This window comes from Boleophthalmus pectinirostris, unplaced genomic scaffold, assembly GCF_026225935.1.
Source record: "Boleophthalmus pectinirostris isolate CB_2022bp ecotype Guang Dong unplaced genomic scaffold, ASM2622593v1 HiC_scaffold_17, whole genome shotgun sequence".
NCBI lineage: Eukaryota > Metazoa > Chordata > Actinopteri > Gobiiformes > Gobiidae > Boleophthalmus > Boleophthalmus pectinirostris.
Window position 1 is genome coordinate 34,235,347 of NW_026571115.1, and position 138,343 is coordinate 34,373,689.

At 40.8% G+C, this 138,343-nt stretch overlaps 3 protein-coding genes across 3 annotated transcripts; 2 read left to right on the forward strand and 1 right to left on the reverse strand.

Moving 5' to 3' along the window:
- Positions 1-5,632: 5,632 nt before the first annotated feature.
- scpep1 (serine carboxypeptidase 1) lies at positions 5,633-29,128 on the reverse strand. Its single transcript, XM_020927375.2, has 13 exons — positions 28,979-29,128; positions 28,544-28,683; positions 26,675-26,764; positions 24,180-24,335; positions 23,059-23,133; positions 21,623-21,695; positions 18,562-18,599; positions 15,156-15,284; positions 13,210-13,294; positions 12,998-13,111; positions 10,787-10,924; positions 8,577-8,740; positions 5,633-5,835 (listed from the first exon to the last, which is right to left on the reverse strand). The coding sequence occupies exons 1-13, from the start codon at positions 29,037-29,039 to the stop codon at positions 5,770-5,772; spliced, it is 1,329 nt and encodes a 442-aa protein (XP_020783034.2). The 5' UTR covers positions 29,040-29,128; the 3' UTR covers positions 5,633-5,769.
- Positions 29,129-29,655: 527 nt separating this feature from the next.
- Positions 29,656-38,014, forward strand: coil (coilin p80). Its single transcript, XM_020927382.2, has 7 exons — positions 29,656-30,016; positions 33,410-34,343; positions 36,543-36,629; positions 36,725-36,772; positions 36,848-36,917; positions 37,015-37,103; positions 37,747-38,014. The coding sequence occupies exons 1-7, from the start codon at positions 29,775-29,777 to the stop codon at positions 37,792-37,794; spliced, it is 1,518 nt and encodes a 505-aa protein (XP_020783041.2). The 5' UTR covers positions 29,656-29,774; the 3' UTR covers positions 37,795-38,014.
- A 3,847-nt stretch (positions 38,015-41,861) lies between these two features.
- Positions 41,862-75,099, forward strand: rab11fip4a (RAB11 family interacting protein 4 (class II) a). The gene is made up of 16 exons (XM_020927394.2): positions 41,862-42,192; positions 50,929-51,016; positions 51,211-51,299; positions 52,806-52,870; positions 52,976-53,134; positions 59,882-60,016; positions 61,490-61,522; positions 61,636-61,744; positions 65,646-65,749; positions 67,854-67,994; positions 68,062-68,143; positions 69,722-69,859; positions 69,938-70,084; positions 71,334-71,477; positions 71,585-73,110; positions 74,827-75,099. The coding sequence occupies exons 1-15, from the start codon at positions 41,992-41,994 to the stop codon at positions 71,702-71,704; spliced, it is 1,755 nt and encodes a 584-aa protein (XP_020783053.2). The 5' UTR covers positions 41,862-41,991; the 3' UTR covers positions 71,705-73,110; positions 74,827-75,099.
- The last annotated feature ends 63,244 nt before the right edge of the window (positions 75,100-138,343 follow it).

Here is a 138,343-nt window from a genome sequence, read left to right on the forward strand (position 1 = left end):
GGCCTGGAAAAGTCAAGGAATTTTGTAAATTCAATGAAAGCTTCGATAAAGTCATGGAATTTTTAATCTCTCTTTCATGCAACTACAGCGTTCTGTTAAGTTATAATTAGGCGTTTATGATTATTTCCGAACATCTGCGGTTTTTGTTTAAAGGAAACTTATAATAGCCCAGAAAACACGATAATCCCAAACTATAATGTGAGAGGAAAGAGTTCAACATTTCATATTTAGCCCTAAAAGTCTGATCAGTTCTACACATGTAGGTGCCGTAAAGTCATGGAAAATTCACTTTGGGTCATGAAAAAGTCATGGAAAAGTTTTGTAACTTTGTCAGTGAAAAAGAGTGGGAACCCTGATAATTAAGGCCGTAACGATACTCAAATCTTTCAGTACGATATTTTCACGATACGCATCTCACGATACGATATTTATTGCGATATTTTATAGAGCCTAACAAAACTGTAAATATGCTGCTTTTTCCTCTTGCCTTGACAAAGACTCAATCCAAAGAAGATTTAAAAGCGCTTAGAACCGTTTAGTCTGTACTAAAATGGAGCAAAGGATCATGGTCTATGTAGTTCCCTCTGTTTTTTTTAGCTGTTGCTGCACCATAACCAGTGTTGGGAAGGTGACTTTTAAAATGTAATCCCCTACAGATTACAGATTACATACACCAAAATGTAGTTTGTAACGTAATCCATTAAATTACTTAAAGTGAGTAATGTAATCTGAATACTTTGGATTACTTGATTTGCTGTAGAGAAGCAAAGACGAGGAAATCTTCACATAAATCTGCTAAGACAATGAAAAGCCCAGACTTTACTTAACCGTATTAAAAATATTATTGATAGAAGAGAAGGAGACATGGTCCACGCAGCATGATTTAGTTCTGTTAAATCCTGTTTTAGACCTGGTTTAGTCTTGGTTTAGTCCTGGTTTAGACCTAGTTTAGACCTGGTTTAGTCCTGGTTTAGACCTATTTTAGACCTGGTTTTAGACTAGGTTTAGCACTGGTTTGGACCTGGGTTTAGACCTCTTTTAGACCTGGTTTAGTCTTGGTTTAGTCCTGGTTTAGACCTGGTTTTAGTCCTGGTTTTAGACCTGGTTTAGACCTGGTTTAGACCTGGTTTTAGTCCTGCTTTAGTCCTGGTTTAGACCCATTTTAGATCTGGTTTTAGACCAGGTTTAGTGTCTGGCAATGAGTGGAATTACGGAGAAAAGAGAAAAAAAAAAAAAAAGGGAATACCCCGAAATGTGATAACAGGAAAATACCGCCATATGTAATCCATTTATTTCAGCAAAGTAACTGTAATCCAATTACCACTCACTGAAACACTGAATACAGTTACTCATAATTTGTACTCTGATTACATAACTCCGGTACATGTAATCTGTTACTCCCCAACACTGACCATAACTATAAAATTATGCAAAGAGACTTGTAATTCGATATATTGTGATGGTCCACGATATTATTGTGAGAACTTTGACGATACGATATCATGATATTTAGGTTATTGTTACATCCCTACTGATACTGCAGCCTTGTGAAAGTATTCAGAATACAGTACTGCGATTGGACCATGTAATGAGATATGTATGGAGTACGAAAGCTTTCAGAAATATTCGTATGCATAGATAGAAATCCGTGCATATTTGTCTGTAGTTGAGCATAAAATAAATATTCGTAAACTCTCGAATAAGTCTGGTCGTACATAAAAGGTATTTTGTGTATTTTATCCATCAGAATACGAAAACGGTCTGTGTGACATTTTGAACACACGTATGACATAATAAGACTTTTTTTTTTTTATGTCTGTAACTGTAAGGAGTAAGTACAGGGATGTGGGCGGGGATAGGGGGTAAGTGAAAACCAAATCACTCCAAGAACAACTCTTAAGTAAAATTAATGTGTTGAGCGAAGGTGCAAAGTATCTTAATTAAATCGACCTCATAAGCACTTACGGTATTTTTGTTTAGTTATTATTTGTATAAATCTGTCGTGTTTAGTGCCTCGCAAACTGGTCTTGAAGAAATTAAAAATATGAAGGAATTTAATGTTGTAGCAAAGGTTTAATTTTGTTTTTATTTCTTTCAATTGTTTGCATATTATTGTAGTTAATATATGATTTGTAATTTACATATTGTCAAAACAAGCCTCTACGCAACGTCTTAAAGCACTTTCAAATAAAAAATAAATGAATTGCTTTCTCAACCTTCTCTGTTTTCTTAATGTTTTCCAAATAAAACTAGACAAGACGTTTTAGTTGCAATAAGAGAAAGTATTTCAAGGGTCTCAGGTTCCTGTTATAGGCGCCATTTTGAGGACTTTTAACCATTTATAAGATGCATATTTTGTTTTTATTGCACTTTCAAATTAAAAAAAAGCTTACTCAACCTATATTTTCTCATCTTTTACAAATAAAACTGTACAAAATGTTTTAGCTATAATGAGAGAGACTATTCATGGGTCTCAGCTTTCTGTTATAGGCGCCATTTTGAGGACTTTTCACCATTCAGATTTCGATTTTGAATTAAATAGTTAATAAAGATGGCGAAGTCCAAGTTTTAAACCTTTAGAAACCCGTGGAAATTGGCGTATCTGAAATATCGTTCTTGAATTGTATTTCAGCTGCGTCATGTAAATCCGCACACACTACACTCGTGCAGCGGCGATGTGAGTGTCTTGCTCAAGGACGCAACAGTATCAGGGTTCCCAGGGTCATGGGAATCCTGGAAAAGCCATGGAAATTGAAAATGTCATTGTCCAGGCCTGGAAAAGTCATGGAATTTTAGTATCTCTTTCACACGACTCCAGCGTTCTGTTAAGTTTTCATTCGATTATTATGATTATTTGTGAACGTCTGCGCCTTTTGTTTAAAAAAGAGACGACAATAAATGCACCGACAGGATTTTGAATGTTAACTCCTTAACGCCTGAATTTATATAGATGTACTGTAGATAAAAAAATATTTTGTGTGTGTTTTTGCCTTAAAGTAGATGGTAAATTAAGTTGAGATTATTAATTTAACTATAGCAAATAAAATATATAGAAATTTGGGTATGTTTCAAATTTAGGACAACTAGAAACTTGTTTGCCAATGGTTCCTAGGAAGGTTCTACATATGCATGAACCGGCATCTCGTCTTATATGTTAAAGGTTGTATAGAGGATTTTTTAAGGGAAGTGAAATACAGCGACCTTTTTCAAATGTTGTGCATGTGTGACACCACCTTCCTCCTCCACAGCCCTCAGTAGAAACACCTCCCCCGCCTTGTTACTCCAGAAATCACACTTGTTTACATCCAGTGCACGTTCCGAATTACTGTTGAAGTGACCTGTCTAGAAGTAATTTAGCAACCGACACGTCAGTTTTTAGACCCTTTGTCTCTCTGGAAGGAATCTCCAAGAATCACCTCAGTTTGTCTTCGCTCCTTTTCCCCTTCTCTTCTTCTTTCAGCGACCTCGAAAACTGACTTTCTTTTGCGGCGAACCGGTCGTGGATTCTCGTCCGCCGTCGCAACAAACTTTGTGCGAATTGCGAGGAAGCGACAGTTTAAAAAAGCCTCTAAGAACCGCTGCATAAACCACGTAATCCCCACACGCCAGCAAGTCAGTTACAATAGAAATGTAGGGAGTCTGACTGACAACCTAACAGCCAATAAATAATGAGGTAGCCTCGCTATCTATTGGCTGATGTTTATCTGGCCTCTCTACGTCCACAGTTGATGGGTTTTCATTCTTTTTTTTTTTTGGTTATCATATTTACAAGGCTGCTCCATCTCTGTAATGGTATTTTAAACTTTCTTTGACAATTCAAAACTGAAAAAAAAAATCCTCCATACAACCTTTAATCCAAAAGGTTTGTTGCATATTTATGACATTTGGCGTTAAGGGGATAAAAAACTAGAATACCATAACCATGAGGTGAGTGGAAAGTGTTAACATTTCATATTTAGCTCTAAAATTATGATAAATTCTACACATGTAGGTGCAGTAAAGTCATGGAAAATTCACTTTAGCTCATGAAAAAGTTTTGAAATTTTGTCAGTGAAAAAGAGTGGGAATCCTGAGTGCACTGGGATTGAACTAGCAGCTTTTGGGACTTGGGCAAATGTTCAAACCACTGAGGCACCACCGTCCCAAAGAACTAAAGCAGGAGTCTCCAACCTGGCGAACTCTCCACTCCCTTCCAAATTGCTCGCCAAGGGATTTCTGAATTCTATGTATTGTGGATAATAAGTACAATTTGATTATTTAAATGCCTTTTTCTATGGTACGTGTATCATTTTGATCCCTAACTTGTGCACCCACAAATGGATAATGGTTTATGTTTTATAAGCGTCTAACTGTTCCCCATCTAAGGCTCAACGTGGCTCTTATATTTACTTAGTTTCTTTGCGACGGCTGAAATTGGTAGCCAGGCCGGCACCACCTAATGCCTCTGTTCAGTTTCATTTCTCTCCAGCAACTAGGTCAGGAATCAAAATACACTAGACGGTTCGCAAAAGCGGCGGAAGTGTGAGTTCAGGCACCAGCCAATCAGCGAAGAGACAGACATTCTGTGTTGTTAACGATTCCCAAGATCGAGGATTTAAAGCTGGAACAAAGAGAATGTTTGGTGAATTTTATCAAGGGGAAAGACGTTATTGTCCTTCTTCCTGCGGGATTTGTTAAAAGCTTAATATACCAGTTAGCCCCATTAGTGGCACATTACATACATCACGACCAAATAGCAGCGATTGGTTAAATAAAAAGGACCCGCCTACTGTTGAGCGAGTTTCTGTGAAGTGAAACTGGCTGATGAATCAGGCTGTGAAATTGGCAGCTCTCTCTCATTTTCGTTTTGTAAAGGAGCTCACTGGAGTAAAAAGGTTGGAGACCCCTGACCTAAAGCATCTGATCTTTTCATATTGTTTTGTTTTGTTACAGGTCTTACATGTGTGTGAATTTTACTCATTATTGTCTTGTCAAACTATAAAACTGACTTAAATACAACAATAACACTGTTGAGCCTTTCTTTCAGTTTATGCTTTGAGAGAAAACGCACGATCAAACTTTTTCACCTTCGTTAACACTATTATTAGTTTGTACGACCATAAACGAAAAACAAATAATCCTTACATTCTTTCATTCTCATTGTCGTTTATTTCGCACGATCATAAATGTTAAACTTTTGTCCCTTTGTTAACATTATTATTAGATTGTACGACCATAAATGGGGAGGAGAAAAAAAAAATAAAAATAAATAAAAGATAAGCACGAGGAAGAAAGAAATTTCTGGTAGAGATTTTGGTTTGTAAAATTATCGAAGCAATGACTTTAAACAGTCCAACTCTGTAAAAACCTTATTTAAAAAAAGAGTATAGACTGTTGTGTTTTGGAAAATATGGAGCTCTGGAGTTGATGAATTGTGCATTGAGTTTTGTTTGTTTTAATTTATATTTTGTCTCTTATATGTACAGTGAGTGGAGTTGTGAATGCACATTTGTTGTTGGAGCTTTCTGTTTCAGCTCAGACTCTTCCTGTCATGACCCATATTCTCGTGGTTTATGTTTTGTTTTTGTTTGCCGCAAATGATCCAATTAAAAAAAAAAAAAGAGAGAGAGAGAAAACACAGTGTCACAAAGCGTTACTAAAAACAGTTTTATTGATCCTTTGGTTAAAATCAGTGATTTGTGTGATTTGTGTGATTTGGACGAAAATAAAAGTGATGTGATTGTCAGTGCTGTTCCAGACAGCAGAGGTCACTGCGGCTCAGGTCAGAGGTCACGAGGTCTGCTGAGTGATCATCTGCAGCATCCGGAGAGCCATGGCGCCCTGGTCTGAGGGGATCTGCACAAACACAAACACAAACACACAAACAAACACAGACACACACAGACAATATTTAGGAGTTCGTAAAATCACAATAATCTCTGTTAGCTTCCTCCCACTGAAACACAAATATATCATCAGGTCATCTTTATCGAGATGATGAATAAACCTTTTTCACAACGGCTGAAAGTGCTGCAGGGTCAAGGCAACGTCCGGTTAATGGTTTTCTTTGGCAAAATATCTGTGGAAATGTTTTGCATATTCTCCACCAGCTGATTCTAGGATTAAAATAAAAAATCTATTTCATGATGTCAATATTAGCATAGACCGGAGTGTCCAAACTTTTTTCATCAAGGGCCACATCAAGGGCCGATCGAGGGCCGGAGACTGGTGCTCAATACAGTGAATAATTGAAATATGTGCATGTTTAACACATTAGAATGAACCATTATTCATGTTATGATCTTTAAAACCAAACACTAAATATTAAATATTAGCTTTATTAAGGTAAATTTTCAAAAAACTGGCAGTAAAAAGTTTTTAAATTTTCAATTGATGCAAGGTCATTTGGGCCAATTCACCTGGAAGCCTGACGGGCAAAGAAAAATTTGTCTGAGGGCCGCATTTGGCCCACGGGCCATAGTTTGGACATGCCTGGCACAGACAGAGAGATTTGTGCAGTTTAAATGATAATGATAATCTGTGAATATCTGTAGCATCTGAACTGCACAAATCTCTCTGTTTATGCCAATATCGACATCATGAAATAGATTTTTTATTTTAATTGTAGAATCAGTCTGAGTGAACAAGTTACTTCTGTTTTATTCATGACCATAATGTTAGTTTTGTTCAGTAGTTCACTAATGTTGTTCTCCTTTGTTTTCATCTTTTTTCTCTTGATAGTTGTGGATAAATTCATGTTAGAATGTTTATCCTTTGTGGACCTTGTTGGTTGAAGATTTGGAAATGGGGCAGATTTATGAAGCTGCTGGAGAATACGACACACATTTACACAGATATTTTGACACAGAAAAACATTAACCAGAAGCATTGCGCAATGTTTACCCTTCTGGCTGTTGAGAAAAAAGGTCTATAAATATTGACATGTCTGATTTTTATATTGAATGTAGATCGTCTCTTGAGATGCATCAGCTCTTTTTCAAGTTCAACCCAGAGTTATAAATGTAACTATGGTTCTATGACTCTTGAAAGCCAGTCAGAGGTCAGTGTTTGGCCCCGTGCACATGTGTGAAGAGACTCATTCAATGGTTTAAACGCTGCCCTCTGGTGGTCACTAGAGATCAAATACAATCTGATTCAAACAGAGTTGTTAAATTTGTTTAGAATCCGTGTATCATTCGTTCATTCGTTTTTCAATACAAAACCAAAAATAAGAACATGAAAAAACAACTATTTTCTTCATTATTTGTCTCCAAAACCAAAATGAAAAAACAGATAATGATTTGTTTTTTCAGTTTTCAATTTTGTGTTTAAATGAAAAATGGAAAAAAACAGATAAAGGCTGTTTCCTGTTTACATGATTTAACTGCGACGCCGGACTGAACCAGGACTGAACCAGGTCTAAACCAGGACTAAACCAGGACTGAACCAGGACTGAACCAGGACTAAACCAGGACTGAACCAGGACTGAACCAGGACTGAACCAGGACTAAACCAGGACTGAACCAGGACTGAACCAGGACTAAACCAGGACTAAACCAGGACTGAACCAGGACTGAACCAGGACTGAACCAGGACTGAACAGGACTGAACCAGGACTGAACCAGGACTGAACCAGGACTGAAACCAGGACTGAACCAGGACTGAACCAGGACTGAACCAGGACCAGGACCAGGACTGAACCAGGACTGAACCAGGACTAAACCAGGACTAAACCAGGACTAAACCAGGACTGAACCAGGACTGAACCAGGACTGAACCAGGACTGAACCAGGACTGAACCAGGACTGAACCAGGACTGAACCAGGACTGAACCAGGACTGAACCAGGACTAAAGGACTGAACCAGGACTGAACCAGGACTAAAACCAGGACTAAACCAGGACTAAACCAGGACTCCAGGACTGAACCAGGACTAACAGGACTGAACCAGGACTAAACCAGGACTAAACCAGGACTAAACCAGGACTCTCTTTTCTGTCCGGTCTCTGTCTCGGTCTCTGTCTCGGTCTCTGTCCCGGTCTCTGTCCCGGTCTCTGTCCGGTCTCTGTCCCGGTCTCTGTCCCGGTCTTTGTCTCTGTCCCGGCCCTGGTCCCGGCCCTGGTCCCTGCGCTGGTCCCAGTCTCAGTCCCGGTCTCTGTCCTGGTCTCAGTCTCGGTTTAAGTCTCGGTTTCAGTCCCGGTCTGGTCCCGGGCTAAGTCCTGGTCTGGTTCCGGTCTGGTCCCGGACCTGGTTTAGTCCTGGTTCAGTCCTGGTTTAGTCCTGGTTTAGTCCTGGTTTAGTCCTGGTTCAGTCCTGGTTCAGTCCTGGTTCAGTCCTGGTTTAGTCCTGGTTCAGTCCTGGTTTCAGTCCTGGTTTAAGTCACCTGGTTCAAAACGGCTGTTAACACAAAATCGAAAAACTGAAAAAACTAATCATTGTCTGTTTTTTCATTTTGGTTTCGGAGACAAATAATGAAGAAATTTTTTATTTTTGTTTTTTTCCTTTTCTTATTTTTGGTTTTATATTGAAAAACGAGCCCGTCTCATGAACCAGGATCGCAGCGTAAACTTATGAATCCAAACTCTGTCAGACTCTCACCATGTGTCCGGCCTTGAGGATCCAGTAGAAGGTGAAGTTCTTGTAGTTCTTGTAGAAGGCTCCCGTGACCCCAGGAGAGGAGGGGTCATCCAGGGGAGTCCAGCGCAGTTTGTTAAAGTACGAAAGCCCCTCCCACGTCAGCGTCTTCACCCACTGCTCCTGACCTGCAGCACACACACCACAAACACACTGCAACACGTCTCCGGACTTAAACACAGAGCTCCTGAAATAATCTTCAAGCTCTCATCGCTCATTTCGCAAATCCAGGAGAACCTTTCAGACGTTAGGAGACTGAATAGGCCGGATTCGTGTGCAAACCAACTCTGGGTGGTCGCAAACTGAGGTGAAAAGTTAATCCTACGCAAAAGCTTGCTGTCACTTGAAAGGACTTTAATCCGAAAGATGAAAAACGCTCCGTAAATCCAGTATGACGTGTTTGTGGACACTGATAAATGAGGTTGTGGTTCATGGAGTTCTCTTAGCCCCTGCCCTCTTTTTCAACCAATCATAGAAAGAAACATGTGTAAAAAAGTCATACGAATCACATGCATTTAAGACAGGGTTTCCCAAACTTTTTTTCTGGGGACCCATATTTTAAAAGTCACAAACCTCTGCGACCCAAGTCAATAGACGTTATTCGTGAATCACAAAATAAAGATGGATTTGTATGGAGTTGCAGCTGACTGGCTGATTTGTTATTTGCTGGCGCTCCAGACTCCGTGCAGGTGCAGACTGGGCTGCATGTAGCTTTCCTCAGCCGTGAGCCTTTTGTTTTGACCTGGTGGGGCCGGCTGTCCTGTTTTCACTTTTCCTTTAGGTTCAGGTTTGCTGAGTTTTTGTCTTTAGTTCAGGGGTGTCAAACTCATTTTGGTCCAGGGCCGAATCTTGATTCTAAAGAGGCCGGATCAGAAAAATCATGGCATATAAACCCCAAAAATAGCAACAAGTTCAAATATTTGTACAGAGAAACTGCCGGCAATGTAAACACAGCTCCTGCTCCGGTCATACAGGGACCGGACAGCCCTTAGCAAAGGGCCCCGGACCCCAGACTCCCAGAGCGCCCCCCACAGGACACCACGAGGGACACGGTCGAACGCCTTCTCCAGATCCACAAAGCACATGTGGACTGGTTGGGCAAACTCCCATGAACCTCGAGCACCGATGGAGAGTGTAGAGCTGCTCCAGTGTCCACGACCAGGACGAAAGGCAAGGCAAGTTTATTTGTACAGCACAATTCGTACACAAAGTAATTCAAAGTGCTTTACAGAATAAGAAATACATTAAAATCATAATAAAAACTAATCAAAACATAAATAATCATGAAGATTAAAATTAAAAAAGAGAGACATAAATTGGAGAGAAGAGTGCGGAATGAAAACCTTTCAGTTATTTGCACAGTTAAACAGAAATGTTTTGAGTCTGGATTTAAACAGCGTCACAGAAGAGTCTGTCTCACATGTTCAGACTGTTCCAGGTTTTAGCTGCATGAACCTGAAACTCTGACTCCCCTTGTTTAGTCGTGACTCTGGGCACCAGCAGGAGGCCGGTCCCTGAGCTCCTCAGAGTGTGAGATGTTCATATGACACTAACATGTCACAGATGGACTTTGGTGCTCGACCATGGAGACACTTGTACAAGCAGAGCTGCTTTAAAGTCTCTGAGCCACAGGAGCCAGAGCAGAGACCTGAGACCAGGACTTATGTGCTCGTACTTCCTACTTCGAGTCAGGACCCGAGCTGCAGCGTTCTGGATGTTCTGGATGTTCTGCAGCGTCTCACAGCTCGTTTGGAGAGACCAGTGAGCAGAACATTACAGTATCTAATCTACTGGAGACAAACGCATGGATAAGTTTCTCCAAGTCTGATTTAGACAGTTAACGAAAACCACACTGCTCCTTCTGGATCTGAGGTTCGACTATCGGCCGGATTCTCCTCTCCAGTACCCTGACAAAGACCTTAGCGGGGAGGCTGAGGAGTGTGATCCCCCTGGAGTTGGAACACACCCTCCAGTCCCCCTTCTTATACAGAGGGACCACCACCCCGGTCTGCCAGTCCAGAGGTACTGTCCCCGACCGCCACGCGATGTTGAAGAGGCGTTTCAGCCAAGTCCCACAACATCCAGAGACTTAAGATACTCAGGACGGATCATCCACCCCCATATATGTGTACGTATAATAGTATAAATGTATAATAGTTATTAGACAAACATACCCATGGTGTCCACGATGAGGTCCAGCTGTCCGTTGTACACAGTCACATTGACCCCAGCAGACAGCAGCTCGTCCACGATGTCCACCACTGGTCTCATGAAGTCTCCTGACATGTACTGGAACACTGCACCAGCCTGACCTGTAACACACACACACACAACCTTATACTGTATATACTGTATATACTGTATATACTGTATATACTCACAGAGACACTGTCCTGTATCCAGTGTTGGGGAGTAACAGATTACATGTACTGGAGTTACGTAATCAGAGTACAAATTATGAGTAACTGTATTCAGTTACAGTTACTGTTTCAGTGAGTGGTAATTGGATTACAGTTACTTTGTTGAAATAAATGGATTACACGGAGGTATTTTCCCGTTTTGGGCTATATCCCCCCCCTTTTTTTTTTTTTTTTTTTTTTTCTCGATAATTCCACTCATTGCCGGACACTAAACCATGTCTAAACCAGGTTTAAACTAGGTCTAAACTAGATCTAAACCAGGACTAAACCAGGACGAAACCAGGTCTAAACCAGGACTAAACCAGGACTAAAACCAGATCTAAAACCAGGTCTAAACCAGGACTAAACCAGGACTAAACCACAATTAAAACCAGGTCTAAACCAGGTCCAAACCAGGTCTAAACCAGGACTAAACCAGGTCTAAACCAGGACTAAACCAGGTCTAAACCAGGACTAAACCAGGTCTAAACCAGGTCTAAACCACTAAACCAGGTCTAAACCAGGACTAAACCAGGTCTAAAACAGGATTTAACAGGACTAAATCATGCCATGTGGACCGTGTTTCCTCCTCTTTCTTTCAATAATATTTTTCATAAGGTTCAGTAAAGTCTGGGCTTTTTATTTTCTTTTAACAGACAAAACATCTTATCTTATGATATTCTCGACTCTGCTTCTCTACAAACTCATTTATGCGACACATTTGGCATTGTCACTGTTTTGATTATTAAAATGAGTGTTTCATTTTAACTTTGCACAAGAAGAAGTGGTTTAACAAAGACTTTTCGTACCACAGCCATAATTTAGCCTTTATTTTTTTATTCAAATGTATCGAATCGAAAGCTCACTGTATCAGAGATATGGATCTTATCATGGACTATAAATCGAGGAATGTATCGTATCAGCAACTTCTTAATGACACCCAGTCCTAGTCGGTATCTTATTATTGTCTTGTGTTATTGCTACTGAAAAGGCTGCTGCCTCTTGACTAGGACACTTTCGCAAAAAAATATTATTTTTTTTCTTTTAATCCTGATGAAATAAAAAGAGTCTGAATTTGTATTTAGTACTGGGGTGTAACGATATCCAAGTCTCACGATACGATATCGTCACGGTATGAACCTCACGGTACGATATTTATTGAGATATTGAGGGAAAGCTCATGATATGTTGGGGAGGCTCTCGATTAGAGATGTAACAATATCCAAATCTCTCTGTACGATATTTTCATGATATACATCTCACGGTACGATATTTATTGCAATATTTTGTGGACGCTAAACAGCTAAAACTGTTAATATGCTACTGTTGGAGCCATATTCTACCTCTTCTAGCCATATCTTCCTCCCACCACCGTGTGGCGCTATTTATAATTTACTAAGTAATTTGCTGCCCTATATAAGGGGAGGAAAATGTGCACACAGGTGTTGCACTGTGAAGGTGTACAGTCTTTTGAACATCGTCGTCATCGTCGTGATATATTGAGTGCTGAATCTGTATTTTTGGATGGCTATAAGGTACGCCAATACATGTTGAGGAACACAGTATTTGGACTCTGCTTTTATTGAAGACACGCGTCCGAGACACCACACACGCTGCAGCCATAGCGGACCTTAACAGGGCAAGTTTTGGCCGCTACAGCTACTTTTTCCTCTTAAAATGCCTTGACAAGACTTAATCCAAAGAACTAAGACTTAAAAGTGTTGGAACTGTTATTTCTTCATGTCGTCTGCACTGAAATGGAGCAAAGGATCATGGTCTGTGTAGTTTCCTCTGCTTAAATTAAAAGTTATGGTGCAGCAATAGCTAAAAAAAGATGTGATGGTCCACGATATTATTGTGCGAACTTTGACGATACGATATCACGATATTTCGGTTATTGTTACATCCCTGTTTAGTAATGTAAAAATGGTTTAAACTCTTATTAAACTCTTATTATTACTTTTTTTTTTTTTTTTATGACCTTACCTCCCCAGGTGACGTTGTGAGGGATCACGCCGAGCTTCTTCCTGATTGGTCCGTTCATCAGCTCGCTCAGGGACTGTTTGTGGAGGCGGCCGACGTGGCGACGGAACTGGAGAGCTGTCGGAGAGAACATCAGACGCAGGAGCACTGTTCACGATTCTGATTTTATAAGAATGAGATCATGACACTTCAGACAGAGTTATTCAGGTCCTCACATATGAAGTCTTCTCCCTGACGCGCCGTGACCTTCTCGTCCGTGTCTTGGGTGAGGATGTTGTAGAAGTTGACGTTGTTGGTGTTCTATCAAAAAAAAAAAAGAGATTAAAGTGTTTTTGAATGAACAGAGCATGAATATCTGGACATTTTTAAACAGTAAAAGACTATGCTGTCCAGTTGGAATAGTGTAAGAAAATAAGAAAACAAAAAACAACTATTTTCTTCATTATTTGTTTCCAAAACCAAAATGAAAAAAAAAAGGATAATGATTCATTTTTTCAGTTTTCAATTTTGTGTTTAAAGGAAAAATGGAAAAAACGGATAAAAAACGTTTCCCGTTTACGTGACTTAAACTGAGATGCTGGACTGAACCAGGACTAAACCAAGTCCAAACCAGGATTTAACCGTCCTAGTCTGGCCCCAGTCTCAGTCCTGGTCTCAGTTCTGATCCTGTTCCCGGTCTCAGTCCCGGTCTCAGTCCCGGTCTCAGTCCCGGTCTCAGTCCCGGTCTCAGTCCCGTCGTCCCGGTCTCAGTCCCGGTCTCAGTCCCGGTCTCAGTCCCGGTCTCAGTCCCGTCTCTGTCCTGGTCCTGTTCCCGTCCCGGTCTCAGTCCTGGTCTCAGTTTCTGTCCTGGTTTCGGTCCCGGTTTCGGCCCTGGTCTCGGCCCTGGTCTCGGCCCTGTCTCAGTCCCGTCTCAGTCCCCGTCTCAGTCCCCGTCTCAGTTCGGTCTCAGTTCCGGTCTCAGTTCCGGTCTCAGTTCCGTCTCAGTCCCCGTCTGTCCTGGTCCTGTTCCCGTCTTCCCGGTCTCAGTCCCGGTCTCAGTCCCGGTCTCAGTCCCGGTCTCAGTTCCGTCTCAGTCCCGGTCTCAGTCCCTGTCTGTCCTGGTCCTGTTCCCGTCCCGTCTCAGTTCCGGTCTCAGTTCCGGTCTCAGTCCTCAGTTCCGGTCTCAGTTCCGGTCTCAGTTCCGGTCTCAGTCCCCGTCTGTCCTGGTCCTGTTCCCGTCCCGGTCTCAGTCCCGTCTCAGTCCCGGTCTCAGTCCCGGTCTCAGTTCCAGTCTCAGTCCGTCTCAGTCCTGTCCTGTCCTCCCGTCCTCCAGTCCGGTCTCAGTCCCGTCTCAGTCCCGGTCTCAGTCCCGGTCTCAGTCCGTCTGTCCTGGTCCTGTTCCCGTCCCGGTCTCAGTCCCGGTCTCAGTTTCTGTCCTGGTTTCGGTCCCGGTTTCGGCCCTGGTCTCAGTCCTGGTCTCAGTCCCCGTCTCAGTCCCCGTCTCAGTCCCCGTCTCAGTCCTGGCCTCAGTCCTGATCTGGTCCCGGTCTCGGTCCCGGTCTCACTCCTGGTCTCACTCCTGTCTCAGTTCTGGTCTCAGTCCCCGTATCAGTCCTGGCTCAGTCCTGGTTTAGTCCTGGTTTAGTCCTGGCTCAGTCCTGGCTCAGTCCTGGCTCAGTCCTGGCTCAGTCCTGGTTCAGTCCTGGTTCAGTCAGTCCTGGCTCAGTCCTGGCTCAGTCCTGGTTCAGTCCTGGTCTCAGTCCTGGTTCAGTCCTGTCTCAGTCCTGTCTCAGTCCTGGCTCAGTCCTGGTTCAGTCCTGGTTCAGTCCTGGTCTCAGTCCTGGCTCAGTCCTGGTTCAGTCCTGGTTCAGTCCTGGTCTCAGTCCTGGTTCAGTCCTAGCTCAGTCCTGGCTCAGTCCTGGCTCAGTCCTGGTTCAGTCCTGGATCTCAGTTTAAGTCACGTAAATGGGAAACGTCCGTTATCCTTTTTTTTCTCCATTTTCCATTTAAACACAAAATCGAAAACTGGAAAAACAAATCTTTATCTGTTTTTTTCATTTTGGTTTTGGAGACAAATATTATTATTATTTTTTGTTTTATTTTGAAAAAAACACACGGATTTCTCTCTACTCTCTGTAATGGAGCAAACTAAACTAAACTAAATGTGTGTTTGTTTTCTCACCTTCTCCACCACAGACTCAGCGATGGACCAGAGCTCTGTGGCCTTGAGGAACTGCCCGTTGTTCACAGCGTCCTGAACCTGCTGGGCCACTCCGGTCACCTCGGCCAGCCCCAGGTCGTCCAGGAGAGACTGCACCACAACACCGAGGAAAAGTTTAATGGTTTGAACACAGATCATTTTGCACATTTCATCACAAGATAAACTTCATTAACTAAAAATAAGAGAATATGAATCGATTTCTCAACTATTATTATTACAAGTAGGTAACACAAGTAGTAACCAGTACTTAACCAGGTCAAAACCAGGACTAAACCAGGATTAACCAGGTCTAAACCAGGACTAAACCAAAGTCCAAACCAGGTCTAAACCAGTACTTAACCAGGTCAAAACCAGGACTAAACCAAGATTTAACCAGGTTTAAACCAGGACTAAACCAAGTCCAAACCAGGTCAAAACCAGGACTAAACCAAGTCCAAACCAGGTCTAAACCAGTATTTAACCAGGTCAAAACCAGGACTAAACCAAGATTTAACCAGGTTTAAACCAGGACTAAACCAAGTCCAAACCAGGTCTAAACCAGGACTAAACCAAAGTCCAAACCAAGATTTAACCAGGTGTAAACCAGGTCTAAACCAGGACTAAACCAGGACTAAACCAGGTCTAAACCAGGACTAAACCAAAGTCCAAACCAAGATTTAACCAGGTGTAAACCAGGTCTAAACCAGGACTAAACCAGGACTAAACCAAGTCCAAACCAGGCCTAAACCAGGACTAAACCAAAATCCAAACCAAGATTTAACCAGGTCTAAACCAGATCTAAACCAGGACTAAACCAAAGTCCAAACCAAGATTTAACCAGGTCTAAACCAGATCTAAACCAGGACTAAACCAGGATTAACCAGGTCTAAATCAGGACTTAACCAGGACTAAACCAAGATTTAACCAGGTCTAAACCAGGACTAAACCAAGTCCAAACCAGGTCTAAACCAGGACTAAACCCAAGTCCAAACCAAGATTTAACCAGGTCTAAACCAGGACTAAACCCAAGTCCAAACCAGGTCTAAACCAGGACTAAACCCAAGTCCAAACCAGGATTTAACCAGGTCTAAACCAGGACTAAACCAAGTCCAAACCAGGTCTAAACCAGGTCTAAACCAGGACTAAACCCAAGTCCAAACCAGGATTTAACCAGGTCTAAACCAGATCTAAACCAGATCTAAACCAGGACTAAACCAGATCTAAACCAGGACTAAACCAGGACTAAACCAGGTCTAAACCAGGTCTAAACCAGGACTAAACCCAAGTCCAAACCAGGATTTAACCAGGTCTAAACCAGGTCTAAACCAGATCTAAACCAGGACTAAACCAGATCTAAACCAGGACTAAACCAGGAGCGTAGCCAGAGCCGATCTCCTCCGCTGATGGTTTTATGTAATTAAAACACAAAAGTCTCTCCAGGGAAAGACGGGGAAATGGCGCTTGTTTCCAGGGCAACGGACATCCTGGACACGTGTCAAGTGTTTTTCTCCCCGTTCCTCGTTCGTTTGATTCGCCTGATCTGCCCGTGTGTGATCGCTACCCGCCCGTAAAATTCAAGAACGTTAAAACCCTCCCATTTCAGCAACTATTTGCTGGTACCCAACCCGGTGCAGGACTCTGGTGGAGAGGCAGGCCCGCTCACGACATCTTTTTTTCAATTAATTTTTAAGCACCAATTACCCGTTTACCTACTTTATAAAAGGTGCAGAATGTAACTTTTCTTGTTGTTCTACACTGTGGCATTAACCGTCATGGAAATAAGCAGGTAAAGCCAGGGCAAGTTACTGTGGGTTTTTTCGGAAGGTTCAATGCGTGTCCTAAAAAGAAGCACGAGAGATGGAGAATCCGAGAGAACAGACCACTTTATTTCAGCATTTCCATTGAGAGAGATTCAAGTTGATTACCAAGTACAACTGCCACCCCGGAACGACGTCTCTGACAAACTCAAACTCAGGGGAAGCTTTATACTACATCTTGACAAAACATTAACTTGTTGATTTAGCATATACAGCAAGAAAATGAACAATACTGCTGACCCAGTGCACCTTATCATGGGTGGGAACATGCCACGGGGTCCACATATGTCAGTTTTTCTACTTCGTGGCACTCAAAGTCCAGAAAAACATGTTCTTTATGGCACTCAAAGTACAGAAAAAACATGTTATATAGACCTATAGATAGTCATACATGTTTTCCACCCTGTTGTCATTCCAAAGTCCATAATATTAGGTGAATTAGCATGACCAACACATAATATTTCCCACATTACTCTCTGGACTTGAGACACTGACAGAGGACGTCCCAGAGGATTTTAAAAGACGAGCAACATCCACTAAATTCAACTGCTTCCTTCTGGTCCGAGGCTTTTAGTCCCAAGATCTAGAACGAATTGTTTTAAAAGGAGCTTCGTTCCGGCTGCTGTCGTACTTATGAATAAATTGTAATCTGTTTATCTAAGTGTTTTTAACATATTTAATATTTATTGTGATTTTAGTCAAGCGTGATGGATGAATTTAACTAATTACCTCCACCAAGGAGGTTATGTTTTTGCAGGCGTTTGTCTGTTTGTTTGTTTGTTTGTTTGTCTGTTAGCAACATAACTCAAGAAGTTATGGACCGATTTTGATGAAATTTTCAGGATTTGTTGGAAATCTGAAAAGGAAGAACTGATTTCATTTTGGGGGTGATCCGGAAGAAATCCTGGATTCTGGATCACTTTGAAATTTTAGTTAACATTGTGGTAAATGGGGCCAAAAATTTAGTTTCTCAATATGTCGGTTAATTATTGACCAAACCCCATGAAATTTGGCTCAGGGATGGACAATGGGATCCTCTTTCATATTCCAAAGGCTGATCCGGATCTGATCCAGAAGACTGATTTTATCGCAATTTATATAAAAAATGGGGGTAGTCCTTGGCGGAGGTCTGCGCTCTCTGACTGCTTTTCAAGTTGTTTATGGAACAAATTATTCTACACTGGAGCACTGTAACACTTTATTTTGTAATTGTGTTTTTATACATGTTTTGTGGATGAATGAAATGTGAAATGTGGAACCTGCCTCTCAAATCTGCAAAGCAAATTTACCTACGGGTACGAATAAAGCGACCGAACCCTAACCTAACCTGTTACAAGTCAAAACCAGGTTGTGTGAAGTCTTCTTGCGTCATGTTTTTCCAGGTATTTTCCATTTGAAAATGAACCAAAATCAAGACAGTTTTATTGTTGTTGCTTTGTTTAAAATGAAGGCAGAACCCACAGGTTACACACTGCACATTTAAATTTGCTCTGTAAATTTTTAAGGGTTTGTTTTTGTTCAAATCAATAAAACATAAAAAAAAATGAAACCATCGTCAGGCATGTACTTACGGTGGTGTAGAGGTACGGGCCCCAGGTCATCACAGAGTCTAACACAGACAAAACGCAAATATTAATACACAATAAAATAATCCAATCCAGCTTTATTTGTACAGCACAATTTACCAACATAAAGTCTCCAAAGTGCTGCACAGAGTCGGCTCAATAAAAATTAACACATTAAATAAAATAAAGCATAAAATAAATAAATAAGCAAGTCAATAAAAAACATAAAAATTACTAAAATACCAAAATTAGCAAATAAAATCAATAAAAGACAGTCAGGGGAGCACACAATTCTCACGCCGTGCTAAAAGCCCGAGAGTAAAAGTGTGTTTTAAACGAGACTTAAAAGAATCGAGTGAAGGTGCGCTTTTAACGTGAGGTGGGAGACGGTTCTGAAGTTTGGGGTCGACCGCAGAAAAGGTCCGGTCACCCCAGGTTCGCCCCGGCTTTTGACTCTCGTTTTTGGGACGACAAGTTGGGCCTCGACCTCAGAGTGTAGGGGACAGTGAGATCTGAAACGTACACTGGGGCCAGTCCATGAAGCGCCAACAGGGGAGAGGACGCTTTGGTAACAAGTTAGACAGACAATAAACACTTTTTAAGCTTTTAGAAACTACAATCTTGAACTGAATTGCTCACTATGACAACCAGATATGGAACAAGAGAAAAGAAAACATTGGACTAACTAACTAAATATGAGTTCACTCTTCAATTCATTGTATGGAATATAACATAGACGATATTTTTGACGGTAGTAAGTAAGTTTAACCTTTGCATCTTCATGGATCCTACCCTTTCATTCAGAACCCACATCAGCCACATCAGCAAAACATCTTTTTTGCCCCATCTCCGTAATATCACCTCTCTCCGCCCCTTCCTCCGCCGACTGTCACGCAGTCCACAGACGCACAGACGCTGTTTACTCCACCAACGCAACAGTTCTTAGTGGCGTTTTTGACCTATATCTTCCTCGCAGTTCGCACAAAGTTTGTTGCAATGGCAACAAGAATCCAGGAGCAGTTCGCCGCAAAAGAAAGTCAGTTTTTGAGGTCGCTGAAAGAAGAAGACAAGGGGAAAAGCAGCGAAGCCAAACTAAGGTGATTCTTGTAGATTCATTCCAGCGATGGCGCGACTGAAGCAGACGCAGGGTCTAAAGACTGAACCACTGGTCCACAAATTACTCCTGGACAGGAAACTTCTGCTTATTATGAAAACGTACTTTATTTCCAAGAGCGAGACAAACGTTTTTCAGGACACGAAAGCGATATCCTATGTCTGAAAACGTCATTTTCAAGGCAAAGAAAGAGTCCACTTGCTGCTGCGTGTTGTAGCTAGTTCATTCGCACTGAATCTCCGCGCACCTTCCCTGCTCCCCTTTCCTGCTCCTCTCCCCGCTGCCCGTTCCGGTCTTCCCACTGCTCCTCACTTCTCCGGGCACCGCTCCCGTCTCCTCTCTCCTCTCTCCTCTCTTCTCCCTGCTCCTCACTTCTCGTCCGCGCACGAAATGTCCGCACACCCCCTCCCCCCGCTCCTCACTTCTCCGTCTTGTCTAACCAACACTGTAGTTAGTTGTTTACAAGTCATGTGCAGTGCACCGGCTGTAAACAAACCTGTTTCTGGTGTAAGGATGAGGAGGGAGGAGGCGTTTCTGCGTAGGAGCTGTAGGGGAGGGGGGGTTGGTTTCACGCATGCGCAACATTTGAAACAGGACAAACAGTCGCTGGATTTCTTGTTCCTTGGAAAATCCTCTATACAACCTTTAAAAAAACTCACCTGTTCAATCTGGCATCCCTCCATGATTCCCTTGTTTTCTACTTTTATTTGTTTGTAAAGCGTCTTTGAGTGTCCAAAGTCTGATGTATTATTATTATTATTATTATTATTATTAATTATTATTATTATTTTAAAAGTCATTAACTTCTATTTGAAGAAGAGGTCAAATACAAACACATTTTGATTTTAGGATAATACAGTATTTTAAACTTGGACAACAGGGGAAATTGAAGATAGAATTTGAAGTTTCTATTGACTGATTTTGCTGAAAATTATAGATAGAAGATATGTTTCTTTAACTGATGAACTGTAATGGAAATATTATCAATGCTTTTATGTAAAAACTGGTAAAACAGGGACTAAGATTACTAAGATCTATTAATGCAGAACAAATGTCTGTCTGTGTCTCCTCCTGTTGGTTGGTTTGTCTGACTTTTCCACGCATAATTCTTGAACCGCTCGTCCGACTGATCTTAAAGGTTGTATGGAGGATTTTTTTTTTGTTTCAAATTGTCAGTGAAAGATTAAAATACCATTACAGAGACGCAGCAGCTTTGTAATTATGACGACCAAAAAAAAAAAGAACGAAAATCTATCAACTGTGGACGTGTTGAGGCCAGATAAACATCAGCCAATAGAAAACGAGGCTCCCTCATTTTCTATTGGCTGTTAGGTTGTCAATCAAACTCCCTAGTGTAACTGACTCGTCGGAGCGCGGGGATTACGTGGTTTACGCAGCGGTTCTTAGAGGCTTTTTCGAACTGTCGCTTCCTCGCATTTCGCACAAAGTTTGTCGCGACGGCGGACGAGAATCCACGACCGGTTCACCGCAAAAGAAAGTCCGTTTTTGAGGTCGGTGAAAGAAGAAGAGAAGAGGAAAAGGAGCAAAGCCAAACTGAGGTGATTCTTGGAGATCTCGTCCAGCGATGGCGCGACCGAAGCCGACGAAGGGTCTAAAAACTGACGCGTCGGTCGCTGAATTACTTCTAAACAGGTCACTTCAACAGTAATTCTGAATGCGCACAAGGACTGTCGCTGTATTTCTCTTCCCTTAAAAAAATCCTCTATACAACCTTTAAATTTGGAGGGTGTCATCCTAATGATACGGGTGTGTGCTGTGCCAAGTTTTATGTTGTTAGGGCAAAAAACGGCAAAGATCTGATTCCTATTAGATTATGTGATCTGTCCTCCCATAACATTACACACTTTTCTATTTACACAACAAAACTGAGCATTTTTATTTGACAATTTACAGCACTATATGATGATAAATATGTTATGACTTGATACTAACCCAGTGGGGAAATCCAGGAGTCTCCGAGAGCCACTCCAGCAAAGGTACATTTTATAGATCCTCGTGCAATGGCCTGGAATAAAAAAGTACAGCACAGTTAATCATTTTCTACACTCATTTAGTCATGATTTGATCTTATCAGCAGAGTCTACAACACTTCTGCTTTATTTGACATCAGTCTCTTGGTATTTTTGAGACTTACTGTATGTTGAATTTCTTATTAACAATCATACTTTTGCTCTTTGTTGTTATATTTAATGTGATGTGTGAGTTGTGGACAAATGCTTTCCCTTGTGGATCAATAAAGTTTTTCTAAGTTTATCAGAAGGTGCACGGTGTAACTTTCCGGATGAAGCGTCTGCCGCCTGCTTGTCTCTAAAGAAATGACTGTTTTGCCTCAGATGTTACACAGTACGGCATTAAACATCTACCCGGCATTTATTCTATTGCAGATGTTTAGACCTGGTTAAGTCCTGGTTCAGACTTGGTTAAGTCCTGGTTTAAGCCTGGTTAAGTCCTGGTTTAGACCTGGTTAAGTCTTGGTCCAGACCTGGTTAAGTCCTGGTTTAGGCCTGGTTAAGTCCTTGGTTCAGACCTTGGTTAAGTCCTGGTTCAGACCTGGTTAAGTCCTGGTTCAGACCTGGTTTAGACCTGGTTAAGTCATGATGTAGTCCTGATGTAGTCCTGGTTTAGACCTGGTTAATTCTTGGTTCAGACCTGGTTAAGTCCTGGTTTAGGCCTGGTTAAGTCCTGGTTTAGACCTGGTTAAGTCCCCTGGTTTAGTGGTTTAGACCTGGTTAAGTCTTGGTCCAGACCTGGTTAAGTCCTGGTTTAGACCTGGTTAGTCCTGGTCTAGACCTGGTTAAGTCCTGGTTTAGGCCTGGTTAAGTCCTGGTTTAGTCCTGGTTTAGTCCTGGTTTAGTCCTGGTTTAGTCCTGGTTAGTCCTGGTCCAGTCCTGGTCCAGTCCTGGTGTAATCCTGGTGATCGGCTCTGTGGTTTGTAGCATGTATATATTTATAATCTGCTAATGACACGGCGTAGGTCCAGTCCTGGTTTAGTCCTGGTTTAGTCCTGGTTTAGTCCTGGTTTAGTCCTGGTTTAGTCCTGGACTATCGGGCTGTCGGACTAATGGGCTGACCCTGATTTATCACGGGCGGGTAACGGGTGGAACGTTAACGGGTCCGGGCGGGTGCAGATTTAACTTTGATATAATGAGGTGTTAACGGGCGGGTGCGGTGCTGTTCTGTGCTGTTCTGTGCTTTCCACAGATCTGACCTGTAACCTGCTTGATCGTGCCACCTGTCTGTCTCCATGGAGTTATATAAGTTTAATGTCACCCTGGCAAAGCAGTAACATCTCCACGGAGACACCTGGTGATGAAAAGTTCCCTAATGCACCTTTAAGTCTAATTTTAGAAACACTGCGTCACGCTCACCTTAGTCAGCTCCATGGAGATCGCCGAGGCCATCTTCCCTCCATAGGACTCAGAGAAGATGTAGAAGGGAATTGTCTGCAAAATTAATTATATTAAAGGTTGTATGGAGGATTTTTTTTTTTAGTTTCAAATTGTCATTGAAAGTTTAAAATACCATTACAGAGACGCAGCAGCCTTGTAATTATGATGACCAAAAAAAAAAGAAAAAAAAGAATGAAAATCTATCAACTGTGGACGTGTTGATAAACATCAGCCAATAGAAAACAAGGCTGCCTCATTTTCTATTGGCTGTTCGGTTGTCAATCAAACTCCCTACATTTCTAGTGTAACTGACTCGTCGGCGCGCAGGGATTTTGTGGTTTATGCAGCGGTTCTTAGAGGCTTTTTCACACTGTAGCTTCATTGCAGTTTGCACAAAGTTTGTTGCGATGGAGGAAGAGAATCAACGACCAGTTCACCGCAAAAGAAAGTCAGTTTTTGAAAGAAGAAGAGAAGAGGAAAAGGAGCTAAATTGAGGTGATTCTTGGAGGTCTCTTCCAGCGATTGCGCGAATGAAGTAGACAGAGTCTAAAAACTTACGCATCGGTCACTAAATTATTTCTAGACAGGAAACTTCAACAGTAATTCTGAAAGCGCACTGGATGTAAACAAGCGTGATTTCTAGAGTAAAGAGGCGGGAGGAGGTGTTTCTACTGAGGGAGCTGCTTAAAAAATCCTCTATACAACCTTTAATTAATTATATTATATATATACAGTCTGGTCCCGGTCTGGTCCTGGATCTGGATCAGTTCTGGTTCAGTCCGGCATCGCATTCACTGAAGTCACGTAAATAGTAAACGGCCGTTATTCCATTCTTCATTTAAACACAAAATCAAAAACTGAAAAAACTAATCATTATCGTTTTTTTCATTTTAATTTTGGAGACAAATAATGAAGAAAATAGTTGTTTTTTTTTCGTTTTTCTTATTTTTGGTTTTATTTTGAAAAACGAATGAACGAACGAAACACGGATTAAATATCTCATTTTGTTGTTTTTGTTTTTTTGTCTTTATTGTTATCATTTGCCTAATTTATTTCAATACACATAACAACAAAACTCAAAGCTGTAATCTTGCGTTTACCTGAAATTCGCTGTGTGAGTTGAAGAAGTTCCTGAGCAGCACGATCATGTCCGAGGCCACGGTCGACACGTTGGTGGCGAAGGCGTCCTCCCTGTCTGTGTAACTGAAGCCGGTGCCCACGGGGTTATCCACGAACAGCACGCTCGCCGACTGCACCTGAACGCATCACGCAGAGAGAGAGACGGGAAAGTCACAGTGCACACAGCGCCCTCGTGTCCTTCGGCAACACACTTCGTCCACATCCTGTCAGTGTGAATGAAGCCCAAACTGTGTAATAGTCAGTGGTGACAGTAGTAGTAGTAGTAGTAGTAGTAGTAGTAGTAGTAGTAGTAGTAGTAGCAGTAGTAGTAGTAGTAGTAGTAGTTGTAGTAATAGTAGCAGTAGTAGTAGTAATAGAAGTGGTAATAGTAGTGGTAGTAGTAGTAGCAGTAGTAGTAGTGGTAGTAACGGTAGTAGTAGTAGTAGTAGTAATAGTAGTGGTAGTAGTAGTAGCAGTAGTAGTAATAGTAGTGGTAGTAGTAGTAGCGATATTAGTAGCAGTAGTAGTGGTAGTAGGAATAGTAGTCGGAGTTGTAGTAGTTGTAGTAGTAGTAGTAGTTGTAGTAGTAGTAGTAGCAGTAGTAGTAGTAGCAGTAGTTGTAGTAGTAGTTGTTGTAGTAATAGTAGTAGTAGTTGTATTAGTTTTAGTAGTTGTAGTTGTTGTAGTAGTTGTAGTTGTTGTAGTAGTAGTTGTAGTAGTAGTAGTAGTTGTAGTAGTAGTAGTAGTTGTAGTAGTAGTTGTTGTAGTAGTAGTTGTTGTAGTAGTAGTAGTAGTTTTAGTAGTTGTATTAGTTTTAGTAGTTGTAGTTGTTGTAGTAGTTGTAGTTGTTGTAGTAGTAGTAGTGTTGTTGACTACTAGGAGAAATTAGACAGTTTTAGTAGTAAGAGTAGTAATAAATAAGTATTATACTTTTACTTTTACACTTAAGTACAATTTTAAGGTATCTGTACTTTACTTAAGTACATTTTAAAGTCCACTCCACTTTAGATTTGGACTGAAAAGTGAAAAGTACTTTTCTTTATGGAAAGGCTGAATTGGGTGAGACTTATTTTTAGCACATTTCATTTGAGTTAATGCCCTGGAAAGAATATTGGTGTAGTTATACAAAATTTTATTTTTGTCTAGGCAAAACTGAGTTAGAGATATCTGCAATAAATATAATATCTGAATCACAGACTATAATTCTATTATTATTAAATAATTCCACATGGTCTGTCTGCTTCCTTTCAGAGCTGTTCCAATGGTTGTGCTGCTTCCACACATGTGTTTTCATATTAAAACATTTGACCAATCACATTTCAAGTATCACTTGTTGCCAGGCAGAGTCAAAGTCAAAAAAGTCACAATCTGTTCGTTCTGCAGGAACCTCGAACACAAAATAAATGTCCATGAAACTGTTGCTTCAACAAATCAGATTTTGAGTTGGTATCACCAGGAACTATAGCAGGACTAAACCAAGACTGAACCAGGTCTAAACCAGGACTAAGCCAGGACTAAACCAGAACTAAACCAGGACTAAACCAGGACTAAACCAGGTCTAAACCAGGACTAAACCAGGTCTAAACCAGGTCTAAACCAGGACTAAACCAGGTCTAAACCAGGACTGAACCAGGTCTAAACCAGGACTGAACCAGGTCTAAACCAGGACTAAACCAGGTCTAAACCAGGACTCTAAACCAGGTCTAAAACCAGGTCTAAACCAGGTCTAAACCAGGTCTAAACCAGGACTAAACTAAACCAGGACTCCAGGTAAAACCAGGTCTAAACCTAAACCAGAACCAGGTCTAAACCAGGACTCTAAACCAGGACTCTAAACCAGGACTAAACCAGGTCTAAACCAGGACTGAAAACCAGGTCTAAACCAGGACCAGGACTGAACCAGGTCTAAACCAGGACTGAAACCAGGACTAAACCAGGACTAAACCAGGACTAAACCAGGACTAAACCAGGACTAAACCAGGACCAGGACTAAACCAGGTCTAAACCAGGACTAAACCAGGACTAAACCAGGACTAAACCAGGTCTAAACCAGGACTCAGGTCTAAACCAGGACTAAACCAGGTCTAAACCAGGACTAAACCAGGACTAAACCAGAGGACCCAAAACCAGGTCTAAACCAGGTCCAGGTCTAAACCAGGACTAAACCAGGAACCAGGACTAACCAGGACTAACCAGGACTCTAAACCAGACTAAACCCAGGACTAAACTAAAAGGTCTAAACCAGGTCTAAACCAGGACTCTAACCAGGACTACCAGGACTAAACCAAACCAGGTCTAAACCAGGACTTTTCTAAACCAGGACTTAACCAGGACTAATCTCGCCCTCACTTTTTTTCCCCATGGGTGTAGTTTGGCAGCCACGTTTCCATCATTCTGCCCCAGGACAGTTTGGTTACAAATACACTAACTTACACCCTTGAATTATGACTGACATTAGAGAGACCGTCCTCCGTACCCATGTGGTTTCTCTGGGGTTCAGGTCTCCATCCAGAGGACCGATCTCCGCAAAGTTCCCGAAACCTGTCCCAGAGCCGCCCGGACCGCCCTGGACACACAAACAAAAGTCAACATCAGCAAACCCGAGCGGCCAAAACACACATTTACTCAGAGCCGAACACATTCAGGGGGGACTGGAGATCAGAGCGACCAGTCTATATCGGTCACTTCCACTTTTTGAAGCTAAAATAAATGCAACACACTTAGTCACGGTAAATGTGAGGAAACATCATGTGCTGGAAATATTTGTATTTTGGGCTTGTTCTTCAATCTGAAACCCCTGGGTAAATAAATACCGCTTTAAATATGTAAGTTGATTTTTTAAAATCCCTTAAACCTTCTGACCTACAGTGTCTCCAGATGCGAGTCAAATATGTTCAGGTCAAATATAACTTTTACTGACACCAGATGTAAGACGGAATTATTTTTAGTTACAAAAACGTGATGGTCAAGTCACAATGTGGTGTTTTTTTTTGTTTTGTTTTTCACCTCTACACCTGTCTGATGTTGTCCTGTTGGCTTCATCAGACCAGGACCTGCAGCACTGGGGCGGTTTGCAGCCGAGTGTGAAGCGGTTGGGATGAGGATCAGCTCTTCCAAATCTGAGGCCGTGATTCTCGACCGGAAAAAGGCGTCTTGTCCTCTCCGGGCGGGTGGAGAGTCCCTGCCTCAAGTGGAGGAGTTCAAGTATCTCGGGGTCTTGTTCTCGAGTGAGGGGAGGACGGAGTGTGAGATTGACAGGTGGATCGGTGCAGCGTCTGCAGTGATGCGGTCGCTGTATTGGACCGTTGTGGTGAAGAGGAGCTGAGCCGAAAGGCAAAGCTCTCGATTTACCTTCAGTCTATGTTCCTCCCCTCAGCTCTGGTCATGAGCTCTGGGTAATGACTGAAAGGACGAGATCGCGGATACAAGCGCTTGAAATGAGTTTCCTCCTCAGGGTGGCTGGGCGCTCCCTTAGAGACAGAGTGAGGAGCTCAGTCACACGGGAGGAGCTCGGAGTAGAGCCGCTGCTCCTCCACGTGGAGAGGAGCAGCTGAGGGGAACACCTTCCAAGGCAGGCACATCCCAATGGGAGGAGGCCCCAGACACGCTGGAGGGACTATGTCTCTGGGCTGGCCTGGGAATGTCTCTGGGTCCCCCTGGAAGAGCTGGAGGAAGTGTCTGGGGTGAAGGAAGTCTGGGAATCCCTATTTAGTCTGCTGACCAAGTGACCTGGCCCCGGAAGCGGAAGAACATGGATGGATAGATGGATGGATAATATACTCATAAATGATATATACATTATTAATATGCAAATTAGAAGGCTTAGAACTCAATATCCAGCTTGGTAAACAAAATATTCTGAATCAGCACCCTTAAATTATGTAAAAAATGGTTTATCGACTTTTCCTCAAATTTGCCGTTAGGACTTCTCTTCTGTGAATATACTCCTGGTCTGCTGGGGGGTGCAGGAGGATTGTTAATATTGTCACTAATACTCATTGTTACACCACCTTTTGCATTTTGAGTATCACATTAAACGCCTTCAGTAATGAAAGCCACATTTGACACTGACTGAACGAGAACAGGAAATCAACTCTTACCAAAACAGTAACTGTGTCACATGTCAGCAGGTAAAAATCTACTTTCAGTTTCACCTGCATTTGAAGGACACTTTCTCTGCTCATGGTGGACAATATTACACCACTTTACCCTGATCAGGCTGCTCTCCGGTCACTTTTATTCTGACTTTTGATTCAATTCCATGAGGATTTTAGCACAGACGTTCTTCTTGACTCCACTGCCCTCTCAGGAGGAGAAGGAGGAGGAGGGGGTCTTTTACTCTTACCTGCAGCCACATGACCAGAGGCAGGTCCTTGTACTCTGCAGATGGGGAGTCGGCGTAGTAAAGCCACCAGAACATGTGCGCCCCATCTCGGACCGTCACGTAGCCCCAGGTCTCTTTGCCCTGCAGTGGACTCGGGAACCCTGGACAAAGAAAATCAAAGTTTACAGAAGCAGCAGTAGGAGACATTTGTGGTTAGTGTGGGTGAGATTGCACAATTTGTCAGTAGAGATCAAGCTCTGATAACGACAATCTGTTACTATTATTTATTATTTTTATTTTTCATATTGAACTAATGCGTTATAAATATTTTTTTTGGACATGTTTGCGCTCACCAATCGATCTCCGAACAAATTATTATAACTTGTCCACGTGGTTTAGATATGCATCGGTATGTAGGACAACTGACACAAATAATAATAGCTTAATAAACCGTACCTTTTGTGAATAAAGAAGCGAAAATCAGCACCACGAAAGAGGATAACTGTAGCCGGTCCATTGTTGATGACTATGAAGTATGTGGCGCTACACTTCAGTGGTGCAGGTCACATGACACTTCCCAAGTCTGGTCAGCTGACTAACAATTTTCTTACTTTTTCTTTATCTGTGTTCAGTCCTTCTATTTTTTCTTCAGATTTTGTATTAAATATGTGATGTAGCAAACCGTAGAAGCCGTAATGTTTATAGTAAAGATAAATCTACAAAAAACCAAAACAAAACAAACAAAAAACAAAAAACGTGCTGCAATAGTTATAAGTAAAAATAAACAAATAATAATAAAAATGTTAATTAACGATTAAATGGTCACAATTCATGTAATAAATTAATTATTATCTCTCGCTTTCTTTTTTTAATTTTTATTTATTTTTATTTTTTACAAAAATAATCGAGTTCTCGTTCAAGAGGAGAGCGCCGCGAGATACAGGAAGTTTCCAAAACACTCCTGATTTTCAAAATAAAAGACAGTTACGTTTCCATATGTTTATTTTCCTATTTTCTTTCTTTGAAAACGCAAATTACATTACAGTTAAGCTTACTTGTTTACATAAAATATTAAATTAAGCGTCTCATTGAGTTTAAATAAAAACCGTGTAAACTTCAAAAATATCCCTCAGCATTACTTTGAAAACCTCCTCCGGCATCCTCCGCTTCTGTGTCAAACATGTTTTGAGCATGAATTAGCTCTGTGCAGTTGCTTTATTTCTGTAGTTTTTAACCTTAAATGTAAATCGCCATGACGACCAACTTCATCCGTGTGCGGCTGCACTTTGACTACGCCCCGCCGGCCGTGCTGGGCTGCCGCATGTGCTGGCTGCTGGTGGACCTGCGCTCGTGCCGTGTGGTGGCCGACCTCGAGGGCATCATCCGGGACAAGTTCGAGCTGAGCCGCGGCAGCATCGTCAGTCTGTTCATCGACGACTGTTACCTGCCCCACACCGAGAGCGTCCTGCTGGTGCGGGACAACGACTGTGTGCGGTGAGACACGCAAAATATCTCTGTCAAATTATGTTCTGTTCAAGATCTGGTTTTGTTTTCTAATCAAATGCATGTCCAGGCCTAAACCAGGTCTAAACCAGGTCTAAACCAGGCCTAAACCAGGCCTAAACCAGGCCTAAACCAGGACTAAACCAGGACTAAACCAGGACTAAACCAGGACTAAACAAAGAGTAAAACCAGGTCTAAAACCAGGCCTAAACCAGGCCCTAAACCAGGTCTAAACCAGGCTAAACCAGGTCTAAACCAGGTCTAAACCAGGTCTAAACCAGGTCTAAACCAGGTCTAAACCAGGACTAAACCAGGACTAAACCAGGACTAAACCAGGACTAAACAAAGAGTAAAAAACCAGGTCTAAACCCAGGACTAAACCAGGACTAAACAAAGAGTAAAATCCAGGTCTAAATCCAGGTCTAAAAGCAGGTCTAAAAGCCAGGACTAAACAAAGAGTAAAACCAGGTCTAAAACCAGGACTAATCCAGGACTAATCCAGAGTAAATCCAGGTCTAAAACCAGGTCTAAACCAGGACTAAACCAGGACTAAACAAAGAGTAAATCCAGGTCTAAAACCAGGTCTAAAACCAGGACTAAAACCAGGACTAAAACAGGACTAAACCAGGACTAAACCAGGACTAAACAAAGAGTAAATCCAGGTGTAAATCCAGGTGTAAATCCAGGTGTAAATCAGGTGTAAAACCAGGTGTAAATCCAGGTCTAAATCCAGGTCTAAAACCAGGTCTAAACCAGGACTAAACCAGGACTAAACAAAGAGTAAAACCAGGTCTAAAACCAGGACTAAACCAGGACTAATCCAGGACTAAACCAAGAGTAAATCCAGGTCTAAATCCAGGTCTAAATCCAGGTCTAAAACCAGGTCTAAAACCAGGACTAAAACCAGGACTAAAACCAGGACTAAACAAAGAGTAAATCCAGGTGTAAATCCAGGTGTAAATCCAGGTGTAAATCCAGGTGTAAATCCAGGTGTAAAACCAGGTCTAAAACCAGGTCTAAACCAGGTCTAAACCAGGACTAAACCAGGACTAAACAAAGAGTAAAACCAGGTCTAAAACCAGGACTAAACCAGGACTAATCCAGGACTAAACCAAGAGTAAATCCAGGTCTAAAACCAGGTCTAAACCAGGTCTAAACCAGGTCTAAACCAGGTCTAAACCAGGACTAAACAAAGAGAAATCCAGGTCTAAAACCAGGACTAAACCAGGACTAAACAAAGAGTAAATCCAGGTGTAAATCCAGGTGTAAATCCAGGTGTAAATCCAGGTGTAAACCAGGTCTAAAACCAGGTCTAAAACCAGGTCTAAACCAGGTCTAAACCAGGTCTAAACCAGGTCTAAACCAGGACTAAACCAGGACTAAACAAAGAGTAAAACCAGGTCTAAAACCAGGACTAAACCAGGACTAAACAAAGAGTAAAACCAGGTCTAAAACCAGGTCTAAAACCAGGTCTAAAACCAGGTCTAAAACCAGGTCTAAAACCAGATCTAAAACCAGATCTAAAACCAGATCTAAAACCAGGCCTAAAACCAGGCCTAAAACCAGGCCTAAAACCAGGTCTAAAACGGGACTAAAACAGGATTTAACAGGACTAAACCTTGCTGGGTGGACCGTGTCTCCTCTTCTTCTATCAATAATATTATTAATACGGTTGTAGAGCTGCTCGATTATGGAAAAAATCATTATCACGATTATTTAGTCAATACTGAAATCACAGTTATTCAGATTATTATTTTATTTTTTTTAGTTAAACAATTCAGCATTTCTTTTTGAAAAAAACAAACAAAACAAAACAGAAAACTGTTGTTACTGATACACAAATCTTTCAAATTGAAAATAAACATAGACTAATAAATACAAATATGAACCTTAGAGCAGTTCTGCGATGTGTAAAACATAAATGAATAAAATATACTTTGAACATGAAATAAGGCATAGGGAAACATAAATATATACAGAATAAACTATATATCCACCTGTGCTACAATCTCAATATTTAAAAAATAAAATGAATATACTTATTTATATTAAAAATATCCCAAAATAAACTTTATAATTTCACAAAGCATTTAAACTCAATTATGAGTTTGGAGATTGTTTGACTCATAAATTGAAATTGCGATAAAAATTCTATTAATTGCACAGGCTTAGCTGGTTGGTAATAATAAAATTGTGAAATGAGTGCGTATTTAAGAGAAATTGTCTGCACTTGGCACTAATTTGAGTCAGTATAGTCACATTTTCTTTGTGTTTTGGTAATTTTCAAGCAGATTTTCTGTATTTTACCAAAAGAAATGACGATTTATCCCTCTCTTTATTGTTGGCAGGAACATTTCTTGTATAAAACTGGAACAAATCAGTGGTTTTGTATAAATCTGCTGGGACAGGGGACACAGGACTCAAAATTGGGACGTCTGGTCACCCTGACTAATATAACTTTTTAGGTGTTGATTCCTGTGTGTCCGCATGAGGATACTTTACCTTTTTGTCTGGAATATTCCTCAGGATAAGATTACACTTTTATATCTGCATGGAGACAAGCCGACGACACCACAAGGCCAAGTTACAGGTCAGATCTGTGGAGAGTCAGGCCAGCTCACTGTCCCGGTAACGGACGAAGAGCCTCATTACAATCAGTACTTTAAAGGCTGTATGGAGGATTTTTTTTTTTTAGTTTCAAATTGTTAATGAAGTTTAAAATACCATCACAGAGACACAGCGGCTTTGTAATTATGATGATCAAAAAAAAAAAAGAAAAGAAAATCTATCAACTGTGGACGTAGTGAGGCCAGATAAACATCAGCCAATAGATAAAAAGGCTACCTCATTTTCTATTGGCTGTTAGGTTGTCAATCAAACTTCTTACGTTTCTAGGGTAACTATGCAGCGGTTCTTAGAGGCTTTTTCTAATTGTAGCTTCCTCGCAGTTTGCACAAAGTTTGTTGCGATGGTGGACGAGAATCCACGACCAGTTCTCCGCAAAAGAAAGTCCGTTTTTGAGGGGAAAAGGAGCGAAGACAAACTGAGCTGATTCTCGGAGATTCCTTCCAGCGATGGTGCGACTGAAGCAGACGAAGGGTCTAAAAACTGAGGTGTTGGTCTCTAAATTATTTCTAGAGGGAGCTGTGGAGGAGGAAGGTGGTGTCACGCATGCACAACATTTGAAAAAGGACTGTCGCTGTATTTCTCTACCCTTAAAAAATCCTCTATACAACCTTTAAATCTTAAAGGCACATTATATAACTTTTTATTAGTGGATCACCCCCCAGAGCAGTTGAAATATAAATTTATACAGTTAGTTTTTCTGAAATTAAATGACTAATACTAATTGCTGACACTTTTTTGACCATTTGTGTCTGACAGGGTGAAGGTGGACAGCGTCTCTACAGCTCAGAAGTCTCCAGAAGCCCCCGGTAAAAACAAACGCAAGCGGCAAAGACCTGCAGAAGACGAGGGATCGCTTGAAAATTCATCGGGTTTGGAATTTAAAAAGAAAAAGAGGAAAAGGAGCGTTGTGGAGAGCCCTGCTGTGAACGGTCTACAGACAGAGACTGAGCAGACGGACACAAACCCGACCAAAAAGGACAAAAAGAGACAAAAGGAGGAAAAGGAGAAAGCGAAAACGAAAAGTACTCCTCCTCCGGTCAAAGCAAGTCCGAGTGTGAAGAAATCTGCAACAAATACTCCAAAAATACTGAATACTACTGCGACAAAGAAGCCTCAGATTGCTTCTTCTTCAAGTACGAGCAGTGAGGAGGAAGAACCAGTAAGAAAGATTCCTGCTCCTAAACCGGTATCTAAACCTGCCCTCGCGTCTCCCAAAACGATCCAAAATGGTCGACCCGCTTCCAAAAAACTCCCCCCTCCATCCTCCTCGTCGTCCTCGGACACGGACTCACCCTCGGAGGAAGAAGAAGGCAAAACCGCAAAAGCGAAAATGACGAATGATACGTCGAAATCGGCGGAGGCGTCGCAGCGGTCCGCCGACAACGTGATCCAAAACGGAGGAGACGAGAGCGAGGAGGAGATCCGGTTGGTGATCAAGAAGCCGGTGCAGCATCCACACGGACGCATCGTGCTGGGGCAGACGTGGCAGCAGGGAGGAGGGGAGGCGGGAAGAGGAAGAGGAGCAGGGAGAGGGAAGCCGGAGCCCAGGGAGTCGTGGGGCAAAGGGAGAGGAAGAGGAAGAGGAAGAGGAGGCAACTGCGTCCAGTACGACTATCAGGAGAAAGAGACGGGCAAGAAGGAGGCGTCGTACAGCACGGACTCACTCACCAACGTGTCTGTGGTTCTACAGGTGAGGATTTTTATGGTTCACAGACAGTGTTGTGGAGTAACAGATTACATGTACCGGAGTTACGTAATCAGAGTACAAATTATGAGTAACTGTATTCAGTTACAGTTACTGTTTCAGTGAGTGGTAATTGGATTACAGTTACTTTGTTGAAATAAATGGATTACACGGAGGTATTTTCCTGTTTTCACATTTTGGGCTATAGCCCTTTTTTTGTTTTTGTTTTTCTTTTTCGGTAACTCCACTCATTGCCGGACACTAAATCAGGTCTAAAACCAGGTCTAAACCAGGTCTAAACCAGGTCTAAACCAGGTCTAAACCAGGTCTAAACCCAGGACCAGGTCTAACCAGGTCTAAACCAGGTCTAAACCAGGTCTAAACCAGGTCTAAAACCAGGTCTAAACCAGGACTAAAACCAGGATTAAAACCAGAATTCAAACCAGGTCTAAAACCAGGTCTAAAACCAGGTCTAAAACGGATCTAATCCATGACTAAACCAACACTAAACCACATCTAAACCATGTCTCAAACAGGATTTAACAGGACTAAATCCTGCTGTGTGGACGTGTCTCCTCGTCTTCTAGCAATACGATTTTTAATTTGGTTCAGTAAAGTCTGGGCTTTTCATTTTCTTTTATCAGACAAAACTTCTTATGTGAAGATTTCCTCGTCTTTGCTTCTCTACAGCAAATCAAGTAATCCAAAGTATTCAGATTACATTACTCACTTTAAGTAATTTAATGGATTCTGTTACAAACTACATTTTGGGGTATGTAATCTGTAATCTGTAGGGGATTACATTTTAAAAGTCACCTTCCCAACACTGGGGGCTGGGTATCATTCTTTTGTAAAGTGAATGTAACTGCCCTGGTTTTCTTCACGCTCCGTACTGATGATCATGTGTCAATATTTATTCTCAGTAATCTTCCACTCCATCAACACACTGAACACCTTGAAAACTAAAATAAGAGCAGACAAAAAAAAATACCTCAGCTTTACATAAATACCTTTAAATAAATGCAGAATTCAAAACAATATATTTACCGTGTTCGCCTAAACATCACCAGCGTAGTTAAGTAGCTTTTTTTTTAAAAGTTTGACGTCTTTTCTTTACACCGTTTTCTCTTTTGGCGGCTGCTATTTCTCACTCTCACAAGGTAAAAGGTCACATCACTGATATTAAAAATATAATAAATAAATAAAATTGAAATATTTTTACAAATAAAATATAAAATTAATAACAGTGGTGTTTTGACACATCTTAATATTTGAATGAATAAAATAAGGATTTTCTGACTTATTACCCTGAAAACAAATATACTGACAGTTCATATAAAACACACTGATTTTACTCATCAAAACAGTGAAAATGTCAAATGTGCCGCATAAATGAGTTTCCCTCCACTAGCTGTAACAAAATAATTTAGTAAAATACTCCAAAAAATACTCTTGGCGATATATCGACACAGCAGTCCACGATATCGATACTGTATCATCACATTAAATGGTACGATATATCGATATTTTTGCACACCTCCGTTCACAGATCACGCAGACTTTTGTTGTAAAACTTCATCAAAACACTCCTTCAGTATTTTGCAAAGTAATTAAGGTACCTGGGGTGATCAGACGTCCCGAAATTTTAACTAATGTCCCGAATCCCGAGTCCGGCTCTAAACGTCCACTCTCCAGATTAATTCGCTCGTCTTTAGTGCAGCCGCTTCGGGTTCAAGACCTTGATTTGTTTTTCTTTTGTTCTTTCTTCAGTGTCGTGTGTAAATTAAACAGTTTATTAAAACTCAATGTTTTTATTAGTTAACGTGATTTTTGTGATTGAAGAACACAGAAAACAGAACAGAAAAGCAACTTGTGCATCAGCAATCCTGAGCCTGCACTTTGACACCACACCCTCCCCTTCCCAAATTTTAGTCAACACCGTCCTGAATTTCTGCCAATCTCATCTGGTCACCCTAAAGGTACCTCAGAAATATTTGCATAGTTGGCTTATATTAAGAAATTCTTCTTCTTAAATGATGGTAATAGTCCAACTCTAAAATAAAATCAAAAGCACAAACACTTCACTTGTGCAGCAGTCGGCCACTGGCGTTTTTGGGGCTACTACAGTATGAAGTTTTGCAAAATTTTTAAAATAAATTCAAAGCTGTTTCATGCCAAATTAAAAACTGAATCTATTTTGAACAGAACGGCCCAAGTGTCCCCAGACCTGACTACAGCACCATGCCTCTGCTGGCGGCGCCTCCACAGGTGGGACAGAAAATCGCCTTTAAGGTAAATCTGTCGTTGCTGCAGCATCTCTGGACAGTTAACAACCACCGAACTTTGTGGATGACACTTGTCAATACTTGTTTTTCTTTTTATAATAGCTTTTGGAACTGACGGAGAACTATACACCAGAGGTATCCGATTATAAAGTAAGTTCAGTTACAATTGATGTTTTCTTTTGTTCATAATTTTATGTCCGTTTTTATAACCAGTGTTATTTTTAGGAGGCAAAGATTTTAAGTTTTGACCCAAACACCAAACAGATTGAGCTGGAACTACTCACTTCTTTAAAAGGTATCATCCCCATGTTCTAGGATTCATAGCTAAAATCCAAAGTCTGCAGAACATGTGCTCATGAATGTTTTCCTGTTTTCTCTTTTCCTTTCCACAGCTCCGGTCGAGCCCGGGAAGTTTGACCTGGTCTATCAGAATCCAGATGGGTCCGAGAGTGTGGAGTACGCGCTGGACAGAGGATCTTTAGTGAGCAGCTTTAGTATTATTAGTACTTTATTTATTATTAGTAGTCACTTTTAAAAATAAATTAACCTTAGACTTGGATATGTGGATAACAAAATTCCAGCCGTTTATGCAGCAGATTGGGTTGGAGACATGAACAAGTTTGTATAGTATGTTATTTGCCCAAAGAAGCCTTTTCTTAATCCTCACGCTCTCCTCGGGGTCACATTGACCCAAAGAATTTTTTTTCCTTCCAGCTCTCTTGGGGTTGGTCAGTAAGACCCAAAAATTTATTTTCAAATAAATTCTCACCAGGCGAGAAAGTCTGATTGACCTGCCCCACGAGAGCAGGAAGGAAAAAAAAATCTTCGGGTCAGTGTGACCCCGAGGAGAGCGTGAGGGGTTTGTTACTAAAAATAAAACAAAGCATTTTTTGTACATTTATTAATGTATTTTATTTCTTTATAATTATACAAAGCAATACATTATTATGGGGCACATTTTTTATTTGTTCCAGTGCAAACATTTCATAAATCTTCACATGCCTTTTTGTTCTAATGCAAATGTTTTATGTGACTTTTATGTTTTATGTCAGGTTAAGTTTTAGTACAAAATTGCCTTTGTTCAGCAGCCTGTATTCAAACTAATGTGACTGTATTTGTTGTAGGTAACTGAGAGGTGGGATTCTCTGCTCGAACCAAGACTCATCATTTAAAGTGGATCTAACGAAGTGAAGCAAAACCTGTGAATCTTGGATTATTCCAGTGTTAACGAATCGATAGGTTACCGTTCATTTTAAATGCTTTTTACTGGTCTGTAATTTGCTTTTATGAACCCTGATTTGTTAATGGGTGTACAACGATGACATGTTTTTATTTTTGTACAAATATGTGAATGTAAATGTTTCCTAATTAAACTATAAAATCTAAACAACACCTAGTAATACTTGTCAAACCAGATTTTTACTCATCAAAATGCACAGTACTGGAGAAGCACGCTCGTCTGATCACAAATTATTTGTTGTAGTTGCAGGATTTACTACAAAAGGGTCCTATTTCAAGTTTCAAGAGATTTCTGCCCTTAATGAAACCTAATTAATTGTGCGAAGTTGCAGTCATGGTGGAAAAGTACCAAAACAGAATGCAGATGGTCCAGCCGGGAGAAAACAGAGCAGAAGAGCAGAGGTTTTCCCAATTAAGACTGATTATATGGGTTTCAGCTTTCTGTTATATTCGCCATTTTGAGCAGTGTTCACGATTCAAAACATAAATTCTGATATTTTCTGTTTAGTATATTCCATTTATCTGAAACCCTGTTCAATGCACGAGGTCAACCGAGGTCAGACGCAAAACAAGTGTGAGGTCTCCTGGGAAAATTATGTGGAATATTAAGCAAAGAATCAACATTTCACTTGGTTTTCTATGATTATGCGGTAAAAGTGAGCTTTCTTCAACACTTGTAAGGATATTATATGTTGGATTAGTGTCATATACATGTCGCTCTTGCAGGTTACGAAGTTTTAGTGTCACATACAAAATCTGTTAGGATTCAGATAAAACAAAGATAAAATGGTGTATGATATGGGATAAGACCAGATTTTCAAAATAAAACCTGGAATATCCCTGGTTTGTGGAGGCTGGTAATAATACAATTGTAAAACGAGTGCGTAATTTAAGGAAAATTGTTATGCACTGGGCCCATTCATGACTAACATGACTCAGTATAATCACATTTTCTTAGTGTTGGTGATTTTTAAGCAGATTTTCTATATTTTACTGAAACAAATGACAGTTTATGCTTTTTGGGTTGGTCATACTCAGACTTAAAGGAGCACTATGTATAGTGTGACCTGATTTTCAAACTAAAAAACTGGATCGTCTCTGGTTTGTGGTGGTTGGTAATAATAAAATTGTGACACGAGTGCGTAATTAAGGAAAATTATTAGTAATAGGCACTAATGTGAGTCAGTATAGTCACATTTTCTTTGTGTTTTGAACGTTTTTAAGCAGATTTTGGGTATTTTACCGAAACAAATGACAACTGATGCCTCTTTTTACTGTTGGCAGGGATCAGATTGGTCAAAAATAAGGACATTTTTTGTATAAAACTGGGACAAATCAGTGTTTTTTGGATAAATCTGCTGGGACAGGGAACACAAGGCTCAAAACTGGGACTGTCCTGAGTAAATAGAGACGTCTGGTCACCGTATTCAAAATAAAAAATTGGACATCCCTGGTTTGTCATGCTTGGTAATAATAAAATTGTAAAACGAGTGCATAATTAAGGAAAACTGATCTGCACTCGGCCCATTCATGACCAAAATGTGAGTCGGTATAGTCACATTTTCTTTGTGTTTTGGTCATTTCTAAGCAGATTTTGTGTATTTTACCAAAACAAATGACATACTCAGACTTAAAGGGAGCACTTTGTGTAGGGTGACCTGATTTTCAAACAAAAAAACTGGGACATCCCTGGTTTGTGGTGCTTGGTAATAATAAAATTGTGACACGAGTGCGTAATTAAGGAAAATTGTTAGTATTAAGCCAGTATAGTCACATTTTCTTTGTGTTTTGGTCATTTTTAAGTAGATTCTGGGTATTTTACCGAAACAAATGACAATTGATGACCTCTTTTTACTGTTGGCATGGATTAGATTGGTCAAAAATAGGGACATTTCTTGTATAAAACTGGGACAAATAAGTGTTTTTTGGATAAATCTGCTGGGACAGGGAACACAGGGCTCAAAACTGGGACTGTCCTGAGTAAATAAAGACGTCTGGTCACCGTATTCAAAATAAAAAGTGGACATCCCTGGTTTGTGGTGTTTGGTAATAATAAAACTGTGAAACGAGTGCATAATTAACGAAAATTGTTAGTATTAAGCCAGGATAGTCACATTTTCTTTGTGTTTTGATCATCTTTAAGCAGATTTTCTATATTTTAACGAAACAAATGACAATGTATGCCTCTCTTTACTGTTGGCAGGGATCAGATTAGTCAAAAATAGGGACATTTCTTGAATAAAACTGGGACAAATCAGTAGTTTTAGATAAATCTGCTGGGACAAGGAACACAGGCTCAAAACTGGGACTGTCCTGAGTAAATAGAGACGTCTGGTCACCGTATTCAAAATAAAAAAAAACTGGACAACTCTAATTTGTGGTGCTTAGTAATAATAAAATTGTAAAACGAGTGTGTAATTAAGGAAAATTGTTCTGCACTTGGCCCATTCATGACCAACATTCAAGTCAGTATAGTCACGTTTTCTTAGTGTTTTGGTCATTTTTAAGCAGGTTTTCTGTATTTTACCGAAACAAATGACATACTCAAACTAAAATAACTGGCATACCCCTGGTTTGTGGTGGTTGGTAATAATAAAATTGTGACACGAGTGCGTAATTAAGGAAAATTTTTAGTAATAGGCACTAATGTGAGTCAGTATAGTCACATTTTATTTGTGTTTTGGTCATTTTTAAGCAGATTTTGAGTCTTTTACCGAAACAAATGACAATTTATGCTTTTCTTTACTGTTAACAGGGATCAGATTAGTCAAAAATAGGGACATTTCTTGAATAAAAATGGGACAAATCACTGGTTTATGGTGGTTGGTAATAATAAAACTGTGAAGCAAGTGCGTAATTAAGGAAAACTGTAAGTAATAAGCTCTAATGTGAGTCAATATAGTCACATTTTCTTTGGGTTTTGGTCATTTTTAAAGAAGATTTTGGGTCTTTTACTGAACCAAATGACAACTGATGCCTCTTTTTTACTGTAGAAAGGGATCAGATTGGTCAAAAATAGGGACATTTCTTGTATAAAACTGGGACAAATCAGTGGTTTTGGATAAATCTGCTAAAAACTGGTACGTCTACTTACCCTAGACAAACAAAATGTGACTATAATACATTTCTGAAATGGATAAATCTGCTGGGACAGGGAACACAGGGCTCAAAACTGGGACTGTCCTGAGAAAATAAAAACATCTGGTCACCGTGTTCAAAATAAAAAACTGGACATCCCTGGTTTGTGGTGTTTAGTAATAATAAAACTGTGACACGAGTGCGTAATTAAGGAAAACTGTTAGTAATAAGCACTAATGTGAGTCAGTATAGTCACATTTTCTTTGTGTTTTGGTCATTTTTAAGCAGATTTTCTGTATTTTACCGAAACAAATGACAACTGATGCCTCTTTACTGTCGGCAGGGATCAGTTTGGTCAACTATAGGGACATTTCTTGTATGAAACTGGGATAAATCCGTGGTCTGTGGTGTTTGGTAATAATAAAACTGTGAAACGAGTGCGTAATTAAGGAAAATTATTAGTAACAGGTACTAATGTGAGTCAGTATAGTCACATTTTATTTGTGTTTTGGTCATTTTTAATAAGATTTTGGGTCTTTTACTGAACCAAATGACAACTGATGCCTCTTTTTTACTGTAGAAAGGGATCAGATTGGTCAAAAATAGGGACATTTCTTGAATAAAACTGGGACAAATCAGTGGTTTTGGATACATTTGCTCAAAACTGGGACGTCCGGTCACCTTAGACAAACAAACTGTGACTATAATACATTTCTAAACACGGCTAATTACGCGTCACGTGGCGTACAAGACAATACACACCTGGATTATTAATAAGCACCTGTCTCGTGACGCGGGGCCTCGTGCGTTTAATCCACCAATCGGCGCCCACCGTCTGTCCTCGCGCTCTTATGTCATAGCAACAGCAGCAATAACACATACACACACACACACACACACACACACACACACACGCCGCCTCCTCCTCCATCCTCCATCACCACAACCACCAGAGACGCGAAGGATGGCGACCGACGAGCAGCCTCCCACATCCGCACGATCGTCCTAACACACCCGGGCATCGCGCACCGGGGGGGAACGCGCTCTGGAACATGGAGGAGCAGCACCACCATCACCACCACCATCAGCCCCAGCAGCCCCAGCCCCAACCCCAGCCCCACGACCAGGAGCAGCTGCTGCAGGTGCTCCGGAGGCTCAAGGAGGTGTTCGACATGTGCGACCGGGACGCGGACGGCTTCATCCGGGTGGAGCACTTGATCAATCTCGGGCTGCAGTTCGGACAAGGAGACGAGGTGAGGTTTGTTTTTTGTTTTTTTAGCGACATATTTGACATTTTAGCTCGAATTTTGACAAGAAAACATCACCAATACGGCGCGTTTTTCTCATTTGGAGAAAAAGCTCCCTCAATGTCACACGTGTTTCGAAATGCCATACGATGAAAACCTTAATCCTTTTTTCCCCCCAATTAGCTCTGAAAATAATGAGCTATCGATTAACTAGGCCGACATCGATATGACATGGCGTAATGACTCACTCCTGTCTTTAATTGAAGTGATTTTCATAGCATCTGCAATGTGAATTACGCTTTTTAAACCTATTTACGATGGATACTAATCGCGATTTAACGATATCCAAATGACTCGCTACGATATTATCACGATATGCGTCTCGCCGTACGATATTTATTGCGATATAATTGTAGATAGGACGCTTTTTTTGCTTTTAAAATACCCTGACAAGATTTTGGTGTGAATTATTACCGTCACAATCTCGAGAAATCAACAAAAAAAACATATGACTTCATGTTGTTTGTGCTGAAATGAATCATGGGAAATGTAGTTCTCGGTGTTTGTCAGCTATTGCAGCTGTAAAACAATGTATTTAAGCAAAGAAACTTGTGATTCGATGTATATTGTGATGCCCCAAGGTATTATTACTGATGAAACTGTATCACAATATTTCGGTTATTGTTACGTCCCTATAATACACAATATTTTAACAATCTTCATGACGTCAAAATGGCTCTTTCATTTGTTTTAGATAGTTTCTGGTGGTATTTGAACTAGGGTGACGAGATTTTTAGAATTCTAAACTGGGACACACCCCGGTTGGGATGGTTGTTATAAATAACATTGTGAAAAGAGTGTGTAACATTGTGGATTCTCGGGTCAGTCATGATCTGCATTTTTTTGCTTTATGGTCATTTTCAAACGCGGTTTTCTGTATTTTGGCAAAACAAATGACAATTCATGGTCCTCTTTACTGTTGGCAGGGATCGGATTAGTCAAAAATTGTGATAGTCCTGGTTTAGAGTTGATGTGGTACTGGTTTGGTCTTGGTTTAGTTCTGGTTTAGATCAAATTGGTAAAAAATACGGGTTATTTCTTGTATAAAACTGGGACTGTCCTGGGTAAATAGGGATGTCTGGTCACACTAATTTAAACCCTAATCTTATATTTAATTTATAAAACTGCTGAATAATGGCGAGTAAAAAATAGTATAGTTATCAAAAGTAAACACTGAAACTTAATTTTTATTTGAGCAGATATTGATACTAAAATAGTTTCATTTGTAGGACAGAAATGAACCTTTCCCGATTAGTTTGAGAATGATCTTGAGCTTTGTCAGAACAAGTATAAGAGCACATAGACTAGTATACGCCCATGGACCTGGTTTAGACCTGGTTTAGACCTGGTTTTAGACCTGGTTTAGACCTGGAATACTATAGAACCTACCTGGACCACTGAGGGATTACACAGATATAAGGCTACATGAGAGTATTAATAAAAAAGGTACTACAATTTAATGTTGAAAATCACATTAAATGATTAAAGATGACCAGAGTTTCAAAATCAAAAACTCTGACGCTCTGATTGGGTTGGTTGGTAATAATCACACACATCATTTCACAATTTTATTAAGGAAAATTCTTCTTCTCGTGGCCCGTTCATGACTAATATGTGAGTCAGTATAGTCACATTTTCTTTGTGTTTTGGTCATTTTTAAGCAGCTTTTTTGTATTTTACTTAAATAAATCACAGTTTATGCCTATTTTTACTGGTGGCAGGGATCAGATTGGTCAAAAATAGGGACACGTAAGGACATTTCTTGTATAAATCTGTTGGGACAGGAGACACAGGCTCCAAACTGGGACTGTCCTGAGTAAACAGAGACATCTGGTCGCCTTAATTAAATGGTACTATGACAATCGTAAAACTGCAAACTCTATTTCAATACTAAGGTCTCTACAGGACTCTGTACTCCGTAAACACTCTTTCTTTAGACAATAGAATGTGATTTTCAACATTAAATGGTAGTAATTTCTTTTCTATTCCCATGTGTCCTTATATCTGTGTTATCCCTCAATGATCCAGGAGGTTCCATAGTGGTCCAGGTCTAAACCAGGTCTAAACCAGGTCTAAACCAGGTCTAAACCAGGTGGAAACCAAGGTCCTAAACAAGGTCCTAAACAAGGTCCTAAACATGTACTAAACAAGGTCCTAAACCAGGACTAAACCAGGACTAAACCAGGTCCTAAACCAGGTCCAAACCAGGTGGAAACCAGATGGAAACCAGGTGGAAACCAAGTGGAAACCAAGGTCCCAAACCAGGTCCAAACCAAGGTCCTAACCAAGGTCCCAAACCAGGTCCTAACCAAGGTCCAAACCAGGTCCAAACCAGGTCCTAAACAACGTCCTAAACCAGGTCCAAACCAGGTCCAAACCAGGTCCAAACCAGGTCTAAACCAGGTCTAAACCAGGTGGAAACCAAGGTCCTAAACAAGGTCCTAAACATGTACTAAACAAGGTCCTAAACCAGGACTAAACAGGTCCTAAACCAGGTCCTAAACCACCAGGTCCAAACCAGGTGGAAACCAAGGTCCTAAACCAAGGTCCTAAACATGTACTAAACAAGGTCCTAAACCAGGACTAAACCAGGTCCAAACCAGGTCTAAACCAGGTCTAAACCAGGTGGAAACCAAGGTCCTAAACAAGGTCCTAAACATGTACTAAACAAGGTCCTAAACCAGGACTAAACCAGGTCCTAAACCAGGTAGTAATCCAGGTCCTAAACCAGGTCCTAAACCAGGTCCAAACCAGGTGGAAACCAGATGGAAACCAAGTGGAAACCAAGGTCCCAAACCAGGTCCAAACCAAGGTCCAAACCAAGGTCCAAACCAGGTGGAAACCAAGGTCCTAAACAAGGTCCTAAACAAGGTCCTAAACCAGGTCCAAACCAAGTGGAAACCAAGGTCCTAAACCAGGTCTTAAACCAGGTGGAAACCAGATGTAAACCAGGTGGAAACCAAGTGGAAACCAAGGTCCCAAACCAGGTCCAAACCAAGGTCCTAACCAAGGTCCAAACCAGGTCCTAAACAAGGTCCTAAACCAGGTCCAAACCAGGTCCAAACCAGGTCCAAACCAGGTGGAAACCAAGGTCCTAAACAAGGTCCTAAACAAGGTCCTAAACCAGGTCCAAACCAAGTGGAAACCAAGTGGAAACCAAGGTCCTAAACCAGGTCTTAAACCAGGTCCCAAACCAGGTCCAAACCAGGTCCTAACCAAGGTCCAAACCAAAGTCCAAACCTAGGTCCTAACCCAGGTCCTAACCCAGGTCCTAACCCAGGTCCTAACCCAGGACTAAACCAGGTCCAAACCAGGTCCAAACCAGGTCCAAACCAGGTCCAAACCAGGTCCAAACCAGGTCCGTGCGCGTATATTAGTCTGTGTGCCCTTATACTTGTTCTAATACAGCTCAAAATCATTCTAAAACCTCAGAAAAGCTTCATTTCTGTCCTGTAAATGTGACTTTTCCAGTATCGATACCCGCTCAAACGAGTATCTAGTTTCGATACCGGTTTTTCGCATCGATTAGTGTCTGACTTTGGACTTTTGACAGCCCTCGTTTATAAAGAACCCGCATTCCTCTGAACTGAAACCGCATTACTTTTTCATTCGTACATCCTGTCTTGTTTTGCAGAAGAGGTTTACGTTGTCGTGAGGTTTGCGTTGCCATGGCAGCAGAGGCTTTAGAGTCGTCTACGTGTCAAAAGACGTTAAAATGGGAATTCGTTTTAATCCGTAACGAGCCGTATCTAGACCGGGGAGAGAGTGGATTTTCTGCAAAGCTGTCATGGCGGCCGAGCTCTAAAAATAACCTGTTTTCTAGAAGCAGTTTCTTCATCTTCCTCCTCCTCCTCCTTCTCCTCCTCTTCTTTCTTCATCATCTCTGTGTTTTTCTCGCTATGGAAACAGGAGCTACACTTCGATAATAGTTCATGAAGCGAGTGAACGGAGAACCTAATTAGACGACGCTTACGAAATGAAATGATAGTTCAGATCTTAGTGGAGTCGAAATATTACACAGCTCGTGCCTGGACAGATTAAACTCTTGGGTGTTTTTTTATTTATTTTTTGGTAGCTGTTATTGTGAAACATTTGTAATTTCTTTCCGTGAAGACGAATAATTTAAAGGGAACATTTCAGGCAAAGCAGTAACATCTCCAGGACATAGTAAACGTACATTTTTTTTTGAGTTTTCTACCATGTTATAGCATTATTCCCTCATCAAAAACATGCTTGAAGTGGTTTTAAATGTCATCCATGCATGTTTGAGTAATCTAGTGATCTCTCCCCGTCACTATTTGAAGCCTTCGTACGGGCAGCAGTAAGTTTTTATCCAAAATTCTCCATAAATATACCAAAACAATACTCTACAACTTCACAAACCCAGTGTTGGGGAGTAACAGATTACATGTACCGGAGTTATGTAATCAGAGTACAAATGATGAGTAACTGTATTCAGTTACAGTTACTGTTTCAGTGAGTGGTAATTGGATTACAGTTACTTTGTTAAAATACATACTTTTCACATTTCGGGCTATATCCCTTTTTTTTTTTTCAGTAATTCCACTCATTGCCGAACACTAAAACCCGGACTAAACCGGACTAAAACCCGGACTAAAACCCGGACTAAAACCAGGTCCAAACCAGGTCCAAACCAGGTCCAAACCAGGTCCAAACCAGGTCCAAACCAGGTCTAACCCAGGTCCTAACCCAGGTCCTAACCCAGGTCTAACCCAGGTCCTAACCCAGGTCTAACCCAGGTCCTAACCCAGGTCTAAACCAGGTCCAAACCAGGTCTAAACTGGAAGTAAACCCGGTCCAAACCCGGTCTAAACCTGGTCTAAACCAGGACTAAAACCAGGACTAAAACCAGGTCCAAACCAGGACTAAAACCAGGTCCAAACCAGGACTAAAACCAGGTCCAAACCAGGACTAAAACCAGGTCCAAACCAGGTCCGAACCAGGTCTAAACTAGGTCTAAACTAGGTCTAAACCAGGTCTAAACTGGAAGTAAACCAGGACTAAACCAGGACTAAACCAGGACTAAACCAGGTCCAAACCAGGTCCAAACCAGGTCCAAACCAGGACTAAAACTAGGACTAAAACTAGGACTAAAACCAGGTCCAAACTAGGACCAAACTAGGACCAAAACCAGGACTAAACCAGGTCCAAACCAGTCTAAAACAGGACTAAATCATGCTGCATGGACCGTGTCTCCTCGTCTTCTATCAATAATATTTTTAATTTTGTTCAGTAAAATCTGGGCTTTTTATTTTCTTTTAGCAGATAAAACTTCTTATGTGAAGATTTCCTCGTCTTTGCTTCTCTACAGCAAATCAAGTAATCCAAAGTATTCAGATTACATTACTCACTTTAAGTAATTTAATGGATTACGTTACAAACTACATTTTGGGGTGTGTAATCTGTAATCTGTAGGGGATTACATTTTAAAAGTCACCTTCCCAACACTGACCAAACCTGATACAATGTGCAGTAGTTTCTTTAAAGGGATGGACGCTGATTGAGTTTGCTCTGAAGGGGGAGTGACTTAGCGCTGGGGGCAAAGGGAGGCAGTGTCCTGTCGTTTTGAGCTCCCGAGGCAGAAGTAGAGTAACAAGTAACACTGACCAAATATCGACTTGTGTGTGTCAAATTTGCGGCAGAATATCTGTGTTAGACGATTGAATAATTTGGATTTAATATTTGAGTTTATCATTATCACTTTCATTACATCGTATTTTATTTTCATGTGTAGAAAACGTCGTAACTGTTAAGAAAGACGTTGTATAAATAAAATATCACCATTTTATAATAAGAAATTAACACTGTAGCCTTTGATATTAGCTTTAAATATTATAAATTTAACACTGTTTAATATAAAGATTTCAGTGTTTCCAGTCATTTCCTTCTCTTATATAGTGGGAGTCTTATTTGATAGAAGATGTAGGTCATGAGGAAATGAGCTCCTCCACCTAAATTCATCTAAATGAGTGAATAATGATGGTGATTCTACAGCGGGAGCATTATTCGATGGTTAAATGCTCCCTTTAGTCAGAGCCCTTTTTGAGCAGAACACAACTGTCCAAATGAACTACGCAGATTCATATAAATGAGTTGAAATTTTACATAACTAAGGCATAAATCAGGGGGTCACCTAACTTTTTTCTCTGGGGGGCCACATTATCGCTTCTGACTGTGACGGGGGGTCGGGGTCGGAGCCGTATAACAGAATTGAACGACCCTGACGACACAGATTATATTCTTTAAACACAGCCACACTTTCTTTACATATCAGACAAACTGCACGCTCCTTACACTGAACAAAAAAAGAATCGTCCACTGTTCTTTGAAAACTCTGCACTAGGGACGGGCATTCGATGAAATTTTCTTAATCAATCGTCGATTAATCATTAACATTTTTATATTAAAGTGATCACAATTATTATTACTATCTGCACTACTAATCTGCATAAATAAATTCAACTTTACGACATGTAAACTGTAAAAACTCTAGAGCCACATCAGCCCGTTTGAGATTATAATGTGTTTAGTGCAGATTTGCGCAACTCTCACAGAAACGAAACTTAAAACCGCATGATTCATTTGCATAAACTAAGCGAAGATCAAACTACAGCTCTTGTGTCGCTGATGCGGTTCAACTTCTGTCGGATTAAAAGACATGACTCAGGTGAATACAGGTTAGTGTGACCATATTTTGCGTTTGTCAAAACCAGGACACCGTACGGGGGGAGGAGGTGGGGACTCGTCATCGACATTGTGCGACTCTCACCTGGTGAAACATTTCCCCACTGGACACGAAACATATGTGCTGCTTTATACACTGTGCACATGGACTCACACTTGTCCCAACCGGAACGGAAAACGAGGAATTTCTTGTACAAATCATCGTTAAATACGCATTTGTGCTTCGGTACACTGCAGACTGACCCACTGTTTGTGTCTCTCTCCTTCTGATGCAGAGACACATGTACACACCTGTTTGGTCACACTATACACAGCAACATACATTCGGTTTGTCGATTAAAATTAACGTAATCGATGAAATTCTTAATGATCAATTATCGATTAATCGACTAATCATGCTCATCCCTACTCGGCACTCTCTGTCATTTTGTTGTCCTTAACTGCACTACAGAACTCTGCATGTGCGTTGACTATCACTGTTTGATCTTGAGCTTGTGAGGTGACGAAAATTTGGCGGCAAATGTAAATACATCATATATTTAAATATAAATAGTTCATAGAAATATCTTTTTTTTTTATAGAAAAGTCAACAAAATACAAGATACAGGCCTGTTATTATTTGACAAAATAGGCCATGACACTTTTGAGGATCGCCTCATGGGGCCAGTTCAAGTGGAGCGGGGACAGAGGGGCTGGAGGGGGCGGTCGAAGGGACGTGGAGGGGCCGGAGTTGGCCCGCGGGCCTTAGTTTGATGACCCCTGGTATGAAGTATGATCACCGTCTGCAAACAGCACAAGGCCCGCTGTCTCTAATCCAAAGAAAATGTTGTAAAACTGTGGAGGTCAGGCTTAGGCTTTATTGGTTTTATACAAATGTAAACGGAAAAATGTGAGGTATCTTATTTTGACGGGGTAGCCCATTTCGACAGAACAGGAATGCAGAGTGTCAGAAATGTATAAAACATGTTAACATGTTGTTTTCAATATAGCATTTTCAATACAATAAAAGGTAAAAGTTGATCTAAATATGTTATGTGCAGTGTTGGGGAGTAACAGATTACATGTACTGAAGTTATGTAATCAGAGTACAAATGATGAGTAACTGTATTCAGTTACAGTTACTGTTTGAGTGAGTGGTAATTGGATTACAGTTACTTTGTTGAAGTAAATGGATTACACGGCGGGATTTTCCTGTTTTCACATTTTGGACAATTCCTTTTTTTTTTTTTTTTTTCTTTGGTAATTCCACTCATTGCCGAACACTAAACCAGGTCTAAAACCAGGACTAAAACCAGGACTGAACCAGGACTAAACCAGGACTAAACCAGGACTAAACCAGGTCTAAACCAGGACTCTAAACCAAGGTCTAAACCAGGACTAAACCAGGAAACTAAACCAGGACTAAACCAGGTCTAAACCAGGACTAAACCAGGTCTAAACCAGGTCTAAAACCAGGTCTAAACCAGGACTAAACCAGGTCTAAACCAGGTCTAAACCAGAAAACTAAACCAGGACTAAACCAGGACTAAACCAGGACTAAACCAGGACTAAAAGGTCAGGACTAAAACAGGACTAAATCCTGCTAAACCAGTGTGGGACGTGTCTCTTCTTCTATCAATAATATTTTTAATTTGGTTCAGTAAAGTTTGGTCTATTTATTTTCTTTTAACAGACAAAACTTCTTATGTGAAGAATTTCCTCGTCTTTGCTTCTCTACAGCAAATCAAGTAATCCAAAGTACTTCAGATTACATTACTCACTTTAAGTAATTTAATGGATTACGTTACAAACTACATTTTGGGGTGTGTAATCTTTAATCTGTAGGGGATTACATTTTAAAAATCACCTTCCCAACACTGGTTATGTGTTACCAGTTAATACCCCATAGAATCATAATACCCCTCTGTAATATTTGTGTAGTTTGCAAAATACATAACGCGTTCTAAAATAATGTTGTTAAATATCCTCCCGTCTCAGATCAAGAGGCTGACCAATTTCCTGGACCCCAACGCTCACGGCAAGATCAACTTCCGAGACTTCTGCCACGGAGTGTTCGCCATTAAAGGTGAGACGGGACGACGTGCGGCGGAGATCTAAACCTGCATGTTTGTGTTCTCACAGTCGGGGGGAGCAGCGGTTTAGGGCCGAGACGGGGCTGATTGTGCTTGTGTTGAAATGTGAAGAGCAGATTTTACTGTTGTCTGCTCCTCGTGTAGCTCAGGTTCAGACTGATTTGTGTCTCTTCTCCGTCTGCTGCAGGCTGTGAGGAGATTCTGAAGATGCCCGTCACCGCTCGCTCTCGCTCCTCCAGTCAGGCTTCAGTCACTGACAACGGATACATCTACCAGGTCAGACCAGGAATAATAATAATTTCACTTATTACCAAGACTATATGACTTTACTGGCTGCCTTAAGAACATCAATAACTTGGCCTGCGCACCTTTATCTTATTTTTTAGATTACAAGGAAACAATCTTAAAGTTAAACAAGGACTTGTATCTTCTAACTTTTATCATACTCTAGAACAGGGGTGGGCAAATATTTTTTCCATGGGACCTCATGAGAAACAAAAAATATTGTGGAGGGTGAAATGAAATGAATGAAAAAGTCAATTCTGCATAATATTAATTGTATTTCTTCTGTAAATGTCATTGTTTTGACGAGCTGGTCAGACTGGTAAGAGTTTGTTATGAAACAATGAAAAAGAGAGGTTACCCTACAAAAAATGTTTAAAAGAAACACCCAAAAATCAAAGCAATGCAGCTTTAGTCCATGCATGAGGTAAAATTATAAAATGTGTTTATATTGTACTTCCAGATGAGCTTAAACAGGCCGGTCAGGGTCATCCAAAGGGCCGTATGTGGCCAGGGACCTGCACAATGTCCAGCTCTGCTCTAGAAACACAAAATGGAATGATAGTCTTCTTAAATTCCATTGAATACTTTTTTTTTTAATTAATGTTTGTTAAATGTCTTGGTGCTGGTAATAACGACTTCTGTGTGCTTTAAGTTCCATAATTATGTAATATTTTGTATCTTTGTATCTTTCATTACTCAGCCACGTCAGAAAAAAGCCACATAATGTCAGGGCATCTGTACATGGCGCCATCTTGGAACTGAACTACATCTATGCACACTGGTTTTATGTGTCTGTAATCATAGATCTGTTATATTTGAAGTGCAGCTCAGCTCACTGTCCATTTAGTGGACGTTACTAAATCTTTTACATTTACTCTTTGGCCTGTTGTGGTTCGTCCTGTACTACGTCTGTCTGCTGAATGACAGAGTGCGCATATTCCCAGTCGGCCTGGCGCTCCATGTTGAATTTAAATGGGAGTGGTTGCTAGGCAACAGCAGAGAGAGTCTGACGGAGGCGTGGCCTCCTCTGGTCCCGACGAGTCCGGACGACTTAGTGGAAAAGACAGTGTTAAAGGGCCGATGCTGACAGGGCTGACAGGACCGACAGGGCCGACAGGGCGTCCTCACAGGACGATCACGTACGGACCTGAAGTCTGTGCTCAGACTGATCATCACTGTACACTGTGCTGCTACATGTGAGGAGGATGACTCTGATATATGATAATTTATTCATCTTAACCTTTACAAGTCACCTTCACCAAACTGAGATGTATACCCTCTTATATAAACCCTCTGATGTTCAGAAGCCTAATCCTGCTTCATCCCAGTATTTAGAGCTGTGATGTATGCAAACTAAATGGAGCAACCCACACAAATATCTCATGTCACTTTCCCCGAGCAGAGCCCAGCAGCCCCCTGCCTCTGTGTAACTCTTCTGTCTTCACACAGACAGTCTGATAGACTTTGCTTGTGTCTGATGTGTTTGTGTGTTTTCAGAATGGTGAGGCGAAGCTGGGCCCTCCTAACATAGTGTGCAGCTCTGAGCCCACACACCAGCGACGGTACGATCCTCTTCTCACTGTAACACACACACACATAAACACACACATATCTCTGTGATTATTGTGCATATGTGTATATAAACCACATCCTCCTGCTCCTCCCAGCAGCAGCAGTGCGTCTGCCTCGGTGCTCTCTGGAGAGGAGCAGTTCGAGGACTATGGTGAAGGAGAGGACGTGGAGTTCAGCCCCAGCAGCCCGTGTCCAGAGGAGGACTCCCCCCACACTCACGGCTTCTCAGAAATGGGCTCCTCTCTGCCCTCCAGGTCAGACACAGCACAGCTCTCTGGAAATGCACCACTTCAAACAACTGCTTTAATTTATTTTAAAAACTGCACTTACTGTGTTTGACTGGAACAGTTGCCTAAAGGCGAGTTATTCTGCAGTGTCAGCGCTGTTTGGTGTGTTTGGTGTGTTTGTGTGTGTTTGTGTGTGTGTTTGTGTGTGGTGTGTTTGGTGTGTTTGTGTGTGTTTGTGTGTGTGTGTTTGGTGTGTTTGTGTGTGTTTTGTGTGTGTTTGTGTGTGTTTGTGTGTGTGTTTGGTGTGTTTTGTGTGTGTTTTGTGTGTGTTTGTGTGTGTGTGTTGTGTGTGTTTGTGTGTGTGTGTGTGTGTTGTGTGTGTTTGTGTGTGTTTGTGTGTGTGTTTGGTGTGTTTGGTGTGTTTGGTTTGTTTGTGTGCGTACAGTCCAGTCCTGAGTTAAAAACTGCAGGTCATGTGAGACGGCGGCAGTAGCTCAGTTGGTGGAGCATTCGCCCACTGATCTGAAGGTTGGTGGTTTGAATCCAGCTCTCCACATAAGAACATCACAGGTTGAGCGGTCAGATTCCACTGACTCACAGGTTGAGCTGGTGTGATTCCAGCTCCCACAGATGAATGCTGCTGTTGTGTCCTTGGGCAAGACACTTAACCCACCTTGCCCACAGTGTCTCCGTACACTGGTGTATGAATGTGCGTGTGAATGGGTGAGTGGTTCCTTGTTGTAAAGCGCTTTGAGTGCTGCTATAGAAAAATGTGACCATTTACCATTTACCTTGAGACATTTGCCCACTCTGCTCTTATGTGTCCATTTTCTCTTCATCTCATACGTGGTTTACAACTGTTACACCGCACATTGTGCTTCTCGAGGTCATTCATTCTCTTTTTTTTTTTTTTATTAATTTTCAATTTATTCAGTGTTGCTTTTGCATGTATCGCAATCCATCCATTTTCTTCCACTTATCCGGGCCCGGGTCATGTGGGCAACAGTCTAAGCAGGGATTTCCAAACTTCCTTCACCCCGTACACTTCCTCCAGCTCCTCCAGGGGACCCCAAGACGTTCCGAGCCCAGCCCAGAGACATAGTCCCTCCAGCGTGTCCTGAGTTTTCCCTGGGGCGTCCCCCCGGTGGGAAATACTCGGAACAGTCCAGGAGGCATCCGGAACAGATGCCCGAGCCACTTCAGCTGCTCCTCGTGGAGGAGCAGTGGCTCTACTCCGAGCTCCTCCAGTCTGCTTGAGCTCCTCACCCGATCTCTAAGAGAGCGCCCAGACACCCTGCGGAGGAAACTCATTTTAACCGCTTGTATCTGTGATCGTGTCCTTTCGGTCATTACCCAGAGCTCATGACCATAGGTGTAGCATATGTATGGTAGACCATATTTATCACAATATATGTGTCTGTTTGTATAACTTAAATGAATATCAAAATAAGAAATGTCCAGTCCCACATTCGCATTCATAAACTCTCATTCATACACCAGTGTAAATGGACACTGGAGTCAAGGTGGGTAAAGGGTCTTGCACAAGGACACAATGACAGTATTCACGCAGGAAAGTGCCCAGTATGGACACGGTGTTATGTGTGTGTGTGTGTGTGTGTTTGTTTGGTATATATGCTGAATAGCAGTCGTGTTTCCATCGGCCTGACTCGTGGCTCGAGTTGTGCTCTTTATCACTGTCAGTGTAAAATAGTTTTCTGTGATTGTCAGGAAGTTTACCCCAGAACAGGACAGGACGTTGCTGTGGCTGTAGTTTATCACCACTGAGTGTCGAGTGAATAAATAATTTGGCTTTGGGTTCCCTGAAAGACGTTATATAAATCCACTGCATTATTATATAAACTACACTTGGTGTTGCTGTTTGTTGATTATTAGAAGTATTAGTATCTTAAACCAAGATGTTGACAGATTTGTTACACTTTGAAGTTTTACACTGTGTTTTTCAACCCCGTAAACCTTCATTAGAACCATTTGGATCATTTCAGTCCTGGAGATGGCGATCTCTGCTGAACAAAAGGTAAAAGGTAGCTGTTAACTTAGATTGATGTATTTATGTTTTGCAAGTAAGAAATGTACATTCTTTTACAATAAAACATATAACATTAATGAAACCAAAGCAGATACGACAACAACAAAAGGAGTGGGAAGAACAAAACGTATTTAATCCTACTCCCTCTTCTAATCTAACACAATGAGCTTTCTTTTGAATTTTTCAGACATTTTGCATTAAACTATAACAACTATTTACAAGTGCGGACAAAGAGTCACTGCTATAGATTAACAGAACTGTATTGCAATTAGTGCTGTCATGCGATTAAAAAAATTGAGAGATTAATTAATTATGATCTGTAATTAATTAATCAAATTAATCTCATTTTAATCTCACCTAAAAATTGCTGAGAAAAGCTTCAATTTGAGGTATTTTCATTTAAATTCATTATTACATTATTGTGGCAGATCAAAAGACTAGATTTAAAAAAGTGACTTTATAAAGTCATTTATTGTTTAACAAATTTCTCCAAATTGTCTGTTGAGCCCAAGTCTCCATGAATAAGAAACTGTTTGTTGTAAAGTAGCAAAGACGAGGAAATCTGAACATAATAACTTTTGTCGACTTAAAGACAATAAAAAGTCCAGTCTTTCCTTAACCATATTAAAAATATTATTGATAGAGAAATGCTTTATATATGAGATCACTGGTTTTAGTCCTGGTTTTAGTCCTGGTTTAGACCTGCTTTAGACCTACTTTAATCCTAGTTTAGTCCTGGAATGGATTAATCCTGGTTTTAGTTCTGGTGTTAGTTCTGGTTTAGTCCTGGTTTAGTTCTGGACTGGTTTAGTCCTGGTTTTAGTCTTGGTGTTAGTTCTGGTTTAGAGGTGCACAGGAGGAAGCGCGGTTTACGCCGCGTAGCGAGAAAACACGGTTCACACGCGGCTCACGGGAGCACGTCGGTGTCCGCGCAGTAACTACGGAAAGAAACGTGGTCCGCGCGTTCTCAGGTTAATGACGATGATGAAGGTGTGTGTGTTTGTGTGTGTTTGTGTTTGTGTTTGTGTGTGTTTGTGTGTGTGTGTGTGTGTGTGTGTGTGTGTGTGTGTGTATAGGACAGTAGTGCAGACATCATGAGTCTATGCAGGTTGTTTTCACCAGTGACATTTAAGTTGTAGGCGATATTATATTTGTTATTTTCTTTTATATTTCACGTCAGGAGAATAATTTCCAAGACACGAATGTGTTTTTCCCTGTGCACTGCTGCTCTGTTCTACTGGCTCTTCCACCTCGTCCATTGTGCGACTGACACCGCCAACGTCGCTCTTACTGCGCGTGTTTTGTGCGGGTTTCCGACAATGAGTGGAATTGCCGAAATTAAAAAATTTATAAATGTGTTTTTGTGTGTGTGTGTTGTTGTCCCAACAACACATAAAAACAGGTTTTTATAATGAAGCAACTCACATACAGAAACACTAAAGTTAGAGATTAAAAATGAGATTAACGCGATTAAAAAACATAACGCGCTAAATATGACTGTAATTAATTAATCGCAATTAACGCGATAATTTGACACCCCTAATTGCAATAATACAGAAGAACACCAACAATGGGAAGGAAAATTAAAGGTACTCACAATGGTAACAGACAGCACAAACTAGCACTACAGAAGGAAGTATTGTTCTAACATTAAGACCCAATCTCTCTATAAACTGTGACAGACAATATGTTTATAGAACAACTTGAACTTTATGGACATTTTGGCGTTGCTTGAGACGTGTATCCAGAGTTTTAGACCAGATACAGACACACAAAAACTTTTATGGGTAGTTCGAACTATTTGAAATTTCCATACCCTCTAAAATTATAAATTCTCTCTCTCATTTTGAACTTTGACGCTTTGTAGATGACTTGGTAGTAAATTGATGAACGCTCTAAATAAAATGACCAGTGTATAATATTTTACAAGGTCGGGAATCTTTAGGAGCTTGGATTGAATAAAAAGATGTTGGGTGTGTTCTAAAAATCCCAACTTTATGGATAATTCGCAAAGCTCGTTTCTGTAATATCCAATCCAATCCACTTTATTTCTATAGCACATTTCACAAACAAAGTGTTTCCAAAGTGCTGCACAAATACATAAAAAATAACAACAATAAGATGATAAAGTAAACTACTAAAATAATACTAGTCTTAAAATAATAAAACCAGTAAAATAAAAATAAAACTAAATCATAGAATAGAAATAAATAAACCAATAAATAAATTAAATCAGTAAAACCAATAAAAACACATAAAAATAAATAAAAGACACAGAGGAGCACACGACTCACGCGGTGTTAAAAGCCAGAGAATAAAAGTGGGTCTTCAGACGAGATTTAAAACTCTCCACTGTGGAGCTGCTCGAACGTGAAGCCTCAGATCGTTCCAGAGTTTAGGGTCGACCACAGAGAAGCTCCTGTCCCCTCTGGTTTTAAGTCTCGTCTTAGGCCCTGAGCTGGAGCCGGACCTCGGACCTCAGAGCGCGAGCAGGGGTATAAATTTGGATGAGGTCCGAGATGTACTGTGGGGCCAGTCCATTCAAAGCTTTAAAAACAAACAATAAAATCTTAAAATCAATTCTAAAATTAACAGGAAGCCAGTGCAAAGACGCGAGGATTGGGGTGATGTGCTCGCTCCTTTTTGCTCCTGTTAAAAGTCGCGCTGCAGAGTTTTGGACGAACTGTAGTCGGTAAAGTGCGTTTTGCGAAATGCCGGAATAAAGTGCATTACAGTCGTCCAGGCGTGATGAAATAAAAGCGTGCATAACTTGTTCAAATAGTTTAAAAGATAAAAAAGGTTTAACTTAAGATAAAAGTAATAATATAATAAAATGATTCATAATAATATAATTAGGGGTGTCAAATTATCGCGTTAATTGCGATTAATTAATTACAGTCATATTTAGCGCGTTATGTTTTTTAATCGCGTTAATCTCAATTTTAATCTCTAACTTTAGTGTTTCTGTATGTGAGTTTCTTTATTACAAAATCTGTTTTTATGTGTTGTTGGGACAACAACACACAAAATAAAAACCCATTTATAATTTGTTTTATTTCGGTAATTCCACTCATTGCCGGAAACCCACACAAAACACGGCAGTAAGAGCGACGTAAACGTCATATTCATGTTCGCGGCGTCAGTCGCACGATGGACGAGAAGAGCCAGTAGAACAGAGGCAGCAGTGCACAGGTTAAAACACATTCGTGTCTTGGAAATTCTTCTTCCGACGTGAAATATAAAAGAAAATAACAAATATAAAATCGCATACAACTTAAATGTCACTGGTGAAAACAACCTGCATAGGCTCATGATGTCTGCACTACTGTCCTATACACAAACACACACAAACACACACAAACACACACAAACACACACAAACACACACCTTCATCATCGTCATTAACCTCAGAACGCGCGGACCACGTTTCCTTCCGTAGTTACTGCGCGGACACCGACGTGCTCCCGTGCGCCGCGTACGTTTTCTTGCGTACGCTGCGTAAACCGCGCTTCCTCCTGTGCGCCTCTAAACTAGAGCTAACACCAAGACTAAAACAGGGACTAACCCAGTCCAGGACTAAATCAGGTCTAAACCAGGACTAAACCAGGACTAAACCAGGTCTAAACCAGATCTAAACCAGGTCTAACCAAGGTCTAAAACCAGGTCTAAACCAGGTCTAAACCAGATCTAAACCAGGTCTAACCAAGGTCTAAAACCAGGACTAAACCAGGTCTAAACCAGGTCTAAACCAGATCTAAACCAGGTCTAACCAAGGTCTAAAACCAGGACTAAACCAGAACTAAAACCAGGTCTAAACCAGGTCTAAACCAGGACTAAACCAGAACTAACACCAGGACTAAAACCAGGACTAACCCATTCCAGGACTAAACTAGGACTAAAGTAGAACTAAAGCAGGTCTAAACCAGGACTCATATATAAAGCATTTCTCTATCAATAATATTTTTAATATGGTTAAGGAAAGACTGGACTTTTTATTGTCTTTAAGTCGACAAAGTTATTATGTTCAGATTTCCTCATCTTTGCTACTTTACAGCAAACAGTTTCTTATTCATTAAGACTTGAGCTCAACAGCCAAATTGGAGAGATTTGTTAAACAATAAATGACTTTATAAAGTCACTTTTTTTAATCTATATCAGTCTTTTGATCTGCCACAATAATGTAATAATGAATTTAAATGAAAATACCTCAAATTGAAGCTTTTCTCAGCAATTTTTAGGTGAGATTAAAATGAGATTAATTAGATTAATTAATTACAGATCATAATTAATTAATCTCTAAATTTTTTTAATCGCATGACAGCACTAAATATAATTAAAGGATTAAGTGTACATTGGTAATTCAACGCAATATGTGAAATAATGGAGAACCAGTGAACAGCAGAATGTACGAAGGGCATTTTGAGCAAGGTAATATTTCACTTTGGAATTTATTTTTATTTTTATATGTTTAATGTAGGCTTTCCGCGATACTGAAATGAACTTGAAAACTACTTTATGACATCACAAGGACAAACTGAGCACTTTGAGGTTTGGTGACGTAGACGGACTAATATTAAAGTATTATTCAAACATGTGAGAGTGAAACAAAACACAAGTCCGGGTCTGTTTTCTGAGGAGGCAACAACGTTCTAACATGGCTCAAAGCTCGCAAAAGTGTAATAAAACTGCACTTCTAAACGTGTCTGCTGTGCGATTGTGGTTGCAGCGGCGGCGAGACTCCCCAGAAGATGCGTCAGCTCTGTAACAGCGAGCTCCTGGACATTTACTGCTCCCAGTGCTGCAAGAAAGTCAACCTGCTCAACGACCTGGAGGCACGGCTCAGGAACCTCAAGTCCAACAGGTATGACCCCGTGTGGCGCGAAGAGGCCACTGCGTTCTCCTGGCCTACTTATTTACAAGCGCCGCGCATTTCACATTCACATCATTTTATTAATCCCACCAGGGGCAATTAGTTTGAGCAATAAAACCAAACATTCAACACACAGTGAAGCGATTCTGTGCACAGACGAGCTCTCAGGTCCACGAAGCGCCCGTTAAAAACACTTTACATCCACACAGGAATTATATTTAAAAGGCTAATGACTGGTTCATTTTAGACAGTCTGCAGTGGTCCTAATTATTCACCAGTTTATAGTTTAGAGTTTATAAGAAACCAGAGTGGGCTTTGGCGTCGCTTTAATACTCACAACAACTAGAATGAACACAACATACAAGAGCTTTTACAGAAATATGTGTGTAAAAAATAAGATGAAGCCACTTGATAAGATGTTATTCTAATCCGTTCAGTATAAAATCAAAAATAAGAAAATGAAAAAACAACTATTTTCTTCATTATTTGTCTCCAAAACCAAAATGAAAAATACAGATAATGATTTGTTTTTTCAGTTTTTGATTTTGTGTTTAATTGAAAAATGGAAAAAATGGATAACGACCGTTTCCCGTTTACGTGACTTAAACTGTGATGCCGGACTTTTGAGACGCATACGGGCTGAACCAGGACTAAACCAGGTCCAGGACCAGACCGGGACCGAGACCGGGACCGAGGCTGGGACCAGACCAGTACTGAGACCGGGACTGGGACTGAGGCTGGGACCAGACCGGGACCGAGGCCGGGACCGAGGCCGGGACCGAGGCCGGGACCGAGGCCGGGGCCGGGACCGAGGCCGGGACGAGGCCGGGACAGACCGGGGCCGAGGCTGGGACCAGGCCGGGACTGAGGCTGGGCCGAGGCCGGGCCGGGCCGGGACCGAGGCCGGACCGAGCCGGGACCGAGGCCGGGACTGAGGCTGGGACCAGACCGGGGCCGAGGCTGGGACCAGGCCGGGACTGAGGCCGGGACTGAGGCTGGGGCCGAGGCCGGGGCCGGGGCCGGGACCGAGGCCGGGACTGAAAACGGTTTAGCCCTAGTTTAGTCCTGTTTTAGTCCTGTTTTAGTCCGGGTTCAGTCCGGGTTCAGTCCGAGTTCAGTCCGAGTTCAGTCCGGGTTCAGTCCGGGTTCAGTCCGGGTTCAGTCTGGGTTCAGTCTGGGTTCAGTCCGGGTTCAGTCCGGGTTCAGTCCGGGTTCAGTCCGGGTTCAGTCCGGCATCGCAGTTTAAGTCGTGTAAATGGGAAATGTCCATTATCCGTTTTTTTCATTTTTCATTTAAACACAAAATCAAAACCTGAAAAAATCGAATCGTTATCCATTTTTTCATTTTGGTTTTGGAGACAAATAATGAAGTAAATAGTTGTTTTTTTGTTTTCTTATTTTTGTTTTTATATTGAAAAACGAATAACACTCTGATTTATTGTTACTGTTCCTCTTGTGTTTCAGTCCTCGGAAAATCTCCAGCCGAGCGTTTGGAAGGTGAGGTCCCTCTGTCGTGTGCGGTACAAGAGAGTGATTAGTGTCTGTTCTGTGGAGCCGCTGCTGGCGCGGTGCAGTGTACAGTACAGTCCAGTGTGTTTTTGTGTGTGCAGGCAGCTGATCCAGGCCAACCACAGTGTGTTTGGCTCCAGTCCTCACAGCAGCACAGAGGATCTGTTCACCGACAGCATCGACTGCTGTGACCTGGACATCGCCGAGAAGGTCTGCCCCAAACACCACACGCTCAACACACAAGGGTTTCTATTTGATATATTCTATACACAGTGTTGGGAAGGTGACTTTTAAAATGTAATCCCCTACAGATTACAGATTACACACCCCAAAATGTAATTTGTAACGTAATCCATTAAGTTTTTTTAAACGACATGAATGTAGCAACCACATCCTCAAAATTCTTGTTTGTTGTCTTCAAATTGTCTGAGCCCAAGTCTCCATGAATAAACAACTGTTTGCTGTAGAGAAACAAAGACCACGAGATCTGAATATAAGAGGTTTTGTCTGTTAAAAGACAGAAACAAGATAAGCTTTTCCTTCACCAGATTAAAAAATATTATTGATAGAGAAATTGTATGAGATCACCTTAAATTATGTCAACCTACTGTTAGGTGTCATGTTGTTTAGACCTGGTTTAGTCCTGGTTTAGTCCTGATTTTTAGACCTGGTTTACTCCTGATTTTAGACCTGGTTTAGTCCTGGTTTAGTCCTGATTTTTAGACCTGGTCTAGACCAGGTCTTTAGTTCTGGTTTAGTCGTGGTTTAGTCCTAGTTTAAACCTGGTTCAGTCCTGCTTTAGTCCTGGTTTAGTCCTGGATTAGTTCTGGTTTAGTCCTGGTGTTAGTTCTGGTTTAGAGGCGCACAGGAGGAAGTGCGGTTTACGCGAGAAAACACGGTCCACACGCGGCGCACGAGACGTCGGTGTCTGCGCTGTAACTACGGAAGGAGACGTGGTCCGCGGGTTCTCAGGTTGATGACGATGATGAAGGTGTGTGTTTGTGTTGTGTGTGTGTGTTTGTGTTTGTGTGTGTTTGTGTGTGTGTGTGTGTTGTGTGTGTGTGTGTGTTTGTGTGTGTTTGTGTGTGTGTGTGTGTGTGTGTGTTGTGTGTGTGTGTGTGTGTGTGTGTGTGTGTGTGTGTGTTGTGTGTGTGTGTTTGTGTGTGTTTGTGTGTGTGTGTTTGTGTGTGTGTTGTGTGTGTTGTGTTGTGTGTGTTGTGTGTGTGTGTGTGTGTGTGTGTTTGTGTGTGTGTTGTGTGTGTGTGTGTGTGTGTGTGTTGTGTGTGTGTGTGTGTGTGTGTGTGTGTGTGTGTGTGTGTGTGTGTGTGTGTGTTGTGTGTGTGTGTGTGTGTGTGTGTGTGTGTGTGTGTGTGTGTGTGTGTGTGTGTGTTGTGTGTGTGTGTGTGTGTGTGTGTGTGTGTGTGTGTGTGTGTGTGTGTGTGTGTGTGTGTGTGTGTGTTTGTGTGTGTTTGTGTGTGTGTGTGTGTGTGTGTGTGTGTGTGTGTGTGTGTGTGTGTGTGTGTGTGTGTTTGTGTGTGTGTGTGTGTGTTGTGTGTGTGTGTGTTGTGTGTGTGTTTGTGTGTGTGTTTGTGTGTGTTTGTGTGTGTGTGTGTGTGTTGTGTGTGTTTGTGTGTGTGTGTGTGTGTGTGTGTGTGTGTATATGACAGTAGTACAGATATTATGAGTCTATGCAGGTTGTTTTCACCAGGTGCCAGTTGCTCCGGTTTCACATTTAAGTTGTAGGCGATTTTATATTTGTTTTTTTTTTATATTATCTCACATCGGGAGAAGAATTTCCAAGACACAAATGCGTTTTTACCAATGCACTGCTGCTTCCACTGTGTGACTGACACCGCCAACTTTAACATGACGTTTACATCGCTCTTATTGTCGCGTTCTGTTTGGGCTTCAGGCAATGAGTGGAATTACCGAAATAAAAAAATAAATAAATGGGATGTAGCACAAAATGTGAAAACAGGAAAATACCGCCTTGTAATCCACTTATTTCAGCAAAGTAACTGTAATCCAATTACCACTCATTGAAACAGTAACTGTAACGGAATACAGTTACTCATAATTTGTACTCTGATTACGTAACGGCGGTACATGTAATCCGTTACTCCCCAACACTGTCACACTATACAGGAGTGTTCCAGAGCATTAGGCAGAACACCAGCAGAACCCCTCTGTCACAGAAAGAACACTCATATTCCACTGAGTCACGTCCTTTAGTCTGACAGAAGCTGAACCACATCAGCGCACGATATCGAGCTGTTTTTTTTGAGCGCTTAGTTTATTCAAATTAGCCATGCGGTTTTAAGTTTTGTTTTTGTAAAATGTAAACAAATATGCTCAGATCTGTGTGGATAGGGAAGACTTGCGGACACAGAAACGAATCAGTCCTCACTCTGAGCCTCCATAAAATTCAGTCTTACCGTCTTAAAATCCAGTGTTACACTAAGTAAAAACTGAACCTCGTCATCGGTCCATGAAAAGATTGTTTTTACACTCGCCATCTCCGTCGGCTCAAAGTCAGCTGCTGCAGCTTCAGACTTCCTTGTTTTTACCTCTCACGTGACATCGGGACGTAGTGACGACGTGACACCAGCCGATCACGTGACGAGCGTTTCTGGCGGTTTTGCGTTACCGTGTGGACAGGGAACGCGTTGATTGCGGATAAAGAAACGACGTGTCTGGACGCAGATCGTTTCTGATACAGTGATACGGTGACACGTGGATTTGTTTCAGTGTAAACCGGGTCTTTATGGGTTATTTGTCTGATATGGAAGCTTCACTGATAAAATCTAAAATAAGTTATGAAATAAGGTGAAAATGAAGGTCTTAGACACACACGACTTGTCCATCTTTGCAGCACATTGGAGCAGTGTTCCCACGATCATGGAAATCCTAGAAACGTCATGGAAACTGAAAATGTCATTCTCCAGGCCTGGAAAAGTCATGGAATTTTAGCATCTTTCACACAAATACATCGTTCTGTTAAGTTCTCATTAGACTATTCTGATTATTTCCGAACGTTTGCGCCTTTTCAATGTTTCCCTGCGGCGCAGCATCACAGAATTAAAACCGAGCTCCACAAATTGATTCCACCTCTTTCCCTTTAGTATTTTCTTATATCTAATTATATATAACAACTATATAATAACACAAATAAAATAAATAAAATACTATTTTAAAAAAAAGTTAAATACAAGAACAAGTATAATATTGGTTGAGCTATAGGTCTTGAGTGAAGTATTTGAAATAAAAACCTCAAGACTTACTTGTTTTTTTGTTTTGTTTTGTAATTAATTCCTTGAATTTCAAAAAATCTAAAGTTAAGGTAAAAGCTAAACTTTAACATCAAATTTGGAAAGTAATTCTCAACTTGAAACTTAAAAAAACTGGTCTGTTGGTGGAAGGTCTGAGATTATTTATTTTTTTGACATAAAGTGAAGAACCTATTGTCCAGTCACACAGTCCTTAAAGGTTGTATGGAGGATTTTTTTTTAGTTTCAAATTGTCAGTGAAAGATTAAAATAAATTACAGAGACGCAGCAGCTTTGTAATTATGACGACCAAAAAAAAAAAGAACGAAAATCTATCAACTGTGGACGTGTTGAGGCCAGATAAACATCAGCCAATAGAAAACGAGACTCCCTCATTTTCTATTGGCTGTTGGGTTGTCAATCAAACTCCCAAGTATAACTGACTCGTCGGAGCGCGGGGATTACGTGGTTTACGCAGCGGTTCTTAGAGGCTTTTTCGAACTGTCGCTTCCTCGCATTTCGCACAAAGTTTGTCGCGACAGCAGACGAGAATCCAAGACCTGTTCACCGCAAAAGAAAGTCCGTTTTTGAGGTCGCTGAAAGAAGAAGAGAAGAGGAAAAGGAGCAAAGCCAAACTGAGGTGATTCTTGGAGATCTCGTCCAGCGATGGCGCGACCGAAGCCGACGAAGGGTCTAAAAACTGGTGCGTCGGTCGCTGAATTACTTCTAAACAGGTCACTTCAACAGTAATTCTGAATGCGCACAAGGACTGTCGCTGTATTTCTCTTCCCTTAAAAAAATCCTCTATACAACCTTTAAGTGTCTGTTCCTGCGGTGTGTTTTAGGTGAGTTACCTGGAGAAGAAGGTGACGGAGTTGGAGGGAGACTGTCTGGCCAACGGAGACCTCAAGTCCAAACTCAAGCAGGAGAACACTCACCTGGTGCTCAGGTACAACACCGCGCTGGGTCAGACGTGCAGCATGACAGCAGCCATCACGACTCTTATTAAATGTTTCTGTTAGCAGATCTTCCAAACACAGACTTTAGGGCAGACATGTCAACCTCAGGCCTGGGGACCAAATTTGGCCTGCGATATAATTATATTTGGGCCGCGAGATCATTTAAAGTATGTATTAGAGGTTGGACTCCATAGGTTTTTTAAACTTCATCCTACTCCTTTTGAGCAGCAGGTCCCAAATATGTCATGTATATATCACTATTTTTGTTATTGTTTTTGAATTTTGTTGTACCTGGCTCAAACAAAGAAATAAATGAATGAATGAAAAGAGTTGCCCGCAGGCTACAGATAGACTATAGAGACATTACTTATTTAAAATGTTGTTATTAATTTTTATTTAGCTTGTTCTGGATTCAGTGTTTAAGCAAAACTATTATTAAACATTTATTTGAATAAGAAAAAAATGTAACATTACATATCTCGAACGAAGAGAAAAGATCCAGATATTGTTGAAATTGGTCAACAAATATTTAGTTTGGCCCAGGACTTTAAATTAGAGTTTGACACCTCTGCTTTAGGGGTTGTGTAGCAGAGTCCTGCACTCAACCAAAACAGTTCTACACATTTTGAAAGCTCATTGCAGGCGCGGGCGGGAGCGGGACTGCACGATGCGGGAGTGGGCGAGCGGGATGATAAACTGCAGTCCCGCAAACTAAACATGAGACTAAAGTAAAATATACAAGTGATTAATGTAAGTCTATCATACATAATCTGTGCTGGATATTTTATTTGGCATTAATAAAAACATTTTAAAGGGCCGTTCACACCAAAGTGTCAAAAAACGCCTTGACGCCTCTATTTGGAGCCTTTGCATTTGAGTTTAGACGCCCCCGACGCGCATCTTTGACGCCGTGGACCAACGGGACAAAAATACTTGACGCGCGTCCGTTGCCCTGGAAACAAGAGCCCGGCCCCGATCTTTTCCCGAAACAATGTCAGACCAGACTGAGAGTGTTTTTATGACATAAAACATCAACGGAGGAGATCAGGTCGACGACTGGGGCGGATATATATTTATACTCCACTTAATGACACCGGTCTAGTCCCTGGTCTAATCACTGGGTCTAGTCCCGGTCTAGTCCTGGTCTAGTCCCGGTCTAGTCCTGGTCTAATACCGGTCTAGTCCCGGTCTAGTCCTGGTCTAATCCGGTCTAGTCCTGGTCTAATCATGGTCTAGTCCCGGTCTAGTCTGGTCTAATCATGGTCTAGTCCCGGTCTAGTCCTGGTCTAATACCGGTCTGGTCCTGGTCTAATCACGGTCTAGTCCCGGTCTAGTCCTGGTCTAATCACGGTCTAGTCTCGGTCTAGTCCTTGTTTAGTCCCCGTCTAGTCCTGGTTTGGTCCTGGTCCGGTCCTGGTTTAGTCCTGGTCCGGTCCTGGTTTAGTCCTGGTCCGGTCCTGGTGTAGTCCTCGCGATCGGCTCGGTGATTGTGGCGTATATATTTATTCTCCGCTCATGTTTGTGGTTCTCGCTCTGGTTCTCGGGTTTTTCTTCCTGATAATAACGTCGCGAAAAGTTCAGCATTTTCAACTTCTTGACGCTGACGCCTTGGACGCGCGTCTCGGCCGCTGACGCCAAAACGCTGAAGACGCGCCGCAAAAACGCAGGATGCTCTAGTTCGCGCGTCCACATAGACTTTACATTGAAACTGGACGCTTTGACGCCTTGGTGTGAACGGCCCTTAAGGAGCCTAAATTTATGGACGTGGTCTAATCTCGCGCACATTTTAGACAATTCTTTCCGCTTCTCCGTGTTTGATAGAGCTTAAGAAAGCGAATGTCCCCATTTTGCGGGACTTGGGGGTGCGAGCAGGACAAAATATCACAGATGTGGGCAGGAGCAGGACTGAAAATTACAATTCTTTGCAGGTGCGAGCTGAAAATTCATTTCCGCGCAGATCTCTGTAGTGTAGGGCCCCGCAGCTGAGATCGTCCCAACAGTTTTGTCACTCTTGTCTGTCTGTCCCGCTCTGCCTGGTAGCAAATGTGGAAAAGTGTTGAGTTCCAATTATGTGAGTGGGTGTTGTGTCCTCAGGGTGCACGAGCTGGAGGAGCAGGTGAAGGACACTGTGAGCAGAGCGGATCAGAGCCTGGAGGACGAGTCCAAACGACACAGGGAGGTGTACAGCAAAATGGAACGAGACCGAAACCATGAGATCGAGCTGCTCTGCTCCAGGTAGGCGGGCGATTCACGGACCACGCAGAGAAACGGTGCGGATTATAAACGTTTGCGTGTTCAACAGGATACAAGAACTGGAGGAGGAGAACGGAGACATGAAGTTAAACGTGCGCAAACTCCGCTCCCAGACTGAGAAACTGGATCAGGTACTGACTGTACAGTTAAATTTAATGACCCACTTTCTACGTGTCACAGTCTTAAACGGACCAGCACACGGACCACAGTCTACTTTTAAACTAGAAATTGTGTAGGAAAAACAAGTTACAGAATGTTAGAGCTACAAATGAGGAGGTTGTTTTGACAGAGGACATACCGGTGTTCTGTCGAAATGGGCTTCCCTGTCGAAATGAGCAACCTCAAGTTTTTCCCTTTACAGTTGTATAGAATCAATAAACCCAAACCCTGATCTTCCCAGTTTTACAACATATTTTTTGGGGGATTAGAGACGTGGGTTTGATGCTGTTTGCACACGGTGATCAGACTTTATACCTTAGTTATGTCAAATTTCAACTCATTAATATGAATATGTGTAGTTAGCTCGTATTTTGGAAATCAGCTGGAAAGTCTCCCTGGCTGAAAGGTCCCCAGACTGGAAAAATCCATCTATCATTTGTTCATTCGTTTTTCAATATAAAACCAAAAATAAGAAGATGAAAAAACAACTATTTTCTTCATTATTTGTCTCCAAAACTAAAATGAAAAAACGGATAATGATTAGTTTTTTCAGTTTTTGATTTTGTGTTTAAATGAAAAATGGAAAAAATGGATAATGACTGTTTCCCCTTTCCGTGATTTAAACTGTGATGCAGAACTTTTGCGCCGCATACGGACTGAACCGGGACTAAAAATGATCTAAACCTGGACTAATCCAGGGCTGTAACAGGACTGAAACAGGACTAAACCAAGACTAAACCAGGACTGAAATGGGACTGAACCAGGTCAGGGACTGAGGCCCGGACTGAGACTGGTTTAGTCCTGGTTTAGTCCTGTTTTAGTCCTGTTTAGTCCTTCTGGTTCAGTCCTGGTTCAGTCCAGCATCGCAGTTTAAGTCACGTAAACGGGAAACGTTTAGTTGGTTTAGTCCTGGGTTTAGTCCTGGTTTAGTCCTGTTTCAGTCCTGTTACAGCCCTGGATTAGTCCAGGTTTAGATCATTTTTAGTCCCGGTTCAGTCCGTATGCGGCGCAAAAGTTCTGCATCACAGTTTAAATCACGGAAAGGGGAAACAGTCATTATCCATTTTTTTCCATTTTTCATTTAAACACAAAATCGAAAACTGAAAAAATGAATCGTTATCTGTTTTTTCATTTTGATTTTGGAGACAAATAATGAAGAAAATAGCTGTTTTTTCACTTTTCTTATTTTTTTGGTTTTTATATTGAAAAACAAACGAATGAATGATTCAAAAGTTCCCATAAATGTGCGGCACTTGTAGGTCGCTTGTGCTGGACTCTACATGTTTTCAAGTTTTACCATCTTGTTCTTTTTTCCTGAGGTAGTTTTGGCAGAGATTGGACTTATTTTGTTATCTTTTATCTTTTTTTTTAACCTTTGTCTGTTCAGTTCTTACCTTTGTACCATTTCAAGCTCTTCATTGGACGTGAATTTCAATAAATAACTGGAAAAATGAGGCTGTTCTGAAACTTTTGACCAGTAGTGTGTGTTCAAAATGCTCCAACCGACCTCCCCCTGACGTGTGTGTGTTTGTGTGTGTGTGTGTTTGCAGGAGAAACAGAGGATGTCGGACAAGCTGGAGGACACCAGTCTGAGGCTCAAGGACGAGATGGACCTGTACCGGAAGATCATGGACAAGCTCTGGCACAACCGCCATGAGTTCCAGAAGGAGAAGGAGGCCATGCAGGAGGTGAGACGCTCTGGGATAAACGGCGCGACGACAGAGCGTGACTAAAACGTGTGTGTGTTTGTGTGTGTGTGTGTTTAGTTGATAGACGACCTGCGGCGCGAGCTGGAGCACCTGCAGCTCTTCAAACTGGAGGTGGAGCATCCGGGCCAAGGGAAGAGTCTGTGCGAGCTGAACGCCCGAACCAGAGAGATCGAGATGGAGCACGAGGTCAAGAGGCTCAAACAGGTGCTGCACTTTACACGTTTAAACATTTTAAGTGCGTTTGACAGATTCACGTTTTTGCTAAAAAGACCTGGTTTGGTGAGATAATATTTGTGAAATTCCAGATTTATCAGAGTTTTACATCAGTTAAGTTGTATTTTGTGAAGAAAAATTAGGAATCAAAATGTACAGAAAATACAGAAAGTAGTGTTGAGTTCTAAAACAATCCGTGCATCATTCGTTCGTTTGTTTTTTAAAGTAAAAAAACAATTTTCTTCATTATTTGTCTCCAAAACCAAAATGAAAAAAAAAAAAAAAAAAAAACACAACAGATTTTTTATGATTTTGTGTTTAAAAGAATAATGGAAAAAAAATGGATAACGCCAGGACTGAGCCAGGACTGAGCCAGGACTAAACCAGGTCTGAGCCAGGTCTGAGCCAGGACTGAGCCAGGACTGAGCCAGGACTGAGCCAGGTCTGAGCCAGGACTGAGCTCAGTGAGCCGGGACTGAGCACTGAGCCTCACTGAGCCAGGACTGAGCCAGGACTGAGCCAGGACTAAACCAGGTCTCAGTCTCAGTTGTGGCCTGGTCCCGGTCGGTCCTGGTTTCAGTCCCGGTCCGGTCCTGGTTTCAGTCCCGGTCCGGTCCTGGTTTCAGTCCCGATCTGGTCCCGGTCTGTTCCTGGACCCATTCCCGACACTCAGTCCTGTCTAAGTCCTGTTTTAGACCTGGTTCAGTCCTGGTTTAGTCCTGCTTTAGTCCTGCATCTTAGTTTAAGTCACATAAACAGGAAATGTCCGTTACCCGTTTTTTTTCCCTATTTTTCATTTAACCACAAAATCGAAAACTGAAAAAACAAATCGCTATCCATTTTTAAAATTTTTGTTTTGGAGACAAATAATAAAGAAAAATTTTGTTTTCTTCATTTTCTTATTTTCAGTTTTATTTTGAAAAACAAATGAACGAATGATACACGGATTTAAAACAAAATCCCGCTACCTGTTCCATTCAAAATGCAGAGAAATTTTCTGATAGTTTAACGTGTTGTAAATGATTTTTTGTCCAAACAAAACTGTGTGAGTGTATTTTTGACGCTGCTAGGAAATAAAACCAGGAAATAAAATGATAAAATTCACAAAAATGACAAAACTAGAACCGATTAAGCAAATTTTAGATTAAAAAAGTAGTTGTCATAAGCTGTTTTAATTAAATCAATTTTCAAAAACATGTGTTGCTTTGTGTCTAACTGCCTCTATGTTTATTTTTTTAAGGAAAACTACAAACTCCGAGATCAGAACGACGACTTGAACGCCCAGATTCTCAGTTTGAGCCTGTACGAAGCGAGGAATCTGTTCTCCTGCCACAGTAAAGCTCAGTCTCTGGCAGCCGAGATCGACAGCGCCTCCAGGGACGAGGTGAGTCTCCCCCACACCTGCTTCTACAAAAACTGCTCTACAATTATCCCGCTGGTTGTACTCAAAGCTTCCTGCGTCTGTGTTTGTGTTTCTGTGTGTTTCTGCAGCTGGTGGACGCTCTGAAGCACCAGGAGGAGATCAACCTGCGTCTGAGGCAGTACATGGACAAGATCATCCTGGCCATCCTGGAGCATAACCCGTCCATACTGGAGATCAAACAGACCTAACATAGGCCTCTGTGTTTACACTTAGATGAGAGTTTAGACATGCACCACGAGCATTTCACCAACAGAGGGAGCCAGGGTCTGTCTATAGTGTCAAAGTCATTACAGTCATCCTCCTCGTTTAGCCCGCTGTGGGAGCACTTATACGCCTCACGCTCCGGACTGCCACTCAAACAGGGCTTAGAGTCACACGTTCATTTGCCAAAGCTCACGTGCGTTAGTAGTAACTGATCCCCTCAGCTGTAATTACTCAGTTGTGACATTTCCTTCCATCCTCTATATCTTGTGATTATTCTGTGTGGAGATGCTCTGCGCAGGTTCCTGTGGTCGAGACTCAAAACTGACACTGGTTTGTGACACGCGCTGTAAAGATGACAGAATGTTTGACCGTGTGCTTCAGAGGACACGTCTCTGAGCGTCTAGATTGTCCACATCAGAACCACTAGACTGTTTAGCCCATAGACTGTTTGGTTTAGTCTCATAACCTCAGCTCTTTGTCTGGAGATGAAGAGTCTGTCTGAAGCACTTGAACTGACGACTAGAGCTGCTGCTGCTTTAGTAGAAGCTGTGTGTCTGAGGACTCTGACCTGTGGCATCTCATGTGATGTAAAAACATGATCTTTATATGATCTTTTTCAGTGTCCCATGCTTAAGCTAGCCAAACACCACGGTGTTCCTGAGAGGAGGCAGCGCGGGGCTGCTACACTGCACTAAAGTACGATGTAGTTGAACTAGTTTTGCTTTGTTGCACAAAGTGTATTTCTGGTAGTTTTGCATCTTCTGTTGACAGTGTGGAATATGGTATGTATTTATGCACAAATATAGTGTTCTGTTCAGATGTCACTTTGATTTAATCACATATTTATTGACACATCACAATGTAAATCATCTGTAAATGATTCTAATCACAGTGTGCTGGTTTCACCACTGTCTTTGGTGAACATGTGTGCGGATATAACTTCACAAAGTGAAATGACATTTGACATAATAAAGTCACTTCATACAAGAGTGGACTGAACATTTATTTGAGAATGTTCTTCTTTGAATTGTTCATGTTTTATGTTTTATGTAAAGTTTATGTTTTAAACTTGTTGTAGTGTTTGTGGTGGTGTTTCCCCTCCGCGCCGCTTGGTGTCAGCAGTTCTCCACAGACCTGCCGCCAAAAACCCTGTTTGACAGAGGCTGTTTTCTTTGGGCTGAAGCTCCGACAAAAGCAGCGCAAACATCTCATCATTTTTACTCCAAACTGCCCCACAAGAGCCCCCAGAGCCGCCATGTACGCCAGCTCCAACCCGGGCAGCGCGCACGGAGACTTCCAGGACAGGAACGGAGTCAACTACGTGTCCTCCGCCGAGTCTTTCGGACACTGCTCGCAATTGTTCTGGAAAAAGGACCCCAGTGATTCCGGAGTAAGAGCCTGTCCTGCTGTTAGCGGGCTACAGCCCACTGCACCCACCACACTGCACCCACGGTGCACACAAAGCACCGGACACACACCGAATTAAACACGATGTTTAAAGACACGAACACGCGACGTTTGCGCCGCTCAGACGCGACTTTATGTGCAGGAAAACTGAGGAGGGGGACATTATGTCAACAAATAGCATCGTTAGCGTCTTCGTGCTTAGCGGCTAATGGCCTAGTTGGACTTTTGCGTAGTACACAACTATTTCCATCACATCAAACTCTTAGATACGGGCGTATTACGGGTGTAAAATGGTTTAGTTCTTTGTGTGCACGCGAATGTAAATAGTGCAGCCCCGTGCGCGTGTCGAGCCTGCGCCTCCTGCGCCTCCTGCAGCTCCTGCACAGCCCGTCCAGCCTGTCCGCTCACATCCGCAGGCTCCTCTCTCCACAGCTTTGATGCTTGATCGGTAACGTCCACTGTCTGCTCCAGAGACCAGTCCGAGCATCATCCCCGCGCGCGCACGGCCTCAGGAACAGTCTGGTCTTTTTGCGTCTGGACACATGGAGATCTCCGCGCGTGCGTGAGGCCCGTGGTATTGTTCGCGAGCAGAGCAGAGTAAACACGGGGAGACTGTCCCGCAGGAAACCGGAGCGGAAGACGCCCCGTGGAGGACTCTGAAAGACCCTCTTTGTGATGCCAGACTACTGTGAAGTTCAGTCAGGCCGGACAGCACCGAGCCATTGTTGACCACAGAGCTGCACACACGCCACAGGCTTAACAATGTTACACCACGTTAACGTAAAACTGCACATTATAGTCCATAAAACTCTTTAACCACAGTTTAGTGTCTGGTGACAGGTGAAAAGTGACTGTGAGGTTTGTTGACAACCTTTTCTCCCTTTGTCTGAGTAAACACAGAGCAGCCTCTTCACTGTGGAGTATTTTCATGTTTAATTGGTTAATCTCCAGTATGGGATGAATTATTTAAATAAATTACAACATGAATATGCGTTTATAATCTCACTAAAAGGTTGTTTATGTAAAATATGATATTGAAGCCGGTGCTTAACCCCGTCATGTAACTTTTTAATCAAAAACTAAACGCATGTTTTCATTTCATTTTAGATGCATTAAAACAAAAGTAGAAAATCTGTATCCTTGCTGTGAGCGAGCTTACGTCTTTACAGATCTAACTTTTTGATCTGGAGCAGTGCGGCCTCCTGATTGTTTCCATGAACATTTTTTTTTTTTCAGATATTATAATCCACAGTTTGGTAAGTATGGTTTTTACTTTCTATTTCTACAGAATTGTGCAGGTGACGTGTCAGGTCCAGAATGTTACAAGGTGTTGCATTAGTTAACAACTGTTTGGCCAATTTAAAGTGTTTCTAAAGATGGAAAGTCACCTGCATGAGTCCACTGAAATGGAAAGTTCAATCATGCTTTGAAACATTCTCCATGGAGATAAACAGGTTATATGCCGCACTGTGGAACATTACAGCAAAAGGTGCAACATTTCCACAAAAACGAGCAGGAAGAGGCCTCCCCAGCAAAATAAGAGTCAGATTTGTGGATATGCAAGTCTGCTCATTTTATATATTTGTTTTTCAGTGCAATACAAATATCCATAAAGAAAAACCTTACTTTTATTTCAGTTTATTTTCAAGGGAATATGAAAACTGTTCACTCACAACTTTCTCTCTCTCTCTCGTTCTAGCCGAGTTCGACCATCAGCTGGTGCGAGCAGCTGCCGCCCTCCTCCGCGGCGCTGTCCGGCTCCAGCCTGTCCCCGGCCTCTCTGTCCCTGGAGCCCTCCGCCCCGCCGCCCGCCCCCCTCCGCTCCACCCACGCCGGCCTCGGACATCGCCCCCTCAGCCCCGGACGACACGGAGTCCGACGAGCGGCCCTATGTCTGCGACCTGTGCAACTGCGCCTACAAACACGCCAGCTCCCTGCTCAACCACAAGCTCACGCACAAGATCGGAGACTTCAAGTGAGGATAACTTTCACTAGATCGGGATGTTAGAGGCCGATCACTGAACTGACCATGTTCATTTTTAAACAGCCGATACTTGGGGTGTAACAAAAAACTAAATATTGTAATGTCGTATCGTCAAAAGTCTCACAATATCGCGAGCCGCCACAATATATCGAGTTATAAGTTCCTTTAAACATCGGGAACTACATATCCCATGATTCATTTCAGCACAGACAACATGAAGAGTTATGTTTTTTACTTGAATTCTTGAGATTATGACCGTAATAATTCACACCAAAATCTTGTCAAGGTATTTTAAAAGCAAAAAAAAGCGTCCCATCTACAATTATATCAGCTTTTCCAGAATATCGCAATAAATATCGTACCGTGAGATGCATATCGTGATAATCGTAGAGAGATATTTGGATATAGTTACATCCCTAGTCGATCATGTTGACTTTGTGAGAAGAAAAAACTGGTTTATAGGATCGATAGAGTTTAGTTACATGATGTTTTGAATTCTGAATTAAATAGTTCAGGATTCAAATATTCTCCTCCGAGTTTACATGGAAATAATAATTCCGATTTGAGGTTTACATGGAAAACACGTTAAATCGTCTATTTAATTCTGCTGAATGTCTGGAGGTGGGGAATGGTTCTGATTGGACAGAGACACGAACGTATTACATCTCTGGGAAGAAAACACACACTTCAGCTGCTACCGGCTTTTCTGTCATCTCCGTTTGTCGTTACGCCGCGGACACAAACACGATCCAAAGTTTTGTCGCAGTGGTTTCGATGATAATTGCGCAGCAGCTGGAGAATTCTCTCATCACGCTTTACGTCTGTCGGCTGAGGAGGAGAAGGAAAGAGTGTCGGACAAGGGAGGAAGAAGACAAACTGAGTGTGAGGCTGCTCTACCTCAGCCCACTCCCGCATCCCGCTCACAAATCCAAAGAGACGTGGATGAAAGTCTGAAGCCAGGACTGGTGGAGCCAGTTGTTCAGACCTTCTGAGCATGCGCTGAACAACTGGAATTATTTTTAAGAAGAATAAACATTTACATGATCGAGTAATAAATTAATTTATCTTTAAAATCTGAATAAACCACCTGCTTATTTAATTTAATTTAATTCCGAATAATCATTTTCATTAGGATCTAAGTGTTTACATGGTCTTTTTAAAGCTGAATTCATTTTTATTCAGAATCAAATTATTTTTATGCAGAATTAAAGCTCTCATATAAACGTGGCAGATGTTGGCCTATAATGTTCTTCTGCCCATCAGTGAACTCTGTGGTTTTACTTGAACACTGTGTTTTAAAGTTTCACTACTGTATCTCAGAAACAATTGAGGGAACTGTGAAACTTACTCAAGCCCACAATTGGTTTCTGTTTGACAAAGAGACAAACACATTCGGACTCTACACTGTAAATCTACACTTCTAGTGAACTGACAATTTTCCTGAAGCTCAAGCTGCTCAAGACTAAGGCTACTTCCAGACTGCACATGAAGTGACCCAAATCCGATTTTTTGGCCCCTATATTTCTGTATCTGATCTTTTAATGTCAGTCTGAACAACACAGATCCAATTTTTTCAAATGCGACCCAGGACACTTGGATATGTGCACCTAAAACCGATACATATCTGATCTTTTGACATGTGACTTCAGTCTGAACAGCCAAAGCGCATTCATCCGACCTACACGTTATCAACAAACCACAAACGTCACTATTCTGCACTGAAGTAGGAGAAAATTGTTAATGAACTCCGTGTCACTGAAGCGAAGCACATCACCACTCACCACTCTTGGCTCCGTCTCCACATCCACACGTTCCTTTCAACGGACTGAACCACAAAACACCACGACCAAAAACCTCGTCCTTCTCCTTCTCAATCTCCTCCTTAAAACAAGTAAGTTGTTCCTGTTCGGGCTCCGGTACGAGAGGAACTTTAAAATCTCCAGATCCTCAATGCTGCGTCCATGTTTGGACAACTTCTGTAAACACAGAGACGCTCGCTGCGGTTGACGCCGTCGTGTCTCCAGTGCACATGCGGGACACTTTGGGGCTGTTTAATGTTCACACTGGAGTCACATACAAGTCACATTTAATTGGAAATGTGAACGACCTCACAAAAACATCGTATTTCACAAAAAAAATCCGAATTGAGCGTTAAGCCCTGCAGTCTGAACGTAGCCTTATTTATATCATCAGTTTTCTTATCCCTGCTTTGTTCTCTGTCCCAAACCAGGTGTGACTTCTGCAGTAAGCCCTACACAAACTACATGTCCCTGAGGAATCACATGCGCATCCACGGACAGAAGCGCTACATGTGCGACCTGTGCGGGAAGGCCTTTCGCTTAGCCCGCTACCTGCGCAACCACCAGCGGATCCACGACGACGGGCCCAACCGCTTCGACTGCCCCTCCTGCTGCAAGAGCTACAGGACCATGCTGGAGCTGGCCCAGCACCGCTGCAGTGCTGCCGCCAACAACCAGGTACGTCCCACCACAGCATCGGTAACATCATAATAGACCAGAATCTGTAGCTGACAGTGACATGTTTTCAGATTTTTGGATCAGTTGTACTACATTTGTGATCTGTCAAATTTAGGGGGTATTACGCAAAATCGGCTTTTTGGAGCTTTACACCACGTTTTTGTTTCCTCATAAAACCTGCCTGAAGAGGTTTGAATGTCGTCTATGAACTTTTTGAGTATTTTAGTGATCTCTCTATTCGAACTAGAGGTCTGCGCGGGACAGTATTTTCAGTCACGCATCTGCAATATTTTCAATCAGTCAATCAATCAAACTTTATTTGTACAGTACTTTTGCTTCACGCGCAACAGAAAAATTACAATACATTAATTAAACAACAATTTAAACATAAACATAAAACATAAACATAAAACGTTATAGTAAAAATGAAAAGATCAGATGGAGACTAACTAAAATAGTAATGATAATTTAATTTTAAACAACTATAATAATAACAGTAATAATGCAAATTTAAGTTAAATCAGGTAAAAGTTTCAATTAAAATCTAAATTAAAAAGATACTTTTTGAGTTTATTTTTAAAAACATGAACACTCGCAGCGGACCTCAGATCCTCAGGTCGACTGTTCCACAAACGGGGGCCGTAAAAGCCGAATGACGCCCCGCGATTTTGTCCCGCTCCTGCCCGCAAGAAGAGGACGTTCGCTTTCTTTCTCACAAAAGGTCTTTTCGTTGACTCTTCGAAGCTCCAACAAACACGGAGAAGCGGAAAGGAATTGTCAAAACTGTGCGTGAGATTAGAGCAGGCGTGTCCAAACTACGGCCCGTGGGCTAAATGCGGCCCTCAGACAAATTTTTCTTGGTCCTCAGGCTTCCATGTAAATTGGACCAAATCACCTTGCATCAAAATTAACTTTTTACTAAGGCTGATACTTAATATTTAGTGTGTGGTTTTAAGGATCTCAACATGAATAAAGTCTCATGGATCATTCTAACGTGTTTAACATGGACATGCTTCAATTATTCACTGTACTCGAGCACCAGTCTACGGTCCCCGATCGGCCCTTTGCTTCGTCTCTGTTTAGATATGTGGCCCTCGATGAAAAAAGTTTGGACACCCCCACTTTACACTCAGATTTAGTTTGCGGGGCTGCACTTTATCATCCCACCTGCCCGTTCTCGCATTGTACAGTCCCGCTCCTGCCCACAGTGAGCTTTCAAAACGTGTCCCGCGCCGCACTGTTTTCCGTCGGGTCTAGGGGTGGGCATGATTAATCGATAATTGATCATTAAGAATTTCATCGATTACGTTAATTTTAATGGACAAACCGAATGTAGGTTGTTGTGCGTAGCGTAGAGTGACCAAACAGGTGTGTACATGTGTCTCTGCATCAGAAGCAGCGAGACACAAACAGTGGGTCAGTCTGTAACGAACCGAAGCACAAATGTGTATTTAACGATGATTTGTACAAGAAATTCCACACTTTCCGTTGCGTTCGGGACAAGTGTGAGTCCATGTGCACAGTGTATAAAGCAGCACATATGTTTCTGGGTGTCCAGTGGGAAAAAGTTTTACCAGGTGAGAGTCGCTCAATGTGGATGACGAGTCCCCACCTCCCTCCCCCCGTACGGTGTCCTGGTTTTGACAAACGCAAATCTGGTCACACTAACCTGTATTCACCTGAGTCATGTCATTTAATCCGACAGAAATTGACCGCATCAGCGACACGAGCTGTAGTTTTATCTTCGCTTAGTTTATGCAAATTAGCGATGCGGTTTTAAGTTTTGTTTCTGTGAGAGTTGCGCAAAACTGAATTAAACACATTATAATGTCAAACAGCTGATGTGGCTCTAGAGTGATTACGGTTTATATGTCGTAAAGTTGAATTTATTTATGCAGATTAGTGCAGATAGTAATAATAACGATGATCATTTTAATATAAAAACGTTAATGATTAATCGATAATCGATCGTTAATTCTTCCGACGATCGATTAAGAAAATTTCATCGAATGCCCATCACTAGTTGGGTCCTACGAGTGCAGGGCTCTAATTCGAACCCTTTTCACGTTTAGCTGTAGAATCCTGTTCAAGGCTCCGTCCACAAGCCTACGTCAAAACAAAAAATACACTAAAAGTTGACAAACCTGGTGAGATGTGTAGCTGGATAAATGCTGAATCCGCTCTGAAAGGGTAGTGACTTAAATGGAGACTATCAAAAGCGAAAACTGAAACTAAACATTTTAATTTGTGGTTTTGGGCGAATATAGCATTTTCAAAACTATGAAAGTAAACATGGTGATCTAAACGTTACCCCGCAGAAGTGTAATACCCCCTCAATCTCTCAGTCTGGTTTTATTTTGACAGATTTCTGTGAACACTTTGTGCTTTGTAGACCAGGGTCAGGAGAGGTGTAGGCTGAGTTTAGGGAGAGAGAGGGATGTAGTCCGGTTCCTTATATTCATTTTTTAACCTTAGTGGGAATTTTTGGGGGATTTGCTTAACTATATATTTTTGGAAAGGTTATAGTATATGGAGTCAGAAAGTCAGTGTTTGCATTTGCCCAGATGTCGATATGGCGGCCACATTGAAGTTTAAAAAACGGTCGCCAAAAATCTCTCTTTTCAAATATCTCAGCCTCTGAATAAGATGAAATGTTGATTTTTAACTGGTAAACCCACATTTTCAGGGTCAGGGAATTAAATGGTGCTAGTTACAAAGCTATAAGACCTACCCACAGATGTATAAGTAGGTAAAAAAGGTTGTTTGCTTGTAATTTCATTGTAATATTCGCATGTAATACTCCATGTTCCTCCAAAAAATATGTTTTTTTTTTTTAATTATCCTGTTGAAATACATCAACAATGTGGGTAAAACAAACTATAAACATCACATGCAGTTGGTCAGAAAACTCAGAGTTTAAAAGTAACATAAAATGTATATGTTGGATGTCAACGAACACATTTGGACACAATATGATTACGCAACCTTTTAATTAGACATTTTCTATACATCATCATTATCATCATCACTTTCACACAGCCATAGACTGTATATACGAGTGGACAGATCTAACGCTGTAGCCGCCGTGTGACAAACAGGAAGTTCTGCAGGAGGCTCTTCCGGCTCCTTCTGACTCTGGCTCCAATTGACTCACATTAGGATCTTGTGGCTCCTCTCTCTGTACCTGCTGCTGTGAGCCTCGACATTTTGGTCATAAAATGTTTGTATGAACACACTCTACATGATCCTGAATTATTTTTTTTGCTATTTTTTCCGTCAAAAAAAATCCTATTCATAATATGTTCCTCCAAAAAACATGTTTTTAGAGGAATATGGAGTATTACATGTGACATTACATGCATTTTTGACCCACTTATACGTCTAAGGGTTAATGTGGGTAGGTTTTACAGCTTTGTAACTAACACCATTTGATTCCCTGACCCTGAAAATGTGGGTTTAGCAGTTAAAATCAACATTTCAACATATTCAGAGGCTGAGATATTTCTAAAAGAGATTTTTGGCGGCCACACATCTGGGCAAATGCTAACACTGATTTTCTGACTCCATATTCTATAACCTTTCCAAAAATATACAGTTTAGCAAATCCCCCAAAAATTCCCACAAAAGTATATAAGGAACCGGACTAATGGGTTCTATACCTATTTTTATAATTCCTGTAGTAATCCAATTGTGTGTGTGTGTGTGTGTGCGTGCGCTTGCTTGCCTCTGTGTGTGTGTGTGTGTGTGTGTGTGTGTGTGTGTGTGTGTGTGTGGCCGTGGCTCTTAAGAACAAGTTCAGCTGCCCGTCCTGCTTTAAGAGCTACAGGTCCATGCTGGAGCTGGCCCAGCACCGCTGCAGCGCCGCCGCCAAAAACCAGGTTGGTGTGAGCGCGACTGATGGTGACTGACGGTGACTGTGTGTGCGGGGACACGGGTTAAACCAGCAGTGAGGGAATCCAGGAGCTTATTTATATAAATCTATGTGCAGGATGTTCATGTCCAGGAAGGGCTAACATTAGTTCAAGGTAAATAAATGATAGACAGAAGCTTTACGTAACATTTTAGCCAAATAAAATGTTTTTATTAGGGATGTAGCAATAACCGAAATACTGTGATTTTGTATCGTCACAATAATATCACGGACCATCACAATATTTATCGAATTACAAGTCTCTTTGTTTAAATTAAGAGTTATGGTGCAGCAATAGAGGGAACTACATAGACCATGATTCTTTGCTCCCTTTCAGTGTAGACTATAACAAGAAATAACAGTTCTAACACTTTTAACTCTTAGTTCTTTGGATTAAGTCTTGTCAAGGCATTTTAAAGGGCCCATCTCATGCAAAATCAACTTTTCAGAGATTTCTACCTTCTAAGAGTGATGTGTGGGCCTTGTATTTGTCGCCAAAGTGTTATTTTTAGAGTGATTCTGTGTTTTTTTTTTTTTTTTGAAACAAATTGCAGCGTATTTCTGCCACCCTCCCACGTGACGACGAACTAAAGCTGCTAAAACAATGACCAGCTACACCTTTACCCCGCCTCCACCCCGCATCAGCTGACAGTTCCCACATGAACACCTAAACAAAAGCGACAGCATAAGCTCATTGTTCTAAGTTGATCTACTATTGTTTATTAATACTTTACCAATCAGTAATGTTGCGCTTCATGCATCTCAAAGTCCTCGTCCGATTCCGGGTCCAACACGTGCAGCTGAACGCGCTGTATCTCCATGATGAATAAAAGTTTATTCCTGCCACTATCAGGGTGCACGTCTGTCTCCCCCTCCCTCCCTGAGATGGGCGGAGGAAGGGCGGCTCACTCAGAGTCTACGTCAGGACGGGAAGTTGTACTAAGACAATCCATGTATCAGCAAACAACAGTTTTCTTCATTATTTGTCTCCAAAACCAAAATTAAAAATTGGATAACGATTCATTTTTTTAGTTTTCAATTTTGTGTTTAAATGAAGAATGGAAAAAACGGATAATGGCGGTTTCCTGTTTACGTGACTTCTGTGACTGTGATGCCAAACTTTTGCACTGCATACAGACAGAACCAGGACTGATCCAGGTCTGGGACCAGCGCGGGACCAGCGCGGACCAGCGCGGACCAGCGCGGGACCAGCGCGGGACCAGCGCGGGACCAGCGCGGACTCCGAGCTTTGACTGTGAGCCTCTGTGGGGTCCGAGCCTCAGCTTCGAGCTCCAGCCCTTCCGGCTCTGAGCCTCCGGTCTGGTCCTGGTCTGGTCTTGGTCTCAGTCCCGCTCTGGTCTTGGTCTGGTCTCAGTCTCAATCTGGTCCCGGTTTCATTTCTGATCTCAGTCTTGGTCTGGTTCCGGTCTGGTTCCGGTCTGGTCCGGTCTGGTCCCGGTCTGGTCCCGGTCTGGTCCCGGTCTGGTCCCGGTCTGGTCCGGTCTGGTCCCGGATCTGGATCAGTCCTGGTTCTGTCCGTATGCGGTGCAAAAGTTCGGCATCGCAGTCACGGAAGTCACGTAAATGGGAAACATTATCCGTTTTTTCCATTTTTCATTTAAACACAAAATCGAAAACTGAAAAAACGAATCATTATCCGTTTTTTCATTTTGGTTTTGGAGACAAATAATGAAGAAAACTGTTGTTTTTTCATTTTCTTATTTTTGGTTTTATGTTGAAAAACAAATGAACGAATGATACACGGATTTAAGACATCCAGATAAATTCACATATAAGGCGCTCTGGATTATAAGACGCGCAGTCGTTTTTTGATTAAATTAAAGGCTTTTAAGTGCGCCCTATAGTGCAGAAAATACGGTAACAGAGAAAACGTTTTTTTATGATTCTACCTTTTATTTGACACAATATTAGTCCTGAAATGTAAAATAATCTGTTAAAAAATGTGGTCTCCAGGTACAGAATAATAACAGAGATACTAGTTTAGTAGTAGAGCAAACACATAACATTTAAGAGCACAGACTATGTAATCCTTACGTGTGCACAGGGCTAAATGTGTGTGTGTGTGTGTCCGGGCGTGTGTGTGTGTGGCTGTACACTTGTCCATCGTCTCCATGGTGACGGCTCACACCAGCGCACTAGTCCTGTTCTCACATCACCTCCGTGTCTCTACGCACAAATGTGTCCGTGATTTGTCTCCGCGCTGTACTGTACGCGCTGAGTCACACTGCCCTCCTGTGCTCAGAGCTCCAGTCGACGCTCCAACTTCTCCGGTCCGCGGCGTCACCATTCCCAGCAGCAGCAGAGCCAGCAGCAGCAGAGCAACAGCAGCTCCCTCATGCAGCCGCCGCAGCACCCCGCCCACGGCCCCCAGGAGGCGCTCTCCTCTCACTGTGTGTCCCCCATGCCCCAGGGTGCGCCAGGCCTATCCAACCAGACAGTGCCCGACCACCAGGTATCAACACCACGGCATTACGTAAGAGTATTCACCACACAGAACTAGAGACAAACATCTGTAGCTGGGGTGGGCTGTTCTTTTTTCTATGAGGCTACGAGAAACAGGAAAATATTGTGGAGGGCCAAAATGCTAAACTCAATTCTGCATAATATTAATTGTATTTCATTATAAAAAAGAAGGAAATATGATTGTTTAGACGAGCTGGTCAGACTGGCAAGAGTTTATGTTTTTGTTATGACTAAGCAATGAAAAAGTGATGCTTCCTTACAAAAAAATGTCATTTCATCATCTTCTTTATTCCGGACTCATGGTCCATTTTTAAAACTGACATTGTTTTTAAACGACATGTCTCCACGTATTGGACTGATCTTATTGCACTCATATTTGTAAGTGACATTATTTCATTGTCTGTAAAGTGTGTACTTGTAGTTCACACTGTCAGTCTTTGTAAACTGGCTTTTTAGTAATTAATGCAGAGGTGGACTGTGTGCAACAGTGTAAAATATGATTTAAACAGTAACACTTTACAGCAGGCATGTCCAAACTATGGCCCGGGGGCCAAATGCGGCCCTCAGACAAATTTTTCTTGGCCCTCAGAGGTGAATTGGCCCAAATTACCTTGCATCAATTAAAAATGATTTTTTTACTTCAAGTTTTTTTTAAATCTACCTTGATATAACTAATATTGAATATTTAGTGTTTGGTTTTAAGGATTTCAGCATGAATAAAGACCGATGGCTCTTTCTAACGTATTAAACATGCACATATTTCAATTATTCACTGTATTCAGCACCAGTCTACGGCCCTCGATCGGCCCTCTGCTTCGTCTACGTTTAGCTATGTGGCCCTTGATGAAAAAAGTTTGGACATCCCTGCTTTACAGCCTTTGTACAAGAACCAAACTTACGCATAAGAATATTTGCCTGAGCATAGAGCTTCCTACACTGTCTGTACATATCATCATCATCGGTCATGTCCGCGGTGATGATCTGCCCCAGATATTAAATTTTTGTTGTAAGGGACAACACAACATTTGACAGGCAAAAATCAGGAAATCATTTAAAAAAGCACCTCTAACATAAAAGCAATGCAGCTTTAGTCCATGCATGAGGTAAAATTATAAAATATGTTTATTTTATAATTCCAAATGAGCTTAAACAGGCCGGGTCAGAGTCAAACAAAGGGCCGTATGTGTCCCCAGAGCTGCACAATGCCCAGGTCTGATCTATAGTCTAGTGTAGGTATCAAAATGTGCGGCATTTCCTCGTACTGCTGCACAAGGAGAGGGCCTCAACCCAACAGTCAACTGTAACATGACACAACACAACATGACTGTGCTTTTTTACCATGCACCACTCCTGGACCAATGAGGGATTACATCAGTGTGGCACCAGCTCTGACAGTGGGGTGCACCTGTTTTCTGGAAAGTTCCTCTCAATTCTTACAAAATCAAACTTAAAGTGAAGGTAAAATAAAACATGAAGTTTCGGAAACTTGAAATGGATTTGATTCATGTTTTGAACACATTCTCTCATAGATAAAACCTATCAATTTCAAGAAAAAATATAATCGTATAACATAATAATTAGTGAGTAATTTGACTAATTTATTTTATAAAATTAAAAATAACTAGTTCATTATCAATAGTGGTCCAAAGTTATTCCTCATTCCTTACCTTATGCATCCTAATTATTCACCACAATGAGTTTATATAAGCACGTTTCACAACTCTGAGTGACATTTTGCTGTGATGGTGAAGATAAATAATAATAATAAAAGTGCTTTATCAATAAAGATTTATTAAAACAAGGTTTACAAAGCAGCAAAGAACAATACAAAAAGCATACAAATGGCAAACAGAAAGTATACAAAACAGATAATGATGCAAACAATCCAATTAATTATAATAAATAAATAAAAGAAATAGGCTACAAATAAATAAAGAACAAAGTCAAGCTAAAACCAGCTAAAGGAAGGCCAACTGTTAAAAATTATTCTTAAGAAGTGATTTAAAAGGTGAAACTGATGGTGCAAGCTTCATCTCCTCAGGCAGGTCGTTCCAAAGCCGAGGCAAAGCCCGGACTGAAAAGGCTCCGTCACGTTCGTCCGGAGCCTGGACTTTGGAACAGACACGGGGACCTGCCTGAGGATCTGAGGCTGCGGGAGGCTCGTACGGGGGTTAAATGTTCTGAAATGTAACTTGGTGCAAGACCTCAACGAGCTTTAAAAGTGATAATAACAACTAGCATGATAGAGCACACTTCCTGATTATCCGACCATAAAACACTTTTGTAATTAGATGCAGACAGAACACAGACACACAGACTTAGTTTGACCTCAGAAGTTGCTTTTACAAAATATCTGTACTGGGACAAAACCAATTTTGCTAGAATTCATAGAAAAAAAAAATTGGTAGGATTAACGATCTTATTTTTCAAGGACAATCTGGTCAAGAGGCAGCAGCACTAAGGGATGTTTTAAAATTGCATTTCCATTTTCCAAATCATTCAGAGGCGTAATTATAACTGGATATTGAAGGGCAGATAAATATGAGTTATATTTTAATAAATCGACACCAGATAAAGTCATTTTAAGAACACGTTTTTGCTTGACCTTTTTTGGTGTAATCTTTGTCCTTCAGAGTGTAAATCCTTCTAAATTCATTACAGATTTTTCAATAATGTGTTATGATAGAACCAGTCCTCTTTGCCGGAGCCTTCTTCTTGAATCTCCACTTGCCGTTGACTGTTGCAGGTGTGCCCCAGCGTGGTGTCGTCCCAGAGCGCCCCCCAGAGCATGAGGAGCTCGTCCAAACTGGTGTCGTCTTCGGCCAGCCCCGCCCCCTCCTCCTCCTCCTACTCTCTGCTCCAGCCCCTGGTGCCTGAGGTAAAGGAGATGAGCCAGGGATACACTAGGCTGAGCGCCAACGTCATGGTAGGAGAGACCCCCCCCTTCTCTGTGTGCCCTAGTGCAGTGCTCTGTCTTCTACTAACACCAACGCTGCAGACGGCTTTCTCTCTACTAACCCTGTCTCTACACAACCACGTACCCGCGCTGAGACTAAACCCCGAGGTGGAGCGGCGCGAGTACAAGCTTTTGGCAGTTTGTGAATGTTTGGCAAGGCTCACGATGTAGCGTAAATAGTAGTAACTCGACAGTTGTAAGACGAGACTTGAGGCTGGAGAAGTTTATTTACATCAGTACAGACTCGGCACAGAACTGTATCGGTGTCCGGTCCGGCTGTGCTCCTCTTGTAGGGAGTATTATACCTCTGATGACGCAGGCTAAGATTGATTGAGTGATTCATTCATTTCAATTCAATCAGGTATTTCTCAGGTTTCTCGAGAAGGAGTGGGAAGAAGAAAAACTTAAAAATCCTTATTCATTCTAATCCAATCCACTTTATTTATAGAGCACATTTTACAAACAAACAGTTTCCAGACAAATACATACCGTAACTTCCGGACTATAAGGCACTACGTTTTTCTCACACTTTGAACCCTGCGGTAAATAGTCTATAGTCTATAGTTTGGCAACACAGTGGATACGTGTTCAGAAAAGCGTGATATAAAACTTATTATAATGATGCAAATAATAAGTGCTGAAGTTTGTACAAAAGCTCCCTGTGTTTCAAAGTGAACACTATAAAACAGTCAGTTTACCGTATTTTCTGCACTATAGGGCACTCTGATTTATAAGGTGCACTGTCATTGAATGGTTTATTTTCAAACTTTTTTCACAAATAAACGGCACCGCACTTTAAACGAAACACAACAGTTGGATAAGTCAGTCAAATTTTATTTAACACGTTCACAATAACTCAACTTTGTTTAATTGTAAAGCGTAAAAAAATACTGTCTGAGACGCTAAATTGTTAGAGTATTCACAATAACTCATAATTGTTCAAACAGTTGGGCGATTACGGCGTCCAGCACGTCCGCATCCCTCTCGTCATTGTCCGAGTCAGTGTGGTTACTGTTCCCTGGCAGTTCAGTTCAGTGATGATTCTGGTCTTGGTAAAAGCTCGAACCACAGTTGATACTGATCCTTAGCCCAGGCGTCCACGATCCGTTGGCAGATCGTGGCGTAAGTCGCTCGGCGCTGTCTCTCTGTCTTGGTGAATGTGTGTTCTCCTTCTCTCATCCACTGCTCCCACGCAGCTCGCACTTTCACTTTATAACAGCCTTGAGTTTAAAGTGGGCGTTGTGAGCGTGTCCCTTGACAGGTGCATTTTGATATTAAAAGAATTACAGTATGTATTACTCCTGATGCTCCTGACTACGGGAGCCGTAATGCTGCAAGTGGTGCGGCTTTGTAGTTTACTAAAGTCGTACTAAAACACCTGAATAAATTCATATATAAGGCGCTCTGGATTATAAGGCGCACAGTTGTTTTTTGATGAAATTAAAGGCTTTTAAGTGCACCCTATAGTGCAGAAAAAGACTACCTGATTGTTTTTATACATAGATTATTTAAGTTTGTGGTGTTTTCTTATACCTCACAATTAATATTAGCTCTGAGACACAAACATCTCCCTCTGTAAAGTGTTTAACCTGCTGTCAGTGACGTCCACCCACATCTCGCTGTCCACTGTCTTATCTTTAAATATTAATTTTAGCAGCACAGCTCAGCAAAAATCCCACAGAGTTATAATTAGACAGGAAGTAGTGACGCTCAGAGTGAGGTTGCCAGGCGCTGTGGTGCACAGAGCCAATTCACCCCCAGACAGCACAGAACCTGCTGTGGCTGTTATCTACACTGATTAAACATTGTTTGAAAAAGATCCAATGTTTATTTTCTATAGTTTACATTGACTAAAGTCTGGCTTTTGAATATATTTAGGCTATTATCATCCAATTATTTACACTGTGATTGGTTTTAAATCCATCATTGGTTTTAAATTGAAAGTCTCATTTCACCGTCAGATGCTTTCATTCAGAATAGAAACAAAATCTGCCAAAACATTGACACAAGTTATAGATCTTTTAGCCTGCGATGTAGAGTAAACGTCACTTCTGGTTAATGGTTTTCTGTGGCAAAATATCTGTGTAAATGTGTGTCGTATTCTCCAGCAGCTTCATAAATCTGCCTCATCACCAAATCTTCAACCAACAAGGTCCACAAAGGATAAACATTCTAACATGAAAGAATTTATCCAGAACTATCAAGAGAAGAAAGACCAAAACTTAAAGGAAACAACGACGACGCATTAGTGAACTACTGAACAAAATTAATGTGATGGTCATGAATAAAACATAAGTAACTTGTTCACTCAGACTGATTCCACAGTTAAAATTAAAAATCGATTTCATGTTGTCGATATTTAGCCAGGCTGGCACCACCAAGTGCCTCCGCTCAATTTAATTTCTCTCAAGCGACTATGTCAGGAATCAGAATACACAAGACGATTTGCAAGAACCCTGGAAGTTGTAGACTGCGCACCGGCCAATCAGAGAAGAGCTGTGAAGCCATGACGTCAAACTTGTCGCGTTTGTCTGGGTCTCTTTTGTGGAACAGCACAACAGTAAACAAAGCGTTGAGATGGATGTAGACGAAGACAGACATTCTGTGTTGGCGACGATTCCCGAGATCGAGGATTTTCACTCTCTGCTTTGTTTGCTGTTGTGCCGGCAATTATTTGGACCCCACTGAGCGTTCCGGCGCATTACATACGTCACGACCAAATGGCAGCGATTGGTTAAATAAAAAAAGTACCCGCCTACCTCTGAGCGAACGAATCCTAATGCTGCGAGGTCAGACGGTTTCATAGTCTGAGTGGAGAGATTGTGCAGTTTAAATGCGAGACATGTAATCTGTGGACATCTGCAAATCTCTCTATCGACGCTAATATCTACATCATGAAATTGATTTTTAATTTTAATTCTAGAATCAGTCTGAGTGAACGAGTTACTTATTAATGAATAACTCATTACTTCTGTTTTATTCATGACCATAATGTTAGTTTTGCTCAGTAGTTCACTAATGCATCATTGTTGTTCTCCTTTAAGTTTTCGTCTTTCTTACCTTGATAGTTGTGGATAAATTCATCATGTTTATCCTTTGTGGACCTTGTTGGTTGAAGATTTGGTGATGGGGCAGATTTATGAAGCTGGTGGAGAACACGACACACGTTTACACACACGTTTTGCCACAGAAAACGATTAACTGGAAGCGACGTTTACCCTACATCGCGTCACTTCCGGCCTTTGTGGAAAAAGCTCTTTCGAAGTAAAAGCGGCGAGGTCACGTCTCTTAACTCTTCCCTGTGTTTTCCCGCAGAGCAAGCACCAGGACACGTTCTCCCTGGCCCCGCAGCGACCCCTCAGCGCCATCAACCCCCTGGGCCACAGCCTCCACCCCAACGGCGCCGCCAGCCTCAAGCCCTCCCCCGTACCGCGCTCCATCCAGCCCATGCCCTGGGAACAGCGCTCCCTCTACAACCAATGAGACCAGGACCCATTTTTTCCCCCCTACACATACCTCCCCCCCGCATCCTCTTCCGCTCGGTCCACCTGACCACCACTACCACCACCACACACCCACCTACCACAACCCAAACCCAACGCCAGCCTCAGGACGGACACCACTGCCCTCCCCCTCCACCTCCTCCTCCGGAACACAACGGGGACCAGGGCAATATTAAGAACTAGTTGATTACCGCGTAGTTTAGTTCAGTTGCGTTGCCTTTCCCCCTCCTCCCCCCTCACGTATGAACCTATGCCATGTACCGCAGCAAAAGTTCTATGTTACCCCCTAGTTACGGACTTATCTATGAGCCCTTTATGATCGTGTCTTCATCCTCCCCTCTCCCCCCGTTTTGATGAAAAATTACCCTATTTTTATCAGGAAAAACTCGACTGCCGAAATCCTGTTCCCTCTTGTATGTTTTCGAACATAACTCCGTGTTTGTCTGTTATGGTTTCTATTATTATAACTAAAGCGAAATGGGGACACACGAACTCGTAACTTTGTTTGTATCTTTTTTACTTGCCCTGTTCAATGTGCTCCTGAAAGGACTTGTGTATACTACCGTGCACTGGGGATTGCCTTCTCGATTCTTTTATTCTTTTTTTGTTTTGTTTTGTTTTAATTTCTGTCTATTATTATTATTATTATTTTTTTGGAAACCCCACCACCATACCTCCGAGATCCAAGGACCAGAAAGAAAGCACGGCGGCCGCGCACATTTCGAAGACTCTGAAGCACTGCTGAACTCAAGGACCTCTCCGAAACCCGGCACCGTTTTTAGCCGCCCGGTCTGTCTGCTCTTGTTCCACACTGACTGTTACTTGTTGTGTCACTGTTGTAGCACTTTAAAGCAAGTGCTGTTTCCAATACCGGCTCTGCCCCTTATCACGTATAACCGCCCAGCATCAGTACTTAAAAGCGCGTATGTCAGGTTAGGCCGCTCGTTTCTCGTTTTGCAATGTTGGCGAAGGATAATTTTACTTCTTGGTTGGACACGGGCAACAAATGTGACATACGTAGAGGGTGAAAACTTGTCTAAAGGTCGCCACACTACAAGAGAATTTGCCCGATTTCGGCTGCGATTTGCTTCTCCGTTAGTTCAGGGAGGCGTGACTCGAATTTACGTTACGTTTACACTGAAACGAATCACCGTATCGGAAACTATTTGCGTCCAGACACGTCGTTTCAGTGTCCGAGAGTCTTCCCTATCCACGCAGCTTTTCCCATATTTGTTTACGTTTTACAGAAATGAAACGTAAAACCAAATCGCTCATTTTGCGTAAACTAAGGGCTCAAAAAAACGGCTCGCTTTTGTGCGCTGTCCCGTTTCAGCTTCTGTCGGACTAAAGGACACGACTCGGTGGAATATGAGTGTTCTTTTTGTGACCGAGGGGTGTTCTGCTGATGGTGCAAGTAGTTCTCGCTCCGCTATTTCCCGTTTGTCTCTGGTTTGTTTAAACTTTTTCCGCAATAGTGTTACATGGCCGATGCCACGAATCCAGAGAATCAGAAAGGGGCAAATCACAGTGACGTGGTCCAATAAGGACGCGACCAGAGCTCCTTCGTCAGAGTATCAGTGTTTTCAAGCGTCCGCACAGTGCCGGATCATTTGTGGCAGTTGGCGGCACCAGATAGAAAACGGTTCCAGAGACGAAACTATCGGATTAGTGTGAACGAACACGAAAACGACTCGAATACGAACTAGTGTGGATGGGGCCTTTCTGTCTTCGTGTGCGATTTTGAAGCCGGTGCTCTCCTCGTGTGTGTGTGTGTGTGTGTGTGTGGTGTCAAATCAGTGTCAGATCATAACCACCAAACATCAGGAATGTTACGATAACAGGCAATAAAACAGAGCGATGAACACAGAAACTCAAGATGCAAGCTCGGGATGTAGCGAAAATAAGGAGTTGACTTTATTACTTACCTCTTGTAAAGTGGTAAATTTAAAGTGCAGCATCTCATCCACATTATCCATAGAATTTATCCTTCGCAAATGATGACCCCGGTCCACAAAACCGCGCTGTTAATCCAGTCTGAGGCGTTCTTTAAAAGTAAAAAGGTGGGAGTAGTTCCTCACTTGTGTTTGTTTACATCCACACTGCGCACGGATCGAGGTGAAGCTGCAGATTCGCGACAGTGACTCTGCTTCCTGTGGACTTCCTTTACGCTTTAAAAATCACGTATCTGAAGTTTTGCACCACATTTCACAAATAATAACAGTTTTGACTCTTAACTAAATTCCAAGTGCAGAGTCTGATGTTTTGAACACTCAAGAGTCTCAGTGCGAGTGGTTTTACTGTAGACAGGAAACAACGATCACACTCACAGTTTTATATCCTGTGGTCCGCAGACAAATCCCGCCGCAGTCTTTGCGATCGGAGATTTGAAGTCTCGTAAGATTCTCCTCGTGTCTGCGGTGTGAGCGTTTTATCGCACGTTTAAAAATCGTTTAAGACCGAAAAATCCTGTAGTGTGTGGCGGCCTTTAGTTACACAATAGTTATGATTTGATAAATACAAATAAATAACAACAATATTTAAAGTGCTATAAAGTAGTCCTGCGTTTTGGATAGAATTGATGACATAACTACTTCCTGTTATTTACCTTTTATTTTTTTGTTTGTTTGTTTTCAGCGTTTCTTCTCAAACTGCCACTTATCTGGAATAAAATTACGAACAATGTTTTTACCACATGTACTATTCCAGTTTAACAAGTCAGAATCTATAAAATATTCATCAAAGTTGAAAGGTAAAGTTGGAAAAAAAAATACATAAGGAGCGTTAAGTTCTGAAACGGAACACCTCTACTTATGTCATCAATATCAATCAATCAATCAAACTTTATTTACAGAGCACTTTTCATACAAAAAAATGCAACACAAAGCGTTTATAAGGCTTCGTATCATTGAGAAGTTGCCGATACGATATATACCTCGATACATAGGTCACGATACGATACATATCTCGATACAGTGAGATTTCGGTTCGATACGATATATTTCAAATCGATTCGATACGGTTCAGTAAAAAATAAAAGTTAAATCATGACTGTGATACTAAAAGTCTTTGTTAAACTACTTCTTGTGCAAAGTAGTCTGATTCATCAGCCGGTTTCACTTTATGGAAACCATCTGACCTCGCAGCATTAGGATTTGTTCGCTCGACAGTAGGCGGGTACCTTTTTTATTTAACCACTCGCTGCTATTTGGTCGTGATGTATGTAATGTGTCAAATTCCGTAAGAAGGACAATAACGTCTTTCCCCTTGATAAAATTCACCAAACATTCTCAAAATCGAGGATTTAAAGCAGGAACAAAGAGAATCGTTGCCAACACAGAATGTCTGTCTTCGTCTGCATCCATCTCGACGCTTTGTTTACTGTTGTGTTGGTCCACAAAAGGGACACAGACAGACGCCACGAGTTGAGTTTGACGTCATGGCTTCACAACTCTTCGCTGATTGGCCAATGCGTGGTCTACAACTTCTACAACTTCCGGGGTTCTTACAAACTATCTAGTGTATTCTGACTCCTGACCTGGTCGCTGGAGAGAAATGAAATTGAGCGGAGGCACTAGGTGGCGCCATCAAAACGGTGAAAATATCAAATGTAAACAAGTTTCCTTCTTCTAAACAAGCAACAAAACTAGCGGCTTGTAACAACATAATTTTGTAAAATATACCAAAAAAAAAAATACTCTTGGCAATATATCGTTACAGCTGCCCTCAATATCGATTCTATATCATCACATTAAACGTAAATATATCAGTATTTCGATATTTTTGCACGTCCTTAGTCATTTACGCAGAAAATTGCATCGAAGGAAGGCGTTTTTCTGACAGTTTAACAAAGTAAACCTCATCACTATTGTGTAATTTGACATGTTTTGACCTTTACGTAACAATTATGGAATTACTTGTGCCCGTGTCCAACCAGAAACTAAAATTATATACGTCACCAAAATGACAAAACTGCAAAAACTAGTCAAGAGTTTTTTTGTCAAATTTTAAATATAAAGACGTCAACTACAATTTAACGAAACGAGAAGTCTAACCTGTCACATGCACTTGCAATTTTAACTTTTAACGGTTTGAGAAATACGTCAGTTAATGCAATTTATGGCTAAACCTGGGAATTCGGTGATGGCCACAGTTTCCAGTCTATTTTCTGTAGAAATAGAACCACATTACACCTTGGATAGATGTAACCAATATTTAAAAACGTTTAAAAATCAGCGTATTTTTAGTTGGATATAACTAAATAATCATTATCATTGAAAAGAACCCAGACCTGAACACTGGGAATATCAGGTTCAAACTATTGAATAAAGGATGCAGCATGTAGTTAGTGTATCTTGCTAACTTGGTGTTTACTGAAATATGCTACCCACAATTCTACTGACATTGTATTGCTCTGTTTAAATTCGTATCCATAAACTGTCATTTTTGCTTTTACTCCTTGTAAGGTGTCTTTGAGTATTTAGAAAAAGTGCTATACGAATAAAAATGTTTTATTATCACCAACAGACCTGACTTCTCTTACTTGACTCTGGTGTTTTAGGTTTCACTCGTGTGTTGCATTTTGCTTCTTGTGCTTGTAACTTTTAATTTAGTGGTAATATGTAAATGATTTTTTACAATTTTGATACTACCTTAGCAGAAATCTCACAACTAAAAACACTAAAACGTATGTTAAGGGAGTTATATGACGTTTATAACACACACACAATAGAAACGGATTCATGATTGACAGAAAAAATAAAAAAATGTAAAAGCTACGGGTCACAAAACCGGAAGACGTTTGGAAACATGCAGATGATGACTTCCTTTGGGCGCTGCTGGCGATAGAAATGCATCTAGATCTCTTTGTATTCTTTCTTTTTTCCTGTTGTAACACAATCATCATCCGCATGTTTCCAAACCATGAATAGATGATGGGCCACTTTATTAAAGATCCTATGTTAACCCAAACTGACGTTTGTCAACTTTAAGCCATGTTAGAATGTTTCCTCCTCACAAACAGACCTGGAGCTGTGTTCGTTTCATTCACCCACGTTTGAGGAGCCTTTTATTATGAGTCTGTCTCCATCTCCACAAGCTCAAAATGCTCTGTTCCTCCTTGTGATGTCATGTAGTGGTAGTGGATCCAAATGATTCTAGTGAAGGTGTGTGGAGTTTAAACACCGACTGGAGCACTTCCTGTATTACCACAAGGTATTACAGAGTGTTTCTGTTTTAGAATAGAACTCAGCCTAAATATGCAGGTTTTTTGTGTTAAATGTGTGAAAAAAAAACCCACAACTGCGATTAGGTTTGTGATGATGAAACTACATTATAACATAGATCAGAAAATAGTGTAATATGAGCCCTGTAGCCTCCGAGGACCTGGCGGCCACATATGTGGACATAAATGTCCAACATGTTTTGGGTTGTTGAGACACTTAAATAGTTTTTGCAAATGATTATTCAATTGTGGCTTTATTGTGTTTCATTAAAATGATTAAAACATAAAATGGTTATTTTATATATCATATGTGGACATATAAATATGAAAATATAATAAAAGTATAATTCTTTGGGACCTGCTGAGTGCAAAAACAATCAGCCCAAATAACAAAGAGAAATCAATAAAGCCATGCAAGAGTTTTGGTCCTAGGAGGTTAAAGTTTTAACCAGATATTCATTCTGTGACATTCGGCAGCTTGGTAAAGAAACTGATCAGCCAAGAAACCAGAATTGTTGCTACTGCAAAGACCTATAAAAGTGAATTTGATTTGGCTTTCCACCAGAGCTAAACCAGGTCTACTACAGAATTATTCCAGGTCTAATCTATGACTAAACCAGGTCTAAAAGTGGACTACATCATTTCCTCTGTAGTTACACCAGAAATTATCCAAAGGACATAAAAGTGAATAAAAATGAACTAAAATGAACTGACACACTGAAGAGCTGCCTGAGTCATACCGGAAGGAGCTACCACAGTTTGAGAACGCTGCTATTGCTTAAGATAAGATAAACTTTTATTTGTCCCACAATGGGGAAATTACGGTTTGTTGCAACATAAAAGTCAAGAACAGCAGGAAAAAAGAGCAAACGAGATAAAGATAGAGATAAAAGAAACTATAAAGATTTACAGTCGAGGATAACTGTAAAAAAAAAAAAGAAAAAAAAAGTGATAAGCCGACAACACTACACGTGTTTCTGACTGTGGTTATGGACAGTGCAGGATATGGACAAGAATAAATAACACAATAACTTCAAGATATTATAGTATTTGTGCATTACTCTTCCATAACCAGGCTCATCCATAACCAGGCTCTATAACCAGGCTCCTCCTTAACCAAGACTTTCCATAACCATGCCTCTCTATAACCAGGCTCCTGCATAACCAGACTATTTCATAACCAGGCTCCTCCATAACCAGTTCTTTCCATAACCAACTCTTTTTTTCCCATAACCAGCCCCTCCAAAATCAGGTCTCTCCATAACCAGACTCTTCCATAACCAGGTTTTTCCATAACCAGGCTCCTCTTACATAACCAAGTTCCTCCATAACCACTCTTCCATAACCAGGCTCTTCCATAACCAAGCTCCTTCATAACTAGTCTGCTCCATAACCAGTCCTCTGTATAATCAGGCCCCTCCATAACTCATCCTCTCCACAACCAGGCCTCTCCATAACCAAGCTCTTCCATAACCAGGCTCCTCCATAACCAGGCTTTTCCATAATCAATCCTCTTCATAACCAGGCCTCCTCATGACCAGATTCTTTCATAACCAAGTTCCTCCATAACCAGGGCTCTCCATAACCAGGATTCTCCATAACCAGACTCTTCCATAACCAGGATTCTCCATAACCAGACTCTTCCATAACCAGGCCTCCTCATAACCACTCTCTCCATAACCAGGCCTCTCCATAATGAGGCCCCTTCATAACCAGTTATCTTCGATAACCAGACTCTTCCATAACCAGGACTCTCCATAACCAGACTCTTCCATAACCAGGATTCTCCATAACCAGACTCTTCCATAACCAGGACTCTCCATAACCAAACTCTTCCATAACCAAACTCTTCCATAACCAGGCTCTTTCATAACCAGGTGCCTCCATAACCTGGCCTTTCTGTAACCAGCCCTCTCCATAACCACTTTCTTCCATAATAATTTCTCTCCATAACCAGTCCCCTCCATAACCAGACCCTTCCATAACCGGACTTCTTCATAACCAGGACTCTCGGTAACAAGACCCCTCCATAACCAGGCCTCTCCATAACCAGGCTCTTCCATAACAAGTCTTCTCCATAACCAAGCCCCTTCATAACCAGTCCCCTTGATAACCAAGCGCTTCCGTAACCACTCCTCTCCTTAACCAGAACTCTTCATAACCAGAACTCTTCATAACCAGACCCCTCCATAACCAGGCTGTAAGAGCGGAGTAAAAGGAGGCCTTTTCCTGTTGTGTTCACCTGGCGCCCCCTGGAGGCTGCTGTGATGTTTCAGGACACAGAGGAGGGAGGGACATACTACTCATACCCTATTTGATCAATCCTGCACCTTTTTTTTTTTTTTTAAACTGGAAGATGAACCAATATAGACTCGCCTGTATACCTACTCTTTATTATTTCTTTATCTGCAATTTAATAACCCATAATGTGATAATTTTGGTCAAATTTAAAGCGCTTGTGACAGTTTGGACTACTTATTTTAAAACCAAAAACTAAAACCTGGACTAAACCAGGACTAAAACCAGGACTAAAACCAGGACTAAACCAGAACTAAACCAGGTCTAAACCAGGATTAAAACCAGGACTAAACCAGGACTAAATCCAGGACTAAATCAGGTCTAAACCAGGACTAAACCAAAGACTAAAACCAGGACTAAAACCAGGGCTAAACCAGGACTAAACCAGGTCTAAACCAGGATTAAAACAGGATTTAACAGAACTAAATCCTGCTGTGTGGACGTGTCTCTTCTTCTATCAATAATATTTTTAATTTGGTTCAGTAAAGTCTGGGCTTTTTTATTTTCTTTTATCAGATAAAACTTAATATGTTACGATTTCTTCGTCTTTGCTTCTCTACAGCAAATCAAGTAATCCAAAGTATTCAGATTACATTACTCACTTTAAGTAATTTAATGGATTATGTTACAAACTACATTTTGGTGTGTGTAATCTGTAATCTGTAGGGGATTACATTTTAAAAGTCACCTTCCCAACACTGATTAGAAGTTTTATTATAATTTTTTACTCTGTTATTATTACTACAGTCAGTGTTGGGAAGGTGACTTTTAAAATGTATTCCCCTACAGATGTTTTGTCTGCTAAAAGAAAATAAAAAGCCTGAACCAAATTAAAAATATTATTGATAGAAGAGGAGGAGACACGGTCCACGCAGCAGGATTTAGTCCTGTTAAATCCTGTTTAGTCTTGGTTTAGTCTTGGTTTTAGACCTGGTTTAGACCTGGTTTAGACCTGGTTTAGACCTGGTTTTTGTCCTGGTTTAGACCTGGTTTAGTCCTAGTTTAGACCTGGTTTTAGTCCTGGTTTAGACCTGGTTTAGTCTTGGTTTAGTCCTGGTTTAGACCTGGTTTTAGACCTAGTTTAGACCTGGTTTAGACCTGGTTTAGTCTTGTTTAGTCCTGGTTTAGACCTGTTTAGACCTGGTTTAGACCTGGTTTTAGTCCTGGTTTAGACCTGGTTTTAGTCCTGGTTTAGTCCTGGTTTAGACCTGGTTTAGACCTGGTTTTAGACCTGGTTTTAGACCTGGTTTAGACCTGGTTTTAGACCTGGTTTTAGACCTGGTTTAGACCTGGTTTAGACCTGGTTTAGACCTGGTTTTAGACCTGGTTTTAGACCTGGTTTAGACCAGTTTTAGTCCTGGTTTAAACCTGTTTTAGACCTGGTTTAGTGTCCGGCAATGAGTGGAATTACCAAAAAAATTAAAATAAAAATGTGAAAATCCCACAGTGTAATCCATTTATTTCAACAAAGTAACTGTAATCCAATTACCACTCACTGAAACAGTAACTGTAACTGAATACAGTTACTCATCATTTGTACTCTGACTACATAACTCCGGTACATGTAATCTGTTACTCCCCAACACTGATGATAGTGTGATGAATGAGCTACTGCGTCCAAGTAATTTCCCTTTTGGATCAATAAAGTTTGTCTAAGTTTACCTCATACAATTTAAGATTTACAAATGACAAAAACCGTGTGAGCAGAGTAAAGCTAAAAGACTTACAAACCTTTGCACAAACGTGTCTCTGTTTATGCAGGCAGTGCCCGTGGACAAGAATAAACCGCAGTTAAAGCAACTTCATTATACGACATTATTTGTACAAGAATTGGTTATGACTGTGATTATGTACGGACGGATTAAACAAATAAAGAGCGGATAAGTGACTTGTGGATGGACTGTAGCAGAAGAGCTTCACGTTATTGCACATGAATGGTGAACAGTGTTGGGAAGGTGACTTTTAAAATGTATTCCCCTACAGATTACAGATTACACACACCAAAATGTAGTTTGTACATAATAATATTCAGTTACAGTTACTGTTTCAGTGAGTGGTAATTGGATTACAGTTACTTTGTTGAAATAAATGGATTACACGGCGGGATTTTCCTGTTTTCACATTTTGGGCTATATCCCTTTTTCTTTTTTTTTCCTGGTAATTCCACTCATTCCTAAACCAAGTCTAAACTAGATCTCAACCAGGTCTAAACCCAGGACTAAACCCAGGACTAAAATCAGGTCTAAACCAGGTTTATAACCAGGACTAAACCAGGACTAAAACAGGACTAAAAGGACTAAAACCAGGTCTAAACTAGATCTAAACCAGGTCTAAACCAGGTCTAAACCAGGTCTAAAACAGGACTAAATCAGGACTAAAACAGGACTAAAACCAGGTCTAAACTAGATCTAAACCAGGTCTAAACCAGGTCTAAAACAGGTCTAAAACAGGACTAAAACAGGACTAAATGCAGGTCTAAACTAGATCTAAACTAGATCTAAACCAGGTCTAAAAACCAGGTCTAAAACAGGACTAAAAGCAGGTCTAAACCAGGTCTAAACCAGGTCTAAACCAGGACAAAATGCAGGTCTAAACTAGATCTAAACTAGATCTAAACCAGGTCTAAACCAGGTCTAAAACAGGACTAAATGCAGGTCTAAACTAGATCTAAACCAGGTCTAAAGCCACGACTAAACCAGGATTAAAACAGGACTAAATCAGGACTAAAACAGGACTAAATGCAGGTCTAAACTAGATCTAAACCAGGTCTAAAACAGGACTAAAAGCAGGTCTAAACCAGGTCTAAACCAGGTCTAAACCAGGACTAAAAACAGGACTAAATGCAGGTCTAAACTAGATCTAAACCAGGTCTAAACCAGGTCTAAAACAGGACTAAAACAGGACTAAATGCAGGTCTAAACTAGATCTAAACCAGGTCTAAACCCAGGACTAAACCAGGACTAAATCAGTCTAAACCAGGTTTATAAACCAGGACTAAACCAGGATTAAAACAGGACTAAATCAGGACTAAAACAGGACTAAAAGCAGGTCTAAACTAGATCTAAACCAGGTCTAAACCAGGTCTAAAACAGGACTAAAAGCAGGTCTAAACCAGGTCTAAACCAGGACAAAATGCAGGTCTAAACTAGATCTAAACTAGATCTAAACCAGGTCTAAACCAGGTCTAAAACAGGACTAAAACAGGACTAAATGCAGGTCTAAACTAGATCTAAACCAGGTCTAAAGCCACGACTAAACCAGGATTAAAACAGGACTAAATCAGGACTAAAACAGGACTAAAACAGGACTAAATGCAGGTCTAAACTAGATCTAAACCAGGTCTAAAACAGGACTAAAAGCAGGTCTAAACCAGGTCTAAACCAGGTCTAAACCAGGTCTAAAACAGGACTAAAACAGGACTAAATGCAGGTCTAAACTAGATCTAAACCAGGTCTAAACCAGGTCTAAAACAGGACTAAAAGCAGGTCTAAACTAGATCTAAACCAGGTCTAAACCAGGTCTAAAACAGGACTAAATGCAGGTCTAAACTAGATCTAAACTAGATCTAAACCAGGTCTAAACCCAGGTCTAAAACAGGACTAAAACAGGACTAAAATGCAGGTCTAAACTAGATCTAAAACCAGGTCTAAAACAGGACTAAATGCAGGTCTAAACTAAAAACTAGATCTAAACCAGGTCTAAAGCCACGACTAAACCAGGACTAAAACAGGATTTAACAGGACTAAACCAGGACTAAAACAGGATTTAACAGGACTAAACCAAGCTGGGTGGACGTGTCTCTTCTTCTATCAATAATATTTTTAATATGGTTAAGGAAAGTCTGGGCTTTTTATTTTCTTTTATCAGACAAAACTTCTTAAGTGAAGATTTCCTCGTCTTTGCTTCTCTACAGCAAATCAAATAATCCAAAGTATTCAGATTACATTACTCACTTTAAGTAATTAATGGATTACGTTACAAACTACATTTTGAGGTATATAATCTGTAATCTGTAGGGGAAAACATTTTAAAAGTCACCTTCCCAACACTGTCAAGTAATCATTAAAATAAATAAACTATAAAGTATAAATTACATATGTTTTTTTTTGTTGTTGTTTGTTTGTTTTTTACAACTGACATAGACTGTTGTTCTAAACAGCAAATGATCCAAAGGGGGAAAAAAATATATAAAAAAAATTGATAAAATGGACTAAATGAACCCACATCCTGAAGATCTGTCCAAGCAGCAACTGAAGGAGCTACTACAGTCTGGGTAACACTACGTACCACCTAATGACGTCATGACGTGTGTTTTTGTTTTCTTTATTTTGGCATTTTCGCATTAACATACATAAGACAAAAAGGAGTAGGTTGAATTTATTATTTATGGACGCCTACCCACTTACAGTTTTTATTATTATTATTATTATTTACAATTCAACATGGACTCGTTCGTATATATTTTTTTAACTCTTCTTTAGTTTACAGACAGAAGTTTTGTCCCAGATCGATTACGTACAGGCTAATGACGTAATCACGTGTTTTTGTTTACTTTATTTTGGCATTTTCGCATTAACATACATTAGCCAAAAGGGAGTAGATTGAATTTATTATTAATGGACACTTGCCCACGTACAGTTTTATTATTTACAACTCAACATAGACTCGTTCGTATATATTTTTTAACTCTTCTTTAGTTTACAGACAGAGGTTTAATCCCAGATCGATTACGTACAGGCTAATGACGTAATCACGTGTTTTTGTTTACTTTATTTTGACATTTTTGCATTACATTAGCCAAAAGGGAGTAGGTTGAAGTCATTATTTAAGAACGATTACCCACGTGCAGTTTTATTATTTACAACTCAACAGAGACTCGTTCGTAGATTTTTAACTCTTCTTTAGTTTACAGATTGAAGTTTAGTTCCAGATCGATTACGTACAGGTTAATGACGTAAGGACCGGTGTTTTTGTTTTATTTATTTGAGCATTTTCGTATTTGCATACATAGCCCAAAGGAAGTAGGTTGAAGTAATTACTTTAGGACGCCTACTTACGTACATTTTTTTTTTTTTTTACAACATTAAGACAAACATAGCGTCGCTCGTGTATTTTTAATCCTTGTTTATTTTTCACGTTGCAGTTTAGTTCCGGACCGCGGGGAGCGCGCGCAGGCTGCAAAACCCCCAGGTGCCCGCGCGCGCTTCTCGGCCTGATTCCGAGGCGGGAGCGCGTGAGCCGCACGAGCCCCCCGCGCGGGTTGACGTGCACTCACGCGCTCTCTCCGCTGGCGGGACGGCGCGCGGCGGACGGCTCCCGGTTATCCGACTAAAATTGTTTCGCGTTTCGTTTGGCCGGTGTTTAGGCCCGAGCTGCAGGCCGCGCGCCCGCGTCGCTTTCGAAAACGGTTTGTTCGTTTCCGTTCGATTACGAGCGACCGAAGCGGGAAGGCGGCGAAGCGTGAGCGGAAGTAGCACGCGCGCAGACGCCAAATGAGCCCGCGGGGAGCTCGTGATGTTTAAAAAATTAAAAATAAAACAAACTAATTACGCGGTTTAGTTTTGTTATTCACTTTGTGCTAAAGTTGTTGTCAAAATTTGAACTTAGTTTGTTTATATCGCTCTGCAAATTCACTAAACTTAACAAACCTAACCTAAATTATGATGACCAGACATTTTTAAATTTACAACTGCAAGACGAACCAACATGGACTCACACGCATAACTATTATTGATTTTTCTTTAGTTTACAGGTTGCAGTTTAGTTAAGACGACCGGACGTCCCTATTTACCCTGGACAGTCCCAGTTTCGAGCCTTTTGTCCTTTGTTCCAACAGATTTATCCAGAACCACTGATTTTGTCGCAGTTTAATACAAGAAACGTCCCAATTGTCTTTATTTTTGAGCAATTTGTGACCTACCAACTGTAAACAGGTTGATATATTGACATTTTGTTTTAGCTAAGATACAGAAAGGCTTGAAAAATGAGCATAAAGTAAAAATAAAATAAAATAAAATGCAACAACAGAAGTTCTTTAGATTAAATATTGACATGTATGAGTCAGTTTTACTCATCATCCCAACCTGGAAGTGTCCCAGTTTTTAATTTTGAATATCGAGTCACTCTAAACTAAATCTGAGCTACCGGTGTTTGCATTTATACCGAAAAGAACCGACAAATGAAAACGACGGCGTGTCCGAGTTGCAGATATTTATAAAACTCTGGAAAAATATCTGTGTTTTTTGTCGTTGGGGTGAGGGGTCAGAGCCTCGTGCTGCAGAGGCCCCTCGGTTTTGCAGGGGCCTCTCACGGGGCCCCGGGCAGGCCTGGTGCAGTGCCGCGTTCGAGCCGCTGGGTGGAGCTAGACGTCTTATAAGAGTACGAGCTTGGAAAGGCTTTGTTTTAACCATAAACTCAAACCACTATAATGTTTGAATGTTTGTTTAAACGCGTTTCACTTAAACTTACGCATGTTTAAACTCTTCAAATCTCTATTTTAATGCCCCGCAAACTTTCTAGAGTCCAATTAATGACAAAACTACTTTATATTAATGTTGTTTTAAGACTTTAAATGTAACACTCTGGTTTTAACAGAGGAGTAAATCTGATTTATTGCTCTGAATTTCACAAGGAAATTCTAATTTAGGGGTGTCAAACTCAAATTTACAGAGGCCAAAATTAAAAACTGGGACTAAGTTGTAATATTTATTGAAAAACTTCAACAACACCTGCATATTTTCTCTTCTTTTGAGATATGTAATGCTAAAGTTTTTCTTATTAAAATAAATGTTTAATAATAGTTTTGCCTAAACACTGAATCCAGAACAAGCAAAATATAAAATAATAACAAAATTTTAAAAAACTAATGTCTCTATAGTCGATCTGCAGCTTTTGAACTCCTTTTAAATGTTTTTTTTTTTCTTCACAAGCTACAACTAGTCAAAAATAACAACTTGCTTCAATGAAAATTCAATATTTCAACTATGAACAGTCAAAAATCATAAAAAAAACATTCATCCGAGCTCAGTTTGTTGACTGTGATTTATTCTGATGCACATGGGTCCAAAGCAGAAACAAAAACTTGGCATCTCTTCTTAGATACAAGTTCATCAAAGTCGTAATAGTAGTAGTAGTAGTAGTAGTAGTAGTAGTGCATGAGCCATACTCCTGGGCCAAATATAATTATATTTTCGGCCCAAATCTGGACCCTGGGCCTGAGTGTGACACGTCTGATCTAATTTCTCCAGTGGATTTGGCGTGAAATACAAACAGTTCCATTTGGTTCCACTCATAAGTAGTTTCAGATTTTTTAAAAGATCGAAAGTAAAAGTAGAGTGATGAATAGTCGGCTTTGTTTTTGGACGTTTTCTTTCTTTTCAAAATGACTCAAAACTTAAACTTGTCGGAAAAGTTTGAACAAACAAAAGCAACTAGAGTCAAATGTAAAGCAAAACATGTTTAAACTAATGCAGAATTTTAGATTAATCTCAGAATATCTTCACAAAATATGAAGTTAAGTGATATCAAAGCCTGAGTTAAAGAGTTTTACAGTTTTATTTAACAGTTTATATTATGTGTAATATTTATGTAAAAGGAGATTATGATATACATTTGCAAAATCCAGATTTTTTACATTTTACTAAACCTAAACGAACTTTAATTGCAGATGTTTGGAGCTGGAGTTATGTGAGTTTGTATCCCATTTCATTTGGTCACATTAAAATCAAATGGGACGTGGAAGACGCACAAAAGTTTTTCATTTTATTTACAGATTTATTACACATTTTAACACAAATTTAACTTTTCGGTGAACTCAAATACAGTTTTAAGAATTCTTCCAGCTGCTTTAATGAGTCAAACTAACATTTTTATCCCTGAAAATGCTTTATTTTTTGGAGTTTGTGTTAGAAACCATTACCTTTTAGATACCTGATACCTTTTAATATTTTCTAATTGTCCAAAAGTTCTAAAGTTGTGAACATTCTGGTATTTTGAAGGGTCTAGTGCAACAGTTTGTGTTTGTGTTGACAAATGCAAACACCAAACACAATTTTTAGAGCAGAAAAACGATTTTGTGAGATTTTTTCACGTGTTTAGTTTTGGATTGGACAGAAAAAGCTCAGTTCTGGTGTCTTATAGTTGCTGGAATGACAATAAAAACGTAAAAAACAACCAACAAACATCATTTTTAGAGCTGGCTAAACGCGTCATTTATTGCCTCCTTTGGACTAATACGAACCGATGGATTAAATAAAAAATATTTAAAAACTTAGGTCGTTTTCAAAGTCAAATTATTCCTCAGGTTTTCCTTTTAGACTAAACATAATTTGGGGGGAGGGGGCACCGTAGTTTCCTCGAGTAAAACGAGTATTTACCATCGTTTACGCAGCGGTTTTTCGAGTTGTCGTTTGATTGCGTCGTTAATTGGCGTTCGCAGTCGTTTTTTCCGCATCTCCGTGGACTCTTTGCGCAAAAACAAACGGAAAGCGCTGCGTTTTTGTCCGTGTTTCTTTCTTTTTTTTTTTTTTTTTTTTTTTTTTTTTTTTTTTCCTTCTCCCCTCCCCCGTCCGCGTTTGTGAGGAGCGGAGTGGGGAGCAGAGCTGCGTGCCTCGGGAGGAGCACGATCACCGGAGCCACGGACGCGATCACCGGCGTCTCCGCGGCTTCAACTCGCTCCGAACCCACCGAGTAACCGCGAAAATACCGGCGAAACAACGCGTCGTAATCGCAGGAAAACGCGTGCTTGCATAGATCGTAAATAATGCGCGCCGTGGAGACAAACAGAAGGCCAGATTACGCACGGGACGTTTAGGCTAAGTGCTCTAATTGTTCTTCGGTTCTGTCTCAAATATCCTCTCTGTGGTTCACTTCTCTCTGCGCACAATTGGATCTTTATGTTTTTTTTTTATTTTTCAGACTCGTCTCAAAGCCATTAAATCAAATGTGTAGCCCAGGGTGACCAGATTTTCAAAATAAAAACTGGTACGTTCCAAGTTTGGAGTAGTTGGTAATATAACATTTGTGCGTAATTTAAGAAAATTGTCAGTAATAAGCATTAATTTGAGTCAGTATAGTCACATTTTCTTTGTGTTTTGGTCATTTTAAAGGAGCTTTTCTGTGTTTTACCGAAACGAATCACAATTTATGTCTCTGTTTACTGTTGTCAGAGATCAGATTGGCAAAAAATAAGGACATTTCTTGTATAAAACTGGGACAAATCACTGTTTTTGGATAAATCTGCTGGGAAATTGGACACAGGGCTCAAAACTGGGACTGTCCCGGGTAAATACGCAGCAAAAAAACAAAATCTAATCAAGTTAAGATGACGTAAATTAAGAAAGTTGTATCTTAAAATGTGAAATTACACCTTGCGATGCTTAAAATGAGAAAAACAACAACTTTTTGCACTTAAAATAAGAAACAAAATCGAATGTTGCTTGAAGAAAAACACTTATTCTTATTATTCTTATTATTATTCCACTGGTAGATCATTTTACTTGACAAGTTGAATCGACTCAAACTAAAATAATCTTAATCTGAGTCATTTTAACTTCAAAAGTAAAAAAAATCACAGAGGTTCAGAAACAGAATTTAAGAAGAATAGTTGTGTTATTAAATAAAGACTCCAGTGCACTGCAAAAAGTAAAATCTAAACAAGTTAAGATGGCTTGAATTAAGAAAGTTTCATCATGATTTGAGTAAATTTCACTTTACCAATACAATTATCTGAGAGTGGAACAAGACTTTTTGTATTTAAAATATGAAAATACATCCTGTTACACTTAAAATAAGAAAAACAACAACTTTTTACACTTAAAATAAGAAATTAAATTGAATATTGCTTGAAGAAAACACAAAGAAATTCCGTTGGTAGATAATTTTACTTGTCAAGTTGAATCGACTCAAAGTAAAATAATCTTAATTTGAGTCATTTTAACTTCAAAAGTAAAAATAACGGTGGTTCAGAATCAGAATTTAAGAAGAATAGTTGTGTTATTAAGTAAAGACATGTTTATTTCTTCCAGTGCACTGCAAAAGTAAAATCTAAACAAGTTAAGACGACTTGAATTAAGAAAGTTTCATCATGATTTGAGTAAATTTCACTTTACCAATACAATTGTCTGACAGTGAAACAAGACTTTTTGCACTTTAAATATAAAAATACATCTTGCTACACTTAAAATAAGAAAAACAACAACTTTCTGAACATAAAATAAGAAACAAAATCGAATGTTGCTTGAAGAAAAACACACTGGTTCCACTGGTAGATAAATTGACTTGTCAAGTTGAATCAACTCAAGTAAAGTTCTTAATTTAAGTCATTTTAACTTAACTAGATATTGGTTTTTTTTCCAATGTAGGGACATCTGATCAGCTTACCCGAGTTTGTTACACTTTTATGTTTTGTCAGACCAAAAATAGTCGACTCCAAACACACAAAAACATCATTATGCCACTTAAAATTACAGTGTTAGAAATTGTAAACTATCTTAAATGATTTTTTTGTGTTATGAAAGATGAAAACATGTGTTAAAGCAGCACTCAAAGTCACTTTTCTCCATGAAGATGTTGTTGTTTTGCCTGGAACGTCCACCACATGATACTGAACATATTTATCTTACATTATTCAACTATGTTGTTTTTACACAAAAATGAAAACATTATCCACAGATCTGACCTGGTTAGTGGCATCATGTGCTCGTCTCTGATAAATCTAGTTTGATACAATGCCATACTGTGGAACATTATTGTAAAGCTTTAATATTTCCACGGAGACAATGAGGCGCAGAACCTCCACCAGAAAGAAAACGACACAGTGGATCCTGAATATGATCATGCAGCAAATAGATAACAGTTTATTATTTCCATTAGGGATGTAACGAAATCCATATCTTATCATACGGAATTATCACGATACACATCTTACGGTACAATATATCACGATACTTCTGCATCTCACGGTACAGTAATATCACAATACGCATTTCTCGTGCGAAATTATCACGATATCCAAATCTCAGGGTACGGTATTATCATGATATGCATCTCGCTGTACAATGTTATCACGGTATGTATCTCAAGGTACAGTATTATCACGATACACTTCTCTCGTATGAAATGATCACGATACGCATCTGACGTACGGTATTATCGCGATACATATCTCACTGTATGATATTATCACGGTACGCATCTTGCAATGCGATATTATCACGGCGCACATCTTACAGTGCAATATTATCACGATACACATCTCGCGGTACGATATCACGATACACATCTCGCTGTACGATATCACGATACACATCTCACAGTACGATATCACGGTAAACATCTCACAATACGATATCACGATACTCATCTCACGATACAATATTATCACGATACATATCTCGCAGTACGATATTATCGCGGTTCCCATCTCGTGATACGATATTATTATGATACAGATACACATCTCACAGTACGATATTATCATGATACCCATCTTGCGATACGATATTATCACGCTACACATTTCATGGTACAATATTTACTGCGATATTTTGCAGAGGCTGATATAATTGTAGATGTGGCACTTTTTTGCTTTTAAAATACCTTGAAAAGATTTTGGTGTGAATTATTTTCGTCATCATCCCAAGAATTCAAGTCAAAAATGTAGTTCCCGATGTTTCTAAGCTGTTGCTACTATAAATTAAGCATTTAAGCAAAGATATTTGTAATTTAGATATATTTTGACAGCCCACGATGTTATTGTGACACTTTTGATGATACGATATCACGATATTTCAGTTACTGTTACATCCCTAATTACGATTTACATTTTTTACTCTTTGTTATGATATTATATTGACTTTTTGAGCAACTGTGTCCAAATAATTTCACTTGTGGATCAATAAAGTTTGTCTAAATCTAAGTAGAATCAACTCTCTATGTAGGCTAGTATACATATTTAATCAAATAAAATCTCTTACTCAACTTTTTTGCATTGTTTTTTATAATTGTGTTGGTATTATTTTTTGACAAATTATATTTAGTGATGCAGAAATGAATGTTGATGATTTTTTTTTTGTGTCCTAATTCTCTCTTATGTTGACTTTTGGACAGTCCCAAAGTGAACATGAGGCAGAGGAAGCGTTTCAGCAGCAGAACCCACAGGACGTGTCAGGTGCCAGGCAGGTGCAGCTCCTGTCAAGTCTCCAGCACCATAACATCCCAACACTACGGAAGCCGAGAGGGTCACAACAAACGCAAACGCCGCAACAAATACAAGTGCGACAACACAACAAAAAGCCACAACGGAAATGACCGCGGGACTCTGTTTTAATGCAAACGCCGCAACAAATACAAATGCCACAACACATAAAAAGCCACAACACAACAAAGCCACAACAGAAGTGACCGTGGGACTCTATTTTCCGACGGACCGATCAAGCGGCAAGTGAAGAAGAACTACAACTTGAAACGAATAATAAATTTTAAAAACAATAAATTACTTATACCTATATTTCCAACTTCTCCGTTCCTTTACTTTTCACGAGTCCCACGGTCATTTCCGTTGTGGCTTTTTTTGGTTTGTTGTGGCTTTTTGTTGTGTTGTCGCATTTGTATTTGTTGCGCCGTTTGCGTCATTTGACTTTTTCTTTCGTTTCAAAATGACTCGAAACGTAAACTTGTTATTGTTATTGTGGAGAAATCTCAGAAAAGTTTGTAAAAACGTTCTAAATTCCAAAACAAAGGCAACAACAATGCAAAAAGTCATATCTAGGTAAGTTAAAATGACTTAAATTATGAACATTTGACTTTATTTGAGTCGATTCAACTTGGCGAAGTCAAATGATCTGAGTGTCTTTTTCTTAATTCGAGCAACGTTAGATTTCGTTTCTAATTTTACGTGCAAAGAGTTGTTGTTTTTCTCATCTTTAAGTTCAAAAAGTTTTGTTCCACTGGCAGATTATTTTACTTGTGAAGTGAAATTTACTCAGATTTCTTAACTCAAGTCGTCTTAACTTGGCTAGATTTTATTTTTTTGCAATGTCGAGTCAAAAGTGAATTTGCTGCTGTGTCCCTGATGCTCTGAGGTTTGAATGTCTGACGTCTGTTTTTCTTTTTCTTTTATTATTTATAGATTGTGCACGACCAGAGATGCGTGAACTGAATTAATAAAATTGCTGATTGATTGATTGATTGAAAAGTTTAAGATGCACATGCTTAACTTCAGGAAAATTTTAGATTAAACTCAGAATATCTTCACAAAATATGAAGTACGAGCCCAGTTTAAAGACTTTTACAGTTTTATTTAACAGTTTATATTATGTGTAATGTTTATTTAAAAGGAGATTATGATACACATCGGCAAAATCCAGATTTTTTTACATTTTACTTTGCCTAAACGAACCTGACTTGCAGATGTTTGGAACTGGACTTATGTGAGTTCACGTCCCATTTCATTTGGTCACGTTAGGATCAAATGGGATGTGGAAGACGCACAATAGTTTTTCATTTTATTTACAGATTTATTACAACTTTTACCACAAATATTTGAGAACCCTTTGTGACCCACAAGTCAAAAAGTTTGCCCAACCCTGATTTAGGCAATTGGAAAATGTATTTCAGTGATTCACAGGGGTCTAAATTGTAATGGTTTTTAGCACAAATTATAAAAAATAAAGCATTTCCAGGGATAGAAATGTTAATCTGACTTGTTACAGGAGCTGGAATAAATATTAAAACTGTATTTGAGTTCACCAAAAAGTTTCATTTGTGGTAAAAGGTAAAACCTTTTTGGTGAACTCAAATACAGTTTCAATATTTCTTCCAGCAGCTGTAATAAGTCAAACTAACATTTTTATGTCTGGAAATGCTTTATTTTTTATAATTTGTGCTAGAAAATGTTACAGTTTAGACTCCAAGTTGATACCTGTTAATCAAAGAAATATATTTTCCAATTGCCTAAGTCAGGGTTGGGCAAACTTTTGGACTCGTGGGCCAAAAAAGGTTCTAAAATTTGACAGAAAGACCAGACCAGGAGCAGATGGATGGAGTTTATTAGTAATCCACCTCATAAAAGAAAAAAATAATACAGGATATGTAGAAAACATATGCCATGTTTTTGAAATATACCATAATTACAACAAAAATATCTGTCTTTCAAGTCCCGCAGTATTTACTATTTATTGAAATTACTTTTAAAACACTGAAAATTATCATTATTATTTTATTATTCAAGTTCGGTGGGCCGGATTAAAAAGATTAAAGGGCCGCATTTGGCACCCAGGCCGTAGTTTGCCCACCCCTGGCCTAAATTCTGAAGTTGTAAACATTCTGATCACGTGATATTTTGATTTATTTATTTATATATTGCAACATTTTGGACATGGTACAGTTTGGTTTTGTCTGCAACGTAAACAAGACGTACATTTATTTACTTTGCCAATCACGGTGCAGCCAACGTTTATCGACACCTTCACAAAGTCAAAAGTCTTTGCGTTAATCTGTCTCATTTAACTTTTAATGACAAGTTTTTATGATTGTTTTGTGCCGGATTTGCCAGATTGAATCAAGTTCCACCTCAAAATCTCAAAAATCGTATTCACCAGTTGGTAAAAATCAGAACAATTCCAATTTTTTCAAGTACATGAGCTGCAAAAAACAAAATCTAGTCAAGTTAAGACGACTTGAATTAAGAAAGTTTTATCATGATTTGAGTCAATTTTAGTTGACGAGTAAAATGATCAAGACTTTATGTACTTAAAATATGAAAATACATCTTGCTACACTTAAAAAATAGAAAAATAACAACTTTTTGCACTTAAAATAAGAAACAAAGCCGAATGTTGCTTGAATTAAGAAAATCACACTTATTCCATTGGTCAATCATTTTACTCGTCAAGATGAATCTGCTCTAAATAAAGCAATTTAATGCTTCTAAACTTACCTAGATTTTGTTTTTTTCCAGTGAAGATACAATGATCCGCTTTTGTTGTTTTGTTTTGTGTCATGATGACGTTTATGTTATGCAAAAGTGGAAGTGGGAATTGGTTTCTAATTCCTCAGTGGGCCTCAGTGGACTTTTACTAAGTGATTTTAGGTCAATATTTCAATTTAAAAAGTACAAAATAATGTTGTATTTTTTAACCACAGATGTCAAAGATTATAACTTAATGCAGTATTTCTTCTTGAAGTAAAGGCAAGTTTATTTGTACAGCACAATTCGTACACAAAGTAATTCAAAGTGCTTTACAGAATAAGAAATACATTAAAATCATAATAAAAACAAATCAAAACATAAATAATCATGAAGATTAAAATTAAAAAAGAGAGACATAAATTGGAGAGAAGAGTGCGGAATGAAAACCTTTCAGTTATTTGCACAGTTAAACAGAAATGTTTTGAGTCTGGATTTAAACAGCGTCACAGAAGAGTCTGTCTCACATGTTCAGACTGTTCCAGGTTTTAGCTGCATGAACCTGAAACTCTGACTCCCCTTGTTTAGTCGTGACTCTGGGCACCAGCAGGAGTTGGTCCCTGAGCTCCTCAGAGTGTGAGATGTTCATATGACACTAACATGTCACAGATGGACTTTGGTGCTCGGTCGTGGAGACACTTGTACAAGCAGAGCTGCTTTAAAGTCTCTGAGCCACAGGAGCCAGTGCAGAGACCTGAGCACAGGACTTATGTGCTCGTACTTCCTAGTTCGAGTCAGGACCCGAGCTGCAGCGTTCTGGATGTTCTGGATGTTCTGGATGTTCTGGATGTTCTGGATGTTCTGGATGTTCTGGATGTTCTGGATGTTCTGCAGCGTCTCACAGCTCGTTTGGAGAGACCAGTGAGCAGAACATTACAGTATCTAACCTACTGGAGACAAACGCATGGATAAGTTTCTCCAAGTCTGATTTAGACAGTAAACCTTTGATTTTTGCTCTGTTTTTTAGATGGTAAAAGGCTGCAGATGTTATTGATTTTATGTGACTGTTAAAGTTCAAGTCTGAGTCCATTATTACCCCGAGATTTCTTGCCTGATTTGAAGGTTTTAGAGAGAGAGACTGGAGGTGATGCTGACACTGTCCCTTTGTTTCTGTGGACCAAACACTATGACTTCAGTCTTGTCAGAGTTTAGCTGGAGAAAGTTGTTTTGCCTCCACACACTGATCTGTTGGACGCAGTGACAGAGTGAGTCCACTGGTCCATAGTCTCCTGCTGCCAGAGAGACGTAGATCTGAGTGTCGTCTGCATAATTGTGGTAGGACACGTTATTGCTGCTTATTAACTGGCCTAATGGCAGCATGTAGAGACTGAACAACAGGGGGCCCAGGACTGACCCCTGAGGCGTGAAAACATCGTGTGTGTAAAATCGGACTGAGGTTTTTGGAGATTTGGAGCTTCGAGTGACGTTGAAAAGCCGTCAAAAAACTATTTAAGTGTTGCCAGTTCAACAGAGCTAAAAGACTATAATTGAAAAAAATCTGTGAATGTGTCTGAGGTAACTTCATGTGTGGATTATCTGTGTAGAAAAACAGGTCTGAATTCATTTTAAACTGCAAAACATAAACTAAAACTAAAATATGAACTCCACATTGGACACTTCAATACTGTTTTTGTTGTATTTTCCCAATTGCAATTTATTTTTGATAACGATTAATCATTAGGAATGGGCCACAAGATCTCGCACGACAAAATTTCCACAAGCAAAAGTGAGAAAAATTAACAAAAAATTAACACTTAGACTTGGACAAACTTTATTGATCCACAAGGGAAATTATTTGGACACAGCAGCTCAAACATCACAATAAATATAATAACAAAGAGAAAATAAATAAATAAATAATAATAATAAATTCTAAATAAGTAGCAAAAAAAAGTCAAATAAAACGAAATTATATAAATGTAAATGTACAAGTCAAAATAAAATTGAAAAATAAGTAATAAAACATAAAATGTAATTATACAAAAGGTCATCATCTGTTACATAAGAGTGAGTTGTACAGTTGTAGGGAGTATTATCTGTTAGATAGGAGTGAGTTGTACAGTTGTAGGGAGTATTATCTGTTACATAAGAGTGAGTTGTTGTACAGTTGTAGGGAGTATTATCTGTTACATAAGGAGTGAGTTGTTGTACAGTTGTAGGGAGTATTATCTGTTACATAAGGATGAGTTGTACAGTTGTAGGGAGTATTATCTGTTACATAAGGGCGAGTTGTTGTACAGTTGTAGGGAGTATTATCTGTGACATGAGGGTGAGTTGTTGTACAGTTGTAGGGAGTATTATCTGTTACATAAGGGCGAGTTGTACAGTTGTAGGGAGTATTATCTATTACATAAGAGTGAGTTCTTGTACAGTTGTAGGGAGTATTATCTGTTACATAAGAATGAGTTGTACAGTTGTAGGGAGTATTATCTGTGACATGAGGGTGAGTTGTTATACAGTTGTAGGGATTATTATATGTTACATAAGGGCGAGTGTACAGTTGTAGGGAGTATTATCTGTTACATAAGAGTGAGTTGTACAGTTGTAGGGAGTATTATCTTTTTCATAAGGATGAGTTGTTGTACAGTTGTAGGGAGTATTATCTGTTACATGAGGGTGAGTTGTTGTACAGTTGTAGGGAGTATTAATTAAAATAAATGTTTAGTTTGGCCCACGACTTAGTCCCAGTTTTTTTAAATTTTATTTTGGACTCTGTGAATTTAAGTTTGACACTCCTGATTGAAGTTATAATTCTGTAGTGAATCAGCAGCACAGACTGAGGAGCCTCGTCTGAATATTTGTTGAAGTAACAGCTCAGGTTAGAGATCGAGTTTGAAATAAAAACTATTAAAGAAAAATGAGCTGAGAGGTGTAAATAATGACAATATTTTACGATAGAAAGTCCATTTACTTTCTGAGCAACACTTGAACCTCATTTTTTTTTTTTTTTTTTCCAATATTTTTATTAATTTTCAGACAATAAAAATTCCACCTGAACAACTGACCACGTTAACACAGGTCAACATATAACCAAAAAATAAATAAATAAATAATAATAATAATAATAATAATAATAATAGTAAAATAAATAAAATATAATAAAGATAATGATAATAATAATTACTAACAAATTTCACACACTCATACACATTCACACATTCACTATACAATATTTGCACAATACAATTTATCAATCGCAGGTGAGTCTTTGATTTATATTTGGTGACCATATGTACTTAAAAAAGAATAAAATAAAATAAAAATAAATAAATAAATAAATAAATAAATAAGTAAATAAATAAATATATATATATATATATATATATATATATATATATATATATATTACACACACAACAATAATAAAATAAATAAATAGATAAATAACTAAAAATAAATAGAAAGATATTAATTAAAAATTTGTAGAGAAACATAAATCAATAAATGGATATAGATAATATATGAAAAAAAAATAAAATAAAAAATGAACCTCATATTTTAAAAGTCACAAACCTTCACAACCCAAGTTTGATAAGTTTATTCAGATGTTTCCATAAATGATAAACTGCATTGTCGTACAGTAATCAATAGATACATAAAGGCAATTATTTTACATTGCTCATAACAACTATAATCTCCAAAATTAAATAAAAATAAAATCAATCATTCCGTAAAGGTGTGGGGAGAAGTTTCGCTTCAGCCAGACTCTTACAGTACGTCAGAAACAAAAATAAATAAAGTGAAGTTTACATTTAGATAACAAATAAACTTAAATTCCTTCTTCTGCACACGTAGCTATAATCATTTCTTTATATTTACGTTTAAACATGTTCATATTTAGACATTTTTGGAGCTTGTAAAGTTTCAGATTTTTACTCACAAACTGAAACACAAAAACTTTTCCTTGTTGTTCGGACGCCATTTTAAAGAGACGAATTCCCCTTAAATTATAAATACTTTTCTCTTTCAATTAAACTTTTTTGAATATTTTTGGTCGTTCTTTCCTTTTTGCCTTGTACATCTGGAAGTTTATCAAATCCTTATGTTTTAACATTTTGAAGTGATAAATAGGTGGTTAGTGTCGTCATAAAACCCAACGTTATGAATTATTCGTAGCGCTAAAATATTGTTTTATAATAACACAAATATGGTGCAACTAAAGAACAATAAAGTGTATCTGAGTCCGGTCAAGTGGTAACGGAGGGAAACAGGGGCAGATTTTTGACATTCAAATGTCTCTTATTCAGAAACTAGAGGAACTATTGAAATAAGTAAAGTATCAGAATGTAGGAAAGAGTTACACTCCAACAGGGTCAAGTTAAACCTGTGATATTCTTTCAAGTTGTTGACAAAAAATTTAAAAACTCATGTCGGTAACGGAGGGAATGAAATATGCAGCACTTTTTGGGCAATAATGGTAACGGAGGGAAAAGTAACGGAGGGAAAAGTAACGGAGGGAAAATTGTGCAAACAAGTAGAAGGTGCAGGATTTTACATCATTTGTCAGTTTTTTTCTTCTGAATACTTTAATATTACTTCAAAATGAAAGGAAACTATTTCTATAAAATATGTCAGTCCTTCCAAGCAAATTTTTATCATTTTAAATACATTTTTTTTTTTAAAATCATGTACCTTCATCAACAGTTCAAAGATGGAATAACACAAGATATGATGAAATACATCCATTTATTTACATGATTTTCAGGTCTTTGAAATTTGGGAAATAATTTTTGTTCCATGTTTCATACATGGTCTGTTTAAAACGGATGGAACTTTAGAACCAAAAATGGTACAGAAAAAAGGTCAACAGTTTGATAAACTAGAGTACATATGGATCTGTTCAATACACTTTTATATCAGATGAATTAACTTGAATTTTTGGTCTTGTTGTTTACTTCTGCTCGGCCGGGCCCATGTAAAACTTTCTCGTTCAGAAAATATTTGGCCTTTCCTAATACTGCTATGTTTTTTGAAATTTTCATATTTGTAAACCACAAAATAAAAGTGGATTTGAGCATTATTGAACATTAATGAGGATATTTTATTGTTGACTGAGTGATCGTGTCTCTGAACAATTAGTTTTCAACCAAATAAGTTTTAAACAATGAAAAACAGTCACTGAAGCAGCAATAAAAGGATCCATAAGTTGCCTATTTGGACTTTAAACGTAGTCCATTTCTTTTTCTTTTCAAAACTCAATTGAACCAACAATATCGGAACAAAATAGTCAATAAAATAATGACAAAAAGATTAGAAATGATACAAAACATGTTTTAACATTTGAACATTTCTAGTGAAATAGTTGGGCCTGTCGGGTGCAGGAGGAGAGCGCAGCAGCAGATCAGGAGACCCAAAAAAAAAGAAAAAAACAAAACTCTTGTGAACTAGTCTTTGGGATTAGAAAAGTATCATCTGAATTCTTACGAGGAACATCTTTAAAAAATAACAATTCCCAGTGAATGTATTTTCTTAAACACACAGAATCCACAGTGTTGTTGTCCAAGTAAGATTTTTTTTCTGTGCTTATTTTTCTTATTTATTTGTTTTATTTGTAAAGGGACAGCACATATTAATGAAGATTTAAAATGAAAACATGTAAAGATTTTAACCAACGTGGCTCATTTCCATCTTCAGGCAGGTTGATGTAAAATCATCTACAGGACGTGGAAAAGTACAACAACAACCACAAAAGTACACACACCAGCACAATCACTGTACATACAATTAATTTCAGACATTTTATTTGAAGTTCGAAGTCAAGAGTTTAAGAAAACACAGGTGTCAAACATACGGCCCCGGGGCCAGATCCGGCCCTCCAAGACCTTTAATCTGGCCCTCAGCTGATTTTCTACTAAAATATTTTAATTATATTTTCTATTAAAATAGTGTTAATTTTCTGTGGTGTTTATCACAGCAGCGTCTCCAGCGTCTCTGTACGTGGCCCCTCCCACCAGAGCAGCACAAATGAAGACTTGTCTCTTTCCAAACGCTCTTAAAGGACGATCGTTTTGACTGTTGACCGTGACACCCTCATCAGAAAAATGTCCAACATGAGAAAAGTGGAGCCGAGTGCAGGATTTTACAAGAAAAATTTATTTATTCCTATTTGCAAGTTCATGTTAAAACATTGTGTTGAAATTGCATTTTTCTTAAAGTTTCAGGTTGTTCATAATATTATAATATTTTGTAAAAGAAAGAGTTCATCAATTAAAAAAGATTTCTGTAATAGATTTGTGTTTCTCTGCACAAATATTTGAACTTATTGTTATTTTTGGGGTTTATATGACATGAGTTTTCTGATCCGGCCCCTTTGGGACGACCCCTGGACCAAAATGAGTTTGACAACCCCTCAATATATACATATATATATAAAAATAAAAGTAAGTACAAGTGTTAAGTAGAGTTTTTTAAGTGAACACTGACAGAACAGAACGGCTTTACAAACAGCAAAGTATAATTATCTTAAATGTGCTCTTAACTATGTGCTCTTTATATCGTGATATCGTATCGTCAAAGTTCTCACAATAATATCGTGGATCATCACAATATATCGAATTACAAGTTTCTTCGCTTAAATTAAGAGTTATCTATGGAGTAAGAAAGCGTTGTCCATATTTGTCTGTAGTTGAGCGTAAAGTAAATATTCGTAAACTCTCAAATGAGTCGTTGTGCGTATTTTATCCGTAAGAATACGAACTGAAAAGTTACGACGTCAAAAATTACAATCGCGAAGTGAAAATGTACGATTACGCTTTCTTCAGTACAAATACGAATTCACAGACGCGACTTTACTGTCAAAAATCCATCATCACATCACAGGCATTATTTACTGACATGTTTTTGTCAGTAAATTTGTGATTTCGTGATTGTAATTCTTGACGTCGTAACTATTCAGTTCGTATTGTGACGAATAAACAGTGTTGGGAAGGTGACTTTTAAAATGTAATCCCCTACAGATTACAGATTACAGACCCCAAAATGTAGTTTGTAACGTAATCCATTAAATTATTTAAAGTGAGTAATGTAATCTGAATACTTTGGATTACTTGATTTGCTGCAGAGAAACAAAGACGAGGAAATCTTCACATAAGAAGTTTTGTCTGATAAAAGAAAATAAAAAAGTCCAGATTTTACTGAACCAAATTAAAAATATTATTGATAGAAGAAGAAGAAACACGTCCACACAGCAGGATTTAGACCTGTTAAATCCTGTTTTAGACCTGGTTTAGACCTGGTTTAGTCCTGGTTTAGACCTGGTTTAGTCCTGGTTTAGACCTGGTTTAGACCTGGTTTAGACCTGGTTTTAGTCCTGGTTTGGACCTGGGTTTAGACCTGGTTTTAGACCTGGTTTAGACCTGGTTTTAGACCTGGTGTAGTCCTGGTTTTAGTTCTGGTTTTAGTCCTGGTTTTAGTCCTGGTTTAGACCTGGTTTAGACCTGGTTTTAGTCCTGGTTTGGACCTGGTTTAGACCTGGTTTAGTCCTGGTTTAGTCCTGGTTTAGACCTGGTTTAGTCCTGGTTTTAGTCCTGGTTTGGACCTGGTTTAGACCTGGTTTAGACCTGGTTTAGTCCTGGTTTAGTCCTGGTTTTTAGTTAGTTTAGTCCTGGTTTAGTCCTGGTTTTTAGTTGGTTTAGTCCTGGTTTAGACCTGGTTTAGTCCTGGTTTTTAGTTGGTTTAGTCCTGGTTTAGTCCTGGTTTAGACCTGTTTAGTCCTGGTTTAGACCTGGTTTAGTCCTGGTTTAGACCTGGTTTAGACCTGGTTTAGACCTGGTTTTAGTCCTGGTTTGGACCTGGGTTTAGACCTGGTTTTAGACCTGGTTTAGACTTGGTTTTAGACCTGGTGTAGTCCTGGTTTTAGTTCTGGTTTTAGTCCTGGTTTTAGTCCTGGTTTAGACCTGGTTTAGACCTGGTTTTAGTCCTGGTTTGGACCTGGTTTAGACCTGGTTTAGTCCTGGTTTAGTCCTGGTTTAGACCTGGTTTAGTCCTGGTTTTAGTCCTGGTTTGGACCTGGTTTAGTCCTGGTTTAGTCCTGGTTTTTAGTTAGTTTAGTCCTGGTTTAGTCCTGGTTTTTAGTTGGTTTAGTCCTGGTTTAGTCCTGGTTTAGACCTGGTTTAGTGTTCGGCAATGAATGGAATTACCGAGAAAAAAAAAGAAAAGAAAAAAGGAATAGCCCAAAATGTGAAAACAGGAAAATACCTCCGTGTAATCCATTTATTTCAACAAAGTAACTGTAATCCAAATACCACTCACTGAAACAGTAACTGTAACTGAATACAGTTACTCATAAATTGTACTCTGATTACGTAACTCCAGTACATGTAATCTGTTACTCCCCGACACTGCAGATAAAATACACACAACACATTTTATTTTTACGACTGGACTCATTCGAGAGTTTACGAATATTTATTTTATGCTCAACTACAGACAAATATGCACCAATTTCTGTTCTACGCACATGAATATTTCTGAAAGCTTTTCTTACACCATAGTTACGGTGCAGCAATAGCTAAAAAAAGACAGAGGGAACTACATAGACCATGATCCTTTGCTCCATTTCAGTGCAGACGACAAGAAGAAATAACAGTTCTAACACTTTTAAGTCTTAGTTCTTTGGATTAAGTTTTGTCAAAGTAATTTAAAAGGAAAAAGTCGCATATTAACAGTTTTGATTACAGCCTCTATTAAATATCGCAATAAATATCGTATCGTGAGATGCACATCGTGAAAATATCGTACAGAGAGATTTGGATTTTGTTACATCCCTAATCGTCAGCCTCCCCACGATCAGTGTCGGGGAGTAACAGATTACATGTACCAGAGTTATGTAATCAGAGTACAAATGATGAGTAACTGTATTCAGTTACAGTTACTGTTTCAGTGAGCGGTAATTGGATTACAGTTACTTTGTTGAAATAAATGGATTACACGGAGGTATTTTCCTGTTTTCACATTTTGGGCTAAATCCCTTTTTTTGTTTTTCTTTTTTTTTTTCTCGGTAATTTCACTCATCACTGGAAAATAAACCAGGACTAAACCAGGACTAAATCAGGACTAAACCAGGCCTAAGCTAGATCTAAACCAGGTCTAAACCAAGTTTAAACCAACTATAAACCAGGTCTAAACCAACTATAAACCAGGAATAAACCAGGACTAAACCAGGACTAAACCAGGCCTAAATCAGGACTAAATCAGGACTAAACCAGGTCTAAACTAGGACTAAACCAGGACTAAACCAGGCCTAAACCAGGACTAAATCAGGACTAAATCAGGACTAAACCAGGTCTAAACCAGGACTAAATCAGGACTAAATCAGGACTAAACCAGGTCTAAACCAGGACTAAACCAGGACTAAACCAGGCCTAAACCAGGACTAAATCAGGACTAAACCAGGACTAAACCAGGTCTAAACCAGGACTAAATCAGGACTAAATCAGGACTAAACCAGGTCTAAACCATCACTAAACCAGGTCTAAACCAGGACTAAATCAGGTCTAAACCAGGACTAAACCAGGACTAAACCAAGTCTAAACCAGGTCTAAACCAGGTCTAAACCAGGTCTAAACCAGGACTAAACCAGGACTAAACCAGGTCTAAACCAGGACTAAATCAGGTCTAAACCAGGACTAAACCAGGACTAAACCAGGTCTAAACCAGGACTAAACCAGGTCTAAACCAGGTCTAAACCAACTATAAACCAGGACTAAACCAGGTCTAAACCATCACTAAACCAGGTCTAAACCAGGACTAAATCAGGTCTAAACCAGGACTAAACCAGGACTAAACCAGGTCTAAACCAGGTCTAAATCAGGTCTAAACCAGGTCTAAAAAAGGTCTAAACCAGGACTAAACCAGGAATAAACAAGGACTAAATCAGGACTAAACCAGGTCTAAACCAGGTCTAAACAACTTTAAACCAGGACTAAACCAGGTCTAAACCATCACTAAACCAGGTCTAAACCAGGACTAAACCAGGACTAAACCAGGAATAAACCAGGACTAAATCAGGTCTAAACCAGGTCTAAACCAAGTCTAAACCAACTATAAACCAGGTCTAAACCAAGACTAAACTCCTCTTCTTCTATCAATAACATTTTTTAATTTGGTTCAGTAAAATCTGGACTTTTTATTTTCTTTTATCAGACAAAATTCTTATGTGACGATTTCCTCGTCTTTGCTTCTCTACAGTAAATCAAGTAATCCAAAGTATTCAGATTACATTACTCACTTTAAGTAATTTAATGGATTACGTTACAAACTACATTTTGGGGCATGTAATCTGTAATCTGTAGGGGATTACATTTTAAAAGTCACCTTCCAAACACTGCCCACGATATCTCAATAAATATCGTAGTGTGAGGTTGGATATCGTTACACTCCGTCTCTTAACCCATGTGGAAGTATAACTCGCGCATCACATGGAATTTGAAGCACAATAAACCCCTCGATAGTTGCACCATGTCCAAGACTTTTCATGAGCAGCTGATTCATTTAGTCTGGCGTTTATTCATATTTTCCCGTCATCATAACTATGTCGCCGCTCATATTCCAAGTTAGAAGTTGACGTGTCGTGCCACCAAACAAAACCATTCTCTCGTTTTTAATCTTGACAAGGACATTTGTTTACAACACACACTGAAAAATGGTCCGAGAGGGGTTGCTCAAATTGCAAAAACTAATTTGACAACAATAACATCACTTTTTTACGTTTCTCTGTCCAGCATGTTTAAATCTTACAAAGGTCGCTTGATTGTGGCCGATGTGAGGCCTGCAGGTTTTAATCAGGTTGAGGAAGCATGACTTTATTATAATCTCTGGTGAAGCTCCTCCCTCTGGAATTCACCTCCACAAAACTTTTGGAGGGAAAATTCAAGTGTAAAAAGACACAGGACAGTTACAGGAGCAGAGGACACACTCAGGACACAGGACACAGTTACAGGAGCAGAGGACACACTCAGGACACAGGACAGTTACAGGAGCAGAGGACACGCTCAGGACACAGGACACAGTTACAGGAGCAGAGGACACACTCAGGACACAGGACAGACACAGGAGCAGAGGACACACTCAGGACACAGGACAGTTCCAGGAGCAGAGGACACGCTCAGGACACAGGACAGTTGCAGAGGACACGCTCAGGACACAGGACACAGTTACAGGAGCAGAGGACACACTCAGGACACAGGACACAGTTACAGGAACAGAGGACACACTCAGGACACAGGACAGTTACAGGAGCAGAGGACACGCTCAGGACACAGGACACAGTTACAGGAGCAGAGGACACACTCAGGACACAGGACAGTTGCAGAGGACACACTCAGGACACAGGACACAGTTACAGGAGCAGAGGACACGCTCAGGACACAGGACACAGATACAGGAGCAGAGGACACGCTCAGGACACAGGACACAGTTACAGGAGCAGAGGACACACTCAGGACACAGGACAGTTACAGGAGCAGAGGACACACTCAGGACACAGGACAGTTACAGGAGCAGAGGACACACTCAGGACACAGGACAGTTACAGGAGCAGAGGACACACTCAGGACACAGGACAGTTCAGGAGCAGAGGACACACTCAGGACACAGGACAGTTACAGGAGCAGAGGACACGCTCAGGACACAGGACAGTTCCAGGAGCAGAGGACACACTCAGGACACAGGACACAGTTACAGGAGCAGAGGACACACTCAGGACACAGGACACAGTTACAGGAGCAGAGGACACGCTCAGGACACAGGACAGATACAGGAGCAGAGGACACACTCAGGACACAGGACAGTTACAGGAGCAGAGGACACGCTCAGGACACAGGACAGTTACAGGAGCAGAGGACACGCTCAGGACACAGGACAGTTACAGGAGCAGAGGACACACTCAGGACACAGGACAGTTACAGGAGCAGAGGACACACTCAGGACACAGGACACAGTTACAGGAGCAGAGGACACACTCAGGACACAGGACAGTTACAGGAGCAGAGGACACACTCAGGACACAGGACAGATACAGGAGCAGAGGACACACTCAGGACACAGGACAGTTCAGGAGCAGAGGACACACTCAGGACACAGGACAGTTACAGGAGCAGAGGACACACTCAGGACACAGGACAGTTACAGCAGCAGAGGACACACTCAGGACACAGGACAGATACAGGAGCAGAGGACACACTCAGGACACAGGACACACTTACAGGAGCAGAGGACACACTCAGGACACAGGACAGATACAGGAGCAGAGGACACACTCAGGACACAGGACACAGTTACAGGAGCAGAGGACACGCTCAGGACACAGGACAGTTACAGGAGCAGAGGACACGCTCAGGACACAGGACAGTTACAGGACAGTTACAGAGGACACGCTCAGGACACAGGAGATACAGGACAGAGGACACACTCAGGACACAGGACAGTTACAGGAGACAGGAGAGGACACACTCAGGACACAGGACACAGTTACAGGAGCAGAGGACACACTCAGGACACAGGACAGTTACAGGAGCAGAGGACACACTCAGGACACAGGACAGTTACAGGAGCAGAGGACACACTCAGGACACAGGACAGTTCCAGGAGCAGAGGACACACTCAAGACACAGGACAGTTACAGGAGCAGAGGACACACTCAGGACACAGGACAGTTACAGGAGCAGAGGACACGCTCAGGACACAGGACACAGTTACAGGAGCAGAGGACACACTCAGGACACAGGACAGTTCCAGGAGCAGAGGACACACTCATGACACAGGACACAGTTACAGGAGCAGAGGACACACTCAGGACACAGGACAGTTACAGGAGCAGAGGACACACTCAGGACACAGGACACAGTTACAGGAGCAGAGGACACACTCAGGACACAGGACAGTTACAGGAGCAGAGGACACACTCAGGACACAGGACACAGTTACAGGAGCAGAGGACACACTCAGGACACAGGACAGTTACAGGAGCAGAGGACACACTCAGGACACAGGACAGTTACAGGAGCAGAGGACACGCTCAGGACACAGGACAGTTACAGGAGCAGAGGACACGCTCAGGACACAGGACAGATACAGGAGCAGAGGACACACTCAGGACACAGGACAGTTACAGGAGCAGAGGACACACTCAGGACACAGGACAGTTACAGGAGCAGAGGACACACTCAGGACACAGGACAGTTACAGGAGCAGAGGACACACTCAGGACACAGGACAGTTACAGGAGCAGAGGACACGCTCAGGACACAGGACAGTTACAGGAGCAGAGGACACACTCAGGACACAGGACAGTTACAGGAGCAGAGGACACACTCAGGACACAGGACACAGTTACAGGAGCAGAGGACACACTCAGGACACAGGACAGTTCCAGGAGCAGAGGACACACTCAGGACACAGGACAGTTACAGGAGCAGAGGACACGCTCAGGACACAGGACAGTTACAGGAGCAGAGGACACACTCAGGACACAGGACAATTACAGGAGCAGAGGACACACTCAGGACACAGTTACAGGAGCAGAGGACACACTCAGGACACAGTTACAGGAGCAGAGACACACTCAGGACACAGGACAGATACAGGAGCAGAGGACACACTCAGGACACAGGACAGATACAGGAGCAGAGGACACGCTCAGGACACAGGACAGTTCCAGGAGCAGAGGACACGCTCAGGACACAGGACAGTTCCAGGAGCAGAGGACACGCTCAGGACACAGGACAGTTACAGGAGCAGAGGACACGCTCAGGACACAGGACAGTTACAGGAGCAGAGGACACACTCAGGACACAGGACACAGTTACAGGAGCAGAGGACACACTCAGGACACAGGACAGTTACAGGAGCAGAGGACACACTCAGGACACAGGACAGTTACAGGACAGGAGCAGAGGACACACTCAGGACACAGGACACAGTTACAGGCAGAGCAGAGGACACACTCAGGACACAGGACAGTTACAGGAGCAGAGGACACGCTCAGGACACAGGACAGTTACAGGAGCAGAGGACACACTCAGGACACAGGACAGTTACAGGAGCAGACACTCAGGACACAGGACAGTTACAGGAGCAGAGGACACACTCAGGACACAGGACAGTTACAGGAGCAGAGGACACACTCAGGACACAGGACACAGTTACAGGAGCAGAGGACACACTCAGGACACAGGACAGTTCCAGGAGCAGAGGACACACTCAGGACACAGGACAGTTACAGGAGCAGAGGACACACTCAGGACACAGGACAGTTACAGGAGCAGAGGACACACTCAGGACACAGGACAGTTACAGGAGCAGAGGACACACTCAGACACAGGACAGTTACAGGAGCAGAGGACACACTCAGGACACAGGACAGTTACAGGAGCAGAGGACACACTCAGGACACAGGACAGTTACAGGAGCAGAGGACACACTCAGGACACAGGACAGTTACAGGAGCAGAGGACACGCTCAGGACACAGGACAGGATACAGGAGCAGAGGACACGCTCAGGACACAGGACACAGTTACACAGGAGGACAGAGGACACACTCAGGACACAGGACAGTTACAGGAGCAGAGGACACACTCAGGACACAGGACAGTTACAGGAGCAGAGGACACACTCAGGACACAGGACAGATACAGGAGCAGAGGACACACTCAGGAGCTCAGGACACAGGACACAGTTACAGGAGCAGAGGACACACTCAGGACACAGGACACAGTTACAGGAGCAGAGGACACGCTCAGGACACAGGACAGTTACAGGAGCAGAGGACACACTCAGTCAGGACACAGGACAGATTACAGGAGCAGAGGACACACTCAGGACACAGGACAGTTGAGCAGAGGACACACTCAGGACACAGGACACAGTTACAGGAGCAGAGGACACACTCAGGACACAGGACAGTTCCAGGAGCAGAGGACACACTCAGGACACAGGACAGATACAGGAGCAGAGGACACACTCAGGACACAGGACAGTTCCAGGAGCAGAGGACACACTCAAGACACAGGACAGTTACAGGAGCAGAGGACACACTCAGGACACAGGACAGTTACAGGAGCAGAGGACACGCTCAGGACACAGGACACAGTTACAGGAGCAGAGGACACACTCAGGACACAGGACAGATACAGGAGCAGAGGACACACTCAGGACACAGGACACAGTTACAGGAGCAGAGGACACACTCAGGACACAGGACAGTTACAGGAGCAGAGGACACACTCAGGACACAGGACACAGTTACAGGAGCAGAGGACACACTCAGGACACAGTTACAGGAGCAGAGGACACGCTCAGGACACAGGACAGTTACAGGAGCAGAGGACACACTCAGGACACAGGACAGTTACAGGAGCAGAGGACACACTCAGGACACAGGACAGATACAGGAGCAGAGGACACACTCAGGACACAGGACAGTTACAGGAGCAGAGGACACACTCAGGACACAGGACAGTTACAGGAGCAGAGGACACGCTCAGGACACAGGACAGTTACAGGAGCAGAGGACACACTCAGGACACAGGACAGTTACAGGAGCAGAGGACACGCTCAGGACACAGGACAGTTACAGGAGCAGAGGACACACTCAGGACACAGGACAGATACAGGAGCAGAGGACACACTCAGGACACAGGACAGTTACAGGAGCAGAGGACACACTCAGGACACAGGACAGTTACAGGAGCAGAGGACACGCTCAGGACACAGGACAGTTACAGGAGCAGAGGACACACTCAGGACACAGGACAGACAGGAGCAGAGACACACTCAGGACACAGGACAGTACAGGAGCAGAGGACACACTCAGGACACAGGACAGTTACAGGAGCAGAGGACACACTCAGGACACAGGACAGATACAGGAGCAGAGGACACACTCAGGACACAGGACAGTTACAGGAGCAGAGGACACACTCAGGACACAGGACAGATACAGGAGCAGAGGACACACTCAGGACACAGGACAGTTCCAGGAGCAGAGGACACACTCAGGACACAGGACAGTTCCAGGAGCAGAGGACACACTCAGGACACAGGACAGTTACAGGAGCAGAGGACACGCTCAGGATACAGGACAGTTACAGGAGCAGAGGACACACTCAGGACACAGGACAGTTCCAGGAGCAGAGGACACACTCAAGACACAGGACAGTTACAGGAGCAGAGGACACACTCAGGACACAGGACAGTTACAGGAGCAGAGGACACACTCAGGACACAGGACACAGTTACAGGAGCAGAGGACACACTCAGGACACAGTTACAGGAGCAGAGGACACACTCAGGACACAGGACAGTTACAGAGCAGAGGACACACTCAGGACACAGGACACAGTTACAGGAGCAGAGGACACACTCAGGACACAGGACAGTTACAGGAGCAGAGGACACACTCAGGACACAGGACAGATACAGGAGCAGAGGACACACTCAGGACACAGGACAGGACAGGAGCAGAGGACACACTCAGGACACAGGACACAGTTACAGGAGCAGAGGACACACTCAGGACACAGGACAGTTACAGGAGCAGAGGACACACTCAGGACACAGGACAGATACAGGAGCAGAGGACACACTCAGGACACAGGACAGTTACAGGAGCAGAGGACACACTCAGGACACAGGACAGTTCCAGGAGCAGAGGACACACTCAGGACACAGGACAGATACAGAAGCAGAGGACACACTCAGGACACAGGACAGTTCCAGGAGCAGAGGACACACTCAGGACACAGGACAGTTACAGGAGCAGAGGACACACTCAGGACACAGGACAGATACAGGAGCAGAGGACACACTCAGGACACAGGACAGATACAGGAGCAGAGGACACACTCAGGACACAGGACAGATACAGGAGCAGAGGACACGCTCAGGACACAGGACAGTTCCAGGAGCAGAGGACACGCTCAGGACACAGGACAGTTCCAGGAGCAGAGGACACGCTCAGGACACAGGACAGTTACAGGAGCAGAGACACGCTCAGGACACAGGACACAGTTACAGGAGCAGAGACACACTCAGGACACAGGACAGTTCCAGAGCAGAGGACACACTCAGGACACAGGACAGTTACAGGAGCAGAGGACACACTCAGGACACAGGACAGTTACAGGAGCAGAGGACACACTCAGGACACAGTTACAGGAGCAGAGGACACACTCAGGACACAGGACAGTTACAGGAGCAGAGGACACACTCAGGACACAGGACACAGTTACAGGAGCAGAGGACACACTCAGGACACAGGACACAGTTACAGGAGCAGAGGACACACTCAGGACACAGGACAGTTACAGGAGCAGAAGACACGCTCAGGACACAGGACAGATACAGGAGCAGAGGACACACTCAGGACACAGGACACAGTTACAGTTGCAGAGGACACACTCAGGACACAGGACAGTTACAGGAGCAGAGGACACACTCAGGACACAGGACAGATACAGGAGCAGAGGACACACTCAGGACACAGGACAGTTCCAGGAGCAGAGGATACACTCAGGACACAGGACAGATACAGGAGCAGAGGACACACTCAGGACACAGGACAGTTCCAGGAGCAGAGGACACGCTCAGGACACAGGACAGATACAGGAGCAGAGGACACACTCAGGACACAGGACAGTTCCAGGAGCAGAGGACACACTCAGGACACAGGACAGATACAGGAGCAGAGGACACACTCAGGACACAGGACAGTTCCAGGAGCAGAGGACACACTCAGGACACAGGACAGATACAGGAGCAGAGGACACACTCAGGACACAGGACAGTTCCAGGAGCAGAGGACACACTCAGGACACAGGACAGTTCAGGAGCAGAGGACACACAGTGTGGAGCAGGAGGATTATCAGAGCTGATCTGGAGGTGAGACTTTTCAAAGATTTTATATGTTTCTCCGGCCTAGAATGTTTTCATTGTTAAAACATGTTTGTGGTGTTTTATTTGAAATTAGAGTTAATGTCAGGACTGTTTTCATGAAACAAATTGTATTTGACTGTTCATCTACAAGAGCGTGACAGTTTCAGAGTTGAATGTGTTTGTTCCAGAGTCGTCTACAAACACAGAGTGATGTTCAGAGCTCTGCTGAGCTGTGGGGAAGTTCATGAATGTTATAGTTGATGTTTCAGAAAAAAGGAAGATGTTTGAGAACCAACAAAACACAGAGCAAAGAGGAACAAAGTAAACCAGCTAAAATTATTTTTAAATAATTTTTCAAAATGTACTTCCTATTGAAACAGTTTTCATGTTTCTACAGGGTGATGTGGCACTAGGAAACTTTATACCAGATGCCCTTCCTGGTAATGCGTTTAGAGGAAGAAAAGCAGCACATGGTGAGTTTTGTTTCTGATGTTCTTGTGATTCTGTTCTGGTCCATTATTGTAGTAATAAGTACTTTAAGTGTATTTAAACATGTACAACAGAGTAGATGATCAGAATGTGATCATCATGTGTTATTCTGTGTCCACAGAGACCAGAGCTTCTTCACTGGAATAAATCTTCACACTGTCCAGCTCCAAACTGTGTGTCTCTGTACTTGTGTGTCTCTGTGTGTTTGATTCTGTTTAAGACAAAACAGAACAGTTGAAAACTAAAGACTGTTTTTGTATTATTTTACAGAATTAGATAAATGAAATTAAATTATACATACTTATACATTTCACGATAAAGATGCATATTCAGCATGATTTGATCAAATTTCATCAACATGAAAAAGTGCTGTTCATGTTCTGAGAGAAATTTGTGTAAAGGTGATTGAAATAAGTTTCAAAGCCTAAACATAATTTTATTGCATGCAACCGCTTTCCATAACTTTTTTACGCAAATCCAGCGACCTTTTTTTTTCAGTGCTTAAGTGAGTAAAGGGAGGAACCGGCGGAATATTAACGTTACTTCACAAATGTTGGAGTATTTGTGTTCTTTGGCAAAACACACTGAGCATGAGTGAGCATGATTTAAGTAAAATACAATAAAAAGTGTATTTCTGTTGCTTTTAGGATGACGACTTTTTATCAGGAGCAATATGGGGGTCAAAGGTCAGAGCGGTTGCAGCGTGAGCACGAGGCCCTCGGGTGATCAAAAACAAGAGAAACGATGGTGGACGAGCGAACTGTCTCTCCACGACAGAACTAAAAGAAACAGCAGCGTTTTAAACATTTGCACAAGATTATAGAGGATGTTTTATAGTTTACACCAGCCATTCTTCAACTCAAAGTTCTTAAAGTATCTTGTCTTTCTTTATGGAAACATTGACAAAGATATAAAAGCATCATTTGTCTCAGTGTCAGAAATTCAACTTGTACCCAAATCAGGACTAAATCAAGACTAAAACCAGGACTAAAACCAGGTCTAAACCAGGTCTAAACTAGGTCTAAACTAGGACTAAATCAAGACTAAAACCAGGACTAAAACCAGATCTAAAACCAGGTCTAAACCAGGTCTAAACTAGGTCTAAACTAGGACTAAATCAGGACTAAATCAAGACTAAAACCAGGACTAAAACCAGATCTAAAACCAGGTCTAAACCAGATCTAAAACCAGGTCTAAACCAGGTCTAAACTAGGTCTAAACTAGGACTAAATCAGGACTAAATCAAGACTAAAACCAGGACTAAAACCAGATCTAAAACCAGGTCTAAACCAGATCTAAAACCAGGTCTAAACCAGGTCTAAACTAGGTCTAAACTAGGACTAAATCAGGAACTAAATCAAGACTAAAACCAGGACTAAAACCAGATCTAAAACCAGGACTAAAACCAGGTCTAAACTAGGTCTAAACTAGGACTAAATCAGGACTAAATCAAGACTAAAACCAGGACTAAAACCAGATCTAAACAGGATTTAACACTCTTGTCTCCTTCATCTTCTATCAATAATACTTTTAATTTGGTTCAGTAAAGTTTGGGCTTTTTATTTTCTTTTATCAGACAAAACGTCTTATGTGAAGATTTCCTCGTCTTTGCTTCTCTTCAGCAAACCAAGTAATCCAAAGTAATCAGATTACATTACTCACTTTATGTAACTTAATGAATTACGTTACAAACTACATTTTGGTGTATGTAATCTGTAATCTGTAGGGGATTACATTTTAAAAGTCACCTTCCCAACACTGGATTTAAGGCCACAGACACTAAACTTCAGGGACTTGGTGAACCCAGTAAATATCATTAGAATCTCATGAAATTTCTCATGGACGTTTACTTTTGCAAGTGTAAAAAACTGACACTAGGTACAGATTGATTTTCAAATTTGTTTCAAAAAGTTGGGCAAATGATGCACCCTAATGATGGCATTAAAAAAAACAACAAAAAAACACATCAAATCAAATGCGATGTGTATGTATGAAAAAGTGAACTAAGTTGTTGTGCATAAAAGTGAAGATTTCTGTTTGCAGTTGATTAGTAATTGTGCCTGAACTGAAATGTTTTAAAGTAACTCTCAGTGTCGATGTTTTGTCTGGAAAAGCGAAAAAGCGGCAGAGAACATACATAAGATGACTTTTCTTTCTGCTCATTTTCATTCATTTCTTGTGTGTTTGTTGTTGTGACACTGTTGATATAATTTTATACTTTATGAATGAAATAAATACACAATTAAATAAATAAAGTGAAATGAACCAGGACAGAACGTTTGCAACTTGACTATCGAAAAACGAAATTACACAACACATTTCTGACCTGTGCCCCTTCGCAATTTTAAACAATTTACTATTTGTTACCTCTGCCAAGGAAGTTATGTTTTTGTTGGCGTTTGTCTGTTTGTTTGTTTGTTTGTTTGTTTGTTTGTCTGTTAGCAACATAACTCAAAAAGTTATGGACCGATTTTGATGAAATTTTCAGGATTTGTTGGAAATGTGAAAAGGAAGAACTGATTTCATTTTGGGGGCTGATCCGGAAGAAATCCTGGATTCTGGATCACTTTGAAATTTTAGTTAACATTGTGGTAAATGGGGCCAAAAATTTTGTTTCTCAATATCTCGGGTTAATTATTGACCAAACCCCATGAAATTTGACTCAGGGATGGACAATGGGATCCTCTTTCATATTCCAAAGGCTGATCCGGATCTGATCCAGAAGACTGATTTTATCGCAATTTATATAAAAAAATGGGGGTCGTCCTTGGAGGTCTGCGCTCTCTGACTGCTTTTCTAGTTTTGCATGTTTATGGCGGCACGTGACCCAAACTAGTCTCAAACAATGACTCAAAACAAACACAGAGGCATTAAGGCTGCACAAAATACTAATATCACAACATCGATAATGCCACAAATTCAGTTTAACACCCAGGGTGACAAACGTGCACTTTATTATTATGATTATGTTAAATGAAGCTGATTTTACTCAAGATAAGTTTTTATTTTTATGAACAGTTTTAATAGTAGAGCTGGGCATCATGAAGAAGTTGCCGATACGATACACAGGCCACGCTACGATACATACCTCGATACGGTGCACTTTCGATTCAATACGATATATTTCAAATCGATTCGATACAGTTAAATAAAAAATAAAGGCTAAATCATGGATGTGATTCTAAAAGTCTTTGTTAAACCACTTCTTCTTGTGCAAAGTTCATATGAAAAACAAACATTTTAATCATCAAAACAGTGAAAACATCAAAAAAGTTTCCTTCCTCTGAACAAGCAACAAAACTGTAGCTCTGGAACAAAATAATTTAGGAAAATATACCAAAAAATACACTTAAATATATAGATAGATACAGCAGCCCACGATATCGATACTGTATAATCACATTAAACGATATATCGATATTTGGATATTTTGCACACCCGTTTTACTAGTATATTAAATCATGTGCTCTTGTTTTATTATAACTGAAATTAATGTGTCAAAAATAGGGCTGGTATCATGAAGAAGTTGCAGATACGATACATACCTCGATACACAGGCCACGATACGATACATACCTCGATACACAGGCCACGATACGATACATACCTCGATACACAGGCCACGATACGATACATATATCGATACAGTGAACTTTCAGTTTGATACGATATATTTCAAATCGATTTGATACAGTTCAATAAAAATAAAGGCTAAATCATGTCTGTGATACTGAAAGTCTTTGGATAAACCACTTCTTGCGCAAAGTTAATTTTAAAAAAATGCCAATTTTAATCATCAAAACAGTGAATACGTCAAATGTGTCGCATGAATGAGTTTCCTTCAACTCTAAACAAAAATACACTTAGATATATATATTGATACAACAGTCACCAATATCGATACTGTATCATCACATTAAACGATATATTGATATTTTGTTTTATTATAACTGTAATTAATGTGTCAAAATTAGGGCTGGATATCATTTAGAAGTTGCCGATACAATACATACCTCGATACAGAGACCACGATACGATACATACCTCGATACAGAGGCCACGATACGATACATACCTCGATACAGAGACCACGATACGATACATACCTCGATACAAAGGCCACGATACGATACATACCTCGATACAGAGACCACGATACGATACTCTTTTAGATACAGTGCACTTTCGATTTAAACCACTTCTTGTGCAAAGTTCATATGAAACACAAACATTTTAATCATCAAAACAGTGAAAAACACACACACACACACATATATATATATATCGATAATGTATTGTCACTTTACACGATATATCGATATTTTGATATTTTTACACATCCCTGTTTAAAAGTAGATTAAAGTGTGTACTCATGTTTTATTATAAATTAATGTGTCAAAAATAGTGCTGGGTATTAAGAAGCTGCCGATATGATACATACGTCGATACCTAGGCCACGATACGATACATATCGCGATACAATGCACTTTCGATTCGATACGATATATTTCAAAGCGATTCGATGCGGTTCAATAAAAAATAGTCTAAATCATGTCTGTGATACTAAAAGTCTTTGTTAAACCACTTCTTCTTGTGCAAAGTTAATTTTAAAAAATGCCAATTTTAATCATCAAAACAGTGAAAATGTCAAATGTGTCGCATAAATGAGTTTTGTTCCTCTAAACAAACAACAAAATTGAAGCTCTGTAACACAATAATGTAATAAAATACACCAAAAAATACACTTAAGTATATATATCGATACAACAGCCCACGATATCGATACTGTATCATCACATTAAACATACGATATATCGATATTTTGATATTTTTGCACACTCCTGTTTACTAGCATGTACTCATTGTTTTATTACATATTAACTGAAATTAATGTGTCAAAAATAGAGCTGGTATCATTAAGAAGTTGCCGATACGATACATATCTCGATACAGTGCACTTTCGATTCAATATGATATATTTCAAAGCGATTCGATACGGTTCTATAAAAAAACAAAGGCTAAATCCACTTCTAAAAACAACTTCTTGTGCAAAGTTCATATGAAACACAAAACATTTTAATCTTCAAAACAGTGAAAATGTCAAATGTGTCGCACAAACAAGTTTCCTTCCTCTGGACTGTAGCGCTGTAACAAAATAATTTTGTAAAATATACCAAAAAAATACACTTAAATATATATATCGATACAGCAGCCCACGATATCGATGCTGTATCATCACATTAAACTATACAATATATCGATATTTTGATATTTTTGCACACGCCTGTTTACTAGTAGATTAAATCGTGTGCTCATAGTTTTGTTACGTGTCAAAAAGCATATTTAAATTGTAAAATCTCACAGTTGTTAACAGCTTTATCGCTAAATATCCAAACATGCTCCAGCCTTAAATGTCGTACAAAAGGCCAGTGTCGTTCGTATCAGTTTACCATTTACCACTGGGCGTTTACGAATGCGGTTATCTACTACGGTATATGTTTTTCTGACCTAAATCTCAGTGAGGGCTGTTTCTTTTTTTTTTTTTTTTCTAAACCTGATGGCATAAATGTTAACTATCCCCTCATGCTCATTTGCTTCTGGCTTCTTTGTCTCCACCTTCTTCTTCTTCTTCTTCTTCTTTCTACATTCCCGCCCAATTCACCCTGTTTCCCTGTGCAGCCTTTGACCTCTGCCTATGCACCCCTCCCCCAAAATATACATAGCAAAGGCTCAGCATGCCACACACTCCACTGTTTACAAGGTTTGGAAGGAAGTCACTTAAAAAACACCACCACCACCACCACAGAATGCATCTTTATGTATGTTTAAAAAAAACAAACAACCCAAAACGCACATGGTAGTTGATTCTAATGTGACTAAACCAAACTCTAGGCCCATATCACGTGTCGAGACTTGTGTTTATGGTTCTAAAAGGGGTTTTTGGTCGTAAAATACCTTATCTTTAGTGATAAAACCAGTGTGTTGGGTCCATGTGGGTGCTGGGAGTCACAGGGGTCGTGTCCAAAAAAACGCAGCTTTGACTCTAGTGTTTTTTAACGCTTTTCCCGCAAAACCTACGTGGACCTTTTCCGCACACGGCAGCCAAACTCACCACTCTGACTCTTCTTTGCATGTGGGGGAGCGGTCGTCATGTGTGTAGTGTAGTGCCTGCCTCCATTTTGTGCCTTTATCCAGTACAGAGGGGCGTATGGCGCAGTGAGGGCGACCGGGGGATCGCACCACGGCGCCATACCATCACCCCGGCGCGCGCGATAAAAGCACGAAACGGGGTGAATTTCGAGCCAGGTGCTTTCGTTTTACGTTTCAGATCAAGGGGAAATGTGCTGCGGCCATGTCTGGCGCGCCGCGGCCCAGATAAACTCCATTATGTGTGTTCATAGTTCACATGGGCGTCTTCTGTAGCCTATTTGCTCTGTAGCTTATATGTGGTGCAGCCAGTGTGTTGTGCGTTTATTCTGTAGCTTGCATGTTCTCCAGCTGAGGCGTAGCGCGGTGGAAAAGCGTAACCACGTAACACGAAGAAGAAGAAGAAGAAGAAGAAGAAGGAGAAGTGGAGCGTTTCCGCAGGTTTCGGTTGCTGCTGCTGCTGCTGCTGCTGCGCCTTGCGGCCCCTTAGGCTAAAGGGGCCCAGTTTCCATTGTTCCCGCACCAACACAAACAGACCGAGGTTCGCCATAGGTCATTTATAGAACTTTATCTATAAATGAGCACAACATGGCACTGGGGTTGGGTTCGACGCTCTGGCCTAGTGGGCGGTGATACGAGGGACGTGGAGGAGTGGAACTGAGCTTTTTTTATGGTGATGTGCCTGGAGATTTGCCTTATTCAGATTCATAATAATAATAATAGTTTAAGATGAGGGTGGAGGGCATCATCATCATCATCAGTGTAGATAACGGAATGGTTTTAGATCTGGTTTTAGATCTACTACTGCTACAACAGAGCGAGGAGGAGGAGGAGGAGGACAGTAAAGATATGGCTTTGCGCACACTCACGCGCGCTCACATGGTAAATACCCCAGGATGAGTAGGGA

Bases quoted from the DNA above. Each gene is read 5' to 3' on its own strand.
- scpep1 (XM_020927375.2), bottom strand. From the start codon at position 29,039: ATGGACCGGCTACAGTTATCCTCTTTCGTGGTGCTGATTTTCGCTTCT. The intron at 26,765-28,543 runs GTAAGAGTAAAA...TTGTGTGTCCAG, and splicing joins CTCTGGTCATGTGGCTGCAG to GGCGGTCCGGGCGGCTCTGG. The intron at 13,112-13,209 runs GTGAGGACCTGA...TCTCTCCGACAG, and splicing joins TCAGGGAGAAGACTTCATAT to CTCTCCAGTTCCGTCGCCAC.
- coil (XM_020927382.2), top strand. From the start codon at position 29,775: ATGACGACCAACTTCATCCGTGTGCGGCTGCACTTTGACTACGCCCCG. The intron at 30,017-33,409 runs GTGAGACACGCA...TGTGTCTGACAG, and splicing joins CGGGACAACGACTGTGTGCG to GGTGAAGGTGGACAGCGTCT. The intron at 36,630-36,724 runs GTAAATCTGTCG...TTTTTATAATAG, and splicing joins GACAGAAAATCGCCTTTAAG to CTTTTGGAACTGACGGAGAA.
- rab11fip4a (XM_020927394.2), top strand. From the start codon at position 41,992: ATGGAGGAGCAGCACCACCATCACCACCACCATCAGCCCCAGCAGCCC. The intron at 61,523-61,635 runs GTGAGGTCCCTC...TTGTGTGTGCAG, and splicing joins TCCAGCCGAGCGTTTGGAAG to GCAGCTGATCCAGGCCAACC. The intron at 67,995-68,061 runs GTAGGCGGGCGA...CGTGTTCAACAG, and splicing joins ATCGAGCTGCTCTGCTCCAG to GATACAAGAACTGGAGGAGG.